This window comes from Triplophysa rosa, linkage group LG25 (assembly GCF_024868665.1).
Source record: "Triplophysa rosa linkage group LG25, Trosa_1v2, whole genome shotgun sequence".
Lineage (NCBI taxonomy): Eukaryota > Metazoa > Chordata > Actinopteri > Cypriniformes > Nemacheilidae > Triplophysa > Triplophysa rosa.
Genome location: NC_079914.1, coordinates 1,479,451 through 1,623,629, shown reverse-complemented (window position 1 = coordinate 1,623,629; position 144,179 = coordinate 1,479,451).

Sequence of the window (144,179 nt, the reverse complement as noted above, 5' to 3'; positions counted from 1 at the left end):
CATAATGCCTAGGACAATGTTCAAAAACCAACATATCTTGCACATGAAAATAATTAAACACTTTGGCATGTTAGACATTCATATATAATGACTCTTACACATCTTTACCCATAGTGAATAACTATCCTGCAGGCTTTGGTGTGACAGTGTCACAAGTGTGTCGTGACTGTGTCTCTGGCTGTGTGCATTTGAGCCCTGTTGGCATTGTGAGGAACAGTAGGGGATTTTCAGTTCAATTTGCCATCATTTGTCACCACTTGCCCCTGTGACACCTTTATGCACACAACACGCCTGTATGTGTCAAAACACCTCAGTGCTTTTGTATTGGCTAGAATGGCAAAATCAAACTGCTTTCTCTAGTTCATATACAGTACACTATTCTTGCATCATCTGCTTGGTCTACTAGCACAAGGTTATGCTTATATTTGAGACTCTGTTCAACTCGGTCCTGTGAAAAAATGGAGAATTAAAGAAAAGCCCTTACCTTTGCGGGGTGAGTCACAACAAAACAACAGTAATGCATTTTCAGACCCTTTCATAAAGATCATATCAGAGGTTTCCTTTGGCCAGAAGCAGCGAAAGGATTAGCGGTGGTTATACTGCCTGAACCAAGTCTATTTTGATGACATGCCTGAACCAAGTCTATTTTGATGACAATCTAAAGATCCAGGTTCATACAGGTCTTGTTTTGGTACAATCTAACTCCCTAGCTGGACACCTAGCACACAAAGAGAAAACTGTGACCTGAACGTGAAAGTGTGGAGGTATCACCAGAGGTTTTACAGTAGCTGTGCCAGGGAACTTTAATCTATCAATATTGAAGTGTGTACGAATACACCTGTCAACATTTCACACAAGTTATAGCTCAGTATCACAAAGGACACACTCTGCTATTTTGCCGTTTGGGTATATACACTACAAGAGGTTGATTGAAAAATAAGATTTTTTGTTTTCCTATATATGCCACCACCACATAAATTGACTGTCTGTTTATTTATTTAGGTTTATCAAAAATAAGAGTCGCAAGAGCTTTGGCTCCAAATAACAATTATAGCATATACTTTATACCATATAAAGTACAAGGTCTACCCAGCAGCTTTTTGAGGCCAAAATTATATTAATCATGAGTTCTTCATCATTTACTCATATCATTCCAAACCTTTATCATTTTCTGTATGTTGCAAAACTCAAAAATAAAAAGATAAAATAAGATGAACATTGGTAATCAAACAACACCGGTCACCAATGACTTGGTGGAATGATATGAAGGTGAATAAATGATGATAGCATTTTTATTGGGGTGATCTATCCCTTTCACCTTCCACAAGTTCATTTCTTGCTTTTTCAAAGTTGGAAGAGCCCCTTTGCACTACAAAAAAAAAAAAAAAACTTTTGCGAAACAGAAAGGTTCTTAGAAGTATTTTTGTGGAACCGTACTGTACAGACAACAATGGCTCTTTTATGGCATTGTGTAGCACCTAGAGTGTAGACTCTCAGAGGCATGGCATTCCATGTAATGTTGGGGGTTAAATAACCCTACAAAGTGTGGTCAAGAACGGAAAACCAGGAATGTGCTGTTAACAGTCATGTGCCTAACTTTCCTAAGATAGACTCTCGCTCATAGATCAGAGTAAAAAAGAACAGCCTGCGGTGATAACTGGCCCAGAGGACATAAGTACTTTTTTTCACATAAAAGCACCCAATACAAAGCCAGTTTAACAGACTCTGTATATCAACTTCCTATGCTTTCCCAAGAGTTCCATAGAGACAAGCATCCAGTTATACTCTTCAAGCGGAAGCTGTGCCCCAAAGGAGAGCTAACATGCCACAGTGCAGAGTTGTCAAGTGCGCAAGTATATTAAGTGTTAAATCTGTGTTATTTATTTGCTGCAGTATAACATTTTACTAATGATATATCACACACATGGGGAAGACTAAGGACAGCAGCCTTTGGGTAACACACCATCCTTTCCTGCTCCAAGACTTCCGTTTGTAGTCAATAGGGACACTGATTAGATGTAGCAATCCACCCTGTCGTTTACTGCTTATCACCTTTACTTAAACTACAGCACTACACGATATTATAAAGAAATACAATTACCAGCCAAAAAGTTTGTAAGTGCCTGTAACAGTTCATTTTATTTTTCAACTTTATTTTTAATATGTATCACCAAAGAAAACTGTTTTAATCATTTTTAGCATTTTACATGTAACTGTTTACAACACCTTAGACTATGCTACGTTGTTTAGATAAGGGGCTGATAGGTGGTTTCTGCCAAAAAACGGCTTCTGGTCAGGACAACCACAGTAAGTGCTAGAAGACATGCATGGCCTGACAGCTGGCATCCACTGGGCACAGTCATGGCATGCTAGGCTGGGGTTGCCAGACTAAAGCATGTGGGTGTGAAGGCCGACTGCCATCTGGACCTGGCTGTTCCGCTATCCCTTAGTCCAACACCAGTGCCCCCGGACACACAGGAGACAATCCCACAAGCCCTTTCACCAGTTCTCGACATAACCTCTGCCCAAAGATGGATGGCACCCACCCTCATAACTGTCATCCTTGGCTGTGGGCTCTCAACGTCAGCCAACAGCCAAAGTAGGGTTCATTTCCGCTTGGATAGCTGTGACTAATGTGAGGGTCACTTTGGAAGAATGTTGGATATCAAAATGGCTTCCCACACAGCACAATATGAGAAAGCCTTCTGAAAGTCAACAGGGTACAATTTAAAAATGGCAGATCAAATATATTCACTTTGGTTTTTATTGGATTTCTGTCACTGCTTGTTATTGTGACATGTTCCCATAGTAGCACACAGGAGCGCCTCAATGTTAGCCAAAAGATTTTGCGGTATTAAAACATATGTATGACTATATACAGGAAGAATACACAATTGCAGCTCTGTATTGTTTTTGAAGACTTTCAGAACAAAACTTACATTACTGGCAGGCTATGGTTACGAAATTGAATTTACATGTTTCACGCAAAAGCTTTTCATGAGAAAATACCCCTAAACTGCAGTAGACACATTTGTATGTATGAGATGCTAATATGGAATAGGTATGTTTGATATGGTATAAAGCTATTTGAATAGAAGAGGCTAAGCTAATTATTGTTATCCACGTTTTTCAGTCCAGTCCTTTTTAAAAGGATAGTTAGCCAAAAAAGTTAATCAAAATGCACTTAGTTTCAATTCAAAATTCATATTCAGAGTGTCTGATACTGTTACATACACTGATACAAGTAGATGATGACCAACAGGGGTCGGGGTAAAAATAATCGGAAAGGCATTGTACAAGTAGTGCATGTTACTCCTGCTATTTATTCCTTCAATTAAAATCTTACTTGAAAATCTTGGTCACTAGATTCATTATTACTGTAAGGAAAACAGCAACTTGGTGCTAAACATAACACCTTTCATTTCACAAAAGGAATAAATTCATACATTTTTCCAAAGACATCTGGGTGAGTATTTAATAAAATCACCGATGCCTATTTAATTCAACGTAAGCATTGAATATGCATGTCAAATGTAACAAAGCAGGGAACAAGAAATATTCTCTGATGTTGCAGGAATGCAGGAATATGTCCAGTGCTGTGGTAATAAGGTTGGAAATTTAGCATGGCTAATGCATGGCTAATGTACTCTTAAATGCTAATGCTTGCCCGCTGCTTGGCCGACGCACCTCACACACCCGACTGGAGCTTGATTAAAATCCATGTGCGGCCCCGTCGGCCCCCGCCAGATGAGGGTGAATATGAATGAGTGAGGTTACTCCTCATGCAGAGGCGGTCTCTGTCCTTGCCTTCACACGCTGTAGCCTCATGCTGTGTGCGCTTGGAATGGAGATGAGAGAGAACGGGAGGGGTGAAGACATGCTGGGCCGACTGTTGGAAAGCTGGCAAAAACAAATGAGAAGGGTAAAGCTCAAGCAACACCGATCAGAAAGTCAAAAACGGTGGTAAAGGATTACCACTGTCCAGACAGTATTTAAACCATCAGCTGGGCTAATGCAAATATTTAGAAATGGGTGAATCGCATGAAATAACAAAGTTCATGGTTTTAATTCCTCAGGAGGCCATGCACATAAAATGTACCTTGTCTGGCAAATTAAATTGAACGCCATGCATCCAGCTCTCCTGTTTTTGCCAAGTGGTTGATGTCCTTAGGGCAACATCATGTTGACCCTGAGACAACATTTCAATTAACCAATCAGATTTCAGAAATAAATTTACAGTTTATGTTAAGTTTAATATTCCAACCAGGATTAGGTGCTTCTAGATCATTGTTTTTCACTTATCATTTCCCTCTGATTTTAGGGGTAAGTTATGGTTAGGGTTTGGGTTTGGTGTGGGTTTAGGTTTTATTTATAAAAATGTTGTCCTTAGGTCATCAAAATATGTTGCTCTGAGGACATCATCCACTTGGAAAAATCAGGTCGAGCTCATGCATCCACTGTGATTATTTAATGTGCATCCATTTGACACGTAGCCGTGGCATTAGGGCAGACAAGCTGTCAAAAATAGGGTTGTATATCCAGAGTGTCTTCACATTACCCACCAGCATGCTGATCTCAACATCTTCCACCAACTGTAAGTAATCAGTGTTTGTTGCCATGTCTTTTATTTGGAACACTGTATTTTGTATTATGGTTTTGCAACTTCTAGTTGTAGTCCTGTCAATGTTCTTTTGTAGTTATTTCTGTAATGTCCCTAAGGTATACAGGAATTGATTTACCATTACCTTATTTCCCTTAGTTTGTTATGTATTAACTTCCTTATTCATTTAACTTTTTTACGTATTTGCTTTACGTATCATTGTCACATTTTTGGATATTTACATTGGGGTGTTAATGGACTTTATTTCACATTTGGATTTAATAAACACAGATTATCTGCACCTAGATTCTGCCTTTGCTTCTGGATGTTTGCATCATTACATGCAATTCTAGGTTTTCTGTATAAAACTGATTTTAAAACTGATTTTATTAAGCCTTTCGTCTAAAATGTGAACATGTATCTCTTTAGTTAATGCTACATTGTTAGGAATGTAATGCAAAGCAAAGATATTTATGCATATATAAATGTTCTTTAAACATTCAATGGTTTTCAGGTGACTGTATGATTGTATCGACATAGCCCTATGACACAGTATACAAAGCCAGTTTGATATGAGTGATAGACCCTGCTACTTGTTAGCCCTCAGCCACACACAAACATAGCATTGACCGCCTTATTTTTTGCCTCTCAACAAATCTCTGCCAGTTTGCTCCTTGACAGAGCACAGTTCCAGCTCTGGATGCACTACAGACAGCGCCACGAGGAGACACCACCACTGGAGTCTCTCCGCCTGCCAAGAACTCTGGGCCAGAGAGGCCCCCAGAGACCCTGGGGTGTGAGAAAGCACTGCATGCATTCCTCTCTTCCCATCTGAAGATCCATCCGCCAGGCCTCAAAATGATCACCACAGTCCATATCAAAGGCTGCCTCGCCGCAGACGCGAGTTCTACCCTCCCCGAGGTGGACTTGCTTGAGCTTAAGTTGCAGTGCATCATCATGCTTGGGTGAGCGAGATTTAAATGCTGTTGAAGGGAATAAATTATTACCAACTCCAAATGTTCCACTGAAATAAGTAGCTCTTCTCATTAGTTGGAGAAAACTCAAGCAGAACATATCGCTTGGAAAGGCACAAAGGGTAAAAATATTTGAAGGGAAGCATTGTCAGCTTATGAACTGCAGCTGCAATGCATTGCTTACTACTAATCTAATAATTGCAGACGTTAAAGTGGCGAATGCAACGTTTGTTTGCTGACCCTTCTAATGACTCATCGTTTCTTTTGTTTTATCTGCTCGTGTGGACCTCTAGGGTAAACCAGAGGAGCATCAATATAAATCACAAATGCTAACCTCTTTATTACGACAGATGTCTCATAATTCTTGGTAGTTCAGCAGAGACAGAGTTACCATAATTCTTTGTGATCTTGGACTCGATTCCCGAAAGTTGTTTGCTTTTGAAATATAAGCACAAGGTTAACTTTCCTTTGAGGATATTGATGGTGTGTCCTTTAGAAGTAGCTACACTGAGAAGTCATAACCTCTGGCCAAGAGGAGCCTTCAAAAACCACCAGAGAAGCAACACATTAGCTCTATAATAAACTATACTCCACTCCACTCAACTCAACTTTATTTATATAGCGCTTTTTACAATTTTCATTGTTACAAAGCAGCTGTACATGAGACATATTGACTATAAGCAAAACAATTAAAGTTATACCTGTAAAAACAAGAAAAAGGTGAAAACACATGTACTAACACACAGACATAGACACACACATGGATGCGCACACACACAGACACGCACGCACACAGACATGCACAGTGAAAGCACACATTAAAGATAAAGGAGAGAGAAACACAGGTCAAATATTAAACAGACTATAAATTCCTATATGCAATATTAATTAAGTAAAACTTTAAATTCTAAAGCTGCCCCCCCGGCCAGGCAAATATTGCAAAACAGTATGCAAACGGTGGCGAGGAACCCAAAACTCCAATCGAGAAAAAAACCTCAGGAGAACACAGGCCCAACCAGGGGATTCCAGTTCCCCTCTAGCAAAAGCAGCTGCCTCTGCACAAGCTTGACAGTGCTTGCACAACAAGGCTAAATAAACTTACTAATAAGTTAATGCGATGCTTTATACGTAACCAGTGCAAGGTTGACAGAACCGGGCTAATATGTTCATACGTGTAAGAACTCGAGCTGCCGCATTTTGTACCAGTTGGAATTTTTGTAATAAGCCTGCAGGGCAACCACCTAACAGTGCATTACAGTATTCTAGTCTTGATGTCGTGAATTAACTTCTGTCATGAATCACAGGGAAGAACCCAGTTGCAGACAGCGGGGATGAAGGGGTTAAAGACTTTTTCACAAAGACTTTTATTAATAAACAACGAACAAAACAAAAAAACCCACGATGGGGAAAACAAGACACGAGAACAGGGAAACACAGGAACATAAACTGACTACACTAAACTAACAAAGACTAAATACAACACTTGACAAAACTACAATGAACTAACACTAGACTGAACTTACTTGATTTGACTTGACTTTGGGAAATGTATCACAACAACAAAACACCATCATCAGGACATGGAACAAAGCACAAAAGCACAAAACGAACTAGCACAGGACAATAGACACGAGGATATTATATAGGGGGACAGACAGAGGATAATTAACAAGGGAAAGGTGTCGGGGATGAAACACTAAAGGGAAGTTAACGAGAGAACGAGAGGGGCTGGCCAAAGATGAGACACCGGAGAGAGAGTATATGGAAGGCCTACAGGGCCAAAACACCTCTCTCCACATAAAACCTAAGGCTTTGCCATGATCCTGCCACAACACCAAGAAAGACATGGCATGATGGGGCAGAATCATGACAAACTTCTCTGCATCTGTCATTGACAGCATATGACGTAGTTTAGATATATTCTTAAGATGGAAAAACACAATTTTACAGGTGTTGGCGACATGGCTCTCAAATGACTCTGTGTTGCTTTATTATATCTCCTAGAGGTAGCATGTATAATGCAAAGAGCAGAGGCCCTAAGACTGAGCCCTGTGGTACACCGTACTGGACTTGCGATTTGCGTGACACCTCATTGTTTATTGCTACAAATTGAAAACGGTCAGATAAATAAGATTTAAACCATTTTAAAGCTATTCCCTTAATGCCAACGTAATTTTTGAGTCTATGCAGGACTGTGCTGTGGTCAATGGTGTCGAATGCAGCACTAAGGTCTAGCAGCACCAATAACGAGATACAACCTCGGTCAAACGCCTATAGCAGATCATTTGGAACTCTGATCAAAGCAGTCTCTGTACTGTGACATGCTCTAAATCCAGACTGGAATTCTTCATTGATGTCATTCCTTTGGAGGAAGGAGCATAATTGAGTTGAAACTACTTTTTCCAGAACTTTAGATATGAAAGGTAGATTCGATATAGGCCTCCCTAGTTCTCTAGGCTTGAGTTTTTTTTTTTTGACAAGGGGCCTTATAACAGCCACCTTATATGCTTTACGCACATGTCCTAATGTCAGAGATGAGTTAATAATACTAAGAAGAGGATCTATAATTTCTGGGAGCATCTCTTTCAGTAGATTCGTAGGTATAGGGTCTAGCATGCATGTTGTTGATTTACTGTAGATGCTCTAATGATTTTAGACAGTTCATCGTGATCTACGGTAAAAAAATAATTGCAATTTCTCCTTAGGGGTGCTGTAGTTTGTTTGTTCAGCAGGTTTCACTTCTGGTTGCATTGTTATGAATTTTTCTCTAATATCTTGGATTTTATTTGTGAAGTAGTTCATATATTCACCACAGTCGCTGACGAATTATTTTTTGTTAATTTAGCCACTGTGTTAAATAACCTAGGGTTGTGCTGGTTTTCTTCTATTAGTGATGAAAAGTAGGCGGATCTAGACGTTTTTAGGGCTTTCCTGTATTTTTGAATACTATCCTTTCATGCTGTACGAAATACCTCTAATTTAGTTTTCTTAAAGTCGCGCTCCATTTTTCGGGCCGCTTTCTTTAGAGCCTGAGTGTGTTCATTATACCACGGTGTTGGGCTGCCATTTTTAATCTTACTCTACAGGGAAAAAATGTGTTTTCTGCTAAAATGTTTAACATAAATATATGTTCTTCACTGTGGGCTTAAAAAAGTCAGCTTTAAAGTCAAAGCAGAATAGATGGACACTAACAAAGAAGAGAATGAACTTCATGATATTTCTCATGCAAGCCTTCAGTCCAAGATAATCACTCAGACGCAAGTTGAAAGACATGTCAACCATCTTTCATTCTTTAAAGAAATGTACTACTCTAAAACATTTCTTGATATGAATGTATACTCTTTTATCAACATTTAGTGATTTTTTAAACATAATTCAATGCAGTGGTTGTTTCCTCAGAGTTTTTGGTGCAGTTTTCATGATGTGATTTTGGCCCAATGTGCAAGTACACTATGTTGTATTTTAGTTTTCTGTAAATTGTATTTTTGCACTATCCTGCGACACTAGTCGTACACATTCATTTGTTCATATACGACCAACTTACATTTTTGATGTACAGACACAATCCGTCTGAAACTAAATATTTGTTTTAAGTTAATTACAGTAATTTTTGTTGTCATGCAAGTAAATTTCATAGACCTTCCATGAGAAAGCTGCTTTGAAAATGCTCTTAATGAATGTGCAAGCATTGGTAGATCTAGACTAGGCCCAGGTAGTTGGTGTCTGGTTAAAGACTTGTGTCAAGTTAGCAGTTGGTGTTTGAAGGGGAGAGAGGACTCCTGATGTGTACCATACAGTATTGGCACCCATTGATGGACAAGATAAAACTTGTCATGATTCTGCCTCATATTGTCATGTCTTTCTTGATCTTGTGGCAGAATCATGGTAGGATCCCTTGTTTAATGTGGATAGAGACATTCTGACCCTTTTGGCGTTTCTTACTCTCTCTCCGATCTCGTCTCTGTTCCCGCCCTCTCGTTTCCTCATTAGTAATTGTTAATGATTTTATGCCACGCACCTGTCCCTTCTTGATTTGGTTCCCTTTATAATGCCCTCGTGTCTATTGTCCTGTGCTCGTTCGTTTTGGCTGTTTGCCTACAACCTTGTGTCTTGTCTATGATACTTACCCTCTGGATTACCTTGCCCCCTGGATGTTCTTTGTTATCAGTCATGTCTTAGTTTGTGTAAGTTGTTATATTATCCGTTCTCTATTGATTTTGCCCCCTTGTGGGAAGTCTTTGTTTTTGTACCCAGTCTTAGTTTTGTTTTCCCCATCCTGGGTGTTTTGTACTTTTGTTTAATAAATATATCCTTGTTAACCTCTTCACCGCTGCTGCCTGCGCTTGGGTTCTTCTCTCCCCGTGATTCCTGACAAAAACTAATAAACATGAGTGTAATTAAAAGTACTTTACATTTATAGCCAGATTCATAACGTTTTAGATGAGGAAGGTGAAAAGTGCCAAACGGTTCCTAATGCTTGGTATTAATTAAAATCTGACATAATTTTTCAACTGCATGAATTATAACTACTGTGTTATTTTATTTAAATGTTAACTTTTGATTGTTTATGCATTTGTTTATTTATGTTATATTATTTACATGCAACTAAACATTTTGTTGTCAAAAGAAAGGGTTCCCAAACTGTTTTTAGGTCATGGGCTAAGCCACTGACCTATTTTTTTTTACTTTTTAAGTTAACCCTGACATTTTGAATAATTTTTCATTTTTAAAATGAAATTTCATACCATCTTAAGTTACATTTTCATTTTGTGTTATTTAAATTATCATTGGCATCTCTATTACAACCTCTGAATCCCTGTTTTAAACTCTGGATAGAAAGGCAACCCTAAATCTGCTAAAGTAAACCATTTAGGCTGTACCCTTCAAGTTACAGTTGCACAGTTCTGTATTAAATATAAAGCTTCTAATCCTAAAGTAAACAATCAAATAAATATTTATACTGCACTGATGCCCTCAGTACTTGGGTATTTGCTTCAAATTTTGGGCGACACCTGCTCCTGTCACCCACAGATTGCTATAAGAGCATTTTACAGGCAATGATTGCTTACTGTGCTTTTTCCCAGTCGATCGCTGCAGAGTTGAAAAGTGCTTTGGGTACACCCCTTCGCATGTCACTTTTTACAGTGATCCGCCATCCAATCACAGTGCTGGAAGGCCAACCAGCACATCCTGCTTGTACAACAATATGCTATGTCTGTTTGCAATGACTGAGAAACAATGTGTGCGTTGATATTTGTCTTCAATTATCCACGTAGATACCAGATTATACTGTATACACGGTTACTACAGTGTTATTTTTGTTGATACCATCTGAGAAATCAGATACGGTGTCACGCACCCACAGCTGATTTTCCAGAAGAGCTCCAAGTGTTTTCAGATGCTTCAAAACACGCATACCAGGGTCAGAAATGTCAGAGCATTTTTGCACTGTGCATTATTTGCATGGTATCTCGGTGTGATGGTAAAGGCTTGCGTTAGCAGTGTAAAAAGGTTGTGGGTTCAATCCCAGGGAACACACATAGTAATAAAAAATGTATCTTAAATTCACTGCCTTTAGAAGCGCATGCTAAATGCGTAAATGTAAATGTAGTTGGAGAAAATGGATGGAGTATACATTATTCTACATTTCTATGGATCTACATTGTGTCAAGATTTTGGAGAAAATATTCTAATCAATATTTACCTTATCTGTACAAGAATGCCAATATAGGCTACCATCTTCATTTGATGCAAATTGTATATTTAGAATAAAACCACAGTACATCAGTTCCAACAAGTTTTCTACTGTATTCCACAACTATTATTTTGGTCTAAAACTGAAGACTAATAAGATTTTCATTTTTAGCTGATTAATATACTATATTTGTGTACCTGCGATTAGGCATGTTAAATTATTATAAAATGTGTTTTATCAAAGTTTATGTTGTTACTTTTGTATTTCCAGTTGGGGGGTGGATTTCGGAATCTCAGAAATGGCCAGAAATGGCCCTGGTATGAACCTACAGAAAAATATATATTTGTGGGTACGAGGTAATGGTGGCTGATAAAATGATACAAGCATTTTTATTTTTTTGTGTAAACTATTTCGTTAAAACACAGAGGACTGTTAAAAAAGAATTGAAAAATGTAGTCTGTTAGCTTTTGTGACAGTTGTCTTCAGTTTGGTTTTGTCTATGTGTTCATTATTAGTTAATTAGTGCCTCACCTGATTCTGTTCTCCCTGATTATGTTCCCTTGTTATTTAAGCCCTGTGTTTTGCCCCATTCCTTTATCCGGTATTGATTGTGTTCCGTGTGCTTGTGTGGATTCTCTTTGGTTTATTAAAAGTTACCCTTTTTGGATTACCTTTCTCGTCGTGCGTATTTAGTCACACAGCGTACCGTTACAGAATACCGGACCCTAACAGAAAGAAGTCATACTCTGGACTTTTTAGATCTGGCGTGCCTCACAGACTTCCCAGGTCGCTCGCTCTGTGTTTTTTACCTCACCAGCCTGAGCGAGCGATCAAAGGCACGCCTTTCAGCTGACGGTCCCAAGGAAAACATCACCGCTTTGTGGAGTGGGTGCTGGAGAGAAATGGACTGTTTTTCTTCGTCAATCCCGCTGAGGATATCTCCAGTCCCACTCCCAAACCAGAGACCAGCCAGCCATCACCCGGCTGCACAGAGCCTCTGCACGAGCCCACCGCAGATGGAGAGCCCGAGCCTGCTGCGATCGAGGAGCCATCGCTTAAAGGAGCGACAGAGCGGATCATCGCCCCGGACCCCGAGCTCGCCGACACGTCTGACCAGTTGTGTGAGCCGGCTACACCGTGTGCTGCCGTGGGAGTCCTCGTGGACGTCGAGGGGCTAGAGGGAATCCCCGCCCATACTCCCACTGCAGAGGGTGAGCTAATACTGGACTCTGATTGGATTACTGGCTGCTCCCGCAACCCCCCCCCCTTGACTTCACCATGTCCCGTCAGCCCACCAGCTTCACCATGCTCCCTCATCCCTACGGCTCCACCTTGGTCAGTCATCGACCATCCGTCACCCCGGGGCTCCGATCCTCTGGCTACACCTCGTTACTCTGCCCCTTCTGCTCAGTCAGGCTCCTCCTTCCCCCCCCCGGCTTGACCTCCATCCTCGGTCACTCTGGCTCCATCGTGGTCTTCCGGATCCCTGCCTCGGTCGCCGGAGCCGTCTGCTTCGCCTTGGCCCTCTGGACCCGCAGTGTCACCCGGGCTCTCCGTCTGCTCATCTCCACCATGGGCTCCTCCATCAGCTCCGTCAGTCGGCCCCCTGGTGTCATCAGCCCTTGCTCTACCAGGGCTCCGTCCTCCGGAGACTCCACTGTGGGCCACCGCCCTGGCTGGTCTCTGGATTACCTTTCTCGTCGTGCGTATTTAGTCACACAGCGTTCCGTTACAGCTTTACACATGCTCTATGGCCAAATAAAAAGCGCCTTAACATCTGTTAATTTTTCATGATTCAACTTTAGTTTTTATTTACGGTATTTAAAAGTATTACTATATTAGTATTTAGGCAAGAACAACGGGAACATACTTCTCTGTATCAATATTTTGCATCAGGGGAGGTTTGAGTCTCAATCTGCCCGAATCCAATATTTATTCCATTGCTACGGGAAGCAAGCGTTCAAAGTTTTCGTGTGAGAAACTGCGAGCGGAAGAATCGACTGTACGATCCAGAAAGCTATTCTTTAATCTCAGAGTGTCTCTCTGTTTCATTGGCCTCACCTTATAATCGCCGTAAAATAGTCCCGATTTCCACTAGTCTTTGGGCGCTGATGACTCAGAAAGAAATCTATGAGGCATTCAAGGATGACAGAGGGAAAATGTACACCGTTTATTTGAACTTCTGAAGAGGCAGTCTCCTACAGACTAATGCTTGTGTGATATGACAGTGGAATAGAGAATGTGAAGCTGACGTAACGCCCTATGTTGCATGTTGCAGTGGCGCCGCCATATTGGGAGGATAATACGCCACTGCTATGATTGTTTTGATTTGTACCATTACGTGTTTTGTTTGATATATGGTGAAGTCGAAAGTGAAAAGAACCATGGTCTTTTCCTGAACGACTCTGCATATTGCAGTTTTTAACACAACAAGACTGACCTACTATAGTTATATTTCCTAATCAACAAGAAAAACAAAACACTGCATTGAACGTACTAGCAGCCATCCTCCCAAGATGGCGCAACATTCAACGCGGCGTGACGTCGATTAACAAGCTCTATAAAATGGATTTGCATTTTGAACACTGCACTCATAAAAGTCCTTACAAGTCATTTTGTGTTGATTCTGTGTAAATAAATAAAAGGGCCAACACAAGGTTGAGTTAAAAGTAACACAAATTTTGTTGTCCTTAACTAGACTTAGATATGTGTTTAGTTAAGGACAGTTACAATATAGCAGAGTGTACATAAATATTTATTGATACATATAATGATTTTTTAAGCAGGGCCTTTATTTTGAAACTCTTTACAATGTCTGTCTACGCATTTCCACCAAAGTGCACATTCTTTTTTAAACTCATTTGTACCGTCTGACATATGAATCGTGTGTCACACACCTGTACCATGTGTCAGATTGCAATGCAACAAAACAACAGCCAAAAAACAGACACAGAAAACGTTACCTCTCCTGTTGGACACAAATCATGTGTTTGGAAGCATTTTAAAAAGATTGCCAGTGCAAGTTGAAATTCTCACGAATTACGACAGACTTGTCAATGAAAAGGAAATATCTGAAAAGCAAACTTGACAATAGAGCTTTAGATGGGGAGAAACTCTGTGGGCTCGATCACACACTTAGCGCAATGCCAATTTTTACAATCCTTAAACTAGCAAAATGGCCCAAAACTCAAAAATATGATTATTTCATGAATGCAGTTGTATCTTATTTCATGACAGCAAGAACACTACACAACTTGTTTGACTGTTTTATAAATATTAGATCAAAGGTTTTAACGGCTTTGTTTTTGGACTTTCTTGCACAAAAATAAAAATGTTATTAATATATAGGTAATATTTTGAAAAAAGTTATTTGAATTTCTTTAAATCAGTGATTAAACCGTGAACCTAATATTGTGTATAGCAAATCGAGAGAATAATGTTTTGTTACACCCCTAATAGACATACATTTCAGGGGAAGTATTGAAAAAAAGTAATAATATTTTGTAATTGATATTTATAAATTAATGTTAAACAGCATTTAACATTTAAATCTGAAACTTATTGTTTGATAGATGAGTACAGAAATGACATTTATTTCCATGGGTAGATGGAGTTTTAGTTTTAGATATCCCTCTAGGGAAATTTAGTGGTTTGTTTTGAAATGCCTGAAAGATACTTCCTCTGCTCCAAATGCTGGACTGATTATTCTGTGGACATCAATGTGCTCTCCTGAAAAAACAAAGAGGGGAAGTAAAAACATTTGAATTTATGTAGTCCACAGTCCAGGGAATTTGAATGGTGGACTATTATGGAAGATGAGGCAGGATGTATTAAATGCCAGCATGCAGGGAATCTGATCCTGAACTCTGGGCTCTCACAGTGAAAAGAATATATAGTGTAGCTTAAGATCCGACAGACACCTAATTCAATATACAGCCTTAAAAGACGTCGAAGAAAAATCATTTGGGGAAACTGAACCATCGAAACAGGCTTGTTGGTTATTGGTGGTCACACTGGGAGCAAGTTGACGGCAGCTTATGAAAAACACGGTTTTAATCACTAGGTTAGATGTGGACACCTTAGGGACATTCATTACCTCGGCTGGAGACCTGACAGGGAAAATTAGAAAATGTAGAACAGTCTTGGCCTTCAATACAATGGCTAACCGGCGAGGTCGACAGCTAGCCATGGGAGGCCAGATGGTATTTTAATGTTGCGATATCTACAGGATGGTTATTCTAGCTGGAAACGAATCAAACACATGAATCATGCGCACCACATATTTGGCTATGCCATTCCAAACTGACTTTCTATGAAACAGCGGGATGTGATACCCGGTTCAAACCATCATTACGGCACATTAACTTGAGCTGACACTCAAACACAATGTCTTGACCTCTTTGGTGTCACAAAATTACACTATGTACATATCCTGGGGCCCAGAATAACAAAATGTCTCAGACTTTTCATTAGTATGCCGCGGTGAAATTGTCATGCTTGCTTGTCACCTGGGAGCTTGGCTAGTCCAACATGGTCTTTCCAAGGCTTCTGGACAAAGCCCAGCAGTACTGCTAGGCCATAATTTTGGTGTCCAGCCTTTCATTCATATGCTAAGGGAAGTCTAAAAAATAGTGGTCAGTAACATCACATTTTATATTAAACCAATAACCTCTAAGACCACTGAAAAAGTAGCATCATTTGAAACAGTCCAAATACTTAGAAAAAATGCTTCTCACTGTGAATGTTCCATGACATGTTATTAGTCTCCTAACGTGCATTTTGAGGGAAGTTACTGTATGCAAAAATAACAGTACACAAAAAATTACTATACCATAAAAATGTACACCTTTAATATTATGTGTTAGCATAGAAAAATGTTATCTGTGGTTTTGCTAAGGCATCACTCTCATTGTTGCTCATACTACTATGGTTTTGTTTTAACTCTTATCTTAAGTGCTAAATGCAAATGGACATGAATGGCAATGTCAAATCATGTGGCTTCTTGAGAAAAGGAGTGTCATATCTGGGCACTGGGCTATAATTATTTTTGACTCGAGCCATTGTAAGCAACCACCCAGGGGTGCGTTTCCCAAACAACGACATAACTCGCTGGTTAACCACCATAGTACGATGCATCGTTTGAGAAACTAACTAGCTACTCACGACTGTTTCCTGAAAACATATTAACTTTGTCGCACATCTGTTGTTTGAACCATGTTGGCTGAACAACATAGTTGATGACATCACATAGGTAGGGGAGTAATACCATCTTATAATTAATCCGTTTAGATCGATTTAATGTCATATTATTGCTGTAAATAATATACACTGCATCTGAAAACTATTTTTGTGATCGTATTTTTGTTCTCTATTGTTTTATTTCACGATATTTAACTCATTCCGCCCAGGGATTCCCCAGGGTCCTAGAACACACATTTTTACAAAAACAGAAATAGAAAAACTTATATTTCTTTTATAAAAGATGTAAAATTGAATTTGTATATATTTAGAATGATGGATATATAATACACGGCATGTTGATTGCTTACTTTGATCAAAAGCTTGATGCATGTAAGGGCGTTTTCACACATGTGGATCGATTGCTTTGTTCCGAAACCAGGGGTTAAATCACTACAATATTGCAATTTATTTTAGTTCGGTTCGCATTCACAAGGCAATATTTCCAAACGGACCAAACTTTGTTAATAAAAGTGATGTGCGAGTAAACTCTCCCTTGATTGGTCAGAGTGCATCTGTTTATTTTCCGGGATTCCGCTCAAAGATGTCATCCGTCAGGATGGACAGACAGCAGCTACGCGGCATTTTTGTGACTTGTTTGGTTACTGCTGTTACGGAGTTTCTTTGCCTTCATGCGGCACTGTTCAACTGACCGATTAAATCCCATTTGTTTTAAGCGCTCGCTAAACACTTGATACATTTCGGTGTTTTTGTGAGTTCTGGAGAGCTGTTTGGCGATGTGTTTCTTCTCGCATCTCTCACGGCGGAGCTCGGGAAGCATAAAAGGAGGAGCGACAGCAGTGAAGGACGAGAGAGAACCAGGCTTGGATTTTATGTTATCTTTTATTATGTTTGTGTGGCCGGCAGTCGACTGTGAGGGAGCTGTCGGCACTTTACTTTCGTTTTGTTGTTTGTTTATTTTATTAAAAGTTTGGTTTAACGTTCGCCAGTTCCCGCCTCCTTCCTTCCTTACTTTGAACATTGTTACAGTGAGCCATTAGCAAAACAATCCCTTTTGTGTCACGCAACTTTATGTAATTACCCATCATACATTATGATACAGTCTGGTTCGTTGGTCCGTTGGGTCAGATGGCTTTCACACGTCTAGCGAATCGCTCCAGAGTTCGTTTGCAATCGGGCCGAGACCACCTTGTTCAGGCGGTCTTGGAGCGATTGTTTTGGGGCGGATCCTAGCGCGATTGCCTTGTTCACATATCCGAATCCGAACCGAATCAAGAGGGAAAACGCACCAGGTTCCGAAACAAACCCTTATGTGTGAAAACGTCCTAAGTCTACATGTCATAATAATAAGGAACGATTCTTCTAACCACAGCTCTAGACCTGTAGTTCCAACCACGCAACTTTGCGATGCTGTTTGCGATTGATTGTTGGAACGATGGTTTTGGGAAACACACCCCAGAATGTTTATGCAACTATATAGCAATGCACTGCAGTAAAAAACTTAAAAAAGCATTGGCCTTCTGTAGAAACCCCCCACAACACCATAGCATCATGGCAAAACTGCACAAAACTCCAGTGAATCATTTTAGACACATTAAACAAAATCTTAAATACTGTACAATAAGGTTAATGTTTATTAACATTAGTTAACATTAATTAACATAAGCTAATAACAAACACCATTTAATAATGGTACATTAGTACCATGTTAATATTAGCATTTGATTTTTTTAATCAAAAGTTACTAGCTGATTTAAGTTACTGTATAACTGTTATAACTGTTGAAATTATATATGTTGAAATTGTACAATTGGATTTTCATTGTGCACCTAATTTTGCATGTGATGCAAAATTAAAATGTAAGTTTAAATTGAGAAAAAAATACATACTGCATTGCCATATTGCATTCTCAATTGAATGTTGCTACCATAAGCTTCCATAAGTTACTGCTCAGTGAACTAACATGATTGAACAAAAAAAATATGTTATTGCTATTGTTATTCTTATTAAATAACATTAGCAAAGAATAATAAATGCTGTAAAATAGGCTGTAATGCTTGCAGTGTGCAACATATCAGCATCTCTGTTCAAAATTGAAAATTGCTGATTCCTTTACTCTCTTTAAATAGGTTAAAATCAAATTATATCAAACTGACATTTCCTTAAATGATAAATCCTTATTATAATGTGAATCAGGGTAAGGTTGATAACCTGTACTTACTTGATAACTGCTTTATTTGTTTATTTTAACCCCAAAAAGGTGAGGAATAGCAATTTTAATGAAAAAGAATGCGAATAGCAATTAATGAATGGGACTTTACTGTAAAGTGTTAACAACAAAACTGGTAACACCTGTGACATATTTTTATAATTGTGCTATAAACATAACAGTTCTAAAAACTGAAAAAAGAAAATTGCAAAAATAATCTTGTCTGTTGCCTGTTTTATCCAAAACACTCTCTGTAAGTCGCTTTTGATGCAAATGTCTGCTAAATGACTAAATGTAAATGTACTGCTGCTGCTAAATGTATTTTCTCTAAAGCTGCTTTGCAACAATGCAAAACTGTGTAAAATGCTATAGAACAAAAGGTAAATTCAATATAAAACATAATACCCCTCCCCCCCGAAAAAAATGAAGTGTGAACAAAAACAGTCCATGCCAGTTTTTGTGAAACATGACATTTTAACTTTGAATAGCCAGCCTGACTTTCTTTGTTATCATTGTTAAACTGGTGGCACCATTAGTTCTATGTAAAATCCTGTTAATTATGTCCTAATGAGAATGCCACGGATATGATTGGAGGAGCGGCAAGCGTTTTTAGTCAAGATATTTTTCGTTTTCACCGACACTCCAATGAATTGGCCTCATTCATTATTTTTTATCAGGGCCGCACTGCGGGAATCTCTGTGTATTGTGGCACACTTCTTTCGGAAAATGAAAATAGATTGTCTCCTAATTAATCGCATACTTCTTCATTGCTTAATTACAATCATTTACAGCTCAGTATGAAAACAGATGAGAATGGGCAAATACAAAATCTGATGTTTTATTCACCGTATCTGAACTGAACCAAATGGTACACACTGCGGTTTCCCATTTTTAACTTGACTGGTTTTAAGTCACTCAATGTCAGACAATAATCACCCTCTTGAAATGGCTATGAATTCCTGGGCTAATAAATAAAGTGTCCCTCCAGGAACGATAACAGGGTCACTGCCCTGCTTTCTCCCTACACTTTAGAAATCGCTGTGTGGTTGAGTGTGGCCAGACGGCTGACTCTCTTGCCGAGACACAATGTCTCACACCCTCTAACAAACTGTACTAACAAAGCAGCAGTCCTATGGAAAGAGCCCCACACTCGACAAGACACTGATAGGCAGAGTGTCCACACGGTCTGACCCTCGAATACACTGCATAACTCGACAGACTCCTCAAGCTTTGCAAAAAGAGATCTGACACCAGTTATCAGTGATAGATTGTTAATGTGAGGCAGGAGTCTGTGTGAAAACATTCAGAAATGTATAAGTTCAGTCTTTTTATAATTACTCACGTCATAGGTTGTGGCACAAAAATGGATGTTTATTTCGAAGAAAATGAGAAAATATTTAAAGTGACCTACCACTCAAAATATCTTCACATAATACTATATCTTGAAGAATGTAACCAACATTTGACCCCATTCATTTACATTGTATGGACACAACAACCACAGAGACATTTCTCAAATTATTTTTATTTTTGACATTTTTTAGATGAACTATTCCTTTAAAACCATAGACTGTATAAAGGATGGACAGTGTGATGCCGCTTCCTTCCATTGTAATGAATTGATTGTAAAACATCTGAAGATGGGCGCAAAAATGTCAGTTTGGAGCCTGAGCATGCGCAGAAGGAATCATCAGTGGAGTCAGAGTAGTGAGCAAGAAGTGCAGCGCGGTGTCAAGGTCCTGCCCATATTCCCTGATGACTCAATCGTAAACAAAGAAATCATGTTACCGCACCCCTTTTTTACATCCCATAACTAATTAAAACCAAACTTATTAAAAAAACTAACACATGGACATACATCAACATGACAAAAACGGACTAAAATACCAGAAAACATATTTGGAAAAAACTTTATGTGTGGCTCCTGTCCCATTTGTTTACATGGAGAGGGCGGGTAAAAAGTACCAGTAAAAGTACCATAGTTACAACACCCCTGTTACACAATCTGAACATTTTTTTTCAACTTTTCCTCATTCCATAAAAAAATTAATAAGTTCCACAAAAAATCAAACTTTTTACATCATAGAGGTGTAATTTGACATGGCATATGCAATTGCATTAAACACTTTATTGATTAATAGGTCTAGACAAAAATAAGTACCATTGCCTCTATACCAAAATTTACAAACCAGTCTGGGAATTTTGTTTGTTGGATCGGATGGTAAAAATGCATTCAAGTCTTGTTAATGGTTATTCATTGGCTTGATTTTCAACCAAGTGTTTATAATTCAAATATTATATCTTGCCTGCTCTCCTCCTCCTAAGCAACTTGGCACGCTCTCGAGTCATGTTCAACATCATCTCTGTTCTCACATATTCAACAACAGCCTGATATATGACCTGGGAAAAACTTGCACATATTCATGTAGAGATAAAAGGCGTTCGAACATAAACCAGACCTCTCCATAGCGTATGGAGTAATCTGCCTGGCGTGCAATTACACACACACTCACCCCTCCCACACCATCTCCTGACCGCTACAGCTGGGTGAAATAAACCGTCTCAGCATTCATTTCTCTCAGAGATCTTTGAAATATTTTCTCATTTGCAGTAAATCTAGATTAAATATGGATGGTGCTGGTTGATGGGGCCACAGTTATTAATCACTGTATGGAGCCCTTTGAGCATGTCTCTATGTGTGAACCAATGGAGGAACACCTGCAATTTGGCTAGGAAGGAAGGTCAGCTTGTTTGCTAATCTGCTAATATGGTGAATACACTGTTAACCCGGACAAGTTGAGTGTACTTAAACATTTTGAGGTAACCGATTACCTTAAAAAAGTTAAGTAATGTGTATTTGATATTTGAGTAAAGAGAACTTAAAATGTTCAGCTCATTCAACATATAAAAGGGCATTGCACTAAATTCTGAGTAGACTAAACTTAAAATAATTAGTAACATCAACTGCTCTGGCGAATTGTGAAATGTAAAAAGTTGACTTTACTTAAAAAATATGAGGAAACCGATTAATAATAATTGTTGTCTGAACTTATTGATCAAATATAATTAAGTACTGCTGACTCAAAATCATTACTTATGTTAATTTATTATAATAGTGTTCACTTTACTAAAGAAATATTATCAAGTGATTAAACTACCATTATGGTGATGAGTGTTTGCTATAGTTGGGCTCTTGACTCTTGGCTTCTGTTAAGTTAATTTCTCCATCAGTGCTTGTGTGTTTCAGAAATAACACTTGCGCATTGACTAAAAAGAGATCTTTAAAAGGTCTGTTTGGCATAGATTTCATAATAGGTGTCAATTATTAATAAAGTACAAAAGCGGTTGTAAATAAGAACGAGTTTGATCCCTTTCTTACTGATGAGAATGTTTCAGTTCATAAATGCACAAGGATTGTCAAAATAAAGAATGTTTTACTGACATCAACACATCATACAAATCTCAACAATGGTGACAATCATCAAACAAATCCAGATAAACAGATCAACTGCAATGCATGCTGGGAATCATGAATGAGTTTTGTACTATGATGTTACCCAGCATGCATTGCAGCATGAAGTTTTATTTTGTTGATTGTCACCATTGTTGAGATTCCTACACTGATTATTCATGTCTAATTTATTTATATAGTTAAAGGTTTTATAGGATATGAGGATATGACAGTCATAACACTAATCTGTAATATAAATCAGTTTACAAAGTAATAACACAACACACTCTTTATCAGTGATTCATAATGAGCACAAATTGAAAACAGCTACCGGATTTCTTTGCTTTTTACGCCAACAAACAGGTTTTAACACTGTTTCAGCGGTTAAAGAGAAGCTAAGCAAATGCTCTAGTAGTAAAACATAAGAGTCAAGAGCCCAACTAAAGCAAACACTGATCAGCATAATGGTAGTCTGGTTAAATGTTAACCTTTTTTAGAAATGTATTCAATGGTTTCTTGCTATCTGGGACACTTTAAAGTTTTAAGTTAACGGAACTATTTCAGTTTTGAGTACAGGTAACTCATTTTTAATGAGTAGATTGTACTGTTCGGGATTACAGTGTATAATTGTAATTGAATGATTAGTGAGGATGGACAAATCAAAGCCAAATTTTCTATGCCAATGTTATGATATAAACTCTTGAACAGGGCTAAATGGAGAATGCATGGAGGCAGACAGGTGTTCAAGTGTTTCTACACGGCAAGGATGTATGATACTTGCAATTCAAATTTATTTTGATACTGTTTTTCACAATTTGGAATTTTGTATTATTTTTATCCGTTTGCCTTAGTGATGTTAGAATCCGGTGCAGTGCTTCATACTTGTGTTTACTTAATAATCTTAGGTTTTTGCATGATTGTACGAGTTCTGCATTGCATAAATCAGTTACATTTTCTTGAGATCAGGTTTGAAAAAACAGACGAGAAAGAAATAAAGTGATAGAACTGAATATGTAAAGTTTTAAAATGCGCAGAAAGCATGATATCATTGTGAACATTACGAATTCTCAGTACCAATGAATCAAAGCTGTCAGCTTTAGGGTAGACTAAAATAAAAAAAGAATATGTTAAAAGTAAAAAAAATTCAACCGTGCTAGTCCAACCAATCACGTAATATTATTGTGTCTGACGTTATATTTTCTTTTGAAGTACGTAAAATTGTTATTTCAACACTTCAAAAATGTAAGGTGGATATTTCACCCAGAAATTATTATTTTTTCATTAATGCAGCCTTATTCCAAACCTGTATGACTTTCTTTTGCTAACACAAGATATTTTATGGAATGTATTTTGAGACATTTCACTTCCAGATATCTTCTTTGTGCTTGAAAGGAGTGGAAGACTCTTTCAGCGGCAACAGCATAAACAAACGTTATGTGAAACATACTTACTTCCGGTAGACCTCTGCAAAGAATCAATAACTGTTGAGTAGTTTTAATTTAATTTAATACAATTCAAATAAAGTACAATATTCATTTAAATGAAATATTAAATAAATTGTTATATTATAACCAAATGCAGACCGGAAGTTAACTTTGGGCCGGGCGCGTGTGTCTGGCGAAACCATTTATACAGGTTTTGAAAGAGATAAAAGTGAATAAATATTTAAAGATTTTTTATTGTTAGGTGAAATATCGCTTTACATTTGTAGACCAATCACAAGCTGGCTTTAGCGGTTGGGAATTACTTAAATATAAACCAACATTATAAAAGCCTTTAAATAAATCAAATATTTTACGTCAGTTGGACAATACGAAACAAAATCCAGAGCAGTTGCATTGTGTTAGCAGTTCAAAGGTCAGGGAAAACACAGACTGATCAATGCATAGCTTAAATGCATTTTAAATGGTTTTGGATTAAATTGCCTGCCAAACTGTCAGATGTAAAAGTATAATACAGCTCAATTTATTATAGATTTTTATAAGTCCACAAATACACTGCAAGAGATTTAGTTTTGTTGAGGTGCGATATGCTGCACATATGCAGTGCAGCCATGGTGAATGAAAAAGTGGCTGAGGATGTTTTGGCGAGCAGAAAAGTAACATGTAGACACCACAGCGGATTAAGTGCACCTCTCTAAAGCTCTCAGTGCAAAAGTGTCGTACATCTCTAAAAGACAGTGTTATGCGTGGGGGTGGACAGGGGCTGAAGGGGAGCGAGAGAAAAACAGAGGGGAATGTCGTCTCTACTCCGCCACATGGCGGTGGGCCGCAGGAGAGGTTGGCAGGCAGCCTTTTGTGCAGTTCAAGGCTGTTTGAAATTTCAGTTGGATACAGGAGGTTCATTACGAAGCCTATTCGCCCAGCGTAAAAAGAAGTGTCAATCACCTTTAGAGCGCATGTGCCCACACTCACGGTGGCTTAGGTTTGCACACACATAAAAACACGTACACTCACTTGCTCTGTTGAGGAGAACTCTCTGTGCTCTGCTCCACAGTATACTGCATTATATGACATCAAGAATACGTACACATTTAATAAAACAGTCAATTAAGATCCAGACTGAAGCTGCAAGCATTTAAATGAACAAGAACAGCTTACATCATATCAAATCCGCCCTTGACCAACCAATCATATGCACCGCATGAAACCGCAGAGCCTCTTTGTGACTGTTAAAAGTAAAGGAGCGAGACTCCAGTATATCTGGCTCGCTATCCCATTGACCTTTATTGGAATTCAGGGCAATGTGAACACAAAAAAGAGCTTGTTCAAGATGAAGCTCACTGCTTCCTGGAACTTTCTCCAAGAATAGCAAGAAAAAAAGTCTGAGAGTATAGTGGCGCTCTCATTTTATGTGATCGTATTTTTTCCTAAACTAACAAGCACCGTTGTCTTTTACTAGAGGTTCGGGTTTCATCCGTCCTACTTTCGGAGGCTTTCTTGGATCGCAGTGGCCATTCAATCACTTGTTGTCTGCCTGCGTAAACCGGGGCTAATATTTCTGTACTGACCGCCGGCTGAAGTATTATATACTTTTGCTCGTAACAAGGATGCTCTTGTATATCAGCAACGCTGCTACTGTAACCACACATCATGATCGGATGTCCTTTTATTGTTTTTAGGCACAACAGAAGTCGGGGTAACTTTCATTTATCTCAAGCTTGATGGTCAATGCTGCAAGTGAACAAGATTAAACCTGTCAGATATTCTCATTTTGATATGGATTTTGAGGTACCTAAGCCTCAGGGCTGAGTCTAGGGGAGCATTCGTCCCCAGATTTTTCTTGGGCCAGCTGACTATTAAAATAAAAAAAAAAATTAAATACTTCTTAATTGTATTTTCTTTTAAATCATAAACCCACAATATAACAACAGCACATGTAAAATTAGGCATGCATAATGGAATACATGCACAACCAGAATCAGAGATTGAGTATTTTTACTCAAATACATTTATCAAGTATCAAGGGTTTTTCTTTGGGACAATTTTATTTCACTATACATTATAAAGCATATATTATATTTTTTACTCTACTACATTTCATATATTTCACCTTTAATACTTACAGGAGGTATACTGTATAAAAAAGATCTTACTTTTCCTCAAGTATAACATTTTTTTGAATAAAATACTTGAGTAAAAGTAAGAAAGTACTGTCTTTTAATGTACTTTTTTAATGTAAAAAATTGACATGTATTTTTCAAATGCAGTTGAGTAAAAAGCATCATATACTGTATATGCTATGTTTTATAATGTATGGAAGTAAAAAAAATGTAAAAGTATAAGCACTCTGTCGGAGCCAGTGGCCTAGTGGGCAGTGTTCCGACATATGGTGCGGTTGCGTTTCAGGGCGACCCAAGTTCGAATCCTGGCTTGTGGTAATTTCCAGAAACCACCCCCCTTCTCTCTCTTCCACTTCACTTTCTGTCATCGCTTCACCGTGCTGTCTAAATAAAGGCAAAAAGCCAGAAAAATACTGTATAAGAAAGTATAAACACTTTGATAATGTAAAGATACTTGATGCTTGAGAGTAAAATACTCTGAACAGAACATATATGATTTCCCCCTAGTCTAGACAGCTTAGTCCAGGGACTGCTGAGTTACATTAAAATGTGTCAATGAAGTTCATACTTTTGAAATGGGATGTACTCGAAACCATCAGGGACATCTGCTACCACTTGCCTGTGAAATACGATCCTTGTTGTGGATAATATTAAGGCTTCTTATTACCAAACATTGCACTTAAAACCAGCCACATTGGTAATGAATGCGTTCTGCTAAAGCCTGAAAGATTTTTGACGGTTTCCTAAAAAGCTTTCCCATTCTCCGTCGCCTCAAAAAATGCAAATGTAGTCACTGGCACCTGACTTACCCAGAAGATTGAAGGGGCTTATACAATTTGTAATAAGTAGTGTACAATAGGAGTTTAATTTTCACCCTCGACTGAACAAGACATATTCGTTTTTGGGAGGAGTGGGAGGAAGTTCCTACGCCGATGAAAAAGGAGTTCATCTGGATGGAGGGTGTTTGCTAGTTATTTGCAGGGCTGGAAACGAAGCCTCTTGCCAAGCCATCAGCTGCAACTGTCAGAGGTCTCTCAAGCGAACAAGGCTGGGGATTAGGGGGCAGATTGTAACGCGGCAGCCGTTATGGTAACTGAGAGGGAGCGAGCGTTTCGAAGCGATTGCTCTGCGGATATCTGGGGCCCTCTTAAGCTGCCTGTCACAGGTGAAGGAGTCTCCCAATAATTATCACAGTCTGTCTTGCATTGTTAGGATTCTGTTGCTCCCAAATAAATTAGCTATACGTTTGGAATGGGATTTGATTATTGGAGAAGATGTGAACTAATGACATTCATTACAAATTACAAACCATCAGTTCTTTAAAAAAACATTATGAGATTACTTTATGTAGTGTTTTTTTTCTCATACTGTATTTCAGTAGGATTTAATTGTGACAGCACATGACCAGTCGAGACCCACAGAGACCATAATAGATTCCATTAAAACCAGTATTGTTATTAAATTCCCATTATGATCAAGTCAATAAGAATTTATATCATGATTATTATATTTTTTTCCTCTCTGCATCACATTTCACATTTTAGTTCATTAAAGGCTCATGTACTGGGGATTATAGAAAGGGTTAATATTTTATTTAACATAAAGTATATTACAAGTCACAATGTTTTTCCAGGAGAGGTGTGCTATTACTTTCCTAAGCAAGCACATTCTTGTTTTCATCTGTAGGGTGGTGAAAAAAATTGCTTTGGGTGAAGAAAAGAGCCTTTTCTAGAAACCAGAATATCACATAATATACTCTTTTGACCTAGGCTAGTAAGCAACCACACAGAAAACCTTAGCAAATATTCAGAACACCATAGCAACCACACTTACATTTACATTTTCTAAAGAGAATGGCAACATTGTGTTATTAATAGGCAGTTAATGTATTTAGTTTTACACACAGTTTTATATTTATGCTTTAAAGTTCTAAGTAAACAATTACATGAAATGATCTTGCACAAGCATACTTTTTTAAATGAGGTCGAATGTAGACAGAGATAGAGTTGCACAGCTGCTATCAGTGTAATAAATGTTTGTAGCAAGACAACATTGATTTCTCCACCAGGCACAATGTAACATTTGAAGACAAGACTTGTGGTATCTCCACAACCACTCAAGCTGAATGCCAATGTAGAATATCCTTCATTTTCAAGTCCTAGACTCTCTCTCTCTCTCTCTCTCTCTCTCTCTCTCTCTCTCTCTCTCTCTCTCTCTGCATTTAAGCTGAATTCTCATTGTGGTTTCTTTGATCCACTGTCCCTTTTGGATTTATAGCTCAGCTGGATCCAGATGTAGCACTTGAAACAGGGGTTAAAAGCTATTTTATTGGACAGTTTTATGAAGTCAGGACAAGGAAACAAGAAACTGCATTTTGAAGATTAGAGAAAAAGATAACTGATTGCTTTCCTTCTTGAAAATCCATGGGATAATAGGACATCCATTTTATGAAGAAAAAGAAAGAAAATAAGAGTGAGGTGACAGTGGTGGCAGAGGGATGCAGACTTCCTCATATGTATCAATGGGACCATGATCTAGTCCTGCTAAATATCCCAGTCTTGAGATGGGACATGAGAGATTTTACAACAGGTTACTACCTCAATATACATAACATACTTTTTGGGTCAAGATTGTCAACAGGAAGAGTTCTGTCAAATAAAGATTATACAGAGCCAAAGCATTCAGCAATCACTGATCATTATCATGGGAGCCAGGTGGTGCTGTGTTGTCAGTCAAGTCATACAATGATTGAATAGGTGGGAGAGCCTGGCTTACCCAACTGCTGTTTTCATTGGCCTGAATCAAGGGAATTAAAAGCATTTCTGTTCCACTTCTTCTCTTACTTTCTCTCTTAGCTTTCATTATGTCCATCAGCCCCCCTCCCTCCTCCAATTATGGACATGCTTTCATCTAAATGGCCAGGAATGACCTGATAGGATCAGGATAGTTAAGAAAGAGCCATTGTCCTGTGGATCTTTCATGTACCCCTACCACGTCCCAGTTTACCTTGTGGTTAGGGAAATCCTCAAATGCCCATATTCCAATGCTAATAAACTGTCTTACTGCACGAACTGATTAATTTGATTAGGAATTTAGGGATAAGGTAAGCTTACACACACTCTATGAAAAACATTGAGGATAAACTAGATTATAACTTGATGTTTCCTGGTACAGAGGAAAGATTTGGTCTTTAAGGAAAACAAATAGTCCAAGTTTTAGCAGTTCATTTCTCAAACTAACTTATTCTTTAGAGCAGTATTATTGTTTGACAGAGGAGTCTGGGGCTTTTTTTTGAAGATTCTAAAGTTTCTTCTCTAAAGGCAAAAAGGTTGGCGTAAGCGTCTATTATTAATACTTCAAAAACCGATGTTCAATTCAGTCAAAGAAAGAAAACTCTTTGGGCCTCATGATGTTTGATGACTGTGGCATATTTCTGCAGCGAGTGTCCCATAAATCAAAGCTTATATTTTATGGAGTTCATAGTTGAGCTTGGGGCAACATTGAATTTAATGAGGCTTAACAACAAATACTAACAATCCAGTAACTGTATACTCTGCCACGTTGAACTGACCTGACCTAAGAGAGGTTGTTAAACAAGTTCTTCAAATCATAAATTACTTGTTTCTGTGTATAAGAGTGTAGAAGATCTGTTATACTACATGCAAATGCATGATCACTTGCTAGCAGCTAAGTAGTCACAAAAGTTCATTGAGACATGTTCTGCTGTTTTTAAGAGTCCCCCAAAATGCAGTTTCTTGTTTAAAACAGGATGGAAATCTGAGTTCCGCAAGGGTCCCAGGAGCCAGGGCTCCTCACAAAATTGCAGCCCCCAAAGGGCCAAGGTAATTAGGCCAGGTGAATGGGGTGGAAGGCTGATATAGTGGGGCCTTGTTCCTGCTGCCATCCACCTTTTGTCCGGGCAACCATAGGGAAGCTTTCACCCAGGAAACAGAGGAAGGGGATGGGCTGTAATTATGGCATGGTTAGGCTGAATATTGCAGACATAATATAAGATTTAGCATTGGTAGAACCCTTTGGGGAATGGACACAGTAGCTACGTTTCCCAGGACAATGGTCTAATAATGATGTCATGCATTTTTTCCTGAGATCTTAGGATGACTCCAACAAACATTTTTTTTTGCTAGACATTTTCAAAATGTTAATGATAAACTCTAAAAACCCTTTTACATGAGTAGTTTAAGATTCTATTTCTATTTGATTTTTTTACAAATGTTATATACGAAAGTAAAATGTGTTAGCAATGCAATGCTTTGTGTTGACCTTAGTTTAGCTTCAACAGGCTGAATATGACAACTGACTAAACTATTTTGAGATTGGTGGTAGAGTTTGAAACTACCTGTTTTTGCTTAAAGAAATAGACCTAATGAATTAAAGACCCTTATACAACGCATTGAAATGTATGGAACAAAGTTACAGAATTGCCACTAACCATGTGGTGTGCACAGCTCAAGCATTTAATGCAATGCACTGACAATTGCAACTTTGATGCTGATCTTTCAAAACACAGCCATTTCACTATGTAACGAATATAAATTGTTTACTATGCAAAGATTAATCCTTTGCATTTATAGAGAGTTGTACAGCACTGTTAAAGCCATATTAGGACATTTATAGAGCAGTCATTCTAATATACACAAATTTATGGAAATAAATTAATAGTTAACTAATTAAAGCACTGCCTTTTCTTTATTTGCATAAAAATATATATTTTTCGTCTGCCTGATTAACACCCATACCAGAAATTCAAGCCTTCCACACACACACGCTGTATATCTACTCAGTAAAACAATTCTAATATATATCTAAAAAACAGACAGCATGCGTTTTTCAAAGACAAGCAAATCAGCCAAAGCGGAAAGCAAATGGTATATTGTGTATTCCCTTTAGCCATGCTTGCTTTTGTCTTTTGCCTGAAACTAGGCAGTATCTTCCAAACCTCTCTATCCCTTACTCTCTCCCTCTCTTTCTCTCTATCTTTGACTCTCTCTAGTGCACTGAGCTGCTGCCGGCAAGATAAGGGCCAGCCTCTCTGAATTTAGGCTTAACATAATCCCTCACCCCACCCCTAAAAAGACAGTGCTCATGCTCATCCACATGGAGACGGAAAACAGAGGATGTGGGGAGGAGAGAGGAAGGATTGTGGGGCACTGCCCCACATTTGGAGTTATTTATTTGAGCATGAAATGACTACAAAGAAAAACAGCGCTCAGTGGAGTTTGGTAGGGAAATTTTGTGTACTCTCTGTGATCACAGACACTGGCTAATCCCTTGACTAGATGAACCCCGTGCGACGGAGTCGTGATGCCCCAGGACCCGTCTACCTGGACAGTCTTACTCCTGAGCTTGTAGATTCTCTTATTAATGGGGCTCAGGTCCAGACAATGTGCTCTGTTCTGTCAGCTGTATCTTACTATAAACCGGATGCCTTTTTATTGAAGGTCTGTCATCCTGTCAGACAAACATATTCAAAATGGGGATTGTGCCATTTCAAGCTTTTTAAGATATGCTTGAACAATTATATCTACAAAAAAGCAAACAGTTAGTAGCAGTGCTGACAGTTTTACAGTTTAATTTTACATAGGAAGCTTGTGCTGAAGGTCAAACTACAAGTTGTTTTTAAGCTTTTCAGAGGAATCAAACTTTTCAGGACTCCCTGGAAGAAGAGATTTTAATCTCAATTGAACTGTCCTGGTAAAATAACAATAAAAATAAATATTAGTTGTTTACTATGCATATTCATGTTCACAAGGCTGACCTTTTCTCAGAATGCCCACTTCATACAGTATGAGCAGATTTCATTAAATTGTTAATTAGTTTGAAAGAATATGTCCATGTAATTTTGTTTTATTATTTATGGAGTCAGTTTCACAAATATGATTTATTCCACAAGTATAATCTCTTTTCAGGTATGCAGTATGCTATCAAAACTATAGGAAATAGTCCTTCAACCATCTCATAAAGGAGGTAATGTGATGGTCTAACTTCTCTTGACAATCAATTTGCCTTTTAAATGCCTTAAAAGAGGGTTTTGATTTATTTCAGTATTTTATTCATTATGTTTTTTCCTGTTTCTATTCTTTCTTGTTCATGATGTGTGAAATATTTTGTACATTGTATGATATAACAAGTTTGAGTAATACATACTTGATAAATGTTCACTGTCTTTGTAAAGATTTATTGTAAAAAAAAATGTTGTGCTAATCACAATCTTCCTGACAGTATCAGGTTTGTACCCATGAATTCATTTGTTGTGATCCATGTCCCATGGTGTATCAATTTTAAAATGATTTTGTGGTGTGTGATGTTAAACACTGTGGTTGTATTTCCCAGCATGGGCTGCGGCCCGCATTATAGAGAGTTCTTTACAACATCAGTCATGTTTTTAAGACATTAAGACAAAGTCCCATTTTATTTGTTTTTAATTTTCTGAAAGCTGTTCAGACTGATTGCCAACTGTTTGTGTTGAGCCCAATCTCCGCCAAATTGCACATCAGCAATGCAATGTAAACATCAGCAATAAAGCAACAGCAGATATCTAATTAGGCAAGTTGCTTTCAGAAAATTGAACAGAGGACATTACTGTATATTGACGACGAACTTTAAAATGAACTTAACCTCCTAAGCTTTGGTTTGGCTTGCATTTAGATTTCTTCTAGCTATTTGGGGTTAGGGTGAACCAATAAATATAATTACCAGATATTATCTTTGTACTTGAAGCTCTTTCAAAAAAACGATGTCCTTATATGTGGACACTCGGTCTGTATCCATAGAAAACTGTCAAGGCTGGCGTGGTGAGAACCCAAATGCAGGCAAAGGCAAAGACGTAGTAAACAAAAAACACTTTATTTGAAAGACAAAAGGACAAAACAAAACACCCACGATGGGGAAAACTCAACTAAGAATATATATATAAAAAGGCAAACAAAAACTTCCCTCAAGGGGGCAAAAATGAGAACAAAGAAAATAAAACTAACAAGACAAGAAACTACCTTGGGAACGAATACAGAAGACGGGGGATGAACTGGATACACACGACGTAGCATTCAACACGAAAGACAATCCAATAACACGCGATACAGAACAATCCAACAGCACAAGACAAAGAAACAAGAGGGTATTTAAAGAGAAGACAAACGAGGGATAATTACACGGGGCAGGTGTGGGACATTAGACATGAGAGGAAAGCAATACAAGAAACGAGAGGGGCGGGGCTAATGACAAGACATGAGAAAACACATGAGATGTCAAAAATCAAACATCTCATGGCTTTCTCACATATAACCTAAGGCTTTGCCATGGCTCTGCTACAGGACCAAGAAAAACATGACTAAAGGAAGCAGAGCCATGACAGAAGCCCCCCCTTTAATGAGCACCTCCAGGTGCTCACCAAGGGGTAGACGGACAAGACAAGGAAGACTGAGACAAAGACAAGAACAGACAAAACATGGAGAACAGAATAAGTGGCAGACAAGAGAAAATAACAACAGGACTAGGGTGGGCATTCAAAAATAACAACCAATGGAGGGGGAGGGGCCAAACCAGGGCCCATAGGGGGCAGTCCATGGGGGTGGGGAGAAGTCCCAGTCCCCGGCTGCGCTCGAGGGCGCGTAGTCCTAGGGGACTTAGGGGGAGTCCTGGGGGGGACAGTCCTTGACCCTGGGGGTCTCCCCGGGGCCGGCTTGGTTGCCGGACTAGGGACCGGCTGGAAGGCCGTCTGGACAGGGCTTGACGCCAGCTGCTGTAACGGCTGGGGCGCCGGACTGGACACCGGACTGGACATCGGACTAGACATCGGACTGGATGCCGGACTGAACGCCGGACTGGACGCCGGCTGCACCGGACTGGACGCCGGCTGCACCGGACTGGACGCCGGCTGCACCGGACAGGACGCCGGCTGCACCGGACCGAATGCCGGCTGGATCACCGGCCTGGACACATGACTGGACAAAAGACTGGACACAAGACTGGACACAAGACTGGACACAAGACTGGACACAAGACTGGATGCCGGCTGCACCGGACTGGACGCCGGCTGCACCGGACTGGACAGGACATCGGCAGCACCACCGGACTGGACGCCGACTGCACCACTGGACTGGATGCCGGCTGGATCACCGGACTGGACGCCGGCTGCACCGGACTGGATTCCGGCTGGGCAGGCCTGGGTGGTGCCCCCCTCCTCGGCTTCTTCTTCTTCGACCGGCCCACACAACGTGTGGCCGGCTGCAGGGAAGCGGTGGGGGACGCAACTAGCTCCGTGTTGGAGAAGTCGGACGGGGAGTCCCACGACTCCCTCCGTCCACGCCTACCACGGAGGCTAGTTGGTGGTGGAGTGACTGCGGGGGTTGAGGCGGATGGAGGTGCCGAGTTCCCCAGGGTAAGGGTGGCCAGGACGCGATCCTCCGGGACGGTAGCCAAGGGAGTGGATACCCAGTCTGGCACTAAAGGCCAGGGATCATCCCGGTTGACCACGTACCTGATCATGTCACCCAACCACGGGGAGCTCAACATCTCCACCTCGGCCCGCTTGAGAGGCTCGGTGAGGCAGCAGTTAAAAATAACCTTGAGCTCTGCCTCACCAAACTCAGTCTCCCCCGCAGCAGCCACAAACTCCCGGGCGAAATCTCTGATCCCGTGATCCCCCTGCCGAAGCCCAAACAACAAACAAGTCTGGCAGGCTGGCAGGGAACCGTTCATGCCTGCTGGGTTCAGTTCTGGCTGGTGTATTCTGTCACGGAATACGTGGGAGAACCCAAATGCAGGCAGGCAGAGGTGAAGGGGTTAACAAAGAGGATTTTATTCTTTTAACAAAACAAAAGGGTACAAAACAAAACACCCACGATGGGGAAAACTGAACTAAGAATATATATATAACAAGGCAAACAAAAACTTCCCTCAAGGGGGCAAAAACGAGAACAAAGAAAAATAAAACTAACAAGATAAGAAACTACCTTGGGAACGAATACAGAAGACGGGGGATGAACTGGATACACACACGACGTAGCATTCAAACACGAAAGACAATCCAATAACACGCGATACAGAACAATCCAACAGCACAAGACAAAGAAACAAGAGGGTATTTAAAGGGAAGACAAACCAGGGATAATTACACGGGGCAGGTGTGGGACATTAGACATGAGAGGAAAGCAATACAAGAAACGAGAGGGGCGGGGCTAATGACAAGACATGAGAAAACACATGAGATTTCAAAAAACAAACATCTCATGGCTTTCTCACATATAACCTAAGGCTTTGCCATGGCTCTGCTACAGGACCAAGAAAAACATGACTAAAGGAAGCAGAGCCATGACAGAAAACAATCAAGACGCCATTCTGTAACAAAGTGCAAATATTTTTTATTTACAGCACAGCAATGTGCCTTAACATATTTCATTGTTACTGTTGCATATATAACCGTTTCAACATCTGAACATGGATATGCAAAAACAAATTTTAAAAGAAACATGCAATCGTATCCAAAAAAACTTGACAATTTGCTTATGTTTTGTTTTTGTAACACTACAAATCTTTACTACTCCAAACTAAGAATGTTCTTTTTTGTTTGTGGGAACAGTTGATCATGCTTGCTGTGAAAGACAGTGTAACAGTTGCGTGCAGTTTGCAAGCACAAGAACACCTTGCATGTTGCACATCGGACTCGAGTTTTCCCAGAACAGCCTTTCGCTCTGCAGCGTGCTGCATTCTTCAGGTTGACCACCTGTGGAAGATGTGCATTAGCCCTTCTGCGGACTGAAATGTGGGGAACTTCCTTCACAAAGCGCTTTTTCTTGGGCTCTGAATGGTCTGTATTGTCTTCCTGTTCTGAGAGGTCTGTACTGTCTTCCTGTGAATTGTTATGCTGGGCCAAGAATGTCTTAGCCACTTCCATTCGGAATTCAAGAAATTGCATGATACCGTTTCTTGGTGTGCCACGTTCTGTGTGGTCTCTGCGGTACAATAGCCAGCTGTTGGCTAAAGCAACATCTGTGAAGTGCATGAGCATTCGATGCGTCCACTTCTTGGTACGGACACTCAATCTATAGTAGCTGATCATCCTGTCTATGAGGTCAACCCCACCCATCTTGTTGTTGTACTCACAAACAATAATTGGTCGCCTGACAGACACATATTGTTTCTTTTTCTTGTCCCATCGCTGGCAGGTGTCTTCAGCCTGTGCATCATGAACAACAGACATCATCAATACCGGCTTGTTATCATACCACTTTACAATGCAAATGTTTCCATCTTCAGTGGTAACTTGTGCTGAGATACCTCTTCCATTCTTTTTCATTTTTTTGTCAATTGGTAGCTTCTCCACTGCTTCGAAAACCCGATTCTTCATACCTGTACCAGTCAGGTACACCTTCTTCTCCATCATTCGGTTCACAGTTTTGATGGAAGTAAAGAATCGATTGCAATACACTTTTGTACTAGGATGAAGAGTTTCAGACAGACGATCAATGACCAAGCCTCCCAAACCCAGTTCACCTGGCTCCTGGACCTGTGCAGTCAGTGCATCTGCACCCTGATATAATTCAAAGTCAAGCATGAGGCCTTCCACTGAAGCACAAACAAAGTTTTTCATGCCAACAGGATTGGGTTTCATTGGCAGATATTGTCAACAAGGACAGGCTCCTGTAAATGGTATCATTTGCTCATCAATAGAAACGCTCTCGGGACTTGCCTTTCAGAATGCAGTCAAGAAAAGGTCTCACCTTCCAGAATTTGTCACATTCCCTCAGGTCTTCTGGAATGTCATCATCAATGACCAGCTTTATTGATTGCCTCAGTTTGTGAAATCTGTCACGTGTGAATTTGTCTGCGATGGCTGGGAATCTTATCGCGCTAGACCAGTACATCCTGATTTGTGGGTACGAGACACAGGACATCAATATTGAGGCACCAAAGAAATGATACATCTCATCAACTGATGTGTTGAGTGGGTATCCACTCCAGATAGTGCTGTAGCATTGGAGCAGTAAACAATCAGTTTAATTAAATCTTTGTCAATATACTGGCTTACATAGTCGATGGGGGTCCATCCTTCTCTGTCCTGCTCAGTCTCCTCCTCAGGCTCAAAGTGGGCTAGGTTTGGGGTCAATTGAGCAGCCCTCCAGCGCACTCCTTGTCCTTCCTTGGGTTGTTCTTGAAAGCTTGGTCCTGGTGTTGAGTCTTCAGTGTCATCGTTTGGACCATGTCTGGGAGTGCGTATAGTGGCAGTGCTACGGTCTGAATGATAACCAGAAGTTTCACCACGGAGACGTTTTTACGTCCCCGACTGGACTGTGGAATGGGGTCTTCATCCCCACTACTCTCCTCCTCACTGCTGATTGGCTCCTGTTGTGGAGGATGGTAATCAACATCCCTGTCCAGCCGGCAAGCCCTGTCCAGCCCTATCCAGCCCTGTCAAGCCCTGTCCAGCCGGCATTCCAGCCGGGTCCTAGCCTTGTCCCTGACTTGAGTGTCGGCGGTCCCCCCCAGGACTTCCGCCCCTAAGTCCCCCAGGACTCTGCGCCCTCGAGCGCAGCCGGGGATTAAGACTGTCCCACCCTGTCCCAACCCCTTTGGACTTCCTCCCATGGACTCTTTTGTTCCCCACCCCCCCTCCCATGTTTGTTGTTTTTGTTGTCACACCCCAGTGCCTTGGTTATTCTTGCTTGTCTGCCCCTGATTTTGTTTTCCATGTTTTGTCTGGTTTGGTCACTGTCTCAGTCTGTCTTGTCCTGTTAGTCTACCCCTTGGTGAGCACCTGGTGGTGCTCATTAAAGGGGGGGATTCTGTCTTGCCTCATCCTTGCTTTTGTCCCTGAACGGGAGTTTGTTAGTTTTGCTTTAGTTTCTGTTTTGCCCCATAGCGGGAAGTTTTTCTTTATCCTTTTGAGAAGCCTTTTGTTATTGTTTTTGTCTTCGTTACCCCCTCGTGGGTGTTTTGTTTCTGTTTAGTATTTTAATAAAATCTGTTAACCCCTTCATCCCCGCTGCCTGCGCTTGGGTTCTTCAGCCACGCAATTCGTGACACTATTGTAATGAAACATCTTGGATGGAATGATACCTCTACACAGTCCAAACTGACTCTTACTCATTTGGCACTGTTCTTCTGTGGTAAGATACATTCCCTTAACTGTAACAGAATGGTGTTTAAAAATGAGTGCTGTACAGCGATACATGTAGAAGCTACTGTAGGTGAAGAGATCTTGTGCTAAATGACCAATCAGCATCCAAGAACTGTCTATTGGAACTGTCCATTTGTTAATATCATGAGTGATGTTCCAAGTGTGGTGTCGTGTGAATTCTGGGATTTGTGAGATCGTTAAACTAAGCTTAAAATCAGCTTGAAAAAATACAATTTCTTTAAACTTTCTCCTGCCCTTGAACTACTATGACATTTAATTGGGTCAATTACAGTAATAAGTTAAACAATTACTGTTTGGCAAGAAAAAAAGAAAAAAATATGCACTCTATTAGTTAGAAAAGCTCTTCACCAGCTAAAAGGTCAAACGTACCAGAAAAAGTCATTCTTGTGTTTCTAGTTTTATGATGAATCAGACACAGCTAAACACTGTTCTGCACACAATGAGGAATAGGCATTTGACTAAAATATTATTGCATGGGTGATTCGTTATATATAGAAAATTATTTTATTCATTACTTTGGTTGTCTTACTCTATGGCCAAAGTAAAGTGGTAAAAAGTCTCCTCTAGGATTGAACAGGAAATCTGAATTGTGTAGATTTATTAAGATTTTAAAGACCAATAGCGTTTGCAATGAGACCAATAGCATTTGCAAAAGGGCAAATAAAATGACTCAAATGTCAACTTTTTAATATAGGATTTAGACGGACTATATACTGTCCTATTATCTCTATTTTTGCTAAGCTAAATTGACTACGTCAATCCTCTTTTAAACAGATACAATCCAACCAGAAATTAACCTGCACACTTTTGGGCTTGTTGAGACAAGAGACGATTGTCTTCCTGAGAGAACTATTAAAAGTAAAACCGTCTGAAGTTACAGTTGGAATTGTAATTTGTCAGCAGTGGAGGTTTTATTTGAACCTGACTAATTTTATGAATTTCACAGAAATTGACAATGTATAGATTAAAGGAATAGTTCACAAAAAATTCTCGCATCATTTCCTCAAGCTCATGCCAACCCAGATATATATGACTTCCTTTTTTTCAGTTTTAACAGTTGGGATATAGCTCTGTGGTTTGAATGATGTTCTGGGTTTGATCCCCAGCATCTCCAAGTGCTTGTTTGCCTGCTCCTGTAGCTCAATTGGTAGCTTTGTCCTAGCAACGCAAAGATCCTGGTTAGATCTAAGGAAGTATATAGTGTATACTGATAAAAGACATGTATAGAATAAATGCACTGTATGTCACCTTGGATAAAAGCTTTTGCCAAATGTGTAAATGTAAATTGAATAAAAATATTTGCATTTGGAAGATTTCTTCAAATCTATTATGCGTTAACAGATGTCCACTTAACCTGTTTAAATTAGCATAATTGCACTATTATACACATGAAATGACAGAAATGAAATATGAATATAGAGTTTGATCAAGATAATGCATGCTGTTTTAAAAGCATTAATCACGCTATCAACATTTCTGTAGCATTTAATAACATATTACATATTAAGTGATCTGTGTAGGCAGCTATTTAGTTGTCTTATCACTTGCCTGCATACGCGAAATGACTGCAAATTTAGATATTCAGATTTCCCCGAGCCAGCCGTTACAGAGTTCCCCGAGCCGGCCGCTACAGAGTTCCACGAGCCGGCCACTACAGAGTTCCCCGAGCCGACCCTGTCCAGCGTTTCAGAGTTTCCCGAGCCGACCACTCCAAAGTTCACCGAGCCTGTCCCATCCGGCGTTCCAGAGTTCGCCGAGCCAGCCGCTACAGAATTCACCGAGCCGCCAGTGCCCGCTTCGGAAGCTTCCCCCGAGATCACTGTTGTGATCATGATGTCATGAATAGTATGTCCAAAAATACTGTTTCCGACAAACTTTCCACCAAAGAGTGTGCATTGGATAGACACTACTCCCCCATGATGCAATGGGAGCTGAGCAACGCTCAAATTCAAAAGTTAATTAAATAAAAATACAGAATAACTTTAAGGCACATGTCCCTTTTTCAAACGTAAGTACCAGTACTTACTGTGACTAAAATATATTTTTACCAATGCCTATGTACAGGTTGTTGTTAATACATCATTAGTCAAAGAGCATGTGGGTCACATGACAATAAAACATGGCAGATGCAGATGAAGTGTATTGTCCTTAAAGGTATGGAGAATCAAGAAGTATATCTAAACACAACAGGTAAAAAAATCCACAGATACACACAATCAACAATCCATAAGACGAGCTTTAGACCAATAAAGACAGAAAAAAACGACCCGAAACTGGAGTGCTTCTATAGGGTAGAGTTGATGAGGGAGGTCACTGACAGGTGTTGGTGATGGCAAACTGGTGACAGGTGAGGGAGCGTAGAGCATTATGTGAAGTGGTGTCCTTTAGTGATGGAGGGTGAAAACAGGGTACTCCCAGGGACACACTGGGGCTGTTTCTCAACATGTGTTTTTCAGCGATCTTGTGTCCTCCTGTTCTCGGTCTACGTCATCATCAACCGTCAAAGTCCAGGTCCAAGTACAGAGAACGCAAGAAAGTATCCGGATGCATTGAATGCAGCCTTGCACGTACTGAACCCGATGTTCCTTCTTCCTAGGTTATCTCGCAAGACCGGTCTACACGAGAGCACAAGTCCGTTCTTTGCGTTATTGGAATTGAGAAATGGCCTGGGATCATAACAGACTGTTCCTTTTGAAAAAAAATTAATTGCTGAAAACTTAATGCAAGCTATTGATTTAAAAAGTTCTTACATTTCTTACACTAATTCATCATTAATTAATTCTTCAATTAATTTTTAATAGAAATGTTAACATTTTAAAATCTTAAATTACAGTGTTTTTTCTCAGCTGTAAAAATGTCTAAATTATGCAGTAGAACGGTTTTATTAGGTAGATTAATTTCTCTTAGCATTTTCATGGTTTCTGAGTATGTCACGTATACAGTAATCCATGTCCATTTCTTGTATTTCTGGCAAAAGAAACTGACTTTACTTGTTTAACTGGCCATATATCGAAAGGCTGGATATGACTTTTTTAGGACAGAAAAGTTTGGTAAAATACACAGTCATGCATCAAGTTACCACGTGTAAAGTGTATTTTAGAGAAGTCTTCAAACACAAAACTTACTTAATAAAATACAGTTGTCCGGTCCAGTTGACAAGGGCTCTGCATTGATCTGGAGCTAACAAACCTTAGATATCAATGGGGCAATTAAGTTACCTTCAAATGGCAGTGCCATTTGTCACGGAACGTGTAGGCATAAGCATACTCGAGGAGCAGGAAGTAATCACAAAAATCTTTTAATAATCCAACAGGTACAGAACACAGCAACATCCGTGACATAAAGACAATACCAGACAACGATGGGGCAAACAGAATGAGTATAAATAGTCCATGGGTGATGATTACAGACACGAAACAGGTGCGGGAGTGTGGAGGAGCGTGGGTAATGTAGTCTGGGGGAAAACACGGGGAGAAACAGAAGGAAACCGTGACAACATTAAACCAAACGTTTTCATTTCGAAGCTGTTAGCCCGGTTGACAGTTTGAGTAACTTTTAACTTCAAAGATAGTGTTGTTTAAGAAAACTTAAAAAAAATAACAAAACACTCCAATGTGCTGCATTATGAATCGGACATACTGTATTTCGGAGTGCAACAATGCGTGAAATTAAGCATGCCTAATAACAACCATTTGTGTTGGTATTGTTTATTTACAGACAGGATGCTTTAGTCCTAAATGCATTACTGTAAGCATATTAAGGGCATGTCAAAATTATTTCCTGTGGTATGTCGCTGCCACATTTACAAAAGTGTGTATTCTGGGAAAAAACATTTTGTCATAAAAAAGTTCCCATTCAACAATTTTTCTTCTCTTTGTCTGCATCTTTCTTGCACATCTATTTGTCCCTGTTAATACACACTGGACCAAGTTAGGTTCCACTTGACATCGGTTGCGTCTCAGCAATCCAGGTGATGAATTAAACACATCTGTTGTCTCCCTGAGAGAGCAATGCCATGTTCGATTGCCAACATCTCTTGTTGTTACCCCGCCCAGCTGCCAGACCAACCATTTCCCAGGAATGTACTGTATATATCTTCCTCTCCCATGTTTACCAGATAGCATATCCCGAGTGCTTCTCCAACATAACAAATGAAAATTCAATCTATTGTCAGCCTTGCGGAGCCAGATTTGGGATTTTGCCACAATATCTGGCCACTTCATGGCTGGCCAAGAACCTCCCACTTAGACAGAAAAAAAATTATGTAAAAGTGACCAACATCAATTTATGTTTTAATGCGTTATTTAGTACTGCTTGTGAAATGCATAACACTAGCAATTAGTAATAACTAAGTAATAACTGATTCTCACTTATCTAATAACTAATTAGTAATAACTAATTGCTCAAAGTAACTCCAGACATGTGATTTTCTGAGCAGTAAATACATCACAATAACAATTTTTTTATGATCAGATTTCTGTGCTTGACAAGCATGGATTTTCATAATTCCTTACGGGAAATATAATTATCTAACAATAAAAAAGTAACTGGAGATGTTTTTGTACTGCTTCATAAACCATTTAAATTTGCGAGATGAAATCCTTATTGTTTTTTATCCAGAAAAACAAGGCACAATTTTAAAATGTTAATGACAAATCTAAATCTATATGCACACCTGTTCAGAATTTTTACACAAAATAATAGTTTCCAAATATTTGCATAAGGTACCCAGAGAATATACAGTAAATTATTTTTATGTATATATTTTCAGAAGTGCAAGTTATTAATTGCACTCTGCGGTAGATCTCAACCTTTTATAAAGAGACAATTTATTTTACCACTCCATTGACAGAGAATGTTGAAGCCTGCCAGAGTTTAACATCCCACAAACTCATTGCAATCATGAGGCAGATTTTTTCCAGAGTATTAAAATCCGTTCCCAACTTTTACTAACCCCTCCCATCATGCCCTCGGCTTCTTCAGAGAGTTCCAGCGTGACAAATCCCAATCGATACTCATCACTTTGACAGTCTCTCAGCCAGCAGGGTGTGCTACTGGAAACATCTGCCAGGGTGCACGTTAATCAATGCCATTAGTGTAGCATAGCTGAGTGTTTTGATTCGTCTTTTTGCTTTTAGGCTTCGCACCTTGAACAAGCGGAATCTCCACTTCTGATAGGAGGTTAAGAGGGGAAAGCTTGCCTTGACATGAATTTGAATGAACTGTCACATTATATCAGATGTAAGTCTGCGGCTTTGTAAATTATTCATCACCTTTACGCATTAGCCTGTTATTGCCTGTCGTTTATGTTTTAGTGCCAAGATTTTCTCTTTAACAATGTGGTACCCTTCCACTTTCTCAGGCTTGCAAGAAGAACCTCTTAAAAAATAAATTGCGTGAAAGTATCGGATAGCAAGGCAAATGCTAAAATCCATTGTAAGGTACTTCCTTTAGTTTTAGGACAAGAGTAACAAAAACTTTTTTGACTCTCAAAATGCATTTGAGATTGCATTATTCCGTAGGAAACGCAGGTATTTTGACATTTATTTCTTGTCTCCCATCTAGGTACATCTGGATTAAGTGAATGAAATATAATTTGATGTGAAAGCAATACATAGAATGTTGTTTGCAAATATTTACTAAATGTATAAGAGCACAAGTAATAAATTCAGACTGGACAATGACAAAAAACCCAACCGGTAAGGAAAAAAAATCCTGATGATGTTTACATTGTTTAACATCACAATTTAAAAAATACGCTGTTTACAGACATTTATTTTTGTCAAAGATGAAAAACAAATTGGTTGGTAAATGCATGCTAAAGTTGGTTCCCTTTCTGTCGGTCTCTCGATGTTGTGTCGAGCCGACAGATGGGGTTCGTCCCTGAGAACCAATCGCTTCCTACTTCTTAGAAAAGGCCAATGATAATTGGCGAATGAAATTTGCATGCCGGACTCCGCCCCCGGATATCCGGGTATAAAAGGGAGACGGTGTGCCTCATTCATTCACCTTTTGTTCTTCGGAGCCTTCGCTCATGATCAACAGACTTCGCTACAAGTAGCAACTACAAGACTGCCGGTTCTACGACATGGTGCAGCGGACTGTCCCTTCCTGTGGTGACTTCCCCTGGGCGTCTCGGCAGTTCCAGAAGTGTTCAAGTTTTTTCTATAAAATAGCAAATTTCTCCAGCGTGGCATGTCCCGCTGTTCTCGTGGGTGCAACACACTCATCGAGGAGGGGGACGGACACGATGTCTGCTTCCAGTGCGCTGGGGCAGATGTTGTGGATACATCCTGCCTGCACTGCGGGTGGTTTGACGATTCAGACGTTGCGTCACGGGTGGCTGTGTTCCCACGGGACTCAGCCACCACCTCGTCTGCTTCCCGTTCCGTGATGGCAGGACTGCGGCCCTGCCGCCTGCTACGGTGAGCAGCGAGGGTGATATGAGGATTACTGTGAGCGCTAATCCGTCAGTCACTGGCTCGCGGACCGTTCGCACCTCGTCTCGCTCGTCTGACTGTTCTTCATGAGACGGTCCCACCGTCTTGTTCCTCAACCACGTATTCGGACACGATGCGTGATGATGATATGTCTCTTGCAGCATCGGGGGGTGACGTACTGCCATCCGACTCCAACGATTCCTTGGGCTCCCTCCCTCGGGGGGTCGAGCCCAGGAAGAAGCGGACGTCGAAATGTCAGCCATGCTTTCCCGGGCCGCCGTGAGTGTTGGGTTGCAGTGCCCGCACTGCCTCTCGCGGCTGGCTACATGGCGCTTCGGTTTGAGCGTGACTCCAAGCCGCGCCCGCCCCCAGTGCCGTGTTTACCGGAAGTGCATGAGGAACTTAGTAAGACCTGGAAGGCCCCTTTCCGGCACGTTTCACGTCAAACAAAGTTCCGTCACCCTCTCTTCCCTCGAGGTTGAGACAGCTAGAGGATACGTCGATATCCCCCAGGTGGAGTATGCCGCCACGATACACTCGTGCCCGTAGGCGGCGGCCACCTGGGGGGGCTCGACCTAGACTCCGGTCCAAAGCATGTGGGATCTCGGCATCTCTGGTGTCGAGAGCTTACATTGCGGCAGACCAAGCTGCCTCCTGTCTTTACGCTATGGCTCCTGCCAGGCCAGGGCGTTGAGAGAGCTCCACAAGGATAAGACCTACCCAGCGCTTATGCAGGAACTCCGCGCCGCCACCGACCTCACTCTACAGGCGACCAAGGTGTCCACACAATGTCCACACTTGTGGTCCATGAGAAACTCCTCTGGCCTATCCTTGCGCAGATGAGTAACGCCGAGAAGGTCCGCTTTCTCGATGCACCCGTCTCGCAAGGGGGGGCTGGTTGGTGTTACTCTCGAGCCGCTGCGGCCCCGCTCACCCCCCGCCCGTCGGGGGGCGCGAGACTTGCACGCGGCCTCCCCCGGAGGGTTCTCGACAGTAAAGAAGCAGTCCTCCGTGCCGCGACTCGGCCGCCTCGGCCGTCGAGTCCCGTGCACTGTCTGCTTCCCAGCAGCCCTGGTCCTCATCGACGCCCTCCAGCTCTGGCGCCCCCCACTCAGGCGGCCCCCCTGGAGGAGACAGCGAAGAGGAGACCATCGCCCCATCAGCAGCCGCGGTGAAGCGGCCCTCATGGGAAGACCTCAGGGGGATCGAGGCTACCATTGGGCCCGACCCCAGCCACATCGCTGGGAAGTCGGATAGGGACGGATCCTGCCCCGTCTCTACATCTGCAGGCCCCCTCCGGGGGGCTAGCGCCCACTTACTCTCTAAGGAGAGTTTCCTCTCTCTCTGGCTTATCACAGCCGCTCCCACCCTCTGCACGACCCTCCCCCGGAGGGTTCTCGACAGTAAAGAAGCAGTCCTCCGTGCCGCGACTCGGCCGCCTCGGCCGTCGAGTCCCGTGCACTGTCTGCTTGCCAGCAGCCCTGGTCCTCATCGACGCCCTCCAGCTCTGGCGCCCCCCCTGGAGGAGACAGCGAAGAGGAGACCATCGCCCCATCAGCAGCCGCGGTGAAGCGGCCCTCATGGGAAGACCTCAGGGGGATCGAGGCTATCATTGGGCCCGACCCCAGCCACATCGCTGGGAAGTCGGATAGGGACGGATCCTACCCCGTCTCTACATCTGCTGGCCCCCTCCGGGCACCCACTTACTCTCTAAGCAGAGTTTCCTCTATCTCTGGGTTATCACAGCCACTCCCACCCTCTGCACGACGGTGAACGGCAAACTCGACGTTGCGTCATGGCGAAGCGCAATGTCGACTATAAACATCAGCCCTCAGCACTCTCAGTCAGGCGTTGAGCTGCCTAGTCGCCAGGCACAAAAAAGAGCAGAGCCGATCTCCTCCCCGGGGGACCTCCCCCGGCAAGGAATCCGTACTGCTAGCCATCGAACCACCCCCCGGGGGGAAGATGACAAAGATCGTACCTTTAGTCCCCGTCTCATTTCTGGGAGCCTGTCCGGTTTCCCAGACTGTCAGGCTGGCTAGGGAAGACGATCTGTCTCGGCTACGCAATCCAGTCGCCTCACGCCCGCCAAGTTCAGCATCCGATATACCTCAGTCAGAGGCTAGGATGTTCCCGTACTTCGGGCCGAGGCCGCCACCCTTCTGGTGAAGGGAGTGATCGAGCCCGTCTCACCAGCCGAGATGTTCAGCAGGTTTTACAGCCTGTACTTCATTGTCCCCAAGAAAGGTGGGGGGTTGCGCCCTATCTTGGGTCTGTGTGTTCTGAACAGGCACCTACACCTACACAGTAGCTGCCTTTCAGGTTGATCACGCAGAAGCGCATCCTGACATCCGTCAGGTGTCAGGACTGGTTCATGGCAATCGACCTGAAGGATGCGTACTTCATGTCTCGATCCTCCCTCGACATCGGCCGTTCCGACGGTTCGTGTTCGAGGGACGGGCATATCAGTATAGGGTCCTCCCCTTCGGTCTGTCCCTGTCTCTACGTGTCTTTACGAAGGTCGTGGAAGCCGCCCTCCTTCCCCATAGGGAAGCCGCTTCGGCCGCTCATCATGACCCAAGTGCTGGGTAGCCTCTGGGCAGCACGGCCTCAAGTGGCCCCGCCCCCTTCGAGCCTCTCGGGATTGCCGCTCTTTCTCAGTCCTGATAAAGACGGTTTTCCGCATGGTGCTCACCTCCAAGAGGGTAGGGGATCTACAAGCACTCTCCGTGTCCACAGATTGCCTAGAACTCAGGGCCGGGATTCTCACGTTATCTTGAGACCCCGCCCCGGCTACGTGCCCAAGGTTCCCACCACTCTCCCGAGAGACCAGGTGGTGAACCTGCAGGCGCTCCCCACCGGGGAGGAAGACCCAACCTATCAGTGTTGTGCCCAGTACGCGCACGGCGCCTCTACTTGGACCGCACGCAGAGCCCTTAAGCTCTGAGCAGCTCTTTGTCTGTTTCGGGGGTCAGCAGAAGGGAGGGCTGTCTCCAAACAGAGGCTGGCACACTGGATCGTGGATGCCCTCGTTAGGGCATACCGATCTCTATTCGCCCCTGCTCGTGGGGAGTGAGGCACACCCCTCATGGGCACTGGCTCAGGGTGCCTCTCTGGCAGACATCTGCAGAGCTGCGGGTTGGGCTATGCCCATCAACTCCGTGAGGTTCTAATACCTACGTGCAGAACCGGTGTCAGCCCGCATCCTGGCAAGGTGTGGGACCGCAGCCGGTAGGGCGTACGCCTGCGGAAGCCTTTCCCCCTCCGGGGGGAGCAGTGGCGATCCCGCCTCACTTCTTTCCCCTCGGGTAAAGAACAGGCATTCCATCCATCACTAAGCACCCTTCCAGGGGACAGGCTGGGCAGAGCAGCCCTGCCCCCTTAGGCCAGGAAACAGTTGAGTTATCTCCCACATAGCTCTAACCGGACCTAGTGCTCCAGACGTGGTAACCCCCCTTCCGTGGGCTGTTCCGTCTGATGTATCCTCATGAATGGTTCCCACGTTGGCAACCCATGACCTCCCCAGGTGGACTCCCACCTTGCGGTTAACTCCTGCAGTCCGCACATTTCTCCTATGAGTTCTCCTCTGATGGTGAGACCATGTGGTGTCTCCACTATTCCTCCCTATGATAGGCAGTGGCCTCTGCAGCGTTTTTCCCCCAGGGGGGAATAATGCTTACCCAGTGGCCCGTACGGTGCTGGGCGGCTTCTTGCCATTTAGAGAACTAGGCCTCCGCCCGTGACGGCCGGTGACAGGGGCTTCCCAACTTTGTGTAAAGCTCTGGGACCCCCTTCCTCTCCACTGGAGGGTCATAATTTCGCGTTAGCGTGTTCGTCTGACTCGCCCAGGCCAGTCAACGTCGCTCCGCAGAGATTGTGACGCGGCTCAGTGCTGTAGCGTTTTCCATAGGAACCCCATTCTGTCGGTTCGACACAACGTCGAGAGACCGACAGAAAGGGAACGTCTTGGTTACGGATGTAACCTTGGTTCCCTGATGGAGGGAACGAGACGTTGTGTCCCTCATGCCACAACACTGGCCGCCCACCCCAGCGGTCGGGGGGATGCTTTAGGCTCCTCAGACCAAAGGTGAATGAATGAACACGCCGGCTTCCCTCGTATACCCAGACATCCGGGGAAATTTAATTCGCCAATTTTCATTGGCCTTTTCTAAATGCTCAGAAGATGATAGGTTCTCAAGACAAACCCCATTCTGTCGGTTCGACACAACGTCTCGTTCCCTCCATCAGGGAACCGAGGTTACATCCGTAACCAAGACGTTCCCTGATGGAGGGAACGAGACGTTGTGTCCTTCTTGCCACAACACGTTCTGCCCACTGCAGCAGTCGTGAGAGGTCTCAGGCTCCTCAGAACTAAGGTGAATGAATGAGGCACGCCGTCTCCCTTTTATACCCGGATATCCGGGGACGGAGTCCGGCATGCAAATTTCATTCGCCAATTTTCATTGGCCTTTTCTAAGAAGTCGGAAGCGATTGGTTCTCAGGGACGAACCCCATCTGTCGGCTCGACACAATGTCCCGTTCCCTCCATCAGGGAACTGAGGTTACATCCGTAACCAAGACGTTTTTTGACAGTGAATAAGTTGCGGACCTTATATCTATTGTCTGACTGATTACTGTTCATTAACCATTAAAAATGAATAAAGAAATGACAATGACATGTTTCAAAGGCTTATTTTTGCACCTATTCACAAATTTTGTGTAATATCTTTTTCTAGTGCTTAGTAGCAAATTACCATCTTGCCAATGTATGATTTTATTTCTTTACTATTTCAAATGAACTTTTAAATTTATAACTGAAATGATAATGTCACATAGGTGGCAACGCTATTAGTTGGTAAAACAGAGATAGATCTCAATCTGTGAAAACATTTATTGTCTCTATCACAAACCTTGTATGCATTACACATATGTTACATCTAACTGTGAAGGTCACTGCCACGTTGCTCAAATATGTACAGCAAACATGGAATATCAGCCAGATTCAATTCATATGCACTCTTAGGCCAAGAACTATTTAACCTTGTACCATATGCAGCCTCGGCAGAACTATAGCTGCTTGGTCCATTGCTAAAGTGATGAACTGGCATTAGGATTAGCCTGTAATTCCCCACAGAGTGCATCCAAACCCCCAAGCTGTCCAATGTCTGCATGTTTATTTGTGCATGAGAGGCTGGATATGTGTAAACCTGTCAGAAATTTTCCGCCAAGATCTCCCAAGGTGAGAGTGTGTGACCCTCCACCAACTGTCCATGACACCCCTCACCCCTCCCGTCTTTATCATGTCCCTCTGACCACCCCTGCCTCCTCATCTTCACCAGCTTATAATAACTGAATATTTTACCCCTTAACATTAATATATATTTTTATTCATACCCCTTTATTCCCCAAAGTTTGCATATTATACCTACAGGCTGCATACTAGAGAGGTACATTATTGTTATAAATACTGTAGTTATGTTTGGAATAGCACACAGGAATAAGGCCTCCCTTAAATACTGCATGAAGCATGCACAATGTCTCTTATATGTTATTATCCCCCATTATCTGTACAATAGTCTTTTTTATATATATGCATATTTTAGAATCTTTTAAACTGTAAATCTTATTATATTTGTATTGTCATTGTCATCTGTACTAGAAGCTTCCAACACCAAAGAAAATTCCTTGTGTGTGCAAGCACACTTGGCAATAAAGCTCTTCTGATTCTGATTCTGATGTTGTGACAAGTTTGTGGATTTAGATGTTTTGCAATAAATCGTCTATTTTCTGCCTGGATTATTAGACTGTCAAAACCACATTGCACAGACTTCCGACAGTTTAAACTTTCGGGAGATCAAAGAGCTGATCGTTGTAAATGAGGTGCATCCAGTCTTATTGAGCCAAACTCATTTGGCTGCAAATACATTTTACACTGTCGTATGTTTGTGTTTGGTTAACTATTTAACTATTTTTATCCCCCATAAAATGACAACAACGTTCAAAGTGACCACATCTGCCGATATCTTAAAGTTACGAATAAGCACCATCATGAAATCATGTCCAGGTATAAAAATGTATGCAGTTCAGTCATGAATCGAAAGCAGCATCAGTTCTTGTGTGTGTTGTTACAAAACACAACATGCCATTTTGAATTCAGAACTCAAGGCTCAAAGCTATGGCATGAACTGTTACAAAATAGACTATTTTTGTGATGGTTTTGTGTTCTCATTTTTTAAGCTTTTAAAGCCTGACACACATGGTCCCAAATCTATAAAAAGATTTGTAAAGATTTAAAATCTTTGTACTTTTGTCTTCAAAATACAGTGGAGAACAGATGTTGGGAATAACACGAGGGCTGTAAATAATGACAGAATTTTAATTTTGCATTTTACATATGAAGGCGCTTAAATGCACACTAAATGGACAAAAGATAATTTTTACAAATCAAGAAAAACATTTCATTTTATCTAAAGTACACTGGTAATTGGAAATACCTTCATGCTCTTGGACACAATTAGGAAATGTTTGGAATTGTAAAAGGGATTTTAATTGAGGAAAATGACTGCAGAAATGTCTTTGTGGTAGAAAAGGAGGCAGGAAATATGTTATGGTGCACATACAGTAACAGCTGTATGGCACAAGATTATGATGTCAGTTTATGATGGTACTCTAATGATCCATTTCCATCACTCAAACGAAAGCCATTAAAGCCAAAACGATCCTGCTGCAGATGTATTATCATTCAGGAGAGAATAAATAACAAGCAAAGGTGCATGCTTAAGTGTGTGTAATTACCCTACTCAAACATTAATCCGTTTTCTCTTGCAATTTTTTTAAACAGATAATTTGATAAAGCCATTGGCGCCATGCATATTGACACAATTGGCCTCGCTGGATGTTGAGCGTTGGGTCCCTGTGAGGCCATTATGAAGGTTAGACAGCTGGTCCCTGGCCTGAGCAGGCCAGCATCGATCTCCAGTAAACAAGACTGTTCTGTTGGCTTGGGTGGGAAGAGGGGGTAATTGAGTTTTCTGTCATGTTATGGCGACAGAACAGGGACTACATCAGCAGGAGCAGTTGGCTGGCCCGTATCCTGCCGGGCACCAGAACCCACCATTATGGTGTCATCTCAATTGCCTTTTCAATGTATCCATAAAACACTAGATTAATGTAATCTTGCTAACTGTATAAACGTGCATTATAAACGCATTTAATCTTTATTTGTAATGAATTCATGCAAGACAGGACGTACAGTACAGTGCATTTGGCAATACCCAAATGTTTTAGATTATAACTGTACTAAATCATACGTAAACCAGAGACATGTTTTATTTAGCCGTCTGCTTTTCAATAAATACATAAAATTATGTCTATATATCATACAATACATATCATGCTGCTTTATAGAAATCACAATCTTGATATATTGTCTCTTAAAGAAAATGTTTTCTCTTTATAAATAAATTTATTCAGTTGTATAAAGATACAGAACAAAAAGCAGACATTGACAAGAAAAATTAGAGCAAACTGGTGTCTGTCAAAATGCAAGCACACAAAGAGAGTAAATCAATGCAGAGTAATGAAGTGAAGAAAGAACGGCTCAAACAAACAGAGCATTTTGACAGCTATTGAGTGGCTGCGCGACCCTTTATCTGTGTAATCTAAGACAGTTTTTGCATTACGTTCCTGTCCACTCATTCCTGAATACGTGTTAAAGAGAGGCTCAGTTCAAAGCCCTGAAATCGGTGAGGCCCTTGAGAAACTTTAGAATCTTGCTGTCAAGGCTAAAAGCTTAAATTCGTTTAGATATAAAGTGCTCTGATTCACACGGTTTTGTTTTTAATGGTCTTTCTCGTTTTTCTGCCCCCTCCAATAGGTTTCTATAATTGCGTGGAGAGAAACAGGGAGGACGACGTTGGCATAAACTAGATTGGTGTCTCACCAGGGACCAGTGGCGCGATAATTGACTTGGAAACTGTGTCTCCATCACGTATGACTCCCCATCTGCGGCGTGGGCTGTAAGTACCTGAGAGTCAGTGTCAGGGGCCAGCGTTTGGATCAAGGGGCCGCTGGCATGAAACGCATTTAGTCACAATGGCACTCAAGCTGTTCTGTGCCAAGCAAATGGTAAACGGGAAGGCCTGCTCTAGCTTGTAGTCCTTTGGGACGTACCCCGCTGCCTATGCCAAACGTGGAAAGGCATGAGCTGTTTACTGGGACTTTAGTAATCAGAGAAGAGTTATTCCAGAAATTCAGAAATTCTTATTATCTTATTGTATCTATCTAATTGTAAAGACTTCAGAGACTTCATAGTGTTGACCTACGTGGCGAAAACTGTTACACAAAATATAAACAAAAGTAAAGTAATGTCCCTAAAATGACAAAATTTAATAATGATACAATAGATTGCATATAGGCCCAACAGTATGAAAAAATTCTTTGACCATTTACTCACCCTCATGTCATTCCAAACCTGTATGACTGTCTATTCAGGGACAAGCCTTACAATGGTTCAGATCATATTTATCGGACCAATATCAGTTTGTTCATTTAAATGGGGAATCATCTAATAAAATGCCAGTAAACCATGGATTACCTCAAGGATCGGTTTTAGGACCCTTGCTATTCTTTATATACATGCAGCCCCTAGGTAACATTATTAGAAAACATGGAATTAGTTTTCATAGCTACACAGATTATACTCAGTCATACATATCATCTAGACCGGACGAAACCTCAAAATTAACAAAACTGGAAGAGTGCGTTCAGGACATAAAAGACTGGCTGACTAGTAATTTTCTTCTGCTAAATTCAGATAATACAGAGATATTACTTATCAGACCAAATACCTGTAAACAGAATAAACAGATTACAATTTGCAAATAGAAGGATGCACTGTTACCTCAGCAAACATAGTTAAAAACCTTGGTGTTACATTGGACAGCAAACTGTCTTTTGAAAACCACATCTCAAACGTCACAAAAACAGCCTTCTTCCATCTTAGAATCATTGCCAATCTGCTGAATATTCTGAGTATGTCTGATGCAGAAAAACGTCTTGGTTATGGATGTAACCTCGGTTCCCTGATGGAGGGAACGAGACGTTGTGTCGAACCGACAGAATGGGGTTTGTCTTGAGAACCTATCATCTTCTGAGTATTTAGAAAAGGCCAATGAAAATTGGTGAATGAAATTTGCATGCCGGGCTCCTCCCCGGATGTCCGGGTATAAGAGGGAAGCCGGCGTGCTCATTCATTCACCTGTTGGTCTGAGGAGCCTAAAGCATCCTCCCCCGACCGCTAGGGTGGGCGGCCAGTGTTGTGGCATGAGGGACACAACGTCTCGTTCCCTCCATCAGGGAACCGAGGTTACATCCGTTACCAAGACGTTCCCTTTCTGTCGGTCTCTCAACGTTGTGTCGAACCGACAGAATGGGGTTCCTATGGAAAACGCCACAGCACTGAGCCGCGTCACAATCTCTGCGGAGCGACGTTGACTGGCCTGGGCGAGTCAGACGAAGACGCTAACGCGAAATTATGACCCTCCAGTGGAGAGGTAGGGGGACCCAGAGCTTTACACAAAGTTGGGAAGCCCCTATCACCGGCCGTCACGGGCGGAGGCCTAGTTCTCTAAATGGCGAAAAACCGCCCGGCACCGTACGGGTCACTGGGTAAGCATGATTCCCCCCTGGGGGAAAAACGCTGCAGAGGCCACTACCTACCATAGGGAGGAATAGTGGAGACACAACATGGTCTCACCATCAGGGGAGAACTCATGGGAGGAATGTGCGACTGCAGGAGTTAACCGCAAGGTGGGAGTCCACCTGGGGAGGTCATGGGTTGCCAAGGTGGGAACCATTCATGAGGATACATCAGACGGAACAGCCCACGGAGGGGGGGGTTACCACGTCTGGAGCACTAGGTCCGGTTAGAGCTATGTGGGAGATAACTCAACTGTTCCCTGGCCTAAGGGGGCAGGGCTGCTCTGCCCAGCCTGTCCCCTGGAAGGGTGCTTAGTGATGGATGGAATGCCTGTTCTTTACCCGAGGGGAAAGAAGTGAGGCGGGATCGCCACTGCTCCCCCCGAAGGGGGAAGGGCTTCCGCAGGCGTACGCCCTACCGGCTGCCGGTCCCACACCTTGCCAGGATGCGGGCTGACACCGGTTCCGCGCATAGGTATTAGAACCTCACGGAGTTGTTAGGCATAGCCCAACCCGCAGCTCTGCAGATGTCTGCCAGAGAGGCGCCCTGAGCCAGCCCAATGGGCAGGGGCGAATTGAGATCAGTATGCCCTAACGAGGGCATCCATGATCCAGTGCGCCAGCCTCTGTTTGGAGACAGCCCTCCTGCTGACCTCCGAAACAGACAAAGAGCTGCTCAGAGCTTCTGGAATCTGCGTGCGGTCCAAGTAGAGGCACCGTGCGCGTACCAAGTAGAGGCGCCGTGCGCGTACTGGACACAACACGGATAGGTTGGGTCTTCCTCCCCGGTGGGGAGCGCCTGCAGGTTCACCACCTGGTCTCTCGGGAGAGTGGAGGGAACCTTGGGCACGTAGCCGGGGCGGGGTCTCAAGATAACGTGAGAATCCCGGCCCCAAGTTCTAGGCAATCTGTGGACATGGAGGGTGCTAGTAGATCCCCTACCCTCTTGGAGGTGAGCGCGATGCGGAAAGCCGTCTTTATCAAGACTGAGAAAGAGCGGCAACCCCGAGAGGCTCAAAGGGGGCGGGGCCTCTTGAGGCCTGCCACCTAGGTCGCAAGAGGGTATGGAGCGTGGGTAAGGTGGTCACCCTCTCGCGCCCCTTAGGAACCTAATGACCAGGTCGTGCTGTCCCAGAGGCTACCCAGCACTTGGGTCATGATGAGCGGCCGTAGCGGCTACATACATTCCCAGTGTGGAGGGGGAGAGGTTACTCCCCCGTCTCTCTTGAGGACGGGACAGCTCGTACCCGACCGAGCAACTTCGCGGGTCTTCTCGCCGAGAAGAGCACCAGGATGAGAAGAGGTTCCACCTATGGGCGTATAGCCGCCCAGTGGCCGAAGCTCTTAGCCTGAGTGACGTCCCAACCGGACCGGGGGTGGGTCACTCAGGATCTCCTCGTCCCGTCCAGACATGGAGACCAGGTTTTGCCTGGGATGCCGTAACGTGCCCCTTCCCCTGGGGAAGCTGTTCGCCAGGGGGAGCGGCCAGGGGGGAGTTGTTGTCAGAGCCTCAGCTCCGAGAACCAAGTCCTGGTTAGGCCAAAGGGGTGTAACTAGTACCACTTGATGCTCCTCTTCCCTGGCCTTGCACAGGACCTGTGTAATGAGGCTCACTGGGGGGAAGCGTACTTCCGCTTGTCCCGCGGCCAGCTGTGCGCAAGGGCATCCGTGCCGAGGGTACCTCGGACAGGGAGTACCAAAGCGGACAATGGGTGGAGTCCGGGGAGGCAACAGGACCACCTGTGCCTGGCCGAACTGCCCCAAAAGAGCCGGCTGCGAGGGAGTCGCCACTCTCCGCGAGGCATCGACTGACGAGAGAGCGCATCGGCTGTCTGGTTCAGGACGCCTGGGATGTGTGTGGCTCGCAGGGAGCTCATCACCTGCTGACTCCAGAGGAGGAGACGTTCGGGCGAGTCATGTTAGCTGCTGTGAGTGAAAGAATACGCCACAGCAGCTGTGCTGTCCGACCGGACCAGCACGTGCTTCCATTACCGAGAGGTAGTAGCCTCCTCAATGCAAGTAGCACAACCAACAACTCTAGGCAGTTGAAATGCCAACGCAGGCGGGGGCCCGTCCACCGCCCCGACACTGCTTGCCCGTTGCACACGGCACCCCAACCTTGCAGGGAGGCATCCCAAAGGGGACCCCTGTCCGCAAGAAGGTCATGGAGACCAGGGGGTTAGGGTGTGTCGGCAGAAAAGCGTGTGACCATACGCCTGCTGCCGGTGTGCCACGCTCTCCAAGGCACTTGACTCTGCAGCCAGTATTGGAGCGGTCGTATGTGCATCGACCCGAGGGGGACCACCCCCGCCGAGGATGCCATGTAACCCAGGAGCCTCTTGTTACAGGGGGACCGCTGACTGTCTGAGCTTCAGGCACTTCAACACTGATCGGGTGCGCTAGTCAGTCGCGCTGCCTCTGGGAGGCCACGAGGGTGCGGGCTTCGTCGTCGCGGGTCTCACGCCCCCCCGGGGGGTGAGCGGGGCCGCTCGTGAGGACAGAGTTGAGTTCCATACCGAGAAAGAGGATGCTCTGCACCGGGGAGAGCTTGCTCTTTTCTCAGTTGACCTGTAGTCCCACCGATCTAGGTGCCAGAGCACCAGGTCCCTGTGTGTACACAACAGATCTCGAGAGTGTGCCAAAACTGAGCCAGTCGTCGATATAGTTAGTACCCGCACACCTCCTTCCCTACGGGGAAGGAGGGTGGCTTCCACGACCTTCGTAAAGACTCGTGGAGACAGGGACAGACCGAAGGGGAGGACCCGGTACTGATATGCCCGTCCCTCGAACGCGAACCATCGGAACAGCCGATGTCGAGGGAGGATCGAGACATGAAGTACGTGTCCTTCAGGTCGAGTGCCATGAACCGGTCCTGACACCTGACGGACGTCAGGATGCGCTTCTGCGTGATCAACCTGAAAGGCAGCTATAGTGTAGGTGCCTGTTCAGAACACACAGACCCAAGATAGGGCGCAACCCCCCGCCTTTCTTGGGGACAATGAAGTACAGGCTGTAAAACCCGTTGAACATCTCGGCTGGTGAGACGGGCTCGATCACTCCCTTCACCAGAAGGGTGGCGACCTCGGCCCGAAGTACGGGAACATCCTAGACTCTGACTGAGGTATATCGGATGCTGAACTTGGTGGGTGTGAGGCGACTGGATCACGTAGCCGAGACGGATCGTCCTCCCTAGCCAGTCTGACAACCTGGGAAGCCGGACAGGCTCCCAGAATGAGACGGGGACTAAGGTACGATCTTTTTCATCGTCCCCCGGGGGGTGGTTCGATGGCTAGCAGTACGGATTCCTTGCCGGGGGAGGTCCCCCGGGGAGGAGATCGTCTCTGCTGTTTTTCCTGCCTGGCGACTGCGCAGCTCAACGCACTGTCTGACTGAGAGTGCTGAGGGCTGGTGTTTATACTCGACATTGCGCTTCGCCATGACGCAACGTCAAGTTTGCCGTTCACCGTCGTGCAGAGGGTGAGAGCGGCTGTGGTAACCCAGAGAGAGAGGAAACTCTCCTTTTTGAGCGTAAGTGGGAGCCAGCCCCCCGGAGGGGGCCAGCAGATGGAGAGACGGGGCAGGATCCGTCCCTATCCGACTTCCCAGCAATGTGGCTGGGGTCGGGCCCAATGGTAGCCTCGATCCCCCTGAGGTCTTCCCATGATGGCCGCTTCGCCGTGGCTGCTGATGGGGCGATGGTCTCCTCTTCGCTGTCTCCTCCAGGGGGGGCCGCCTGAGTGGGGAGCACCAGAGCTGGAGGGCGTTGAAGAGGACCAGGGCTGCTGGGAAGCAGACAGTGCACAGGACTCGATGGCCGAGGCGGCCGAGTTGCGGCACGGAGGACTGCTTCTTACTGTCGAGAACCCTCCGGGGGAGGCCGCGTGCGGGTCTCGCGCCCCCCCGAAGGGCGGGGGGTGAGCGGGGCCGCTGCGGCTCGACAGTAACACCAACCAGCGCCCCCTTGCGAGACGGGTGCGTCGAGAAAGCGGACCTTCTCAGCGTTACTCATCTGCGCAAGGATTGGCCAGAGGAGTTTCTCATGGACCACAAGTGTGGACATCGTCCGACCCAGGGCCTGCGTAGTCACCTTGGTCGCCCGTAGAGCGAGGTAGGTGGCGGCGCGGAGTTCCTGCATAGGCGCTGCATAAGCGCTTACCCTCGTGGAGCTCTCTCAACGCCCTGGTCTGGCAGGAGCCATAGCGTGGAGAGAGGAGGCAGCTTGGACCGCCGCAATGTAAGCTCTCGACACCAGAGATGCCGAGACACCACATGCTTTGGACGGGAGTCTAGGTCGAGCCCCCCCAGGTGGCCGCCACCTACGGGCATGAGTGCACCGCGGCGGCATACTCCACCTGGGGGACACCGACGTATCCTCCAGCTGTCTCAACCTCGAGGAAAGAGAGGGTGACAGAACTTGACGTGAAACGTGCCGGGAAGGGGCGTTCCAGGTCTTACAAAGTTCCTCATGCACTTCCGGTAAACACGGCACTGGGGGCTTGGAGCCGCGCTCAAACCCTAAGGGGCCATGTAGCCAGCCGCGAGCGCCGGGAGAGGCAGTGCGGGCACTGCAACCCAACACTCACGGCGGCCCAGGAAAGCATGGTCGACATCTCGACGTCTGCTTTTTCCTAGGCTCGACCCCCCGAGGGAGGGAGCCCGAGGAATCGTCGGAGTCGGATGGCAGTACGTCACCCCCCGATGCTGCAAGAGACATCTCATCATCACGCATCGTGTCCGAATACGTGGTTGAGGAACAAGACGGTGGGACCGTCTCATGAAGAACAGTCAGACGAGCGAGACGACAGCAGGGCCGTAGTCCTGCCGCCACGGAACGGGGAGCAAACGAGGTGGTGGCTGAGTCCCGTGGGAACACAGCCACCCGTGACGCAACATCTGAATCGTCACCGCCCGCACTGCGGGCATGACGTATCCACAACGTCTGCCCCAGCGTACTGGAAGCAGGCATCGTGTCCGTCCCCCTCCTCGATGAGTGTGTTGCACCCATGAGAACAGCGGGACTAGCCACGCTGGAGAAATTTGCTCTTTCAGAAAAGGAAATTTGCTCGAACACCTCCGGAACTGCCGAGACGCCCAGGGGAGAGTCACTGCAGGAAGGGACCGTCCGCTGTCCACGTCGTAGATTCCAGCAGAAAGAATGATCACCAAGATCGTAGAGAAGCTCACCAGATGCGTAGGCTCTGAAGAACAAAAGGTGAATGAATGAGCACGCCGGCTTCCCTCTTATACCCGGACATCCGGGGAGGAGCCCGGCATGCAAATTTCATTCGCCAATTTTCATTGGCCTTTTCTAAATACTCAGAAGATGATAGGTTCTCAAGACAAACCTCATTCTGTCGGTTCGACACAACGTCGAGAGACTGACAGAAAGGGAACTAGTTCATGCATTTATGACTTTAAGACTTGACTATTGTAATGCACTACTAAGTGGTTATTCTGAATCACCATCAAACACATTACAGTTAGTTCAAAATGCAGCTGCTAGAGTTCTAACAAGGTCTAGAAAATTTGACCACATAAGACCAATTTTATCATCTCTACACTGGCTACCCATTAACTACCATATAGACTATAAAGTACTTCTAATCACTTATAAAGCATTAAACGGTTTAGCTCCCGCTTATCTAACAGAGCTTCTATCACGGTAAAACCCATCACGCTCTCTACGATCACAAAACTCTGGACTTCTGATAGTACCTAGAATAACTAAATCCACGAAAGGGGGTAGAGCCTTCTCATATGTAGCAACTAAACTCTAGAATAGCCTTCCTGATACTTTTCGAGGGTCAGACACATTCTCACAATTTAAATATAGATTAAAAACACATATATTCAGCAAAGCATACTGTATACATATGATGCATACCTTATCTCTTGTTTATAAGTAAATGAACAGCAGCTATGCAAATTATTCTCTCTCTGCCCTCCTCCCCACAGATTATGCCGGCTAAAGTAGGACCACCCGTGTCATCCTCCTGTCAGAGCCTGCAGACTGACTAACCATCGGGATAGCCATCCAGAGGAAACTACACATTACACCAGCACCAGCTGATCGTCACGTGCCATCCTCATGCGAGAACCTGTAGACTTCATGTGCCATCCTCCTGCGAGAACTTGTGGACTTCATAGAAGAAGAATAGAATAAAATGAGCTTTATTGGCCAAGTACGTTTCCACATACGAGGAATTTGTTATAGTGACAGAAGCTCCACAGTGCAACAGAAAGACAGCAACAGGACAGAACATAGATGATAAAAAAATAATAATAATATACAATAATATAGAAATAGGCAATGTACAAAACAGTAAAAACACAATATACAATATAGACAATTATGTATGTACAGATCTGATATGTGCAAATTTGGTGAATAAATAATGTAAAATAGAGTTGTGTGTTCCGCGTTTAATATCAAGTGATCATAAGATTTAGTTTAGTTTATCATAACTTTAGTTTAACTAACTTTAGTTCAATAAATTGATTTGGCAAACTGAGCTCAGTTTCAGACATTGTTGAGATCTCTTTTAAAACTCTGTTGGTGACATTTGTGAGACTTCTGTGTCCTTTTATGGATATACTGTACTGTATATCTGAGATTCAAGAGACCAAGCAACATTTTTCAGTTGCACGCCATTTAACCTCATTGATGTCACCAATCTAAAAATAATTTATATATTAAACATTGAAGTAGTGTCCGTGATGTTACCCGTAGGTTTGTGAAAAGTATTTTTGAAGCCCAAAGTGGGCGGTGTCATGGCTCTACTTCATTTAGTCATGTTTTTCTTGGTCCTGTAGCAGAGTCATGACAAGGCCTTTGGTTATGTGTGGAGAGAAACATATTATTGTCCTTTTGACAATAATACACGTTCTCTCTAGTGTCTCGTCATTGGCCCCGCCCCTCTCGTTTCCTTGTTATCTTTCCCTGAGTGTCTTATGTTCCACACCTGCCCTCGTTCGTTATCCCTTGTTTGTCTTCCCTTTAAATACCCTCTTGTTTCTTTGTCTTGGGCTCGTGGATTGTACTACGTTGTGTATGTGTGTCCGTTCGTACGTGCCCCAGTCCTCTCAAAGCGAGTGTTCGCTGTGCCTGTGTATTGTGTTTTATTGTGCTTGTTCCCTGCCTGTTATTAGACGTTGTGTCGTGTCATAGTTTAGGTATTTTGTCCTATTGTTTTTTCCCCACCGAGGGAAGTGTTTTGTTTTCAGTTTTTACCTTAGTCGTGTACATGTTACCCCCTCGTGGGTGTTTTATTTCTGTTCATTGTTTTGTAATAAATCTGTTAACCCCTTCATTGCCACTGCATGCCTGCATTTGGGTTCTTCTCCACGCCAGTTCATGACAGAATCCACGAGCCACCCCAGAACCCAGCAGGCAGCAGCAGTGTTGTAGTCGAGACCAGCTAATTCGAGTCCGAGTCAAGTCCGAGTCCAGAGTAGGTCGAGTTCGAGTCAAGACCGAGTCCAGAGTAGGTTGAGTTCGAGTCAAGTCCGAGTCCTAGGACAAGAGATCTGAGACGAGACCTATAGAAATCTTCAAGAATATGTTAAATGTTTGGTGGAAACAATAAAACTGGCACCGAGCTCATAGAGTGCTCAGTGCATTAAATATACCATGGCATTTACACTGTGTTTTATTTACTTAGACTGATATTAGTTTAAAAATATTATTAGCTGAGGGTAAAAAAGGCCACATAGTAAGTGTTGTAAAGGTAATTTTATTACAATTATGACTTCCCCCTGACCAAAAATATGTCAAAAATATGACTTTTCTGCATCTTTCGATGTTGAAAAGACGTTCCTTTATTGGCCCATTATTACGTTTTCTGAACGTCTGATATTGACGTACAGGGGACCTTGGTACAATGTAAAAACTGGTTCAAATCTGGAGTTTATCAGACTACTTTCAGATTTCACATGGAAATAAATGAAATGAGACTGTGAAATGAGTTTTGTACCCACAATAATAACCATTATCGTGATCAGTGTTTGCTTTAGTTGGGTTCTTGATCCTTGACTTTTGTTAAATTAATTCGTTCAGGTCATGTACACTTGTGCACTGTGAAAGACAGACATGCTTTTACAGAAGTTAGGGTTGTTCTCATGGAAATAATCATGCTGTAATAAAATGTATTAGTTTTAAACATTATTGATCAATTGATGACTGGTCTGAATGCTCTGGCTAGTCAATGCACAGGTATTGAGAGAAAATAAACAAACATATTTCACTAACATCAACCCTCATCATATAACCCTCAACAATGATGACAATCGTCAAAATAATTCAGATAAACAGATCACCCAGCATGCATTGCAGCATGAAGCTTTCTTTGTTGATTGTCACCATTGTTGAGTTTCATATGCAGATTCTTGATGGCGTTGTGTGTTAAAGTGGTTTAACATTTTGTGAATATGTTAATTCCTAAAAAAAATCACAGTATATCAAACTACAGATCCACAGAGACAATTTCAAAATGCATGCATTACCATTCAGAAGTAATCATCTCTTTGCTACAACTAATTTATTTTAACACACAGTTATGGCTGAAGGAAACCTAATTTAACATTAAAATAGAAGAGCCAAGAGCTCAACTAAAGCTAAAAAAGATCACAATAATGGTGATTTTTGCAGGTACAAAAGTGATACCGATTCATTGCAATGAATATTGTCAAATCATCAGTTTTTAACCTTGATTCAGTGGTTGCTTGCTATCTTACTGCACTCAAATCATTCAACTCAGTTTATTTCTAAGAGTCTCCCTTAATTTATTTCCATGTGTAAACTCAAAATTTCAACCAGTTTTTACTTTGTACAGACTGGACATCAATATTAGACAATCAGGAGACCCCATGAAAAGCTAGAAACAACTTTCACTTTTGGCCCATAAAGGGATGTCTTTTCCATGTGTTTAATATTTTTGCTGGGACTCGAGTGGACTCGGGCATAAGTCCAATTCCGAACATGTTTGAGTACGAGTCGAGACCGAGTCAAAATGCACACAAGTCCATGACAAGACCAAGACCATTAAAATAGGGTCTCGAGACCGAGTTCAAGACCGAGTCCGAGTCTCGAGACTTCAACACTGATGTTACATACAGTACATGATCGACTCAGTGACTGAGTCATGGACTACTGCAAGGTCAAAGGTCGAAACAAGCACAAACCACTGTGCTTGACAGTTTGTGTAAGGTGTTTGTGCTAATATGCTGTATCTGTTTTTTGCTTTATGGCCAAGGACTTGTGGTTTGTTCAGATGGAGTTTTGCAAACCTAAGCCATGCTGCCATGTTCTTTTAATAGAGAAAAAGCTTTTTCTTGTTGATTTCTTCTTTCTTGCTGAATACTCCAGATCATCAAACTGGCCAAGCTTCTGCATTATAGAGCTGCTAACACTTGCCGATGCTACAGTAAAGTAGTTGACACATGGCTTCTTCATTGTTGCCTGTTTTTTGTTAAATTAATGATGACACAATTGGTTATGTCATGTTTTGTTGGAACTACCTAATTTTAAAATCTAAACTTGTCCTGATACTGTTTGGAAAACCATAGAATTCAGAAAGGTTGAACTTTCTTTTTAACATGACTGATGTGGAGCAATCTTAAAAGTTTATAATTGTTAAAAAATTGCCACTTTACACACTTTTTTTACTGAGCCTAGGACTTTGTTGCTTTTTATTATGTTTACGATTCATTTTGTTCTTTGTTTGATAAAAGTTATGTTAAATGTTTGCCAGTATAGAGTAATTGTTGTATAGCTATAACATGGCAGTTTTAGGTTTGTTGTACAGTAGACTTCCTCACTTGTTTGCAATGGCTCCCTCACCCCTTGTTTCTGAATTCAAAATCACTGAAATGTATGCTGTTATTGAAATATTTTAACTTTAATACTATAACCTTTTTATAGTATTTGTTGTGAGCTTTGCTAGATATTATTATAAGGAGACAGCAATTTACNATTCCCCCAACCATTGTGCACTGCCCCCTATGAACTCTTGTTTTGCCCCACCCCCCCTCCCATGTTTGTTATTTTTGTTATCCCACCCCAATCCTGTAGTCTTGTTGTCCTGTCTGCCCCTTGTCATGTTCACCATGTTTGTCTGGTTTTATCACTGTCTCAGTCGGTCTTGTCTCGTCCGTCTACCCCTTCGTGAGCACCTGGAGGTGCTCATTAAAGGGTCCTGTAGCAGAGTCATGACAATGCCTTTGGTTATGTGTGGAGAGAAACATATTATTGTCCTTTTGACAATAATATACGTTCTCTCCAGTGTCTCGTCATTGGCCCCGCCCCTCTCGTTTCCTTCTTATCTTTCCCTGAGTGTCTTATGTTCCACACCTGCCCTCTTTCGTTATCCCTTGTTTGTCTTCCCTTTAAATACCCTCTTGTTTCTGTGTCTTGGGCTCGTGGATTGTACTACGTTGTGTATGTGTGTCCGTTCGTGCCCCAGTCCTCTCAAAGTGAGTGTTCTCTGTGCCTATGTATTGTTTTATTGTGTTTGTTCCCTGCCTGTTATTAGACGTTGTGTCGTGTCATAGTTTAGTTATTCTGACCTATTGTTTTTGCCCCACCGAGGGAAGTGTTTTGTGTTCAGTTTTTACCTTAGTCGTGTCCATGTTACCCCCTCGTGGGTGTTTTGTTTCTGTTCATTGTTTTGTAATAAATCTGTTAACCCCTTCATTGCCACTGCCTGCCTGCATTTGGGTTCTTCTCCACGCCAGTTCATGACAGGGCGGAGCCGACCGCCACCATCTTGGCAGTGAGTCACTCCTGAATAATCAAAAATGGGCTTTAAGAACTTAATATAATTGAAACGGATGAGTTATAAAAAAATCCACCCCCCTAACAGTTGTAATGAAGGACAAAATTAGCTACAGTACATAGACGATAACCACTTTTTTTACCCAGCTGTAAACATATTTTTTTCTGCTGTAAAGTTGGGCATTTAACATGGGGGATCTATGAAATTTAATCTTCGAAAAACTCGCCCCCTTTTGCTACATCCGGCGTCAGCCAAAGCGCTCCCACTTCACTAAAGAATAGTTATCGTGAAACAATTTCTGGAAAAAAATGATGTGTACTTTCAGCCAAAAGCAATAAGAAGGTCTGCAATATGCATTTGAAGTATATATTCAGGATGTAAAAGTGACTCAGAATAAAGTAAACAAATTAAGATTGAAGCTATAAACCTACAGATTATAAAACTGAAAGCACTGCATCACCTGGCGATCGAGAATCACTACATTGAGGAGCAATACTGTTCCTGTAAAGCTAGGTAGCTTTTTATTTAGTATTCACAACATTCAAAAGCAAAATTTTATGTAGGCCTACTTAAAATGTCACATTCACTATAGCTAGCGTTAGTTAGTTAACTGCTGTAACAGTAGCCTATAGTGTGCTTGCTGTAACGACATAACGTCTGGATAGCACCATTGCTTTTTGACACGATTAGGCAACGGGTGAAACTGTAAATATGACCATAAAGATCAAATTTTACCTCCGAAAATAATCTGTCAGTTTTGATGAGATGCAGTCCTTCAGCGACCTAAAGTTGACTGGTCAATTGACTCCTTTTGGAGCCAGCCTCTAGAGGCCAGTCGATGAATTGCTGTTTAAGTCACTTCCTTATGGGTTTCGGTATTACACAGATCTTGTCTGTGATTTTTCTTTCTTATGGGTCACCCCTCTCAGGGTTGGAGAGAAAGGTTGAAGAGTAGCCCACTACTAGAACATTTCACTACAATAAGAATCTGTTGGCCATCCAAAACTCTGCTTTGTTCTTCCTGCAAAACATTGTGAGCTCCAACAAACAATAATTTTTAGGGGTTGAAAGGATGAAAGAAAATAATAAGAAACAAAAAGCTCAGCATAAACTCTGTAGGCTCACTTTTAAGTCTTGAAGGGAGGGAATCCATTTAACCGCAATGTTTTCCTTTTGATGAGGTCAAGCACCAGAAGGTAATAATCCTGTCAGGAATAAAAAGGTGCTGTTGGCAACATTCATTGCAAGCTTTACCGTGGTATCATTAAAAGTGCAACATGTCTACAGAAAGGAGTTTCCTCTTTCTTGACTCTATTATTTCCTGACTCCAAAGCCAGTAAATAATGTCGGTACAATGAAAATTGAGACCACATGGCCACTGAGTACCATCTGTCCTTATGCTTGGTTACCTCAGCCCTTGCTGGATGAAAATGTATAGCTCCAAAAAACATACTTTATTTACTGTCTAAAAAAGATTCATATCGGAAACGGTGTCCTCAATTAACTTACCCTACCATAATTCAAACGTAGCTGGTATTTGTTTCATGCTACGCTTCAGAGACATTACCAGTGGAAATGGAGGTTAGAGGCTTGCATAAATCCCTTGCCTATGTGCCACACATGCAGCAAACCTGCACGGTTCTTGCTGATTTCTTCACTACTCCTGTGGATAACCATGAATAAGTGGTACAGATCTCTTTGCTGTGATTAATGGAAAAAAGACTGGTAAGGGCGTTTAGAAGCAAGTCAGCACTTAAACACCAGCGTCTGGCAGTCAGAGTACTTTATTGATGACTCAAACCCTCTTTGGCTACCAGAGCCTCATTCTGAGGCAAGCACCCACTTCAAACAGGAATCCCACTTCAGGACCTTACGTTTAGTTAATTATCATAAATAAAAATGCATTAAACCACTCAATTCCACTGTGAGAAAGACAAGAGTATGACCTTTAGCATATTTTTTGGTGAACAACAAACGCTTTCGCGATAAATTAATGCAGCGCTGACTCATTTCACTATTTTTCTGATTAATCGTACCAGTTATCAAAACTCTAATGGAGTGTTTGATGAATAAAAATGTGTGAAATCTGTTTAGACAGAGAAGAGACTCAGGTCAGAAAAAAATCAACTTCAGAAAACATTTGGCTCCTATTTAAACAATTGAACAAGTACATCAGACAATTCACTTATAAGAAAAGGCACTTTAATGTCAGATTAATTTCTATATTCTCATAATTGTATATAGTTAGCCTGAACAAGATTCAATACAAAATAATGTTTTCTGATTATTAGTAGACTGTTGGGTTAGTTGGCTAGTCAGAACAACGTCATCTCCTGCATGTTTATTCAATATAAAATATGTATCTATTATGTAAGTCCATTCCCAACCAAAATTAGCACAGAAAATGGGGAAAACGTCTGCAGATGGGACTGATTATAGGGCAGAAGTTACATAAAAAAAGGAAAATGGGTTGGCCATCAGAGGCCTTCAGCATGTTTTATTGGACATCTAGAGTTTGACCAATTCTGAGAGAGTAAAGTAAGGCAGCATGATGATAAGAAGAAATGTGGGGGAGGAATGCAGGGTTCTAATTACCAGCAAGTGAGCAGTGTGTAAACACCAGGCCTCTGAATGAATTGTTGGAAAATATTAAAGGTCTGACCAGTAAAAGAAGATTGATAGGAGTGCTTTAAGAGGGACGCTGCAAATTAAGGGTCTTTCAAATCACCCCATTCTCCTCACAATGGCTTTGGCTCCTTCCGTAGCAATCCCTCTGAAGGACTTCCTTTAAGGAAAGCTGTCAACCTCCAAAAATTAAGGGCACCCACTTCCGAAAGGGCATAGTGGGTGAGGGGTCAAAGGTTAACTGCTGCTCCATTGGCTGAAAGGAACTTTGATGACAAGTTTTAAGGCTTGCATACAACAACAACTGAACAGAAAGAGGAGGTCAACTGGTGGGCAGAAATGATTTCTGTTACTTTAACAGAAGAAATATCTATCAATTTGTTTAGCAATACAGAGGAACATAGTGAATCTCTGTAATAATGAAATGTCACTCTTGAAACATGAAATGTCTGCATCCCATTTATTGTCTGTAATTTGAGTGAAATAGGTTAATAAGTGAGAAAAAAATGTAAGATGGTTGTGGGTAACCGTAAAAAGTTTAATCTCATTCCAGTTTCAGTTTCAAGTGTTTTGCAGCAATAAAACATTGTTATCAATTGAATACACGGCCAGTCAGAGTAGTGTCAATGAGTCTGTAGGCCTATCAAGCAAAACAATTAGTCTCCCCCCAAAAAAATCTTCTCACAAGGGCATGGGTTATAATTTGGAAATATTTTGGCTTCACCAGATGTTGTGCCTTTTGTTTACAATGTAAACAGCTTAAACCCAATATACTATACTCTGCAAGCAAAAGACGTCTCAACACCAGAACACATCCCATTATAATCAACAAGGTGTAGACATGACGTAAATAAAAGATTTATTGGGCAGTGTAGACAGCTTCATTGACTATTACAGGAGAATTTCCGAGAGTGCAGATCTCACAGTGACAGGCAGGAATGGCTTTGTTATTGTAACTGGATGTGGGTGTAATAGTTGCCGCTTTGCTTGCTTGAGCATTTAATTTATTCATTAATTCAGTTCCCTTTTTTGTTTTGAATGTGTAGCCTAAATAAAAATAAGTCATTTCGTAAAGGTCAAAAGTACAGTAATCATGATTACAATAAATAGGGAACTAATCTACAAGCATGATTTTTGCATAATTTTTCCCATCCTGCTGTAAAAACTTTGTTTTATTAAGTCATTATATTTTTGCCTTGATGTTTTGTCTTTGTGAAAATATGCAAGTATAGATTGTTTACCTGAAACTTAAGTTAATAGGGTCAATTTTAATTTCAAAATCTTGTTTATGTCCTATGCATTTATGCACAAGCCCTTTAGAGATAAACAGCTACTTAGTGAACACAATTTATTAGTTTATCTATTCCCAAGAAGTATCCTCACACTGCAGATGTTTTATATACTGTACTGTCACGTTCTCCGAGCTCAGAGCAAAAACTGTATGAAATGTCCCTGGGTTGATCCACTGACCTTATTCTGACTCTAGGATCCCATTTTTCAAAGAAGAGCTCCGAGGCATTGAGAGATGCAAGGGGGCAACAGGGGTCTCTAGAATATTCATCAATAACTTGTTTAAAGACAGCGTAAAAGGTGGGCGGACGGTGCTGTCGATTGATGTGAGAGGAAAGAGGAGCCGTTTCCCTAAAAAGGCCTTGCGCTATTTCTGAAGTCATTTCCACAGACTTTAGTAATTCACGGCACAGAGAAGGAGACATTTATCACCTGGACAAGACACTAGCTCTGTTATGATGAGAAGGATGAGTTTTCCACGTGGAGGAATGGGATATTGTGATGGTACCGTGTATATGAGCGTCTCTGGATTTTTTAAGATGGGTGATGTGCGAAAGAGATCTATGTCTGGTCGAAGTGTGGGAACCAAAAACAGCTGTTTTCTCAGAGCTGATGAGACAGGCGTTGCGTTAGCAGGGGCTTCTTTAAAGGGCTTTTGAGTGAAACATTGAGCTTAGCACCTTGAGATGTAATCTCAAGCATGTGTTTCCAGTGAATTTATTCAATGTTCTGTACTTCTATTGCAAAAAAAAGTAGCAACCACCCATAAGAAAGAAAATGAGACCTCTATTATCTCACGTATTTCCCATAGACATCAATTAGATGAATTGATCAAAAATTGATTAAAATAGGAGCAAATGGAAACTTTTGCTTAAGTCTCTTATGTCTCAGATACTTATACAGTAAGTCAAAAAACTAACAAATGTCTCCATTCACATTTAAAAAAGAGATCACAATAATGTCACAAATTGATTTCAGATTTACCAAGTCAAAAGTCAATATTATTGAAGATCTTAATATGAATTTAAACATTTACCCAGATTATTTCCACTATACAAACTACATTTTTACACATCCATACTCTTCATTAGAACAATTATATATATATATTTTTTTAAATTTTTCTTTTAATCCAATTTTGGAAAACATCTATGACTAAATTAAACACAACTGAGAACTGTCTCCTGAGCCATGAAAGAGCGACCTCTGAACTCATGATGTTGATGTTTTTTTGTCACTATGAACTAAAGATTTTTGAAGATTCTTTAAAAACTCTTCAGGATCTGTGTATATCTGAGCCACATAAATACACAATGGGAATCTGTGTCAGGTTTAAGCCTTTGGATTTTTGTTTGACACACATCATTCCTATGCTTGGAATCCATTTCTTATAAAGCTGATGATGGTAAATCCCATCGAGATTATTTTTTTTCGCAGTTGTAGTTCTGATTCTTTTCTCAGGGTCTGCTCATAACTCGAATGTGAAATGCATTGTGGGGGAATGTGTCTGCAGCCAGACATGTCTACTCATGGATCTTTTTTTAAAACCATTTAAGTTTAAACTGTTGAACACATTGAGAGCAAACAATGAAATTACTCAAACTGCATGCATGGAAAATTGTGAGGGTTCATCGGCAGTTTACTTTTGTTTGTGGAGATTATTTGAGCTTTGCGTTTCACTACACAGGCTAGATAATAAAGACTTTATAACATTATAATTAAATGTTATAGAATAGTTATGACATTTCCAATCCCTATGTTGACTTTCTCATGACCTAACTTTAACGCATATCCCAATATCATCTGCATACTCAACTCAACTCAACTTTATTTATATAGCGCTTTTACAATTTTCATTGTTACAAAGCAGCTGTACATGAGACATATTGACTATAAGCAAAATAATTAAAGTTGTACCTGCAGAAACAAGAAAAGGTTGAAAACACAGAAGACAGACATACCCACATACAAAACACTCCACACACACAATATGCACACGTACTAACACACATAGACATAGAGACACACACACACACAAGGATGCGCACGCACACACACACAACACACACACACACACACGTACGTACACAGACAAGTACGCACACACACGCACACACACACACACGCTCAGTGAGAGCACACATTTAGGATAAAGGAGAGAGAAGCACAGGTCAAATATAACAGACTATAAATTCCTATATGCAATATTAATTAAGTAAAACTTTAAAATTCTAAAGCAGCCCCCCCCGGTCAGGCAGATAGTGCAAAAACAGTATGCAAACGGTGGCGAGGAACCCAAAACTCTAATGAGAAAAAAAACCTCAGGAGAACCCAGGCCCAACCAGGGGATTCCAGTTCCCCTCTGGCAAAAGCTGCTGCCTCTGCACAAGCTCCAGTGAACTTGCACAACAAGGCTAAATAAAATAAATAAACTTAATAATAAAATAAATTATAGTTTAAGATTATCATTAATAATCTAATAGCATTTGAAATTTTGTAGGTGAAGACTTCAAGGACCGCGTCCTTCTTTATCCAGCTCTATATCTCAGCTCTTGTCAGGTCCCCACTTCCCATTCTCCGCTCTACCATCAGGTCAGGCCATGAACTGCATCCTGCTCGCTGTGGTAACCTTGGAACAATGAGACAAGACTGGCTGAGAGTAGAGTACTGTTCTGTACTCTTTGATGCAACAAGTACATCAGTTGTGTTTTTGGTTCCGGTTGATCTAACTAATGCAGCCTAAACCCTCTGAAGATTTATATTATGGAAGAGTAGTGTATGCAAGATTAAAAAGATGCGTCTTTAGTCTAGATTTAAACTGACAGAGTGTGTCTGCCTCCCGGACAGTGCAGGGAAGACTATTCCAAAGTTTAGGCGCTAGATAGGAAAAGGATCTACCACCTGCACTTGATTTTGAAATTCTAGGTATTACCAACTGACAGGACGCCTGAGAGCGTAATGCACGTGAAGGACTGTAATACAAAAGGAGTTCATTCAAGTACTGAGGAGCTAAACCATGTAAGGCTTTATAGGTAATAAGCAAGATTTTAAAGTTAACGCGATGCTTTATAGGTAACCAGTGCAAGGTTGACAGAACCGGGCTAATATGTTCATACTTTTTTGTACGTGTAAGAACTCGAGCTGCCGCGTTTTGGACCAATTGGAGTTTTTGTAATAAGCCTGCAGGGCAACCACCTAACAGTGCATTACAGTAATCTAGTCTATGACATGAATGCATGAATTAACTTCTCTGCATCTGACATTGACAGCATATGACGTAGTTTAGATATATTCTTAAATGGAAAAACGCAATTTTACAGGTGTTGGCGACGTGGCTCTCAAATGACAGATTACTATCGAATAGAACGCCAAGATTCTTTGCTGACGACGAGGGTTTTATGGAACATCCGTCAATAGTTAAACAGTATTCTTGGTTGTTACTTATAGCAGTTTTCGGTCCAATAAGTAACACTTCCGTTTTGTCCGAGTTCAGTAATAAAAAGTTGTTACTCATCCAGTTTTTTATATCGACTATGCATTCCATTATTCGATGGAACTGCTGTGTTTCATGAGGCTTCATGAGCATCATCAGCATAACAGTGAAAGCTAACTCCGTGTCGCTTTATTATATCTCCTAGAGGTAGCATGTATAATGCGAAGAGCAGAGGCCATAAGACTGAGCCTTGTGGTACACCGTACTGGACTTGCGATTTGCGTGACACCTCATTGTTTATTGCTACAAATTGAAAACGGTCGGATAAATAAGATTTAAACCATTTCAAAGCTATTCCCTTAATGCCGACATAATTTTCGAGTCTATGTAGGAGTGTGCTGTGGTCAATGGTATCGAATGCCGCACTAAGGTCTAGCAGCACCAATAACGAGATACAACCTCGGTCAGACGCCGCAACCTCGGTCAGACGCCAAAACACACAAACAAACAAAACAGAACAACCTTCTTTTCTTTCTGTGTGAGTAACTGTATCAATCTGAGGACAAGAAAGGGTGAATTTGTCATGACTCTGCCTCATCTTGTCATGTTTTTCTTGGTCTTGTGGAAGAGTCATGGCAAAGCCTTTGGTTTTGTGTGGAGAGAAACATATTAATGTCATTCAAGACTCAATATGCGTTCTCTCCAGTCTTGTCATTGGTCCCGCCCCTCTCGTTTCCTGTATTGCTTCCCTGCGGTGTCTTATGTTCCTCACCTGCCCCTCGTTATCTTCCTTTGTTTGTCACCCTATATAATAACCTCGTGTTCATTGTCCTGTGCTCGTGCGTTGTGCTTTGTTCTTGTGCTGTATGCGTGTCATGCTCTCCCAGTGGATTACCTTTCCCTTGGATGTTCTTGTCTCCAGCCGGTGATTCAGCCGGCGTCCAGTGCGGTTCAACCGGCGTCCCAGCCGGTGATCCAGCCGGTGTCCAGTCCAGTTCAGCCGGCGTCCAGTCCGGTCTCCAGTCCGGTGCAGGCAGAGTCCATTCCGGTGTCCTGTCCTGCCCAGCCGGTGCAGCAGCCGGCGTCCCAGCCGGTGCAGCAGCCGGCATCCCAGTCGTTGCAGCAGCCGGCGTTCCAGCCGGCCTTCCCGCAGGCGTTCCAGCCGGCGTCCCAGTTGGCCTCGCAGCCGGCCTCCCAGTAGGCCTCCCAGCCGGCCTTCCAGCCGGTGACTCAGCCAGCACCCCAGCCGGCATTTCGTCCAGTCCCTAGCCGTGTCCGGCTGGCAGCCAAGTCTGCCCCAGCCCCCACTAAGCCTCCCGGGACTTCACGCTCCCAAGCGCCGCCCCGGGCAAAGACTTCCCCTCCTAGCCCCAATCCTTTTGGACTTCCCCCTTTTGGACTTCCCCCTATGAACTCTTGTGTTGCCCTACCCCCCCTCCCATGTTTGTTATTTTTATTGTCCCACCCCAACCTGTTCGTTATTATTGCCTGTTTCCCCCTAGACATGTTCACCATGCTCTGTTGGTTCTTGTCTATTACCCAGTCTATCTTGTCACGTTAGTCTACCCCTTGGTGAGCACCTGGGGGTGCTCATTAAAGGGGGGGGCTTCTGTCATGACTCTGCCTCAGCTTGTCATGTTTTTCTTGGTCTTGTGGCAGAGTCATGGCAAAGCCTTTGGTTTTGTGTGGAGAGAAACATATTAATGTCGTTCAAAACTTAATATGCGTTCTCTTCAGTCTTGTCATTGGCCCCGCCCCTCTCGTTTCCCGTGTTGCTTCCCTGCCGTGTCTTATGTTCCTCACCTGCCCCTCGTTATCTTCCTTTGTTTGTCACCCTATATAATACCCTCGTGTTCATTGTCCTGTGCTCATGCGTTGTGCTTTGTTCTTGTGCTGTATGCGTGTCGTGCTCTCCCAGTGGATTACCTTGCCCTTGGATGTTCTTGTCTCAGTTGTGTCTTAGTTTGTGTAAGTAATTGTATTATTTTATTCTCCATCGTTTTTGCCCCCTTGTGGGAAGTCTTTGTTTTTGTACCCTGCCTAAGTTTAGTTATCCCCCATCATGGGTGTTTTGTTTTGTTCCTTTGTTTTGGTACTGTTGTATTTAATAAATATACCCCTTGTTAACCCCTTCACCTCTGGCTGCCTGCGCTTGGGTTCTTCTCTCCGCTGTCACACCCCCTGGTCGTGACAGAACCGTGACAGAATTAGACCCAGAAATGCAGAAAATATGAAAAATGTAAATACAGTTTTCTTGTTGACCCCACTAAACACAACACACACAAATCCTCAATTAATGTCACGCTTTTGGTCCAAGCAGGAGAACACACTCAGGAGAACCAGTGAAGAGGGTTTAATGAACAATCCAAGGTGAAAAAACTGAAGACAGGTGAACAAAAACAGGCAAAATCCAAAGCACATAAATCCACACAAAAACGGGTAATCCAAATCGAATATCATTAGCGGAACTATCAAACAAGTATGCGAAACAAAGTCAGACTAACAACAACAACACTCGACAACTAACTGGACATAGGGCAGGGTATATAAAGAGTCCGTGAATGAGGTGCAGGTGCGTATGATCAGTAATCAGGGGAGTGCGAGCGGGACAGTCTGTGAGGGAGTGGCGATGTAGAGGGCTTGGCTGATGAGGGAGAATCCAGCATCGTTACAATTAAAGGCCAGGTCTTGGCCAGCTTTGCTGGCAGTGTGGTGTTAACGTAATGCAGCGTGAAAAAATCATTATGCCGCACCACAGATGGGGCCAGTCATGCAGAGGGACCCTTGTGCTCCCTTTAGATGGACATTTGACCATGAACCCTGCTAAAGAGAAGTGAGTTACATAGACTGACAGCACAAACTCCACTGAAAGCTACTGACAGCATTGGGAAAGAGAGAGAGAGAGAGAGAGAGAGAGAGAGAGAGAGAGAGAGAGAGAAGGGGGGGGGAGAGAAATGGATTCAGAATATCACACGAAATAAGAAGATATACAGGGGCCACAAAATTCATTCGAATATTGCAGAAACACTTGTATGAATAAAAAATAAACCATTTCAGTACATTTAAATAAAATAAATAATCAAATATACATTTTTGTCAGTTTGCTTGTCTGTCTTTTCCACTTCCTGTTTGAGGCAGTCCATTTTTTTCTTTCTAGACATTATTGTTTTAATTAAAGAATTAAAGACAATCAGTTTGTTGTGCTTAAAGCTGCAAAATCTGTGCAGTTTTGGTTAAAAACAAACAATAACAGTTAAGTTATTGTTAAGTTACAAAAGTTTGTATTTAAAACTCTCCTTAACGCGACAACGAGCAACTTCTGCTGGTCACTGGTTGATAAGCAGAATTGTCTGTTTACAGTGTCGTAAAAACTGTCGCAAAGATTTCCCGCTGGCAGCCGACGGACCCGGCGGACCCAGATACACTATCAAAACAGCGCATAGAATGTATATATATATAACGGCAACATTAGCCTACTCAACGACTGAACTGTTCAACATTTACGCAGTTTACTGGTCTGAACTAAAGAATCTGCTACTTTTTACCACAACACGTTTATTGTGGTTTTTTAGTCTTCATTTACAAGCACACATTCATCACGAGACACGACAACATGCTAGCTATCAACACCGGCAACCGTATATTATTTCATTTCAATTCAATTCAATTTTATTTTATTTATATAGCACTTTTCACAATGTGCATTGTTCCAAAGCAGCTTTACAGGAGAAAATAAGAAAAACACAGAGAGGTAAAACACAGCACAGTGTATGGTGTTTAGACCAAGCAAGATCATTCTAATAAATAATATCTAATAAATAATTAAATGAATAAATGCAGTCTCCCGGTGAGCAAGCCAACATTGCCCTGCTATTTATCTCTATATTATCTCTCAGCTAGTGGGAACCGGTGGTTTGCCAATGACACAGACTAATAACAAATACGTTCAAAAGTACAGGACAGTAACAAAAAAGGTACAAATAACACTTACAAATCCAGTAGCAGGACCGCTAGGTCTCCATCCATTTTGCAACCTGTTGCCTCTTGCTGCTCGCGCCACCGAGTGTAAGCCCGTCCGATATTGATTCGTGACCGGCCTCGTGTCCGATCACTCTCTCGCTTTCTTTTCTTTGCTTCCGCCGACAAAACTCTCCTTGGTTTTTTTGGCTGGCTCTGCCATGGTGATGTTTTTGTTCGTCTACACTGTTAGCTCTGCTGTTCGCTAACTTCTCCCAGGCTAGGAGTAAAACGTGACGTATGCCGTAAAGCAAGGGATAGGCGGGGCTTGTACCGGCCCGAACACTAAAGTTGCAAGTGCAATTTCAGCTGATAGGAGGCTGCTTAGGTAGCAACGGCAGTAAAATTCGTCCAGTTAAAAGTTGACCTACCACTTAAATAATTTTAGAGACATTATTTTAAGGTCAAAAAGTTGCTCGTTGTTGCTTTAAACAATGGTATACTAAGCTGTCAGGTACAATTTCACGGGAAATGTTATTTGAAGTGTGTGAATTGACATGCAGTTTAATGCTTCAGACAGAGATGGCACTAGAAAGGCAAAAGTTATTACATTAGTAGATTAAATCTTTTATAAAAACAGAATTCATAATGAAAAAAAAAACATAAAATAAAGACAATTTTGTCATGACAGGACATGAGTTGAGCCCCTACTGTACATAAAAAGACAACTAGACAAACAATGTTTGAACTGATGCCGTTCTGTATAAACTGACAACCCGGAGACACAACTGAGATCACATTGTAAGATTAACCACAAATAGTTACCAATGTTTTAACATCTGTTTGTTCTTCTGACTGACTTGTGACACTATAAAATTTGTTTAATTTTGCCTAATTCATGACTCTTTGAAAGTTGTAATGATGGTTTGTCCTTGATAACCTTTTCACCTGTCTGGCCTTGGTTGCCCATAACATCAAAGGGAATGTAAACATGTTTAAAGGCTCAAGAAAGGTGCAGCACTGACTTTATACCATTTTACGGTTTTATTAGGCTTTTAAATCCACCATGAAGCCACCATGAAGTGCTTGCCAGAGGAAAGTAATGGACTAACTCAGACCAGTGAGTCAACCATTACCACAGTAATGCAGCAAACAAGATTTGTACAGTTTCTAAAAAAATGTGTGTGCCTGTGCAAAACCTGTCACCACAATACTAGGGTGTAACTATGCAGTTTTAAATGAATTGCAAGGTGGCGTTGCCAGGTAATTGTTAATTCAAATGACCCCACTGCCATGTATCAAGGATATTCTGCTCTTTGGATAGGGCTCAGGTCCCTGAAGAAACAGGATATTTCAGCTGTTTTATTTGTCCAACAGGCAAAATCTGATCCTGAAGAAAAGTAATAGCACACATCTACTCAAACAAGATCCACAATTCAGTTCCTGTATTTTGTACATGCACTGTTTCACAGCATTATGCTTATATCACCCCTGCGGCTGCACCTGGCAAAACTCACAGTGTGCAGTGCTGTGTATTAAAGTTATTGAGTAAGGCATTTTATTGTCCTGAGGTATTGCATTTGAACCTGAAAACCTACTTAAATAAACCTATATGAGAAAGCTTTGCGGTTTACATTGCAGAGTCCCTCGGCCAGGTCGGCTGAATGTTTATAAGCTCATTGGACGATTAGATTGTTTCTATGAAAGTGAATTACAGCCTACGTCACACAAGTTAAATTCCATTTACGATGGAACAGCAACGCTATTTAGTATGTTTGTCATTTTAAACAGAGCATTACTTTTCGTAAATGCCTAGTTTCTGGCTTTCAACAATATATTTCATGCGAGTCCCACTGGCGTTTAGCCACTTGGTGGCAAAGGTGGGTCACATTTCAAAGCTACCCTGCTGTACAGGCTTTTGAAATGATTTCAAGTCCCACAGCGGACAGGGATAATAGCTTGCGCTTGTAAAAGTTGTTTTGCAGTGGTATATTTCAGTGCAGACCGGCTCAAATATAATATAATGAATACGGCTGGGAAGGACAGCCGTGTAGTTTTTAAGTGAAAGCAGAAGAAAGTTTCATAAGCTCAAAATAATTGCTTGTCTTCTCTTGCATTTCAACAAAAGCAAAACAAGAACACAACGTAGCTACATGCCTCCAGATATGATCACAGTTTGATCAAATCTGTATTGCTGAAGCCCTGCTCAGCTTTATAATGCTGTGTAGAATGCTTCTTCATGGGAGGTCCTGGGTTGACAAGTGCTGACCTGCTGGCTTTGTATGAGCTATTTTGTCTTGGGTCAGTTTTAACATTTGTTATCTGTTTTTGTGTTTGAGCAGTCTTTAGACTTATGTATTTTTATATATTCTGTACCATGCCTGCCTGTATACAGCATACATTTGTGGATTGTTAGGCGAGAAACAAGGCATTATTCCAAGTTGTTTTATCATTATTCTAGGCTTGTCATTTCTTGTGAAGCCAGTTTCAGTATAGACATACAGTATAACATAAATCATGAACTACAATTATATTTATCATAATTCTCTAGGAGTTATAATATGGTGGGGCATGTAGTCACAACCTCAAACTACAGTACAGTAATACGGTAGTATACTATAGCTCAGAATTTGACATAGTAAATTGTAGCAAACTGTAGTATGCTACAGTATTGTAATTATAGTATAATATTAATAGTATACTATACTGTAGTGTTCTGTAGCATAGTAAATTAAAAAAGGGTTGTTAATATTGTAGTATACTATACTAGTATTTTTTTTAACTAGTAATGTGTTAAATTCATATATATACATATATGCATGTATGTATATATGTGTTTAGATTTAACAAAGCTATCAAATCGCTTTGACAAGAAATAACGTGTTCCAATAAAGTTCCTTAATTGAAGTTATTCAAAATGGTTGTTATTGTGTTTCCACCAGCTGACTATCAGTTGCAGCATCTGTGATGAAAGGTATCAGTAGACGGAGCAGTTCCATCACTATTTGCATTTTTCTCTGCCTCCTAGAAGAGCAGGAAAGATTAATTAATTACTGTATAATGATGACCCATGAAAACATTGATGACTAAATAAGTACATCTGTAATTTGTTACCCACAAAACTAATTACTTGATTGTGTCAAAAGCATCTTGTTTCTGTCTGGTCTGATGGCCAGTGTGTAAAAGTCAGTTTACATATGCATACTGCAGCAGTATTTTGCTGACACTGAAAGTTAAGCAATTATGCTTGCATTGACAAACAGTTTTTTTTCAATACAGGTATGCAGTTAATAATGTCCTCTTGTTTTTTATTTAAAACTCAAGAATCAAGGTTGCATTCTCCAGTAGCTCACTTGGAAATGTCCCATTCACAAATCACCTGTTAACAGTAATTTGCTGGCAATTGACCAGTAAAGACTATATGTGAAAGGGGATATAATGAATAGAAAAAGAAATGAAAAAGAAATAATCTGGATGTAACACAAGTGTGGCACAAGATTGTTTAACCAAATATATTTAGTTATGTATTTTTTTAAACCAGTTACAACAGTGCACATGCAATGGAATTTCGCAGGGCCAGATAATAAACTTTAAAATACAACCAAAAATCATAAAGAATTTGTCATTTTTCAGTAAGAATTAAACAAAACCTCCCAAAATATAACAAAGTATCATAAGGGTCATTCATGTAAGTCCTTTGTATGCCAAGTCTTAAGGAGTCATATGATAGTTTAGAAACTCAATGTGGGTGCAGGGTGATTAAGTAGTGAAATGTTGGTGTCTTGGTTGTTCAGTCTGACAGATACAATATTTCAACTCCAACTATGAACATTGAGCTGTAAAATATTGTAACCTTTGCTTGAAACACAGGTAATGTCAGACAAGACTATGGCAGAACGATTTAAATCACTAATTACTGTATTTGGAGCTAACATACAAACCATAATCATGTACTAACGTCTAACCAGAAATTCTTCTTTAAATTCTACTTAAAGCGGCCCTAACACACGCAGTTTCTGCCAATCTCATATTAATCTTGAGTACCTATAGAGTAGATACTTCGTATCTTCGAAGAGTATTTAGTTTGATCACATTTATAAAAGATAGATACAGCTGTACGATATTTTCCGAAAGCACGTGTGCGTGGGGGGGAGGGGTAGGCTGAACTAAAGCACGTGCCGCACCCATTGCCAACAAAACACAGACATAAGTTTCACTCACCGCATGCGGTTCATGTCCGGCATCTTGTAGCGCTGGGACGGCTCCATATATCACGGCTTTTCCGGGAGAATTGTCCAATAAGGGACTAAGAAAAATTGTTACGAAACAGTTTTATATGTTCGAAAAAAACTTTCCGAAACCTGTACGATCGCTGGGGGAGTGTATCGAGCACAGAAATACTACACAATACGACCAATATTTTTTTCATAAAAGTATGAGCATTACAAACCACAGTAGGTTAATTTACGCTGTTTTTCCCTGCAGGGTACAACTGGGTCTTATTTTTGCTTATTAATGTTGTATAATGTTGTTTGAGACTGTTACTTTAAATTTAGGTGATGAAATAGTCAGTCGGCACCCTTGTTTTGGGCACACATATGGTTGTGTCCATTTTGAATGTGTGTGAACAGAACAGGAAATGTGAATGAATCATTCACTCAGCAGAACGATGAGGTTAGTAAACCGAAGGCATTTCAACGCTGCTTTCTACGTTGGCTTCCCTGTTTAAAATGCATTACCCATCACTCACTGAACTGTGCAGTTCTCTCTTCTCCGGATGTGGCAGTTTGTGTTTGGACAGGTGTGTTTGTGTGCGGCCATTGTCCCTTTGACCCTTTAAAACAGAAAGTCAAGGGAGTGGCTTAGAGATTCGCCCAGTGCATTTGTCAACCATAGATCTCCTATTATAATCATTTAGAGCCTCTTTAAACCCATTGTCAGTGTTTTTTTTTTCATTCAAATGTTTGACCAATCACGTTAATGAATCATATTTCTGGTTGGAGTAGACTGAGTGACTGGTAAAAATAACGTCTATATATTATTTCAGAACAGATATCATTGCCTCTCTCAGGAATTGGCACATCCATAAAAAAGCATAATGTGAAGCCACACATACTTGCTTGAACCATAAGGCATTGAAGCACACATGGAGGGCAGGCGCCAACAAAAAGCAGGCATGCACTGCTGCTAAAGGAAACCACCTGCTGTTATCACACTTAGCGTACAACATGTCATACACCACCCTCAAGAGCAACCATTCAAACTCTGCATCATGTTAACAACAGCTTAACATGTGTACTGATGAGTGAAGCGATAAACTTGAGGAAGCCATTGAATATGTCCATTGTGTGCCTTTTGTGTGAACCAGAAGTCACATTTGACTTTATTTTCTGTATTTCTGAGTGAAACGGAATATTGAATAAAAACAATGGTAACACGTTACATTAAGGTAAATTTATGAATCATTTATAAATGTGTTCATTAATGATTAATAAGTCATTTACAAATGCATTATAAAGCAGTTATAAGTGCATGAATAAAAGGGGGTTTCTAACGAAATACCTGCCAAATAGTGAGCAGGTGTAAGAAAAACCACATAACACCCTACAGTGTTCAGTCTGACAGCCTATATTGCAAACAACATCAAGATAATAATGAATCTGCTTTCGAGTCAAATAAATAATGAATAAATATATTTATTACGCATTTATAACATATGAGTTAAAAATGGCTCACTATTTGGCAGGTACTTCGTTAGAATCCCTCTTTTTATTCATGCAGTTATAAATGACTTATTTATCATTAATGAGCACATTTATAAATACTTTATAAAGGGTACCTTAATGTAAAGTGTTACCAAAATAATGTTTTTTATTCACAGCAAAATGAAAAGTAGCCATTTCTTTCAAAAATGGAACTTTCAGAAGCCATTAAAATGACGTCATTAGAGAAGGATTACCACACCAAATCATAAGTACTTTTTCATATTTTTTAAAAGATTGCCAAGCCTTTTGTGGATTGACTTGGACAGAATAATTGTTTACCAGAAAACTAGTAATGTGAGCGAGTTATAATGTGAATATAATGTGAGCTAACAAAGTAAATAGGATCAATTTTGACTTCATGGGAACTTTCTGTTTTTTGCTTGTAAAGATTATTTTGAGCATGGCTGCTTTTAAACTATTGTCAACAGATGCTCTTCAGCTTCATAGCAGTGTAATTACGGCATCTACTAGCAAGTGCTAAATCCTATTACTATGTTAAGCACCCAATCCCTCAACCCATGTGATGACATCACCGAGCACTTTTATTTTTTACCCCTTCTTTTAACCCGCTTTATTCTGTTATATATTCCCCCAATTTTCAAGGTTCAGACAACTCCAAATGGTTAAAATTAAGTCCCATCCTACATTGTTGGGGTCAGAAAGGTTGTGAATGTCATGGCAGGTGGCCTTAAACATAATCAATCCCATTAGTTAGCACATTACCTTTGGCAGTCCTGCATGTTAGTGGAAATTAGCAGTTTTTTTTTGCTTAATAGGTGTCACATCCCCTACACTTACAGCCACATCAGACTGTGTGTTAATGAAGGTGCCTGAGGACAAAATGTTGAGGTGTTTTATCTTAATCCAATGATGTTGGAAAGAACATTATCATTACTGGGAGTTATTAGAGCCCATTCAAATTTTGCCCCTTATCAATGTTTCAGATAAATCAACAAATATCCTGGCTACTACAGGTTAATGAAAAAGCTTCTGGTCTCTAGTTCTCATTGGTTGATCGCCTCCACTCATTCTGACTGTTTTTTTCCCCGCTTCTTTTCCAGCTGACCTCTCTCAAACTCGATGGCAGATTAGTTTTCGGCTTCCTCTGGGAATACAGAGGACCAGTGTTGCAAATTTGTCACCCAGAGTGTTAAAAATCCCAGAGGAATGTTAATCTCTCCTCACAAAATTTAGTAAACCACCTACTGCCTCCAAGAAATCTGGCCACCCCATTCCCATTTTTCAGTCTGCTGGAGAACAGTACTGGACATAAATGGATGCTTATTCAACTTTAAAGGCCTTTTTGTGCAAATCTTGTGTAAATCTGCCTGTGCCCCTAAGATCCCCTTTTGTCTTCAGAACGAGGTAAGGCATGTCATTTTGAGTACAGTGAACTCGTTGCCTTGTTAAAAACTGTTTAAGCCTGCTGGGCGTAGCCATTAGAAGATGGGTGGTCGTAAAAGGTCGGACACTGTGGTTGTAAAGGGTTGCCCAGCAACAAAAGTCCGGTAAATTGTGTCATTAAAGAATGCTCAAGTGGGACTAGTTAGCAAAAAAAAAAAAACATTTCCACCATCACTTCACCAACACAACCTGAACTGTTACAAGGCTGGATGAATCAACATGTTTTTTTAACACCAAATTTGACAAAAATGTCAAAACAAAACAAGATTCATCAAAACGGGTTTTGCTGACCTTCATGTGTCATATTTTTGTAACTGTTACTACGACCCAGATTAGGGACAAACATCCCCACTTCTCACTTCAGCACATCTGCTTCAAGGTTCAACACATTCCAAGCTATCAAATATCTTAATGTTGCTCAAGATTTCATCTTCTGTAATAAAATATATTTTCCTCAACTTTCTTTTGAGTTTGTTGTGAAAAAGGACTACAGGGTGAAGGTTGTGATTCACCATTCTGCTGATTTTTTTAAACAAGCTTCTATATGTATAGTAATCAGTGGTGTAGTCGGGGGCCATATGCACGTATACGCCGTATGCTCACTTTTTCCACTGCGCTGTTTGCATGTAACGACTTCTAAAGATCTATATTAGCATATACCCTCCCTATACCCACTTGTTTTCCTTCTTAAAATATCTCCAATCTGTACTTGTGGAAGCTTTCCTGTCAAGGATTGGCAGAAGAAGAACCCAAGCGCAGGCAGGCAGTGAAGGGGTTAACAGACAAGACTTTATTTATACAAAAACGCAAAACAAAACACCCTCAATGGGGAAATCAGAACTAAGAAATACACATAAAACAAACGACTTCCCACGTGGGGGACAAAATGAAAACAAGAACAGTAAAACTAAACTAAAGGACACGACCAAACGTCTTAAATAATACAAGGCAGGAAAAACACAAAACTCACAAAACACGAACAGGGCGAGGAACAGGACCACGGGTAACCACACGAGCAAGGGCACAAGAACACGAGAGACCGCAGTACAACGTACATGCACAGTACACAACGTAAACACAACGTAATACACGAGCACAGGACAAAGAAACAAGAGGGTATATATAGGGAAGACAAACGAGGGATAATCAGCAAGGGCAGGTGTAGAACATAAGACACAAGAGGGAGACAATACAGGAAACGAGAGGGGCGGGGCCAATGACAAGACACTGGAGAGAACGCATATTATTGTCAAAAGGACAATAATATGTTTCTCTCCACACATAACCAAAGACTTTGCCATGGCTCTGCTACAGGACCAAGAAAAACATGACTAAGGAAGCAGAGCCATGACATTTCCGTTTAACTGTATTGCCTTTTAATTGTTTTGCTTTGAAACTCGCAATTCTTTCATACAATTTGGTGCATTTCTTAAAATATAGGCTACACAATATTTCCCGCATCCGATAAGCGCGTCATCATCAGTGTTGGCAGCGAGCCAGTAGCGAGGAGCGCGTCCTGCCAGTGACTGAAAGAGTCCCTCTGAAGCCGTGAGGTAACATTGATCTGTCACAACTTAATACTTGGATAATATTTAAATGATGCGCGGAAATGAAGCAAAGCACTTCCATAGCTCTACTGTTTAAAAGCTCACAAGTCAGAATCATATGTTGGCCTTTAGGCCAGGGGCGCAGATGGGATTTTTTAACTGGGGGGACCAAGCTGTCATCAAATGATTTCAACTCAGTTAGTTATTTTGTGTAATTTGGGCTTTAACTAGTGTTCAAGTAGTTACTTTGCGTAAGTTGGGCTAATGGTTTGTAATAAAAAGCCATTGGAGGATTCTTATTTGAAATCATGAATAAACAACAACGAACAAAGGCCTATCTGATCAACAGCAATGCATGATCAAACTGTTATTTGTCTAGTATGCCAGTCACCCACCAAAACTTCATGCCTTCTGCAAAATATGTTTTCTTTAAACATAAATCAGTAAATTTACCTCAGTCAACTTATACAGCAGATTGGGTTAGATGATAATGTTATGCCATTGTTGCCCCCTTGGACAATGATCGACACACGATGTAAGTTTTCTGTAGCTTTTATTTGCCCCGTGCTTATTTTGTTATTTTTTTCTGCAACAGATTCGGGACGCCGAACTTCACAAAGCATAATCAAAAACAACCAGCTTCTTCTTTTTTCTTCTCCTTCCCTTCCGCTCTCTCCTGTGACACACTCCACAGCGCCACCTACAGCACACATGGTTGTCTATATGCTATCTCCTTAGTATTCAATACAATTATTTACAATCACGTGAACACAGAAATAAAATCAAATTGTTATTGTTGAGGTCTCTACACCCTCCCCTACAAAAAAATAAAATAAATGAAGTATTCCAAAACATTTTCTTTTCCGGCTTGACTATCATTGTGAAACACTTTAGGACATAAATTCCACTAACAGTAAAATGTACATGCTACAGCACAGCTTAACAATAAAATCAATAGTTTTTTTTCTTTTTTTATACAACTGTGACATTACTACCATCATCTAAACTTTTAGTGTTGATGTGTGTTCAGAGATGTCTTGTCTTTAGGCTTGCTGGTGGGCCCCCCAGAACATCCTGTAATGACAAGTGGACACAACCACATACACCTCCCTCACAATGCAATTAGTACATTTTAAATGTCATTTCAGTATTGTATTAAACTATTAATGCTTCATTCAGCTTTTCAACTAATACCTTAAGCTGGCTAAACTTTAACTCGGCTGTACCGCATGACGACTGTTCGTTATCACCATAGTCTTAATTATTCTATAAGCCGCTGACTACTCCTTAACTCAAAACATGTAACTTGTAAACCTTACTTATTTGACTATTCCAACTCTTAAAATAAAGGATATAGGTTCAGGTCACTGCTGTTCAGCTTGGGTTGTACACCGCAGGTTACCACATCAGTGTTCCTACCACAACTACTCCCATCCGCTGGTCGGAGTGTGGGCTCACCCAGGGTGTCATACGTGTAGAAATTTCTAGGTCGCCTTTCTCTGGCAGACGCTCTTCGTCTAGGTTCTGATGCCAAGTCATCAATCTCATGCTCGGCTTCTTCCACAGATCCTTCCTTCAGCTCCTGCTTTCCTTGAAAGTCTCTCAGCACCTCTTCCTCGGACTCTACTGGACTCCGTTCTTGGTCATGTAGGTTCACTGTTTCATCAATGGTTTCATTTATGTCTGTTTCCTTTTCAGTTCTTTTGTTTCTCTCCTCTTCTCTAGGGTGAAACTCTACTGCACGTGGATCCAAGCACGTTATTGTTCTTTGTGTTGGAACCCACAGATCAAAATCTTCTTCACTGGAACTTTCAGTGTTGTCATGGTGAGTATGTTGTTTGGGGTGAGTTTTCTGTTTTAATCCGTTTCTCTGACATCCCTTTCTTTGCAGATGTACATCAGCTGTTCTCTTTTCGTCAACCAGGTAAGGGCAAGGTAATAGGAGGTTCCGATGCAGCACTCTTTCCTTTTCAGTTCCCTGCAAAGGTCCTACTACATACACCGGACTGCCGTCTCCTCTCCTTTCTTTCACTACATATGTTTGCTTTTCCCAGTATGCTCTTAGTTTACCTGGGCCACCTCTTTCCGACAGGTTTCTCACCAACACATGATCACCGGGTTCTAGGACAGAACTCCATGCCTTACGGTTGTAGTATCTCTGCCCTCTTGCAGCAGCCTTCTTCATGTTTTTGGTGGCTACCTCATATGCTTCCTGCATAGACCGTTTCCATCTTTCCGCATAGTCAGCGTGAGACTGAGTGTTCTTGACCTGCTTGGTTGGGAAAACCAGATCAATAGGAAGGACTGGCTCTCGACCAAAGAGAAGAAAGAACGGGGAGAACCCTGTTGACTCGTGGACTGTAGAATTATAGGCGTGGACAACTTTGTTAAGGTGGTCTGCCCACTTCAACTTCTCTGTCTCCTCTAGAGTCCTCAACATCCCCAACAATGTCCTATTGAACCTCTCTGCGGGGTTAGCTTGCGGATGATAGGGCGTGGTACGTGAATGTTTAATCCCACAGTAACTCTGAAGTTTCTGGAACAGGCTATTCTCAAACTCTCTCCCTTGGTCATGGTGAATCTTTGCAGGAAAACCAAAGCGTGTAATGAAATCCTCAAAGATTTTCCGAGCTGCCGTCTTCCCAGACTTGTCTCGGGTGGCGTACGCCTGGGCAAACTTTGAAAAATGGTCTACAACCACCAAAATGTACTCTGCTCCCCCTCTACTTTTCTCCAGATGCAGGTAATCAATCGAAATCATCTCGAGCGGAGCTGTTGTCTCGATGCTCTGAATTGGAGTTCTGGTAATCCGGTTTGGTTTCTTTTGTTTTAGGCAACGACAAACTTTCATGACATAATGCTCCATCTCCTCTCTCATTCTAGGCCAAAAGAAACGCGCACGAGCTGCTGCCACCATGCGATCAGCACCAAGATGAGCCATGTCTGCATGCAAGTACTTGTAGATCATGCTTTTCAAGGTTTCTGGAACCACTAACTGAGTTCTGGTCATTAGTTTCCTTCGCAAAATACCATCCTCATCGATCTGCAGCTGATGCCATTCCCGTAAGAGTCGTCTCACTGCTTCTGGTTCTTTCAGTTTGTCCTTGTGTCTGAGATAGATTTGTTTTTCTTTCAGTTCGTGTACTCTGCAAATAACTGGATCACTCAGTTGAGCATTCCGGACATCCTGAGATGTTAAACGTCGACTGATCTCGGATTCACCTGTCAGCTCCTCAGGTAAGACATCAATATTGCATGTGATTGCAGATATCCAATCCACTTCTCCCTGTTGTTTTGCTTTCAGAGCTTCTCCGATTGATTCCAAAACTTCTGGCTTCCACTCTTGGGTACACTCTCTCACTGTGACTTCAATGGGCACTGGTCTCCGTGACAGGAAGTCTGCATCTCGGTTCGCTGTTCCTGGTCTATACTTCAAAGTGAAGCGGTAGTCCGCCAGCTCAGAAACCCACCGTTGTCCTGCTGCATTTAGCTTTGCAGATTTCATGACGTATGTCAAGGGGTTGTTATCACTGTAGACAGTGAAAGACGGCGCATAAAACAGGTAGTCTCTGAAACGCTCTGTGACTGCCCATTTGAGTCCTAAAAACTCCAGTTTTCCAGAGTGCAATCTGTAATTCCTTTCGGCAGGGGTCAACGTGCGCGACCCATAACCCACTACTCGTAGTTTGCCATCCTGACGTTGATACAATACGGCTCCTAGCCCTTCTTCTGAGGCATCTACGTGAAGGACGAATGGCTTTTCAAAGTCTGGGTAGGCCATAATGGGTGGGCTTGACAACTCCGAAATTAGCTTCTCCAGCACTTCCTGATGTCTTCCTGTCCACTCTACTGGCTGAGAAGGAGGTGCCTGAGAATAAGAGTTTCCGGTCTTTCTTGCTCCTTTCATCTTGCATGTAGCAGCTTTTGTCAATAGGTCATATATCGGCTTGGCTATTCTGGCAAAGTCATTAATGTACGACCTGTAGTAACCAAGAAAACCCATGAGCTTTCTCACCTCGCGGACGGTGCTGGGTGTCTCCAGTTTTAGTGCTTGTACTGCCTCTATTTCTTTGGGGTTCATGCTGTACCCATGCTCAGAAATGACACGGCCCACGTAGCAGACTTCCCGCTTGAAAAAGTCACATTTCCTCGGCCTTAACTTGATACCACACTGTTGCTGTTGCTGTAAGACTCTTCTCAAATCCTTTAGATGCTGATCAAAATCCTTGCTGAAGACCAACACATCATCCAGATAAGGAACACATATCTCATCCCTCAGCTCTCCTAGGCATTCTTCCATATATCTCTGGAAGGCAGCGGGTGCATTTGTGAGGCCAAACGGAATTCTTATCCACTCGTACAGCCCCCAGGGTGTTATGAAGGCCGTGCAAGCTCGACTGTCTTCACTCATAAAGCCCTGATGATAGGCTTTGCCTTGGTCCAGCACCGTGAACCAGGAATTCCCCCCTAAGTTCTCTAGGATTTCTTGGATCCGCGGGATGGGATGTCTGTCAGGGTGTGTCTTCTCATTGAGCAGCCTATAGTCTACACATAGACGCAAGCTCCCATCCTTCTTTCTTACACACACAACTGGCGAGGAGTAGGATGATGTCGACTTTTGGATCCATCCTTGACTCAGCAAGTTCTGTATGTGTGTCTTAACCTCTTGATACAGGGGTCGCGGGATTGCATTGTATGTCTTTTGGACAGGGATGTTGTCTTTCAACCGAATATCCATTCTCAGGTCTTGAATACATCCTGTGTCCCAATCATCTTTAGCAAACACTCTGCTATTTTCTCTCAATAGCTGTCTCACCCTTTCCTGCTGTTCCACAGGCAAGTGCCTAAAGTCCACTGGAGGGTCCCATTCTTCGCTTTCCTCTACCCCGTGCTGTGTATCTGGAGGTGGATTGTCGTTATGTGGTGATACCTCGGCTCGAAATTCGGTCAGCGACGTCGATTTCACTTCCAGCTGGTGGATAGCATCCACTGCATGCAGCCACCCCAGGACGGTCCGTCCAGTAAGGGTTATCTCTTCCTCCGTGGTATTTTCCACCATCACTGTGAGGTTGTCGTTGTCTTTCAATGGCATTTGAATTAGCTGTTTGTTTATTTTTATCCCTAACGGCCAGGGTGCTTCTGGATTGGGTTCCAGCATCACATGTGCCCCCAGGGACATCATCTTGTTCAGTCTGCCACATCTGACACTCACTCTCACGCACCTTGGAATTATGATGGATTTTCGTCCCAGTCTTGCAATATGACTGCTACTGCATCCTTTGTTTTTCTTCAGGAGTGCTACGACAGCTTTTGCTTTCCTGGGGCTAACTTTCAAAGATGAACTCAGTGTACTCACAAGGAAACTCAAAGGAACTTGCTGGGCTGCATTAGCTTGGATCAATTCCTCAATCACATTAAAGCCGATTATTGGTTTCTCCAATGTACTGGTTACAATTAGAATTGGTGCCATTAGATGCTTATCCTTTCCTTCATCCTCAGTGTTTCCTGATAGACTAAACTCCACTTCCATCCAGCCTTCATATGGAATGCTCGTTCCATTTGCCGCCGTCAGGTTGAGTTCTCCCTCCTCCAGCAGCTCTCTCACCGGCCTCACCTCCGCATCAGGAAGATATCTTTTCTTCCACTCTGAGCCCACGATTGAAACTTGCGACCCCGTGTCCCAAAGCACTGATGTGTTTACACCCCCTAAAGAACACTGCACCACGCACCTGCGTCCCACCAAACCAGCTGTCTTCTCTTGCTTGGCTGACCACGGACCTTCAGGTAAGTGAGTTTTTGGTAGGCTTTCCGCGACATCTGCAGCAATCTCGATCTTGCTTGATATTGCATTGGTCCCTGTCCGCTTCCGACAGCCTGCTGCCCAATGCTCACCACTGCCGCACTTGTAACAATGTTCACATTTTCCCTCTGGGTTGGACTGTTCACAATGGGCACAGCGTCTAGTGTTTGTTCGAGAAGATGGAAATTGGTTATGAGCGAATCGTTGGTTACTGCTTCTAGCTGGCTGAGGTCGTGATGTTTGAGTAAGGCTCGCCACTTGAGAAGTAAGATTCTGAATTGCTTCACAGATCACTTTGTCCCTCGCATCCAGCTTTTCCATCAGGGTGTTAGGTTTTGAAGCTTTCTCCTTCTTTATGCTGACACTCTCATCTTGTGCAGCATGTACCTGTGAATGCTTCTCCTCCCTGACCGAGGCAACCTTGACGTTCTTGGGTCGAGTAGCTGAGAACTTAGATTTCCTTTCCAGATCCAGACTATAGGACATGTTCATCCTCTCCAACAGCAGTTCGTCTTCCACCAGCGGGTTTTCCAGGTAGGGTTTTAAATCTGTACGGATACTGTCATCGTGAAGGCCAGTAAGGACTGTCTGCAAAAACTGATTTTGGATTAATTCATGGTTGTATTTTAATCCTGTTCTCACATTTTCAGATGCTGACAAAATCCTTTGCCTGAGATCCATTACTCGAACTAAGAACTGGATGGGCGTTTCTTTGGGCTCTTGAGCTGCACGTGTTAGAGAGTGAAACAATTCTGTTGCATCTTTTTCAATGAAATGTGCTCTGAGAATTTGTCTAAGGACAGGCAATGTTAAATCGGTTCTACTCTCCAGGTAACTTCTCAGACTGACACCTGGGACGATGGCCTGAATGACTGCCTCAACAATCTCTCCTTCATCATAACCTCTTTTGCCTGCTCTGTGAATTTGTCTGTCAAGGCTAGCAAAGTTTAATTTGTCTCTTTGACCAGGTTCGCCAATTTGTCCCATTATTTTCAGTTCTTTTTTGTACAAGGGGTGCATGAGTGTGACATTTTCTCTGGTAACAGGTGATTTTAGTGTTTTCCTGTATGTTTTGGTACCTTCTGATTCGTTTCCATTGATTTTCACAGATTTTTCTGATGCAGTACCCATCACGTCTGTAGGGTGGCGCTCCAGATCAACTTTTCGCTGCCTCTCGATAATTGTTTCACTTTCTACACTGGATGCACTATCGATTTCCTCTTCGTCACCCATTCTCAAGCTGTCAATTTTATCCTTCGTATCCAACAACACAGATAATCCCTCGTCATCCAGTGAAGCCACATCATTTCCCTCCAAATACTGCAGAATGCATCTTCTCAGCACGCCAGGCGTGTGCGTTTCACCCTCCCCCACATTTAACTTGAGCATTTCACAGAGACCGCACAGTTGTGACACGGATAACTCGAGTAGTTTACTCTCTATTTCGTCCAGTGTAGCTTCCCTCACAGGGTAGATTTCCGTAACTCACGTTTGCAGTTATTTACCAGCTGTTTCCCCGTCCTCTCCGTGACTCGCGGCTCGCTCTTTTTGTCCCGAAATCTGTCGCCGAAAACCGGGCGGAAACACCAAGTTTATGTTGCCCCCTTGGACAATGATCGACACACGATGTAAGTTTTCTGTAGCTTTTATTTGCCCCGTGCTTATTTTGTTATTTTTTTCTGCAACAGATTCGGGACGCCGAACTTCACAAAGCATAATCAAAAACAACAACCAGCTTCTTCTTTTTTCTTCTCCTTCCCTTCCACTCTCTCCTGTGACACACTCCACAGCGCCACCTACAGCACACATGGTTGTCTATATGCTATCTCCTTAGTATTCAATAAAATTATTTACAATCACGTGAACACAGAAATAAAATCAAATTGTTATTGTTGAGGTCTCTACACCATGACCCTAATTAAGTCTTGCAAGTCCAGATAAAACATTATTTCCTGACAATAAATTGTTTGATTTATGCAACCATTCTTTTTGTAGAATTAGAATAAGAATTTTAAAGTTTTACTTAATTAATATTGCATAGTCATGCTCTCCACGTTTTGCTGTGTTTGCTAAGTGCAAAAGACTAGCTATACAAATAAATAACAAAACTAATCTGCCACATCTGGGAAAAGTCAACAGGCATAGGATACTTACATTGTTTAGTTTTTGAAAAAAACGAGGGGATTTTTTTTTGTCTCTTCATTGCCTTTGTGTGGCAGTTATGCAGTCCATTTGTTTCAGTCCATAAAAATCACCAGCTCAGTCATCGATGATGGCATTTGATCACTATGGTTACCGCTACTACAGGCACAATTGAGGCTGCTAACAGCTCCTCGTAGGTCCCCGGGGGCGGGGTCAGGAGTCGTAGCAGGCTACCAGCCAGCAGCACACAGAGAACGTAAACGTCGGTGGACGACTCGATTCTGAAGCATTGACGGCAAATTAATGAAGGAGCGGCGGGCCTGTCCGCCACTACTTAGGCTACCGTACATAGCGGAAATCCCGATTAATCCTCAGTTTTACCGATGTTTGTAGCCTTTCGTAGGGAAAGTGAGGGGGACAGATCGGGATCTGAGGGGGTCGTGTTCCCCCGTCCCTAGTGCTATCTGCGTGCCTGCTTTAGGCTACATCTGTATCTGTACCAAGTAAAATCCTGCATATGTTTTTACGTAATTTTGTGTATGTGATGTGTTAAAAAGATATGCTTTGTAAAAATATTTTATTGTGGTCAATAGTACTGGTGTCTACCTGATTTTTATCAACTTTTTCCAAATACTTATTTTTTCCAGTGCTATACAGTAAGTGAAGAATTATGCGTAATTACGAATAAATGGCATATTTAACTGTAATAATTGTCATGTTACTAGAAAAACAAACACACTGACTTCTGTCTTTTTTTGGTCATTTGGGGTTGGCGGTAATATAACGTAGTACACCACTTTTTTGGTAGGACTACACCACTGATAGTAACACAGTAACACTTTTCCCTGTAAATTTACAGTAAAATACTGGCAGCTGGGTTGCCAGCCACATTCTGTATTTTTACAGAACCACAACTGTAAACAATATGTACAGTATTGTACTGTAGTTGCCAGATACAGTATCATGCCGTACTTTTATTTTTTTACAGTGTGTACTGTAAATATTTTCACTCTCAATTTACATTCTGGCAGCTGGGTTTCCAGCAAATTACTGTATTTTTACAGAACTATGACTGTATTAAGTACTGTATTATACTGTTATGCCACTTAATTTTACAATATTACAACGTGTTATATATTGCAATACATTTTATTTCTACACAGAGTATGATTTTCCTTAAAACATGAAAAATGTTACTTTTATTTTCATATCAGTAGTCTCAAATGGAAATAGAAAACAACAGTCTTAGAATTTAAAATGTTTATTTCTGATGCAAAGGCCAGAAAATTTACTTATATAAACATTTTGGCTGAAATGTCAGCTGTTCGAAATAAATTCAATTAACAGTTAACAGAACCGTTAACAATTAACAGAACATTAACAATCAAGTGCTCTCAACGAATTAACGCATTATATAAACATGTTGGTAGGAATGCCAGCTGTACTTTTGTATTGCAATTAACAGTACATCATTAACAATGCAGGAACCTTACTTCCTTCTAGTCCAATTACAGTGGATAGTGGAAGTGTCTAAACAAAATTCCATTCAAAGTCTGTAAGTTTTCTCAGAAGAGAGGAAACCTGTGGGTTCACAGTAGTGTTCTTTTTTTGCACAACTTGGCCAGTCTTCTTTGAAGTCACTTTCCCCTTCTTGGCTTTTGATCACGCTCCGGGTTGATGTCGAGAAAGCGTCTACAAGGCAGAAAACAAACAAAAATCATTATTATGTTTATGCCTATTTCTATCTCTCTCTCTCTCTCTCAACCAGATGTCTTTCAAGAATTTGTTTGGATATAGTTATCACACGAAAATTGCAATTTTATTTTATACTACTGTAGCGAGGAAGGCGGGACGAGAGCCGTGGGGCAGGAAGGCGGGGCCGGTGGTGTGAGTGATAATGAGTATCAGCTGTACGTGCACTGTCCCGCATGCCTCACGGGGGAGCTAGGGAGCATAAGAGGACGAGCGACGGGACTGCCGACGAGAGAGGACCGGGCCCGGAAGTGTTAAGATTTGTTTATGTTCGTGTGCCCGGCTGTCGTCCATGAGGGGCTGCCGGCCTTTTTACTTCTGTATTATTGTTTGTTAATTTTTCATTAAAGTTTGTTAAATGTTAACAAACATTTCCGTTTTATTGAGCTTTGCTACAACTACACAGTCATCGCACTTCACTGACAAAACGTGGATCGAACAAAACTTTCCATTTTGTCTTTGTTAACTATATTCTGCTAGAAAAATAAATCACATACTTTGTGTGCTCTCAGGTGCTCAACCAAGGCTGCATAACATGAATGCAAGTTATGCATAAAATCTTGTTATTTTACACAGTTATTTTGGAAAACAAAGAAATGTTCATTAAGTAATAGTGCAATTGAATTGTAATATTTGGTGTAAACAATTGTTAACTGGGGAAGATCAACATTCTGTAAAAAAAAGCTTTCTGTTCAAAATTGAAATTTGAAATACTAAAATGGTTTTGGTGTAAATTTTTTATATTTCATGTCCTGCAAAACATGTATTTTAAAATTTTCTGAAGGACATTACTAAATAAATGTAAACTAAAATAATAATAATATTTATATTGTTATTAATGTCAATATTATGAAACAAAACAATAACACTTTACACCAGTTTTCATTTTCAGAGGTTTACACCCAACTGACTTTAAATGAATGGTGTTGCCTTCATGGGCATCACTGAATGTTTCTATCTAATGTAATAGTTGTGTATGAGTCTCTTGGTTGTCCTTAATGTATAAAGATGAATCTCAACATCATACTGTTAATACTGGACATGAATCAAATATCCAAAAATGCTGAAAAAGCAAAGATTCTGGACCTGGATGATTTTTCTGAAAACCAGTGGACAGATAAATGACTCAGGACAAACAAGAAACCCTTTAACAACTATAACAAAACATAAAAACTGTCATTCATTGTTATTATACAGTATTAAGAATCAGGGGTGTGTAAACTTTTGCACGTGGCTATTTTTAGAAATTCTGTTATTATTTTTTGGTGTGAACTATATGCTAACATTTCTGAAATAACTTTCTTAGGGCAGGACTCCATTAAAATCCTGCAGTCCTTCAATTACCGACTGAATTACAGATGATGGGAGAATGTGCTTTACCTGCAATTTGAGATAAAACAGTGCCATATTCTTCAAAAAAAGCGATTAATTTGCATTATCTGGAAATAGTGCAATATGCAACTGCTCTTCACCATCACCACAATCAATAAACGAATCAGACAGTGCATTTGAGTCTTCAGCCACATTGCATACCTCACCGTGTGGCCTCTGCACTGAAAAGTTCAAATGGAGTATATTATGAGTTGCGGTGATACCTGGATATATGTGAGTTCAGCGTTGATGCAAAAGAAAAGCTTTTATTACACTTAAATGGGCAAGGCACTCTGATGCCTTCTTTGGACTACGGCCCTGCCGTCCGCTACGGCAAGCAGCGAGGGTGATATGAGGATTACTGTGAGTGATAATCCGCCAGCCACTGGCTCACAGACCGTTCGCACCTCGTCTCGCTCGTCTGACCGTTCCCCAGGAGACGGTCCGCCGTCTTATTCCTCAATCACGTATTCGGACACGATGCGTGATGATGAGATGTCTCTTGCAGCATCGGGGGGTGACGTACTGCCATCCGACTCCGACGATTCCTCGGGCTCCCTCCCTCGGGGGGTCGAGCCCAGGAAGAAGCGGTTGTCGAAATGTCAGCCATGCTTTCCCGGGCCGCCATGAGTGTTGGGTTGCAGTGCCCGCAATGCCTCTCCCGGCACTCGCGGCTGGCTACATGGCGCCTCGGGTTTGAGCGCGACTCCAAGCCGTGCCCGCCCTCAATGCCGTGTTTACCGGAAGTGCATGAGGAACTTAGTAAGACCTGGAAACGCCCCCTTTCCGGCACGTTTCACATCAAACAAAGTTCTGTCACCCTCTCTTCCCGCAAGGTTGGGACAGCTAGAGGATACGTCGATGTCCCCCAGGTGGAGTATGCCGCCGCGGTGAACACGTGCCCATAGGCGGCGGCCACCTGGGGATGGGGCTCGACCTAGACTCCCGTCCAAAGCATGTAGGGTCTCGGCATCTCTGGTGTCGAGAGCTTACATTGCAGCGGACCAAGCTGCCTCCTCTCTCTACGCTATGGCTCCTGCCAGGCCAGGGCGTTGAGAGAGCTCCACGAGGGTAAGACTGACCCAGCGCTTATGCAGGAACTCCGCGCCGCCACCGACCTCGCTTTACGGGCGACCAAGTTGACCACGCGGGCCCTGGGTCGGACGATGTCCACACTTGTGGTCCGTGAGAAACTCCAAGTTCAGGGCATCCGATATACCTCAGTCAGAGGCTAGGATGTTCCCGTACTTCGGGCCGAGGTCGCCACCCTTCTGGCGAAGGGAGTGATCAGCCCGTCTCACCAGCCGAGATGTTCAATGGGTTTTTTCAGCCTGTACTTCATTGTCCCCAAGAAAGGCGGGGGTTGCGCCCTATCTTGGGTCTGTGTGTTCTGAACAGGCACCTACACAATAGCTGCCTTTCAGGTTGATCATGCAGAAGCGCATCCTGACGTCCGTCAGGTGTCAGGACCGGTTCATGGCACTCGACCTGAAGGACACGTACTTCATGTCTCGATCCTCCCTCGACATCGGCCGTTCCGACGGTTCGCGTTCGAGGGACGTGCATATCAGTACAGGGTCCTCCCCTTCAGTCTGTCCCTGTCTCCACGAGTCTTACGAAGGTCGTGGAAGCCGCCCTCCTTCCCCTTAGGGAAGGAGGTGTGCGGGTACTAAACTATCTCGACGACTGGCTCAGCTTGGCGCACTCTCGAGATTGAGGGATAATTGATAAGTTTCCTTTCATGTTTTATTGAATAACATCATATAACCGGGATGTAGAGGTATTATGAGTTTATAAACTGTGTTTGCTTGCTTGCTCTAATGGAAAAATACTGCTGTGCTATGAGGAACTCACCAAGAGCTGCATGAATAAAAAACAGGATGTGGGTTAAACTGACAGAACATTTAGTTCTGCTAGGCTGACAAAGAGTCACACAGAGATGAATTAAGCCATTGCATATGTTTTAAGTATAATCATGAGTTTTGATGTGTTTTATTGAATCATAGGATTAAGAAACAACGCTGCATAATTAAAGTATTAGATGATTGAGTGTTGTTTACTGAAAGTATTTTAATATGTTGTCTTGCCATATGAAACTGTCTGTAGGGAACACTTCCTGAAACTAGCAACTGACCACAGGGTGCAAAAGATGTGTTGCAAGATGTTGTTTTGCAGGCAGATATACGTGGTGCACGGTGATTGGTTGCCAAGGATCAATACTCACTAGAGACAAAGGAGGAGTCAGAAGATGAGAACGACGTCAAATACTGAATAAATATGTGTGTTTTTGAATAATCTGGGTTGTTGGCTTTTGTGAGAGAGTGGAGATTTACTGACAACCCAAAGCTTTGTTACTTTTTACATCTGATAAATAAAACTTCTATATAACTTGGAGAAAAGTCTCTTTCAAATTTTTGAGCATGCAGGACTGCCTCAAAAGTCCAACAATATCTGTTGTGTACATACAGGGACCTGGTGCTCCGGCACCTAGATCAGTGGGGCTACAGGTCAACTGAGAAGAACAAGCTCTCCCCGGTGCAGAGCGTCCTCTTTCTCGGTATGGAACTCGATTCTGTCCTCATGAGCGGTCCCACTCACCCCCCGCGGGGGGCGCGAGACCCGCAACGAAGAAGCACACGCGGCCTCCGAGAGGCAGTGCGACTGACTACAGAGCGCGCCCGATCAGTGTTGAACTGTCTGAAGCTCTCAGGCAGTCAGCGGTCCCCCTGAAACAATTTCAGAGGCTCCTGGGATACATGGCATCCTCGGCGGGGGTGGTCCCCCTCGGGTCGATGCACATACGACTGCTCCAACACTGGCTACAGAGTCAAGTTCCTTGGAGAGCGTGGCACACCGGCAGCAGGCGTATGGTCATCACACTTTTCTGCCGACACACCCTAACCCCCTGGTCTCCCATGACCTTCTTGCGGACAGGGGTCCCCTTAGGGATACCTCCCTGTAGGGTTGGGGTGCCGTGTGCATCGGGCATGCAGTGTCGGGGCGGTGGACGGGCCCCCGCCTGCGTTGGCATTTCAACTGCCTAGAGTTGTTGGTTGTGCTACTTGCATTGAGGAGGCTACTACCTCTCGTGCAGGGCAAGCACGTGCTGGTCCGGTCGGACAGCACAGCTGCTGTGGCGTATATCATTGGTGGCATTCACTCACGGCAGCTAACATGACTCGCCCGGCGCCTTCCCCCCAGTTAGCCTCATTGCACAGGTCCTGTAAATTATCTACAGTTACGCCCCTTTGGCCTAACCAGGACTTGGTTCTCTGAGCTAAGGCTCTGACAACAACTCCCCCCTGGCCGCTCCCCCTGGCGAATTGCTTCCCCAGGGGAAGGGGCACTTTACGGCATCCCAGGCAGAACCTGGTCTCCATGTCTGGACGGGACGAGGAGATCCTGAGTGACCCACCCCCGGTCTGGTTGGGACGTCACTCAGGCTTGGGCTTCGGCCACTGGGCGGCTATACGCCCATAGGTGGCACCTCTTCTCGTCCTGGTGCTCTTCTCGGCGAGAAGACCCGCGGAGTTGCTTGGTCGGGTACGAGCTGTCCCTTCCTCAAGAGAGACTGGGGAGTAACCTCTCCCCCTCCACACTGGGAATGTATGTAGCCGCTACGGCCACTCATCATGACCCAAGTGTTGGGTAGCCTCTGGGACACCACGACCTGGTCATTAGGTTGCTAAGGAGCGCGAGAGGGTGACCACCTTATCCGCGCTCTGTACCCTCTTGCGACCTAGGTGGCGGGCCTCAAGAGGCCCCTCCCCCTTCGAGCCTCTCGGGGTTGCCGCTCTTTCTCAGTCTTGATAAAGACGGCTTTCCTGATGGCGCTCACCTCGAAGAGGGTAGCGGAGGTCAGCAGAAGGGAGGGCTGTCTCCAAACAGAGGCTGGCGCACTGGATCGTGGATGCCCTCGTTAGGGCATACCGATCTCAATTCGCCCCTGCCCGTTGGGAGTGAGGCACTCGTGGGCACTGGCTCAGGGCGCCTCTCTTGCAGACATCTGCAGAGCTGCGGGTTGGGCTATGCCCAACGACTCCGTGAGGTTCTAATACCTACGCGCGGAACCGGTGTCAGCCCGCATCCTGGCAAGGTGTAGGACCGGCAGCCGGTAGGGCTTACGCCTGCGAAAGCCCTTCCCCCTTCCTTAGGGGGATCAGCGGCTATTACGCCTTCCCTCTTTCCCCCACTGGGTAAAGAACAGGCATTTTATCCATCACTAGCACCTTCCTCGGGGCAAGCTGGGCAGAGCAGCCCTGCCCTCTTAGGCCGGGGAACAGTTGAGTTATCTCCCACATAGCTCTATCCGGAACTAGTGCTCCAGACGTGGTAACCCTCCCTCCGTGGGCTGTTTCGTCTGATGTATCCTCATGAATGGTTCCCACCTGGGCAACCCATGACCTCCCTAGTTGGACTCCCACCTTGCGGTTAACTCCTGCAGTCCGCAAATTTTCCCATGAGTTCTCCCCTGTTGGTGAGACCATGTGGTGTCTCCACTAATTCCTCCCTACGGTAGGTAGTGGTCTCTCCAGCGTTTTCCCCCTGGGGGGAATAATGCTTACCCAGTAGCCCTTACGGTGCCGGGCGGCTTCTCGCCATTTAGAGAACTAGGCCTCCGCCCGTGACGGCCGGTGGCAGGGGCTTCCCAACTTTGTGGTAAAGCTCTGGGTCCCCCTTCCTCTCCACTGGATGGTCATAAATTTCGCGTTAGCGTCTTCGTCTGACTCGCCCAGGCCAGTCAACATCGCTCCATTAGAGACTGTGACGCGGCTCAGTGCTGTGGCGTCTTACATAGGAACCCCATTCTGTCGGTTCGACACAACGTCGAGAGACCGACAGAAAGGGAACGTCTTGGTTACGGATGTAACCTCGGTTCCCTGATGGAAGGAACAAGACGTTGTGTCCCTCATGCCACAACACTGGCCGCCCACCCCAGCGTTGGGGGAGGATGCTTAAGGCTCCTCAGACCAAAGGTGAATGAATGAGCACGCCGGCTTCCCTCTCATACCCGGACATCCGGGGAGGAGTCCGGCATGCAAATTTCATTCGGCAATTTTCATTGGCCTTTTCTAAATACTCAGAAGATGATAGGTTCTCAAGACAAACCCCATTCTGTCAGTTCGACACAACGTCTCGTTCCCTCCATCAGGGAACCGAGGTTACATCCGTAACCAAGACGTTTTCAAATCACTACATCTTTCCTGACAGACACCAATGTCACAGACTAATAGTAAGCATTACCTATTAATTGCTCAGCAGACGTATTTGTGTCCCTCTTTTTGTGATCCCTGAATACATGAGCCTTAAAAGCAGCAAACTTTTTAAATCTTCTGGGGCAACCAGGAATACCAAATTTAAAATTAGCATTAGGAACATGACTATGTATTTTCATGTGCTGGCAGTATGAGAACTGACACCACATCATTTTTGTGAACAAGTGAATTATAACTGTAAGGCTATTTATGATGAACTTACGTTAGCACTCAGTCGATTTTCATCAGATGTGTCATGATACACAAGGTAAGTCGACTCAATTGCAGGGAAAGAATGGAAGCGTTTATTTAGACACACACCAAAACCACAGAGCGTTAGGCTACGAAATACTTCTTAGTCCAAGAGAGACGGCCAATGAGACAATAACTCAGTTCGTAACAGCCTCAGAGAATCCTTAGGCGCAAACGTAAGCAACAGTTCGTAGATGTCTCAGGAATTCCAGTGAGGCACGAGCTGCGCCGCAGAGATGGTTGACCACCACAGGAGAGGCGTAAGGACTGGTGAAACTCTTGGGACGAGAGAGAAGGTGCCCAGCCGAAGGATGGCTCAGGACCTCAGAAGAGGCTCCGCCTGAGGGCAAACGTCTGCGGATAGGTGAGGTGTCAGCGGGTGGAGAGTGGAGCAAGCCGGGACGCCAACGGGAACTGGAAAAAGTAGAAAGATAAAACAGGACCAAACAACTGGGAAAAACACGAACAAGAATAAGGTAAGACACTGAGTAATACTAGATTCTTACGAAGACTACATAACAAGACAAGGATGCATAAAGCACAATAAAACAAAAGCCGCTATGGCAGAGATTTCTGATCAGAGAGTTTACACTGAAACGGTCCGACACAAGACAGGAGAACAAGAGGGACTAAATAGGAAAACCTAACAAGCCACAGGTGGCGGGGGAATTAGAGAAAGCGATGATAATGATGGTCGGAAACATCTACAGGTGAACAGGGTGAAGAGGTGATGAGAAACCGGTGAGGGAAAAGCCTAACAGGGAGACACGAAGGTGGGGCAAATAACGTAGACACAAAACAAACAGACATAGTGACAGGAAGAGAACCCACGTGACTGGGATCACAACAAGATGACTCAGCCTGAAATAAAAAATGAATAGAAAATCAAACGCAGGTCGTGCGAATGGCATGATAAATGTTTACCTTTCAAAAGATATATCAAAGTTAATTGGGGAATAGTTGAGAACAGACTGAACTATTAACTCGGGTTTTAACCTACGTGTAACGTTACAGGCTAAGCTAAGTTAAATCACAATGCGCCGACAGACAGCAACATACAGCACGTTTCGGGCATTATAATTTCGATTTCTTATGTTCAATCGTCAAAAACGACAGGATTAACACACCGATCCAAAAAATCTTGATTAACGTAAAACTATCGTTCCCAAAATCAGTCCACTCGTGCTAACAGTTCAGAAATGCAATCGAATAAAACAACAGTGTCTTACCGTGTCGATGCTCAGTCCAACAATTATCCATCTGCTACCAACTTCATTTCTCTTGAAAAATGTATTCTCCCCGTCTTCTTGCTGCATTATCCTCATTTTTTTGCCGCGTCGGTAGTATCTCAAAGTTGTAATGTTACAGGCAGCTATGGATTAAAAAGCGATCTCGCTGCTCAAACTTAAAAAAATTAAAATTCACGACAAAACGACTAGCATGTCTTCAAACGGCATGTAATGTTGTGCGTATGTTGTTCATATGAATATCCCACTAACAAATTAAGTGCTTCAGTGGCACTAGCTCTGCTCACATTTTAAAGAAATTGAGCGGGAAGGAAATCAATCCCGCAATGCATTTATAGCCCGATACTGTATTAGGAATTTTGCATGCTGAAAACAGAAAAATACTGTACATTTACAGCCATTCTGTTAAATATACAGTCTGATACTGTTTTTATAAAAATACAGTACAATACTGTTATAAATTGCCTGTAAATTTACAGTAAAGTTTTACAGTGAATGATAGTCCTTGTAAAGAACCTTGCAAGACTTGTAAGACTCATCTTTCATTTGATTTCATTTGACAAGAACTAGAACCCAAGAACATGAACTCAAAAGACTGAGAGGAAGAGAGATTTATAACAGTTTGACCTGTGGATATGATTGAATCTTTTATGTGGAAGGCAGTGGGCTTCAAACAGAGAGGTGCAGTCGCTTGGCTACAGTAAAGTCACAGTGATTCAGAAAAGACAATATCTCACCCCCACATAACCCAACCTTTATTAATTCATCGCACCCATCTGTTGTGTTACATGATTCTGGCCTCTTTGTACAGCATCAATGCGCTCCCCGGAAGGGAAGAGTTCTGTTTTTGGACAGGCCATGGCCCTGATCTTCTAGTTGAATACTTTACAACTCAAAGAAATTCACTGAAGGCTATTCTAACATAGCAGGATAATAATAATACATAGAGAAATACAGTTTTTGTGGATGTTTAGCTTGACTAAATGTTGATAATGTAGCTGTAGGGGGAATTTAATGAAGAATTAAATTGATCTTTGAGAAAAGAGTTAATTGAATTAAGAAAACACACTGGTGCTTTCAGAAATGTTCCTCTCCAATCCAGTTTGTTTGTTAGTTAGTTTCAGTTCAGTGCATTTAGAAACAAAACGCTGATAATGTTCTTTCTGTCATACAAAATCTATGTCCACATTCTTTTGGATAAATGTGAAAATCCAAATGTTAATTCACTGTTGGGCAACAGCTCCAAACATTCACAGACAGATAATGAAAATTCAAACAGGCTACAATATCCAATGAAAACAAGCAAACACAAGAGAACCATTGCTGGAATGGGACCAGACAAACTGAAGTCAAACAATTTAAAATTAAATTGACAACTTGAATTTTATATTATTATGAAATATGATTTCCTACCGAACATATTTTATATAAAACCAACCATCATGCACACACACGCAACACACAATAGACCCCAACCAACGAGGCATTTCAAATGGTAGTTTGAATGGCGGAGAGGAGGATGTGACTTAGACATGATTCAGGTTGTCAGTAAGTGTAGTCAAGCACGCACACCGCCTCTAGAGCCTGTTGCTGACGGATCAACAACGGACCTGAACTTTTCCAGGTCTGGTTCTCGAAACCGTAAATAAAGCGATAAGCGTAATTCAAAGAGAATGCCAGACACTAATAACAGTGTGTATCAGAGTGTTTTCTGCCTTCAGAGGAAAATATCTTTCATGCGCCGCTATGTTGTTTAAATTATCTTACAGAAAGAGGAAAGGTTCAATGATGGATGCTCTTCACAAGAGCCAGACAGAAGCACAAAAGATGTTGAAAATCCGTCTAGAAGACGATATCTCTACACCCCTGTTCCCCCTTACCTCTTCCCCCCGGGACACAAGAGAAAACAAGAAAGCAATTTGTTAATGCTGTTGGTGTCGAGTTATTCCATTGTTTCCAATTTCAGAGAGCGCCTGTGCCAGGGAAGAGCGTAAGAATTACAGGTTGTTCTACAGTATCTCTACAAAACAGTATGTTGTATGACACCTTAACAGTAAACTGACCCTTTCACATGACTTGTCGGCCAGACACCAGCATATCTCTTTTCACATTCTCTGATAGAGAATGACAGACAAGAAGAGACCAGAGGAAGGAGTGTATTGAGTTAGCCTGCCCCTGCCAAATCCCTTGAAGAGCTCAAATAATTGGCATTTTTCATCTAAGATCATTGAGTACAAAAACTCTTCAGAAGTTTGTAAAACCCCAGCCCCCATCATTCTCCAGTCTTTAGGCTACCAGATGCTTCATAATAGGGTCTGATTTCACTGAGAAAACAGGGCTTTGTGTCTGGCCACAGTTATCAGAGATTTGGTCATCCCAGGCAGCCATCCAATGGTGAATGAAGAGATCTTGTAATTTATTGTTGCATGTGCACGGGGTAACCTTATAGTGTGGGCGGTTCACTTAATGTCAGTTAATGCACATTTATTGTGTGTGACCTGTCAGAGAGCAATATAAAAGGGTCAGGGCTTCAACTCTTTGGACCAATGAATTTTCAAGACTTCCCATTACTTGCAGATCTTTGAAAAATCACATATGGAGATCTATAAGCAATATGGAGATATATAAACTTGAAATAGTTTAGCTAAAAATAGGCTTTCTTTTTGGTTAAAAAAGTGTAATATAATATTCCCTTGATTTGGGATTTAATTCAACCCAGACATCTTATTTGAGAGCATTTGTGAAAACCCAAAAGCGGTGAACTTGCCATTGACAAAGAAATCCAAAAAAACAAGTGCTGTGTCTTTAGTATTTGAAATGGTTGGTACACTTCACTATAGTTATAGTTAACTTATGGATGCTAAGGACAATCAGATATGTTTACTGCTGTTTTACAATGCATGTATCCGTCCCTTATCTGTCCCGTGATCTAGTAGAGTGCCACAATTTCACTCTGAACAAAATGGTGTTTCAGCGAGTAATAAAGAAAATCACTTTCCTTGGCCAAGCAATGATTTTACGCTTTTTCCATGACCTGGTTACTCTCATTCTCTGGCTGAAGAATTGAAGAAAAAGAACGACAGGTTCTCTAAAAACAGCTTTGGTAATGAACGACCACTCAGCTGCTTTCATACTCTATAAGGAAAAACTTTATAAAATAGTCCAAAAGTCTAGAGCTCTTTAGATTGACTTGCAGATACAAAAGCATGATGGCAGTGATTTGAATCTTATGAAAGTTGTGGACTAAATGTATGACCTTGAGGTGAACTATGGATTTGCTGTGCCTGTCTGTATTTTGCTGATTGCACTGATCGCGTCAATTGCTTTTGTGAATAAAATGCATAGATTTCCATTCAGTCTCCAATCAGGTGCTTTGTGCTTGGCAAATGATGGGAAGAGATAATAAAACTGAGAGGATTGGGAGAGAGAAATCAAATTAAACAGACTGTAATCAACAAGGATGCAAGGTAATTCAATTTAGAATGTCTTTCTTACTGTATGACTTTCATTTTCATAGTTCTGATCCGGCCTTATACTGTACTGTATGTAGAACTAAACGGCTCTTTGACATGTTTCATAAGCATTTAGGATGGAGTTTAAGTAAACTAGACTGAAGATGTCTGGCAAGCTTCTGCTCTGCCTTCACCATAGACCAATGGCATAAACTGTCTCTTGTCCCTCTGAGTTAAATATACCCAAAATTGTGTGACCTTGTCTGTAAATCATTGGAAATATCTCAATTCCCATTTGGAAGAAGTTCATACCAAATGTTTAGGTTATAAATATTCATACAATGACAGTTCACGGTGACTACAAACATGACCGTTAAACACCATGCAGTAATTTTTCGGCGAACTATTTCTTTAAATCTACTCTTTTATCTCTAACAAAGGATTAGCAATGAAGCCCATGCTTTTTAATAACAAATACCAGAACACCACACAGGACGAAGATATTGCTAGCAGAATGACTCTAACTGAGATGTTTGATCTTATTGGAAGATATACTAGGAATGCATCTTTGGGTCGGATATTTTATTAGCTAAGGACATTTTTACTGTATTCCTTTAAAGTTATGCTAATGGGTTCTAACTTCAGTTTTTAATCCATGCTAATGTGTGGCATTTGTAGTAAAACAAGCACAAAAAGAATATTGCTTTGTCTGGCATGAGCTAAATTCTTTCACAGACATCTGTGAAGAACCAAAAAGGAGAAAATAAATATTCCATATCTGTTCAAAAGAAAAAAATCAATCCTATGTGGGATGTGGGACACAGATTTCAAATGGTATCTATTTCAATCTTAAGATGTTTTTATGTCATGGTCCAGGTCAGGTCGGAGCAGGTTTGTTTTGTTTTCTGTCGAGCACGTGGTAGTCGCCAGCTGACGGCTGACCGCGTGCTCGGTGTCTGCGTCATTATCCCCAACCTCCTGTTTCTGTAAGTCTCCTGCACTGGTGTTTTTCCACTCCATGTCACACACCTGTATTCACTTTGCCCATCTAGCGTATCCATTCCCCTTATTGCCTCACACCTGAGAATCCTTCCCTCGTTATGTTCCAATTAAATACCCTCAGTGTCTCTTGTCCTTTGTCTGACCGTTGCTTGTGATAGCCAGTTCAGAATGCCCCAGACGCAGTTGCGACTCGTCTGATGAAGTTATTATTTCCTCTTAGTCGTGTCATAGTCTTAGATCCAGCACTGTCTTGTCATGTCAAGTGTGTAACTTACCTGAGCCTCACGCAAATAGCCCGCCTCTCTACCGCGGGGATCCGAACTCCTGTCAGGCATTCTTGTCGCAGTGTGCTCTGGTCTTCGCCCTTCAGCCACGCAGATACGCCACAGAAGAGACTCGCATCGTATGTGCTGACGCTGCTGACGGGTCGGGCCAATGGGGAATCGCCGTCTGGGACGCCCAGGATCCCTGTTGCCGCTCATTCCGGGAGTTCCGTGACGAGATGACCAGCCTGTTCGACTGATCGGCCCATGGCGATGAAGCGGCCGCACAACTCTCTCGGGTGGTTCAAGGCCGAGGCAGCATCACAGATTTCGCGATCCGGTTTAAGACCTTGGCGGCCGCGTGTGATTGGAATGCGGGGGCGTTGCGCGCACGCTTCCTCGATGGACTCAGTCATAGCATCGGGATGAGATTGCCGCACTAGATCCACCTCGGGAACTGGAGGATCTTATCAATCTCTGCCTGAGAGTCGAGAGCCGGGTCAATGCTCGTCGTCGACACACCTCTTCTCCACCCGCCTGGCGCCGCCGTGAAAGTAGCCGGGAGACCAGTCGAGAGCCCAGCCGGGAAAACAACGCCGCCCATCAGTTGCCTGAGGCCGAACCTATGCAGATTGGCCGCTCACGCTTAATCCCGGCTCAAAAACAACAACGCCTGGTGGACGGTCTCTGCTTCTACTGCGTCCCCTCTCCGCCGTGACTCTGACGGGACTGCCGCTGTCCTCTGTCACCCACACCACTCCTCACGTAAGCCTTTTTCTGTCGGGGAATCATTGTGAGAAGATTAGGTTGTACATCCTCGATTCCCCCACCACCCCTCTGGTATTAGGGCATCCGTGGTTGTCACAACACAATCCTCACATTGATTGGGTGAACACTTCTATTTTGTCTTGGAGTCCTTCTTGTTATGTGTCTTGTCTTGGTCCTGCTCCCTCGTCTGTTTCTGTGCCTCCTGTGTTACAGATGGATGCTGCCAACTTGACCGGGGTTCCGGGGGAATACCATGATCTGCAGACTGTGTTCAGTAAATCTCGCACCATGTCTCTGCCTCCACATCGCCCCTATGACTGCGCCATTGACCTCCTCCCAGGCACTTCTCCGCCCAAGGGTCGGTTATTTTCCCTTTAAGGTCCTGAAAGAGAGGCCATGGAGAAGTATATTCGTGAATCGTTAGACGCCGGGCTCGTTCGCCCCTCCTCCTCGCCGGCCGGCGCGGGTTTCTTCTTCGTGCAGAAGAAGGACGGCTCCCTACACCCTTGTATAGATTATCGAGGTTTGAACGAAATTACGGTAAAGAACAAGTATCCCTTACCTTTAATGTCATCTGCCTTCGAGCTGTTACAGGGAGCTCGGGTCTTTACGAAGTAGACGTCTGCAATGCCTACCACCTGGTTTGCATTCGCGAGGGGGATGAGTGGAAGACGGCATTCAACACTCCATCGGGACACTATGAGTATTTGGTTCTTCCGTTTGGTCTGACCAATGCTCCTGCCGTCTTCCAGGGCCTCATCAACGATGTGTTTGGGGACATGATCAATAGTTTTGTCTTTGTGTACCTGGATGCTATCCTTATTTTCTCCCACTCTCCCCAGGAACACGCCCAGCACGTCAGAGGGGTCCTCCGGCGCCTTCTCGAGAACCAATTGTTTGTCAAGGCGGAGAAGTGCGAATTCCACTCCGATACTATTTCGTTCCTTGGCCACGTGATATCTCCCAGAGGCATTGAACCAGACGATGCTAAGATCAAGGCTGTCGCCACATGGCCTGTCCCCGACTCCCGCAAGGCACTGCAGCGGTTGCTTGGGTTCGCCAACTTCTACAGGCGTTTCATCCGGGGCTTCGGCCAGGTGGCCGCACCGCTAACCGCATTGACATCAACCAAGGTTCCATTTTCCTGCAACTTCCCTCCCTCCCTCGCCTGTTTTCCAGATCCTGATCGGCAATTCATTGTCGAGGTCGATGCGTCCGGGGTAGGCGCAGTCTTGTCCCAGCGCGCCGGCCATGATGGAAGCACGTGGTAGTCGCCAGCTGACGGCTGACCGCGTGCTCGGTGTCTACGTCATTATCCCCAACATCCTTTTTTTGTAAGTCTCCTGCACTGGTGTTTTTCCACTCCACGTCACACCTGTATTCACTTTGCCCATCTAGCGTATCCATTCCCCTTATTGCCTCACACCTGAGAATCCTTCCCTCGTTATGTTCCCATTAAATACCCTCGTTGTCTCTTGTCCTTTGTCTGACCGTTGCTTGTGATAGCCAGTTCAGATAGTCGTGTCATAGTCTTAGATCCAGCACTGTCTTGTCATGTCAAGTGTGTAACTTACCTTCTCCTGTTACCTCGGTCGTGCTCTTCTTGTCTCCGGCAGCTCTCGTTGGCGCTCCACTCGACTACCTCTGGCCTCAGGCAGCTCCCCGCTGGAGAAATCCTGATTACCCCCTTCATCGAAGCCGTCTGCCGAACTCTCTGCACGGGTGCTGGGTCGAGTGAGGTCCCCAGGCGCTTCTGTCCACTACCTATCGCCGGAGACCTATCCTCTGCCCTAGCCGCTGTGTTCAACCCTTGTTGATGTATATTACTTGTGGTGTATTTGTGAGTCCTCTTTTCATTTAGGCCTACACATTTTCATAATTTTCCCATTTGCAAATGAAGAGAAAAAATCCCAAGGACATAATGTCCTTTTTTTCACATGTGAAAATTTTGAAATTCATGTTTTTTTTTCTTTGTGTAAAGGAAATACCTGATAATGTGACTCATGTTTAGATGACTGCTTAAGTTGATTTTTGGATATCATGTTTGTGGGTAGTTTTTCATTTATTTATGTACATTTAAGATGCAGAAAAGTGCCTAAATGTTATGATGGTTGTCCTTGTTATTTTGACTATATACAATGTGTTGTGAAATAAATGACCATGGAACATTAATTTGAGCTGAATTGTTTTATTAGCTTATTAGTTTACTTCTAGAGAAAACGTCTTGGTTACGGATGTAACCTCGGTTCCTTGATGGAGGGAACGAGACGTTGTGTCGAACCGACAGAATGGGGTTTGTCTTGAGAACCTATCATCTTCTGAGTATTTAGAAAAGGCATGCCGGACTCCTCCCCGGAAATCCAGGTATAAAAGGGAGACGGCGTGCTGCATTCATTCACGTTTTGGTCTGAGGAGCCTGAGCATCCCTCGACCGCTGCAGCGGGCGGCCAGCGTTGTGGCAAGAAGGACACAACGTCTCGTTCCCTCCATCAGGGAACGTCTTGATTACGGATGTAACGTCTTGGTTACGGATGTAACCTCGGTTCTCTGATGGAGGGAACGAGATGTTGTGTCGAACCGACAGAATGGGGTTTGTCTTGAGAACCTATCATCTTCTGAGTATTTAGAAAAGGCCAATTAAAATTGACGAATGAAATTTGCATGCCGGGCTCCTCCCCGGATGTACGGGTATAAGAGGGAAGCCGGCGTGCTCATTCATTCACCTTTGGTCTGAGGAGCCTTAAGCATCCTCCCCCGACCGCAGGGGTGGGCGGCCACTGTTGTGGCATGAGGGACACAACGTCTCGTTCCCTCCATCAGGGAACCGAGGTTACATCCGTAACCAAGACGTTCCCTTTCTGTCGGTCTCTCGACGTTGTGTCGAACCGACAGAATGGGGTTCCTATGTAAGACGCCACAGCACTGAGCCGCGTCACAATCTCTAGCGGAGCGACGTTGACTGGCCTGGGCGAGTCAGACGAAGACGCTAACGCAAAATTATGTCCATCCAATGGAGAGGAAGGGGGACCCAGAGCTTTACAACAAAGTTGGGAAGCCCCTGCCACCGGCCGTCACAGGCGGAGGCCTAGTTCTATAAATGGCGAGAAGCCGCCCGGCACCGTAAGGTCCACTGGGTAAGCATTATTCCCCCCCCCGGGGGAAAAATGCTGCAGAGACCACTACCTACCGTAGGGAGGAATTAGTGGAGACACCACATGGTCTCACCAACAGGGGAGAACTCATGGGAAAATGTGCAGACTGCAGGAGTTAACCGCAAGGTAGGAGTCCACCTAGGGAGGTCATGGGTTACCGAGGTGGGAACCATTCATGAGGATACATCAGACGGAACAGCCCATGGAGGGGGGGGGTTACCACGTCTGGAGCACTAGGTCCGGTTAGAGCTATGTGGGCGATAACTCAACTGTTCCCCAGCCTAAGGGGGCAGGGCTGCTCCTCCCAGCCTGCCCCGAGGAAGGTGCTAGTGATGGATAAAATGCCTGTTCTTTACCCAGTGGGGGAAAGAGGGGAGGGCGTAATAGCCGCTGATCCCCCTAAGGAAGGAGGAAGGGCTTTCGCAAGCGTACGCCCTACCGGCTGCCGGTCCTACCCTTGCCAGGATGCGGGCTGACACCGGTTCCGCGCGTAGGTATTAGAACCTCACGGAGTCGTTGGGAGTAGCCCAACCCGCAGCTCTGCAGATGTCTGCTAGAGAGGCGCCCTGAGGAGTGTGCCTAACTTCCAATGGGCAGGGGCGAATTGAGATCGGTATGCCCTAACGAGGGCATCCACGATCCAGTGTGCCAGCCTCTGTTTGGAGACAGCCCTCCCTTCTGCTGACCTCCGAAACAGACAAAGAGCTGCTCAGAGCTTCTGGGCTCTGCGTGCGGTCCAAGTAGAGGCGCAGTGCACGTATTGGACACAACACTGAAAGGTTGGGTCTTCCTCCCCGGTGGGGAGCGCCTGCAGGTTCACCACCTGGTCTCTCGGAAGAGTGGTGGGAACTTTGAGCACGTAGCCGGGGCGGGGTGAGAAACGTGAGAATCCCGGCCCCGAGTTCTAGGCAATCTGTGGACACAGAGGGTGCTTGCAGATCCCCTACCCTCTTGGAGGTGAGCGCCATCAGGAAAGCCGTCTTTATCAAGACTGAGAAAGAGCGGCAACCCCGAGAGGCTCGAAGGGGGCGGGGCCTCTTGAGGCCCGCCATCTAGGTCGCAAGAGGGTACGGAGCGCAGATAAGGTGGTCACCCTCTCGCGCCGCTTAGGAACTTAATGACCAGGTTGTGCTGTCCCAGAGGCTACCCAGCACTTGGGTCATGATGAGCGGCCGTAGCGGCTACATACATTCGCAGTGTGGAGGGGGAGAGGTTACTCCCCAGTCTCTCTTGAGGAAGGGGCAGCTCGTACCCGACCGAGCAACTCCGCGGGTCTTCTCACCGAGAAGAGCACCAGGACGAGAAGAGGCGCCACCTACGGCCGTATAGCTACCCAGTGGCCGAAGCCCTAGCCTGAGTGACGTCCCAACCTGACCGGGGGTGGGTCACTCAGGATCTCCTCGTCCCGTCCAGACATGGAGACCAGGTTCTGCCTGGGATGCCGTAACGTGCCCCTTCCCCTGGGGAAGCAATTCGCCAGGGGGAGCGGTCAGGGGGGAGTCGTTGTCAGAGCCTTAGCTCCGAGAACCAAGTCCTGGTTAGGCCAAAGGGGCGTAACTAGTACCACTTGATGCTCCTCTTCCCTGGCATTGCACAGGATCTGTGCAATGAGGCTCACTGGGGGGAAGCGTACTTCCGCTTGTCCCGCGGCCAGCTGTGCGCAAGGGCATCCGTGCCAAGGGTTGCCTCGGAGTACTAAAGCGGACAATGGGTGGAGTCCGGGGAGGCAACAGGACCACCTGTGCCTGGCCGAACTGCTCCCAAATGAGCCGGCTGCGCGGGGATGGAGTCGCCACTCTCCGCGAGGCGTCGACTGACGAGAGAGCGCATCGGCTGTCTGGTTCAGGACGCCTGGGATGTGTGTGGCTCGCAGGGAACTGATCACCTGCTGACTCCAGAGGAGGAGGCGCCGGGCGAGTCATGTTAGCTGCCGTGAGCGAATGCCCTCAATGATATACGCCACAGCAGCTGTGCTGTCCGACCGGGCCAGCACGTGCTTGGCCTGCACGAGAGGTAGTAGCCTCCTCAATGCAATTAGCACAACCAACAACTCTAGGCAGTTGAATGCGGAGGTCATGGGAGACCAGGGGGTTAGGGTGTGTCGGCAGAAAAGCGTGATGGCCATACGCCGGCTGCCGGTGTGCCACGCTCTCCAAGGAACTTGACTCTGTAGCCAGTGTTGGAGTGGTCGTATGTGCATCGACCCGAGGGGCACCACCCCCGCCGAGGATGCCATGTATCCCAGGAGCCTCTGAAATGTTTCAGGGTGACCGCTGACTGCCTGAGAGCTTCAGGCAGTTCAACACTGATCGGGCGCGCTCTGTAGTCAGTCGCACTGCCTCTGGGAGGCCGCGAGGGCGCGGGCTTCCTTGTCGCGGGTCTCGCGCCCCCCGCGGGGGGTGAGCGGGGCCGCTCATGAGGACAGAGTCGAGTTCCATACCGAGAAAGAGGACGCTCTGCACCGGGGAGAGCTTTCTCTTCTCAGTTGACCTGTAGCCCCACCGATCTAGGTGCCGGAGCACCAGGTCCCTGTGTGTACACAACAGATCTCGAGAGTGCGCCAAGCTGAGCCAGTCGTCGAGATAGTTTAGTACCCGACACCTCCTTCCCTAAGGGGAAGGAGGGCGGCTTCCATGACCTTCGTAAAGACTCGTGGAGACAGGGACAGACCGAAGGGGAGGACCCTGTACTGATATGTCCGTCCCTCGAATGCGAATCGTAGGAACGGCCAATGTCGAGGGAGGATCGAGACATGAAGTACGCGTCCTTCAGGTCGATTGCCATAAACCAGTCCTGACACCTGACGGACGTCAGGATGCACTTCTGCGTGATCATCCTGAAAGGCAGCTATTGTGTAGGTGCCTGTTCAGAACACACAGACCCAAGATAGGGCGCAACCCCCCACCTTTCTTGGGGACAATGAAGTACAGGCTGAAAAAACCCATTGAACATCTCAGCTGGTGAGACGGGCTTGATCACTCCCTTCGCCAGAAGGGTGGCGACCTCGGCCCGAAGTACGGGAACATCCTAGCCTCTGACTGAGGTATATCGGATGCCCTGAACTTGGCGGGCGTGAGGCGACTGGATTGCGTAGCCGAGACGGATCGTCTTCCCTAGCCAGCCTGACAGAATGCTCCCAGAATGAGACAGGGGGACTAAAGGTACAATCTTTTTCATCGTCCCCCCGGGGGGGTGGTTCGATGGCTAGCAGTACGGATTCCTTGCCGGGGGAGGTCCCCGGGGAGGAGATCGGCTCTGCTGTTTTTCCTGCCTGGCGACTGCGCAGCTCAACGCACTGTCTGACTGAGAGTGCTGAGGGCTGGTGTTTATACTCGACATTGCGCTTCGCCATGACGCAACGTCGAGTTTGCTGTTCACCGTCGTGCAGAGGGTGGGAGCGGCTGTGATAACCCAGAGAGAGAGGAAACTCTCTTTTGAGTGTAAGTGGGCGCTAGCCCCCCGGAGGGGGCCAGCAGATGGAGAGACGGGGCAGGATCCATCCCTAACCGACTTCCCAGCGATGTGGCTGGGGTCAGGCCCAATGGTAGCCTCGATCCCCCTGAGGTCTTCCCATGAGGGCCGCTTCGCCACGGCTGCTGATGGGGCGATGGTCTCCTCTTCGCTGTCTCCTCCAGGGGGGGCCGCCTGAGTGGGGGGCGCCAGAGCTGGAGGGCGTCGAAGAGGACCAGGGCTGCTGGGAAGCAGACAGTGCACGGGACTCGACGGCCGAGTCGCGGCACGGAGGACTGCTTCTTTACTGTCGAGAACCCTCCGGGGGAGGCCACGGGGGGTGAGCGGGGCCTCTGCGGCTCGACAGTAACACCAACCAGCCCCCCCTTGCGAGACGGGTGCGTCGAGAAAGCGGACCTTCTCGGCGTTATTCATATGCGCAAGGATCGGCCAGAGGAGTTTCTCATGGACCACAAGTGTGGACGTCGTCCGACCCAGGGCCCGCATGGTCACTTAGGTCGCCTGTAGAGCGAGGTCGGTGGCGGCGTGGAGTTCCTGCATAAGCGCTGGGTCGGTCTTACCCTCGTGGTGCTCTCTCAACGCCCTGGCCTGGCAGGAGCCATAGCGTGGAGAGAGGAGGCAGCTTGGTCCGCCGCAATGTAAGCTCTCGACACCAGAGAGGCCGAGACCCCACATGCTTTGGACGGGAGTCTAGGTCGAGCCTCCACCCCAGGTGGCTGCCGCCTACGGGCACGAGTGCACCGCGGCGTCATACTCCACCTGGGGGAGAATGACGTATCCTCCAGCTGTCTCAACCTCGAGGGAAGAGAGGGTGACAGAACATTGTTTGATGTGAAACGTGCCGGAAAGGGGGCGTTCCAGGTCTTACTAAGTTCCTCATGCACTTCCGGTAAACACGGCACTGGGGGCGGGCGCGGCTTGGAGCTGCGCTCAAACCCGAGGTGCCATGTAGCCAGCCGCGAGCGCTGGGAGAGGCAGTGCCACTGCAACCCAACACTCACGGCGGCCCGGGAAAGCATGGCTGACATTTCGACGTTCGCTTCTTCCTGGGCTCGACCCCCCGAGGGAGGGAGCCCGAGGAATCGTCTGAGTCGGATGGCAGTACGTCACCCCCCGATGCTGCAAGAAAACGCATCGTGTCCGAATACGTGATTGAGGAATAAGACGGCGGACCGTCTCCCGGGGAACGGTCAGACGAGCGAGACGAGGTGTGAACGGTCCGTGAGCCAGTGGCTGGCGGATTATCGCTCACAGTAATCCTCATATCACCCTCGCTGCTTGCCGTAGCGGACGGCAGGGCCGTAGTCCTGCCGCCACAGAACGGGGAGCAAACGAGGTGGTGGCTGAGTCCCGTGGGAACACAGCCACCCGTGACGCAACGTCTGAATTATCACCGCCCGCAGTGTGGGCAGGACGTATCCTCAACTTCTGCCCCAGCGTACTGGAAGCAGGCATCGTGTCCATCCCCCTCCTCGATGAGTGTGTTGCACCCATGAGAACAGCGGGACATGCCACGCTGGAGAAATTTGCTCTTTTAGAAAGGAAATTTGCTCGAACACCTCCGGAACTGCCGAGACGCCCAGGGGAGAGTCACTGCAGGGAGGGACCGTCCGCTGTCCGCGTCGTAGATTCCAGCAGAAAAATGATCACCAAAGATCGTAGAGAAGCTCATCAGATGCGTAGGCTCTCAAGAACAAAAGGTGAATGAATGAGCACGCCGGCTTCCCTCTTATACCCGGGAGGAGTCCGGCATGCAAATTTGATTCGCCAATTTTCATTGGCCTTTTCTAAATACTCAGAAGATGATAGGTTCTCAAGACAAACCCCATTCTGTCGGTTCGACACAACGTCGAGAGACCGACAGAAAGGGAACCCTTGGGATGGAGACATTTATAGGCCCAAACAATGATCCTGTCTGTTATATATATATATATATAATCCCAGCAGCCACTCACAGCCAAAATAAAGGCCTGAGCTAAAATTTTACCTGAGAACTTCTAAAACATTTTATCTGCTCATTCAGTTAAGGGATGGTATGGTGTTTGGTAAAACAGCAGAGTGTCTACACTGGGATATTATCTCTATCACATGAAGAAAATGGAAGCAAATGAAAACCATTTAACGGTGGCCCTAAATTCGTGTCCCAATTTGGCATGAAATAATGACATAACAGCTGAAAAGGATGGTTACTTTTCCAAAAACATTCTCAATGAGTCTTCACATCTACGTATGTTGTAAAGAGCTGTTGTATCAGCACTGATAGACCCCAGGCAGATGAGGGGACTGATTCCAAATACCCCCACACCAAGAGCTTGATCTCATGATCTCTGTTCTCACATACACGAACCCTTGAGGGCAGGAAATGATAGGAGACATGAGGTGGTCCCATTTTAACTCTTTAAAGGTGTGCAAATAGATACTCACTAATATTCATTTCACACAACAACACTGATTTACAAATACCTTGGAGGACTGTCTGTTATTGTCTGTTTTGTTTTTTATGATACACAATGATTGCTAAATAACATTTTGTTTTGCTTTATGAGACATTATGAACTTGCTGGATTTATTAACTTCCTTCCTGTGTAGATTACTTTTATGATTGATGGATGCATGTTTTCGAGCTTCAGAAACTATATTCTGTCCGGCTGATAAAAACCTAGAATGGCACGAGTGTAAATTAAAGGGTAATTTTCATTTTCCAGTTAACTGTTCCTTTAAAAAGTGTGTGGGTCGACTACAAATCTTGGGCAATGGATTCTTTTGGAAGCCAGACCAGGCTGGTTAATAGAAGTTTAATAGAACCATTTCTACCTTTTTTTCCATTTAACATGCAGGCAATGTAGCACAAACAGATAGGAAATTGACATAACGTGCACAAATTGCACCCCCTCCCTGTAACACTGTGAATGATGAGTCCATTGCACCAAGCAAACAGGGTGCATCTATTGCCTGTTACAGTCTGGTATTTATCAAAGCAAACATGCCTACCTGGGGCCATTTGATACAAGTTAATATGTTCCCTGTGTCCGTCATAAATTCAAGGGCGATTTAAAAACAAAAGAAAGACCCCTTCTAATACTAAAGAGATGGAAAACCTTTCATTCCTCATTCAAGTAAGTCCTGCAGTGGACTTTTAATGCAGTTGAACAGATATATCTTCATCGCTCATTACCAATTCAGACTGCAGGCCAGGTGATAAAGGCTTGTGCCCTGTGGAATTGCAAAGCCCTTCTTGGGACCATCATGTCTTTAGTTTCAATTTGTGTTTATAACTTGGATTCCCTTTCTGTCGGTCTCTCGACGTTGTGTCGAACCGACAGATGGGGTTCCTCCCTGAGAACCAATCGCTTCCAACTTCTTAGAAAAGGCCAATGAAAATTGGCGAATAAAATTTGCATGCCGGACTCCGCCCCCGGATATCCGGGTATAAAAGGGAGACGGCGTGCCTCATTCATTCACCTTTTGTTCTTCGGAGCCTTCGCTCATGATCAACAGACTTCGCTACAAGACTGCCGGCTCTACGACATGGTGCAGCGGACTGTCCCTTCCTGCAGCGACTTCCCCTGGGCATCTCGGCGGTTCCAGAAGTGTTCGAGTTTTTTCTCTAAAAGAGCTAATTTCTCCAGCGTGGCATGTCCCGCTGTTCTCGTGGGTGCAACACACTCATCGAGGAGGGGGACGGACACGATGTCTGCTTCCAGTACGCTGGGGCAGATGTTGTGGATACGTCCTGCCCGCACTGCGGGCGGCTGACGATTCAGACGTTGCGTCACGGGTGGCTGTGTTCCCACGGGACTCAGCCACCACCTTGTCTGCTTCCCGTTCCGTGACGGCAGGACTACGGCCCTGCCGCCCGCTACGGCGAGCAGCGAGGGTGATATGAGGATTACTGTGAGCGCTAATCCGTCAGCCACTGGCTCGCGGACCGTTCGCACCTCGCCTTGCTCGTCTGACCGTTCCCCATAAGACGGTCCGCCGTCTTATTCCTCAATCACGTATCGGACACGGTACGTGATGATGAGATGTCTGTTGCAGCATCGGAGGGTGACTTACTGGCATCAGACTCCGACGATTCCTTGAAGCTCCCTCCCTCGGGGGGTCGAGATCAGGAAGAAGCGGATGTCGAAATGTCAGCCATGCTTTCCCGGGCCGCCGGCATTGGGTTGCGGTGCACCGCACTGCCTCTCCCAACGCTCGCGGCTGGATACACGGTACATCGGGCTTGAGAGCGGCTCCAAGCCGCACTCGCCCTCAGTGCCGTGTTCCCCCGGAAGTGCATGAGGAACCTAGTACGACCTGGAACGCCCCCTTCGGCGCGTACACGTCAACTAGTTCCATCACCCTTTCTTCCCTCGATGGTGGGGCAGCTAGAGGATACGTCGATGTCCCCCCGGGGCTCGACCTAGACTCCCGTCCAAAGCACGTAGGCTTTTCGGCATCTGAGGTGTCGAGAGCTTACTCTGCTGCGGGCCAAGCTGTCCCCTCTCTCCATGCTATGGCCTTCCTGCAGGCCAATGCGCGGAGAGAGCTCCACGAGGGTAAGACCGACCCAGCGCTTATGCAGGAACTCCGCGGCTTCACCGACCTCGCTCTCGGGCGAACAAGGTGATCGCGCGGGCCCTGGGTCGGGCGATGTCCACACTTGTGGTCCAGGAGAGACACCTCTGGCTGAACCTTGCACAGGTGAGTAACTCTGAGAAAGTCCGCTTTCTCGATGCACCCATCTCGCAAGGGGGGGCTGTTTGGTGATACTGTCGGGTTCGACAGTTAGGGAGCAGACAGAGGATATCACGTATGTCCTCCCCAGCCGCGACTCGACCGCCCTCTGGCCGCCGAGATCCCGTGCACCGTCTGCTTCCCAGCAGCCCTGGTCCTCTTCGAGACAACGAAGAGGAGACCACCACCCCATCAGCAGCCCGGTGAAAGCCAAGCGGCCCTCATGGGGAGACCCATCGGATACGGGCCGACTCGATCCTTGCTGGTGTCGATCGGAACGTTCGTCCCAACCCATTTCTAAAAGTTTTCTCCCTCTCTGGGCGTTTATCACAGCCGCTCTCACCCTCTACACGACGGTGTTCGGCAACTCGACGTTGCGTCACGGCGAGACCCAATGTCGAGGATAATCAGCAGCCTAAGCACTCTCAATCGACGGTGCATTGTGCCACATCATTGTCTGGGTATTATCACAGCCGCTCTCACCCTCTACACGACGGTGTTCGGCAACTCGACGTTGCGGCAAGACCCAATGTCGAGGATAATCATCAGACATCATCGCCAGGCAGGTAAAACTGCAGAGCCGACCTCCTCTCCGGGGGTCACCCCAACGGCGAGGGATCCACACTGCCAGCCATCAAACCATCCCCGGGAGGTCGATGAAGCAGAACGTACCCCTAGCCTCCCTGTCGGTCCCTGGGAGCCTGACAAGAGCTTCCCAAACCGTCACGGTGACTACAGGATACGGTCCGTCTCGGCTATGCGATCCAACTCCCCGGTCGCCCGCCCAAGTTTCGGGGCATCCTCTTAAACTCAGCAGAGGCAGGGATGCCCCGTGCTTCGGGCCGAGGTCGCCACCCCTCTGGTGAGGAAGTGATCGTGCTCGTCCCTCTAGCCGAGATGTTCAACGGGTTTTACAGCCCGTACTTCATTGTCCCCAAAAGAGCGGGGGTCGCTAGATCTGCGTACCCTGAACAGGCACCTACTCAAGCTGCCGTTCAGGATGCTCACGCAGAAGCGCATCCTGGCATCTATCAGATGTCAAGATGGACTCATGGCAATCGAACCTGAAGGACGCTTACTCTCATGTCTCAATTCTCCCTCGTCATCGTCCGTTCCTACGGTTCGCTTTCGAGGGTCAGGCATATTAGTATAGAGTCCTCCCTTCGGTCTGTCCCTGTCCCCACGAGTCTTCACGAAGATTGTGGAAGCCACCCTCACTCCCCTCAGGGAGAGAGGTGTGCGGGTACTAAACTATCTCGACGACTGGCTCATTTGACACACTCATGAGATCTGTTATGTACACACAGGGACCTAGTGCTTCGGCACCTAGATCGATTGGGACCATAGGTCAACCGAAAAAGAGCAAGCTCTCCTCTGTGCGGAGCATCCTCTTTTTTGGTATGGAACTCAACTCTGTCTCCATTACAGCGCGACTGCGCTCAGTCAGTGTTGAACTGCTTGGGTTCAAGCAGTCAGCGGGAAGAGGCTCCTGGGCACACGGCATCCTCGATGGTGGTGATACCCCTCGGGTTGATGCACATGAGACCGCTCCAACACTGGCTACAGAGTCGAGTTCCCTGGAGAGCGTGGCACACGGGCAGCAGGCGAATGGTGATTACGCTTTTCTGCCGACGCACCCTAACCCCTTGGTCTTCAATGACCTTTCTACGGACGAGGGTCCCTCTCGGGCAGGTCGAGACGCGTCAGTGTCGCAGACGCCTCCCTGCAGGGTTGGGGTGCCGTGTGCAACGGGCACGCAGTGTCGGGGCGATGGACGGGCCCCTGCCTGCGCAGGCATATCAAATTGCCTAGAGTTGTGGGATGTGCTACCCGCACTGAAGGGGTTACAACCTCTCGTGCAGAACAAGCACGTGCTGGTCCGGTCGGACAGCACAACTGCCGTAGCGTTTTTTAACGCCAGGGTGGCGTTCGCTTATGGCAGCTAACACGACTCGCCCGACGCCTCCTCCTGTGGAGTCCGCAGGTGAGCAGATCCCTGCGAGCCACACATATCCCAGGCGACCTGAACCAGACAGCCGATGTGCTCTCTCGTCAGTTGACGCCTCGCGGAGAGTGGCGACTCCACCCCCGCGCAGCCAGCTCATTGGGTACAGTCCGGGCGGGCTCAGGTAGACCCCTTCGCCTCCCTGGACACCACCCATTTCCCGCTAAGGTACTCCCTGCCTCGGCACGGATGCTCTAGCGCACAGCTGGCCGTGGGACAAGCGGAAGTACGTCTTTCCCCCAGTGAGCCTCATTGCACAGACCCTGTGCAAGGTCAGGGAGAGGAGCATCAAGTGTACTAGTTGCGCCATACTGGCCCAACCGAACTTGGTTCTCGGAGCTAATGCTCTTGACGACAGCTCCCTCCTGGCCGATTCCTGTGACGAAGGACCTGCTTTCCCAGGGGAAGGGCGCGTTATGGCATCACGGGCTAGACCTCTGGAACCTCCATGTCTGGCCCCTGGACGGAACGAGGAGATCCTGATTGGCCTAACCCCTGCTGCGGTTAAGTCCACTACTCAGGCTAGGGCCCTGGCCACTAGGCGACTATACGCCTATAGTGGTGCCTCTTCTCATCCTGGTGCTCTTCTCGAAGAAAAGACCCGCGGAGTTGCTTGATCAAGTGGGTGCGGTCCTCCCAGAGACTCGAGAATAATCTCTCCCTTTCCACACTGAACGTGTATGTAGCCGCTGTTGCCACTCACCACGACCCAGTTGCTGGTAGTCTCTAGGACAGCACAACCTGATCATTTGGTTCCTAAGGGGCGCGGGAAGGCTACCACCTCACCCACGCTCCGTACCCTCTTACGACCTTGATGCGGTCCTGGAGCCTCCTCGGAGATTCCGCTCTATCTCACTTTCGATGAAGACGGCTCTCGGGAGGACGCTCAAGAGGGTAGCGGACCAACAAGCATTCTCCGTGTCCACAGATTGCCTAGAACTCGGGCCCGGTCATTCTCACGCTATCTTGAGACCCCGGCCCGGTTACGTGCCCAAAGTTCCCACCACTCCCCCGAGACACCAGGTGGTGAACTTACAGGCGCTCCCCACAGGGGAGGAAGACCCAACCCCATCCGTGTTGTGTCCAGTATGCGCATTGCGCCTCTGCTTGGACCGCACGCAGAGCCGCAGAAGCTCTGAGCAGCTCTTTGTCTGTTTTGGAGATCAGCAGGGAGGGCTGTCTCAAACAGAGATTGGTGCACTGGAGCATGGATGCCGTCACTTTGGTGTACCTGTCCTAAGATCGCCTACGCCCACTGGGTGAGAGCTCTCTCCACATGGAGTACAGCCTCCTCGTGGGCACTGGCTCGAGGCACCTCTCTGGCAGACATCTGCAGAGCTGCGGGTTGGGCTACACCCATCACCTTCGCGAGGCCTCCGCGTAAAACCGGTATCGGCGAGTCTTGCAGGCATCAGGCAAGACCGGCGGCCGGTAGGGTGTACGCCTATGACAGTACCTTCCCCCCTTTCTCCTAAGGGGGTCAGCGTACTACTAGCCTCCCTTCTTCCCCCACTGGGTGAAGAACAGGCACTCCATCCATCACTAACAAGCACCTCCTGCGGGCGGGCTGGGCAGAGCAGCCCTGCCCCTTAGGCCGGGTATCTCCGGAGTTATTCGCAACATAGCTCTAACCGGACCTAGTGCTACCAGACGTTGCAACCCCCCAGTAGGGCGGTTCCGTCTGATGTATCCTCATGATGGTTCCCACCTTGGTAACCCATGACCTCCCCAGGTGGACCTCCACCTCGCGGTTTTCTCTTCAGCCGCACTTTCTTCCCATGAGTTCTCCCCCATCGGTGAGACCATGCTGGTATCTCCACTAGAGTCCTCCCTGCGGTAGGAAGTGGTCTCTGTAGCGCATCCCCCACTTGAGGAAGTAGCGCTTACCCAGTGGCCTTACGGTTCCGGGCGGCTTCTCGCTGTTAGAGAAACAAGGCCGCCTGTGAGGCTGAAGGTAGAGGCCTTCCCACCTTTCAAGAAAGCTCTGGGACACCCTCCCTACCCACTGGTAGGTTACAATTTCGCGGTAGCGCTCACAGCTGACACGCCCAGGCCAGTCACCGTCGCTTCGCTGAGATTGTGACAGGGCACAGTGTTATGGCGTTTTCCATTGGAACCCCATCTGTCGGTTTGACACAACGTCGAGAGACCGACAGAAAGGGAACGTCTCGGTTACGTTTGTAACCTCGGTTCCCTGATGGAGAGAACGAGACGTTGTGTCCTCTTGCCACAACACGTGCTGTCCTCTGCAGCAGTCGTGAGAGGTCTCAGGCTCCTCAGAACTAAGGTGAATGAATGAGGCATGCCGTCTCCCTTTTATACCCGGATATCCGGGGGCGGAGTCCGGCATGCAAATTTAATTCGCCAATTTTCATTGGCCTTTTCTAAGAAGTCGGAAGCGATTGGTTCTCAGGGACGAACCCCATCTGTCGGTTCGACACAACATCTCGTTCCCTCCATCAGGGAACCGAGGTTACAAACGTAACCGAGACGTTTCCACTACATGAAGATATACTAACAATAAGACTACATAGGCGAAAGGACAAAATAAAGAAACCATTGGGAACTAACATCACTGAGTTAGTACTACATAAATGTCATTAATAAGCTGGATAATGATTCCATTTAGCACCATCATGCATTATGAAGTATACAAGTGTGTATCCTAGTACTTTAGCATGATTTTACAGTTCTCTAAACTCTTTCATTGTCTTAACTTCCCCTCCTATTTTATATATGGTTCAATTTCCTAAAAGTGTTTTGATAAGATGAATGACTCACAATTCCACCAGTCGGAGCAGAAGTGTCGTCTGGGTTTGCAGGAAGGTGAGCAGCCTGTTTGGTTGCCCTCAGGGTCTTTCAGAGGGCGGGAGGGTGATTAATAAGAAGTGTTTGGTTGAGTTTAACCCCTACTATCAGGACTGACCTGTGTCAACACATCCTGAGTAATGATCCCTTCTCCGAAACCATGATGGTTCACTGACCCCAGATCTGTGGAAAGCATCCACCCAAACCAGGAAGTGTTTGTTTGCGAGAGCTCTGTCCTTGCCTTACATTACCAGGTGATGGATGAGATCCGCCTGATATGGCCAGCACAAATGTAAATTTGATTTTAATTGTTATGACTTCGTTATGGATTTCAGGGGAAAGTTTGACAATTTGCACAAAATGTGGTTTTCATGCAGCAAAACGCAAATTTCAAAATGAAAGGTTTATTGTTAGCTCCTTATGGCTTATCTACTTCCTGTTGTCTTTTTCAACACAGCTGTAGTTGAGTATCCTGGGGCAAGACAGTAAAAAATGAGTTTGAACGCATCATCATTAAAGGGATAGTTCACCCCAAAATTAAAATTCTGTCATCATTTACGCACCCTCTTGGCATTTCAAACCTGTATGACTTTCTGTCTTCAGAAAAACACAAAAGGAGATATTTTGAACCAAACAGCGGTGGCACCCATTCACTTGTATGGACACAAAACCAATGCAAGTGAGTGGGTGCCGGATAACAACATTCTTCTAATTATGTTCTTTCGTGTTCTGCAGAAATACTTTTAGCCAATGCAGGTTTGAAAAGACGTGGGTGAGTAAATGATGACAGAATTTTCATTTTGAGGTGAACTATCACTTTAAGGCTCTGTTCTAAAACATAGAGAGCTGTCAGCTGTCTACTGCCTCCATGGTCAGCTCTTAAGGCATTATCCAAACTGATACTGAAACCATTTTAGTGACTGATTTGGAGTGCTATATGTAGACATCAACTTATCTAATAACCATAAATAAACATTTCACACACAAACACTGGGTAAATCTAACTATCTTGCATGGATTTATTTCACTCAGTTGGCAACAATGCATCATGGGATTCTAGGAATTTATGTATAGCTAATTACAATTTGAAATTATAATTTTGATTCAGCCTCATAATTTGGCTAAAGGTAAATATCTACCTTTTTATACCAACCTCTGTGTTGGGAGTAAGTCTACAGTACTGCCGAGAGTACAGTATTTGCCGAGATAGCATAGGTTATTCCAGCCCTAGACAGATGAGACAAGCGTTAATCAGCGCAACTGACGTATGCTTCCTCTCATTCATCACTTATCCCTGTTTATCACTATACATGTCTTCTGTTTGAGTTTGAAACAAAGTCTTTAAACCTAGAAGCCCGGAGATATTACATTCAAAACAACTTTGATGTCAACACGGTATAGGTCATGCGGCGATCCATCCATCGTAGAACACACAACAGGTATAGGCACGTCTCTCTGTCTTGTGTTTCTTGAAGTAATTCAAAGGAAGGGTTTGAGAGGAAGAGATACGGTGAGACAGGATAAGATCAATGCCGGAGGAATGCAAAGCATCGTCCTCCTTCACACCATAGACCCAGAGGCACAACAACATCCGAGACGATTATAAAGCATTTATCACAGGCGGTCTGTCATCACGGCTGCCTCATCTGCCAATGAAACTGGTTGTGTGACGCAGGTGATGACTGGCCAGTTTGCACTGCAGTGCATTGTGGGAGGTAGAACACAGAGTTGTTTTGTGTACTTTTGTGCTACTGTCCTGATAGATAAAAGTGTTGCCTTAGCAAAAAACTGAAATAAATTAAAGCACATAAATGGACAGAAAATATATTAAAACTAAACTAAAACTGAAATAAAATATATCATGACTTAAAATAAATAATAAAATGACAACAGAACATAACAAGATGGCTTATTGATATTGATTGTAAAAAATAGAAGTCAATAGAAGTACATAAATCTACACTCAAAAAAAGATTTTTAAAGGTTGTTTGTTTTACTAAGTCAATATAGATTGATTTAACACATTTGTATTGGTTTCTTGTTCAAGCACAATTTCAATCCCAGATAGCACACGTACGTCTGGCCGACGTCGGCCCGATTTACAAAGTTCCATCGGCACGATGGAGCTCAGAGAGCGTTTGCTAATTGGGAATATATCGCCGAGACGTCGGCATTTAATCGCAAATGATTCGCGGTTGCTGCTTGGACGACCGCCGCTATAATGTGCTCTGCTTTTATTTGCGCACCCGTACCTATACGCGCACACACCAACCTCCACACACTCGCGCACATCACTCGCTCTACTCACGCAAAAGAGAGAAAAACTGTTAAAACACACAGTTTAGTAATTAGACCACCCTAAAAATACAGTAAAAAAAACATCTTAGCAACAATCAGCAATTTCAAATATTGGTGGGACACTTTGGCTATTTCTAATTATTCAGGGGGCTAGCCCACCATCAAAGTGTCTATGGCAGGGGTTCTCAAAGTGGGGTCCATGGAACCCTGGTGGCAGGGGCGTAGCTACATGGTGGCCATGGGTGGCCACGGCTACCCCTGAATGATGGATGGCCACCTATCTGGCCACCTCTGTTGTGCGAAGCAGTTTTAAGATGTGTCGGTGTTTACGGAGTGCTGCGCAGATCATTTATAGCGTATGCACTGAAAGTAACGCGCGTTAATATGATGTCATACGCTTACGCACTGACTCAAACAGTCTGAGCACTATTGCTGAACAGCTGCTAACTGCTTCGTGACAGTGTATCATGGAAGTTCATCGCGAGCAGAAGGATCAGTTCAGTAAAATCAGTCTTGTTTAACTGGATTTAATTCATTAATTACATTTTCGCGAAAGTTTAAGTTGGGGTACTGCAATGTTTATTTTCTATAAAAAATGCTAACTTACTGCAAATGATAGCTAGCAAATAATTTTAAAATAATGTTAGCACATGAAAGCATTGCAAAAATTGTTGACTTTACGTTCTTTGTGTATGTTTTTGACAAGCAAACTATGTGTAATGAAGAATTGGTGTAAATTACAGTAGAAGTTAAAGAATTTCTGTCTGTAAGGATTTTTTGGTCACCCTAATAAAATCACTGGGTCTTACCTGGCCACCTCTAAAAAAAAGTTCTGGCTACGCCCCTGCCTGGTGGTCCGCAATCGATAGCCATTGGGTCCGTAATATTATCTATAAATTATAAAATTGTGGTTGATTATTGTAACACCCATTTTAATGTTAAGTCTTAAGAAAAAAGGATATGTATAAATGCTGCAATGACACCGTTTAAAAGCACATAGGTGGTATTTAACATGATTCAATGTAAAATGTGTTTTAATTTTTCACTATTAAACGGGTCTGAAGTATTAAGGTTGGAAAATACAAAATAAATAGTTCAATCATATCTAAGAGTGCAAACTGTCATTAATAACAATTATATTTATCAGGGTTTTTATGAATTACAAATAATCGTACGGAGTATAATCACACTCACCACTGTGCAGGTGGAGACGCACGCGACACAGAGAAAGAGGCTGACAGTGAAAATCCACCCGTCCTGTCTGATCATCGTTTAGTGCAATAAGGCAAATGGAGACGCGTTCCATGCAACACTGATACATAAAACAAATAAACTAATGAAGACAAAAACTTAAGAAAGAATTATTTATTATTACATATTTTAATGCCTTACCTCAGCTAATGTAGTCTGTTAATGGCGGATGCTAATACGCAGCCATCCACTATGACAGCATAAACAAAATGAGCACACATGCTATTTATCTGCCAATTATTCAAATAATCCACACTGAAAAACAGGACAGCTAGTTCATATGGAATTCCAAACCTCACTTAATTAAAAATAAATAAATACAAAAATAAATCCATGCAGAAATGTTAAAAAACAAAAATAAATGAGTATTTATACCTTTATTTCCTCATTTATTTATAATTATAATTTTTTTCACGTTTATTTATTTTTTCATTTAATTATTTATACATTGATTTATTTCCACTTTTTTTTATTTCCACATGTATATATGTATTTATTTCTACATTTATTTATTTATGTATTTCTTTGTCTGGATGCCAAAGGGGCGGGGGCGTGTTTCACATCAGACATTAGCAATCGATCTCAGAGCGGCGGTGCTGAAGCTTTGAGCTTTTATATGAAACTCATATATTATATATTTCAGGCCTTTATTTCTTGAAATTTTGATGATTATGGCTTACATATAATGAAAACCCAAAATTCAGTGTCTCAGAAAATTAGAATATTACATAAGATAAATAAAGAAAAAGGATATTTTAAACAGAAATATCAGGGTTCTGAAAAGTATGTTCATTTCTATGCACTCAATACTTGGTTGGGCCTCCTTTTGCATGAATTACTGGATCAATGCGGCATGGCAAGGAGGCAATCAGTCTGTGGCACTGCTCAGGTGTAATGGAAGCCCAGGTTGCTTTGATAGCGGCCTTCAGGTCATCTGCATTGTTGGGTCTGTTATCTCTCATCTTCCTCTTGACAATACCCCATAGATTCTCTATGGGGTTCAGGTCAGGCGGGTTTGCTGGCCAGTCAAGCACAGTACCAGCATGGTCACTGAACCAGCGTTTGGTACCTTTGGCAGTGTGGGCAGGTGCCAAGTCCTGCTGGAAAATGAAATCAGCATCTCCATAAAGCTCGTCAGCAGAAGGAAGCATGAAGTGCTCTAAAAGTTCCTGGTAGATGGCTGCGTTGACTGTGGATTTAAGAAAACACAGTGGACTAACACCAGCAGATGACATGGCACCCCAAACCATCACTGACTGTGGAAACTTCACACTGGACTTCAAGCAACATGGATTCTGTGCCTCTCCACTCTTCCACCAGACTCTGGGACCTTGATTTCCAAATTAAATGCAAAATTTACTTTCATCTGAAAGAGGACTTTGCGGTCCAGTGTTTTCTGAAGGAAAAATGAGAGACACCAGACCCAACAATGCAGATGACCTGAACGCCTGGGCTTCCATTACACCTGAGCAGTGCCACAGGCTGAGTGCCTCCATGCCACGCCATGCACATTGATGCAGTAATTCATGCAAAAGGATGCCCAACGAGTATAGTATACTTTTCTGTCATGGCTCTGCTTCATTTAGTCATGTTTTTCTTGGTCCTGTAGCAGAGTCATGGCAAAGCCTTTGGTTATGTGTGGAGAGAAACATATTATTGTCCTTTTGACAATAATATACATTCTCTCCAGTGTCTTGTCATTGGCCCCGCTCCTCTCGTTTCCTTGTTATCTTTCCCTGAGTGTTTGATTACCCACACCTGCCCTGTGTCATTATCCCTCGTTTGTCTTCCCTATAAATGCCCTCATGTTTCTTTGTCCTTTGCTCGTGTATTGCATGTGTGTGTGCTGTATGCCTTGTGCTGTCCAGTTCGTGGTCAATGTTCGTGTATTTGTTCTTTCAGTAAGTCTAGTTAGTGTTAGTTTATTGTATTTGGTCTAGTGTTGTGCTTAGTCTTTGTTAGTTTAGTTTAGTCAGTTTATGTTCCTGTTTACCTGTTATATCATTTCCCCTGTTATCGTGTCTTGTTTTCCCCACCGTGGGTTTTTGTTTTACGTTTTTGTGAATAAAGTCATTTGTTAACCCCTTCACTCCCGCCTGCCTGCAATTGGGTTCTTCTCCACACAATTCCTTGACATTTTCAGAACCCTGACATTTCTGTTTAAAATATCCTTTTTCTTTATTGATCTTATGTAATATTCTGATTTTCTGAGACACTGAATTTTGGGTTTTCATTAACTGTAAGCCATAATCATCAAAATTTCAAGAAATATTGAAATATTTCACTCTGTGTAATGAATCTATAGAATATATGTGTTTCACTTTCTGAAATGAGTGACAACATTTGACCTTTTTCATGATATTCTAATTTTTTGAGATGTACCTGTAGGCTACCTAACGGTGCTGCATGATGGGCACGTATCGATGGCGTGAGATGCGTGTCTCACTGCGTTTACATGAGCATGCACTTTTGGTTTGATTTAATCCCGGATCCCTAAATCCAATTGATGACTTATCATTAATCAGTATCTAAGAGCAGCATCTATGAAATATGGGTTATATTTTAAGTAGGGCTGTCAAAATTAACACGTTAATAACGCGTTAACGCAAATTCCTTTTAACGGCACTAATTTTATTAACGTGCGATTAATGCAGCGCGCATTTTCTGTTAGACCCTTGGCCTTGCCCGTAGTTTGAGAAAGTAAACGATGCAGCAACAAACAGAAATGGAGAAAGAAATAGGTCTTCTGAACGTAAAATTCATATATAAAACGATGTCTGATGGTTCTGTCGACAAGACTAAAGTGATCTGCATTTATTGTGGATGTGAATTAAGTTATCACCGCAGCACGGTGAGTTTAAAATATCACTTGATGGCGAAGCATACAACTGACGCAGAGAGCTCTCCTCCTCCTCGCGGCAGACCACACTAGATTGTTTTCAGCAGAGACGGATGGACAACTCCACAAGCAACAGACTCACCACATCGATAGCTAAATGGGTGGCTACAGCATGTATGCCAGTTAATGTAGTGGAGGACGAGGGTCTACTTGAAATTATTTGCATCGCATCTAACGACTACACATATTAACTACCTTCGAGAGCCACTGTTACAAGCAAGATTCACGACTCTTACGAAGAGGAGAAAGCGAAAGTCGAGGAGGCGATAAGACAGACAAACATGGTTGCGCTCACCAGAGATTACTGGACTTCCCTCAGTAACCATAGCTACCTGGGGGTCACGGCTCATTAGTTTGACACACACTGGAAACTACGGTCGTACGCTTTGACCGTCATGAAGACAGACGAGAGGCACTATGTTGACGTTTGTGCTGAGCACTTTCTGCAGGTAGCCAGACAGTGGAATATTGAATTCAAAATTAGCCCACTGACCACCGATAGTGCACGCAACATGATTGCATAAAGCATCAATATTTGTCCATGCCCATGTTGATTAGAGTATTAAAAACTTGAAAAGTTTTCATTTAAGGTACAAAAATGTGCGATTAAGTTGCGATTAATCATGAGTTAACTCCTTACAATCATGCGATTAATCGCGATTAAATATTTTAATCGATTGACAGCTCTAATTTTAAGCATTCGAAATGCCACATGTTATGCATTGCAAAGTTAGGAAACGCGAATGTAAACTGTATTTGCAGGCGCGTTTTAAACGCATTGATCATAATGCTTGCGTAGACTTCAGTGAAATGCGCTGGTTTCTCTCGGCGTTCTGAGCTGGTTTATGCGAGTCTCATCGACAAACAACTCAAGCTCTTATCAGCTCCATCCAGCACATTTACATTAAATGTGATTACTAGTCGATAATTTCAACCGCTTCCATTTCCAAGTGTGTTCTTCCAAGTGTCTCATAGCAGACCTGTTGTTGTGCAGTTTCTGTTCATGTGTGCCAAGATATTTTAGAAATCTCGACCGGATAATGTTTTACGGCCATGTCCCTAATAAAGAGTATGTAGGCTGTGTGGTAACCCTATCTACATACAGTTAGGGTGATATTTAATGACTAGATTGCCTTCTCTATGCAACTTCGTCAAACTCGTTTCGTTTGGTCACACCACAAGGTGTCCCTGTGGCCTCAAAGCTTCAGCACCGCCACTCTGAGATCGACACGCCCACACTCATTAGCATACAGACAAAGAAATACATAAATAAATAAATGTAGAAATAAATAAATGTGAAAATAAATAAATGTAGGAATAAATACATATATACATGAATAAATGTGGAAATAAATAAAAGTGGAAAAAAATAAATGTATAAATAATGAAATGAAAAAATAAATAAATGTGAAAAAATGCATAATTACACATACATAAGGAAATAAAAGTATAAATACTCATTTAATTTTGCTGTTTTACATTTCTTTATGGATTTATTTGTGTATTTATTTATTTTTAATTAAGTCAGGTTTGGAATTCCATAAGTTCATGTCAACTATAAAATAACTTTAAAACAAATGGTAACTTAATTAGTGCTCATATTCTGGTAACACATAAAGCCGTTAACAGTCATTTGAAAAATAGTCAAGTTACCATGACCGTTGGCTAAACTAGTTAACGTTAAATTAGTTTTTTGCCACAGTCTAATTTATCTATGTTGTAGTGCAGCGGGTGCTTAACTATCAACTTTTTAGAGTCAAATAATTAACAAAATATGTTTTTTTTCTAATTTACATCGGTTGAAAGCTTACCTGAATGCGGTAATGAGGTGACCCAAAGCCGATGTAACCAGTAGGTATGGAGCGAAAATTGTGCCTAAACTTAACAAACAAATCCAGCGTTTTGCAAACAAACGTAACCTTTTATGCAAAAGATATAAACTCTGAAACAAACAGAAAGCGTTTTACAAATACATAATGCAATTCGAGAGAAAAATGCAAAGGTGTACCATATAAATGTACTGTGTTTAAGTCTCACCTTTTTATGAGATTCTCTCAGCTTGATTTTCTCACAAATGTTACCCTGCAGATGTTCTCACAAATATGACCCTGCAGATTTTCTCACAAATGCATGTGCAACTTCCTCTTACAAAACAGCAGGTGGTGCTATTGGGAATTTGACAAGTTTCTATAGGAAGAAGCCATGAACATTACCTTGCGTGCCACCCTTGCCAGTGCCAGAAACTGAATTAATTTCATTCATTACGTTTCATTCAGTTAGTCTCATGAAATTTATTGAAACTGTTAATAATAATCAGTTGCTGTTCTTAATAATAAATAATGAATTATGTATTGGTTTTAATATACAAATAACATACAACAAACTGGATGCATTTGCAATGTTGTCACCCCTTCCACTCCATCTCATTCTCTCGTTCTTGTTTCCCAACTTTTTTCGTTCACAAAACACACAACTTTTACAAGGATACTTTCTTATAAGGGAATTTTGACATCATTTTGTGTTTATATCAGGGCCGGCACTAGGCATGGGCAGGGGTGGGCTGAACCCACCTAAACGTCTGTCTTGCCCCCCAATGAGAATAAAAAAACCCACCAAAAATTGTTGTATTTTCTATTGGCTGAAAGCAACGTCACTCTTCACTGCTCTGGCATTAGTTTGTAACAGAGATGCATGCTACATGCTACAGGTAGGAGCAAAATACTGTGCAAAGGAATTTTAGACGTACTGCACATATGTAAAATTAAGCATGTAAATTCAATTGTGCAGTAAAATCAGATTCATTAATTCGTTTTTGCGGTCTTATTTTGTGCTGTTAACAAACAGCTATTATTTGCTTGCAATATACAGTATAGGCTAGATTTTAACCTATTGACTTTCAGTAATGACTGAAAGCTCCATCTTCCGAAGCTCCCGCTTCAGAAATAAATCTGTCTCTCTCCATCTCAAACACCCCAATTCACGCTGCAGGTGGTAGCGAAACAATGTGCAAAATAGTTTAGTTTAGGCGCGATGCGCACTCACGATACCACATGAAAAACAGCAGACACGATGTAAAGTTCATTGTGCAGTGTTATCAGATTAATTCATTCAATTCATCAACGAAATTAAACAGAAATCAGTGATCGTTCAGTGATGGGGAATGTTCTTAGCCCGCTTTCTTTTGTAGGCTTCTATTTATGTCCAGTTTACATAACCACTTTATTTAATGTGTAAAACATCAATGAAATTACTATATAATTTATACACAATTACTATATAAAAGGCAATAATCAACAATAATTATTTTTTGTTTTAAACTCGCAGTCTTCTGTAATGAATGCCTGTTTGTTATATTTATAACATCATAAATAATTTAAATCCTGCATGTATTGCAGTCATATACTGCAGTGTTTGTTGAATTCCAACAAAAGCAAACATCAAGAGTGACTGACAGCATTATAATAAACTAATTTTAAAAAATCTGGGTTATTTCATAAAACTTTTTTTTACTTTTTCTAACGTGTACAAGCATTAGTTTTGTGTTGCTTAAAACTAAATATTAACTTGTTTTTTGCGGTGTTTCTGTTTTAAAAATACAGATAATCTTTTCTGTTGTTTTGACCTGTTTTCTCCAGTTCATTTTCTCAAATAAATAAAAAGAAATTATATGAAATTTGGGAGAAATGTTGTCAGAAGTTCACAGAAATAAACAAAAATGATCATTTTACCAAAACACATTCTTATCAGAAAAAAAAGAAAATACTTTTGAAATGGACTCTTAATTTTGTCTGCAGCTATACTGTCTGTGTGGTTGGGGTATATGCCCAACCAGGATATCTGCTAGTCCACCCTTCTGCACCTGGAAGGAACCGGGCCTGGTTTATATGTCAATTTTTTTGTAAGATTTTAGTATTTTGCGCTCTTTCTGAGATGCGACTCGGTTTTTAGTACATTTTCTGCATGAAAGTTGCATTGATACATATGTTTGACTTTTATCCATAGCAACTCATAGATAAAAAGTATTTAACATTATGTTTAAACACTATGGCATTAAAGTAGAGAGTTTTCTAGGCTATAAAAGATGAAAAAGCAAATAAATCATCGTGGCAGTTGTTTCAGTCAGTCGTCTACATTGTTTGGTTGCCATATGCCTATTTAGGTTTAAAATGAATCCTGCTATTTTTTGGCTATTTCAAGCTAATTGGGCAATTTTTGCAATAGAATAAACAGCACAAAAAAACTGTAATATAAATGTAAGTCTAACAATTGAACTATCTGCTGTTTTGGGAGAAATTGCATAACTGAGAAAATCTGCACGGTCACATTCGTGAGAAAATCTGCACGGTAACATTTGTGAGAAAATCAAGCTGAGAGAATCTCATAAAAAGGTGAGACTTAAACACAGTATATTTATATGGTACACCTTTGCATTTTCTCTCGAATTGCATTATGTATTTGTAAAACGCTTTCTGCTTGTTTCAGAGTTTATTTCTTTTGCATAAAAGGTTGCGTTTGTTTGCAAAACGCTGGATTTGTTTGTTAAGTTTAGGCACAATTTTCGCTCCATAGATTCATTTAAACTATTGAACTTTTCAGTCACTAGCGAATACAGTATAAGAGATCCTTGAATCATTTAAAGTGAACCACGGAGAATGCAAGATGTGAATGAGCTTTGCTCATTTAGAAAGACTGGTTAATTCAGTTGGCTATTGTGGGCTGAAAAGTTAGTTGAAATGATAAAAAAAGCTTTATTTCTGTTTGGTTGAATAAAAGTAACGTTTTATAGAACTTAATAATTGTCATTTTTATCTAATTTTATTAGAACTTTTAATATGTCAAACTCAAAGTCACTTTGGTTAAGCCACATAAAGGTAGGCCTACGTGTGTGTACAAGATCAGGATGGCACCACCTCAGCCTCATTTTGAGCCAGGAAAAACCCTGGTCTGTGATTGTTTTGGGGGGGGTTACCATAGTGGTGAAGAGAGTAAAGGTTTTACTTAGGTTAGGGACGAGCACATTTAATCCATTATTGCACGTATTCAGCTTCACTCAGTGAATAAATACTCTGCAAATGAAATAAACCCTGTGGTGCTCCCTGTTCGCACAGTACCTTACATGTGGTAAAAAAATGTTTATTTTTAAAAAAGTATCACACTGAAGCACTCACATTTATTTGGCTGAACACAAATGAATTACATTCATCTGAAATTAAATTAAATAAGTAGATGAATTTAAGATGTACATGTCTGTACAATTCACCCAGTTTAAGTTCAGATAAACCAATTAAATTGTGTGGAAATGGGTGTCATAATAAAATTAAGTTAATCCAACAATTTGTTTTTTTGAGTGTAGCACAGTCTGGGGGTCCCCCCACTACTGCAACAACCCAGTTGACTGCAAGTGGAGATCAGATTTTTTCACTAATTTAATTTTCTAGCAAATGAGAAAAATCTGATTGATTAGAAAACTGTTAGAATGCCTGTCCTTAAACTTTTTCCTGTGATACCAGGTTGAACATGAACGTGTCATGAGAAAAGCACAGAGACGGCCCAGATGCGGTGAAAACCAAACTTTATTATCACAGGGCAGTCAAGGTACTGAATAGACGAGAACTGGCTGGGTTGAGGTGGGAGGTAACCACAGGTTTAACCCTGGACACGTGAAAGACAGGGTGGACTCGACCAAGGGATGGAGGGAGCTTGAGCCGTACGGCCACTGGGTTAACCACCTTGGCGATCCGGAATGGCCCAATGAACCTGGATGCCAGCTTACGGGAAGGCACCCGGAGAGGAAGGTCCTTGGTAGAGAGCCATACCCGCTGACCACACACATAGGCAGGAGGAGAGACCCGGTGGCGATCGGCCACTGTCTTAGTCCTCAGAGAGGTCTGGGCCAAGACCTCTCTGGCCCTCGTCCACGTCCGGCGACATCGTCGGACGAACGCCAGAGCTGAAGGAAGCAGAGGTGGTTGGTATCCGAGAGAACACTCAAAAGGGGACATACCTGTGGCTGAGACGGGTAGGGAGTTGTGAGCGTATTCCACCCACGAGAGTTGTTGGCTCCAGGAACAGGGATTGTTGGATGTCAGACAGCGGAGTCTCCGACCGAGTTCCTGGTTGGCTCGCTCGCATTGCCCATTGGTCTGAGGGTGGAAACCTGACGACAGACTCGCTGAGGCCCCGATCTGTCGACAGAACTCTTTCCAGAACCGAGAGGTGAACTGAGGACCCCTATCGGACACGACATCGACCGGAAGGCCATGAAGGCAGAAGACGTGGTCCACCATCAGTTGGGCCATCTCTCGGGTGGACGGAGGCTTGGGAAGAGGGATGAAATGGACCGCGTTGGAAAATCGGTCCACCACCGTGAGGATTACCGTGTGCCCTCTAGACGGGGGAAGGCCAGTAACAAAATCCAGAGCAATGTGAGACCATGGCCGGGAGGGGATAGGGAGGGGATGTAGCAGACCTGGGGGTGGGCGGCGGGAGGTCTTGCTTTGCGCACAGACCGGGCAAGCCAACACGAACCGTCTGACATCGAGGGAGACCGATGGCCACCAAAACCGCTGGCACACAGACGTCAGGGTTCCCTTAGTTCCTGGATGGCCAACCAGCCTGGAGGAATGGCCCCACTGGAGGACCTCCGAACGCAGCGGAGCGGGAACGAACAGCCGACCCGCCGGACACTTCCCAGGCGCTTGCACCCCGTGACCGGCCTCCTCTACCCGCCGCTCGATTTCCCAGACAAGAGCCCCAACGACTCTCTCCTGGGGGAGGATAGCGTCGACGGGAATCTCTCTGTCTGGTCCCTCGAATAGACGGGAGAGTGCATCTGGCTTAGTGTTCTTGGAACCGGGCCGGTACGACAGGGTGAAGCGAAACCTTCTAAAGAACAGTGCCCAGCGGGCCTGGCGGGAGTTCAGTCTCTTGGCTGAACGGACGTACTCCAGGTTCTTATGGTCCGTCCAGACCAAGAACGGCTGCGTCGCTCCCTCCAACCAGTGGCGCCACTCCCCCAAGGCTAGCCGAACCCCCAGCAGCTCTCGGTTGCCGATATCATAATTCCGTTTGGCGGGGCTGAGGCGATGGGAAAAGAAGGCGCAGGGGTGCACCTTCTCGTCATGATCGGCGCGCTGGGACAAGATTGCACCACCTACTCCGACATCGGAGGCATCGACCTCGACAATAAATTGGCGATCCGGATCTGGAAAACAGAGCACAGGAGCAGAGACAAATCGGGACTTGAGTTTATCAAAGGCTACCTGCGCAGCGGAGTTCCAGGCGAACGGGATCTTGGTGGAAGTCAATGCCGTGAGCGGTGCGGCCACTTGGCCGAAACCCCGGATGAAATGCCTATAGAAGTTGGCGAACCCCAGGAACCGCTGCAGACCCTTACGAGAGTCGGGAACTGGCCATGTGGCGACAGCCTTGACTTTAGCGCTGTCCGGTCCAATGCCTCGCGGTGAGATCACATGGCCGAGGAACGAAATGGTATCGGAGTGGAACTCGCACTTCTCCACCTTGACAAATAACTGGTTCTCGAGAAGACGCCGGAGAACCTCTCTGACGTGTAGGGTGTGTTCCTGGAGAGAGGAGGAGAAAATAAGAATGTCATCCAGGTACACAAAGACAAAGCGATTGATCATGTCCCCCAGCACATCATTGACGAGGCTCTGGAAGACGGCAGGGGCATTAGACAGTCCAAACGGAAGGACTAAATACTCATAGTGTCCCGATGGTGTATTAAATGCCGTCTTCCACTCGTCCCCCTCGCGGATGCGAACTAGGTGGTAGGCGTTGCGGAGGTCTAGTTTAGTAAAGACCCGAGCTCCCTGTAAGAGTTCGAAGGCAGACGACATTAGGGGTAAGGGGTATTTATTCTTTACTGTAATTTCGTTCAAACCTCGATAATCAATACATGGGCGCAGGGAGCCGTCCTTCTTCTGCACGAAGAAGAACCCCGCACCGGCTGGTGAGGAAGAGGGGCGAATGAGCCCGGCATGCAACGAACTGCGGATATAACTCTCCATGGCCTCTCTCTCCAGAGCCGAAGGCGAGAATAACCGACCTCTGGGCGGAGAAGTGCCGGGGATTAAGTCTATGGCGCAGTCATAGGAGCGGTGAGGAGGTAGAGACGTGGCACGGTACTTGCAGAACACGGTTCGCAGATCATGGTATTCCTCCGGGACCCCTGTTAGGTCGGCGTCATCAACCTGCAACATAGGAGACACAGAGACAGGAGAGGGAGCAGGACCAAGACAAGACACATGACAAGCAGGGCTCCACGAAAGAATGGAAGTGTTTACCAAATCGATGTGAGGATTATACTGTGACAACCACGGATTTCCTAATACCAGGGTGTGGTAGGGGAATCGAGGATGTACAGCTTAATCTTTTCACAATGATTACCCGACAGGAAAAGACTTACGTAAGGAGTAGCGTGAGTGCCGGTGAAGAGAGCAGCTCCCGTAAGGGTCACGGCGGATATAGGAGGGTGTAGAGGAACAGCGGGAATGCCCCACTCCTGGGCGGTTGCTCTATCCAGGAAATTCCCTTCGGCTCCTGAGTCAATGAGCGCCTGCCCGGCATGGGTCTGACAGCCTTGGTGAGACGAAATGGGAATATGGTGCGTGGCGAGGGAGAGGTTTCAGAGATGGCGCCCACCCAGACTCTCCGATCTATGGATGGGCGTCGGCTTTTGCCGGACATTGTGCCACGAGATGACCCGTCCTCCCACAGTAAAAACAGAGACCATCCACGAGACGCTGCTGCTTCTGAGCAGGAGTAAGGCGTGAGCAGCCGATCTGCATCGGTTTGGGTCCTGGTGAAGCCTGTCGGACCGCGTTCTTACCCCGATCTGGCTCTCGGTCGGTCTCACGGTTGGGCTCACAACGACGCCAGTCCGGAGGAGAAGTGCAGTGTCGGCGTCGAGCAGAGATCCGGCTCTCTACCCTGAGACACAAATTGATGAGGTCTTCAAGGTCCCGCGGTGAGTCTAGAGCGGCGATCTCATCCGCGACGCTGTGGTTAAGACCATCAAGGAACCGAGCGCGAAGTGCCCCCATGTTCCAGTCACATGCGGCTGCCAAGGTCTTAAACCAGATGGCATAGTTGGTGACACTGCCCCGACCCTGAGTCACCCGAGAAAGTTGAGCGGCTGCCTCGTCGCCACGGACCGAGCGGTCAAACAGGCTGGCCATCTCGGCGCGAAAAGACCGGCAACAGGGATCTTGGGCCTCCCAAACCGCAATTCCCCACTCTCGAGCTCTCCCCGTAAGAAACGTCAGGATGAACGCTATGCGGGTTTCCTCTGTGGCATACCATCGTGGCTGGAGGGCGAAGACCAGAGCGCACTGCGACAGGAAGGCTCTGCAGGAGTTGGGATCTCCATCGTAAAGAGGTGGGTTGTTGGCGTGTGGTTTGGGCTCACTTGAAGCGCCGCGAGGCGGTGGATGTTGCGACTCTCCGGCTTGAGCCGATCCTCGGAGGAGCTCCGCCATTTGGTGCTGCAGCGCTGCTACCTGTCCTTGCAAGGCATCGACCTCCTGGGCAGCGACGGACAGACGGGATGCCTGTTGCCCTAGCAGAACGCCCTGCTGCTGGAGAGCTGCCCGTAGTGGATCCGGTCCCGCTGGGCTGTGAAGTTGGTCTGACCGTTCTGTCATGAGAAAAGCACAGAGACGGCCCAGATGCGGTGAAAACCAAACTTTATTATCACACGGCAGTCAAGGTACTGAATAGACCCGACTGCGAGCGTTTCAGCCCGCGGTGGTACGAAGTGAACACAGTCCGTGGATGCTGCTGTAGCAACCCGGCCGCGAGCGTGCCAGCTCGCAGTGGTGAGAAGTGATGATCCCGGAGGGAGAAGAGCACGGCGGCGAGGACGGAGGATAGGAACCCAGAGAAGGTGAGCCGGTTTGAAAGCTGAGGTTCCTCACTCAGCCCGAATGCCGTGTCGGGAATCTGGAAGTGGAATCCGGCGAGGAAGAAAATCGCCGAACCTCCGGAGAACCACTGGTAGCAGACGACAGCAGATGAACTAGATGCCCACGGGAGCTGCTGGGATGCAGGGAAGTATCGAGGTGACAGACTAGGTAAGCAGAACTTGAAACAAGACAAAACTGTGACTAGACTAAGACAGGAACTTCATCAGACGTGCCGCGGCAACGTCTGGGTCAGTCTGAACTGGCTACCAAGAGCAACGGTCAGACAACGGACGAGAGACACAGAGGGAATATATATGGGAAACATAACGAGATGAAAGGATAGTCAGGTGCGGGGTAATTACCGGGAACGAATGCTTAATGAGTAATAAGGAAGCAGGCGTGTGGGTGTGGAGTGGAAAATCACCAGTGCGGGGAATACTAGGGAGATACGGGGCGGGGAAAGATACGCAGACACCGAGCACGAGATCAGCCACCGGCTAGCCACATGCTCGACAAACAACAACACAACCCATGTGCAGAAAACACCCAGACCAAGACCGTGACAGAATGAACATACTAAAAACATTTCTTACCTAATCAGTGAAAATACTTTTGCACACTCCTGTAAATACAGTTGTGGGTTTATTTAAATCAGTATCCATAAGTACGTGTAAGGGTATTAGTAATTCTTGTCCTCGCAAACTTTGCTAATGAGCTCTGGTTGTACAGAAAACTCTCAGTTCCACAAGCTTTTATTTTAGCTTCAAAAACATGCCTGACTGCTGAGGGAAGTGCAATTACGGGTTACTTCATCTATTCCTTAAAGCTGAAACTCCTGATGGGGGGTCAGTCTGTGAGACTGTGAGTGTGTTGTGAGAGAAACTTGCAGTCTCACAGCACCTGGTTTCATATCGTTGCCCTGTCATTAACAACACTGAGGCAGGCTCAGTCAGTATGTGTGATTTCGTGTGTATCTGCTTAAAGATGTATGTGTTGTTGTTTATTTCAGCATCAGTGGAACACACATTTGATCAGCCCTTGCGATAGCACGCAGCACTTCATTTCTCAACCCTTGCACTCTCTTTGCATTGTTTGTTTATCATTAGCTATGATTACAGTTACTATTGCTCAGAGTTAAGTATTGTGAAAACAAATATTTCTCATAAAACCTTATATTCTCATCTTTATGCTCCACCAAACCCGTATATTGTTATTTTGTGAAACACAACAGATGTTTTTAAACTTTGACTTATGTTGATGAACTCTCTGTACTTTCCTTAAATGTGGCATAGCAAGAGTTCAAAAGAGGTTAAATCTAATGCTTAACTCTTTTCCAAATCCTTTTATTTATTCTTTAGACTGGATTATTTCTTTCTCTACCATTATCTTTGTAGATGTTGATCTTTCCATTAGTCCATACTCCATGTTTCACTAAAGTGAGTGTGTTTTGTAAGCATCATTCTGGTCTCATGTTTAAAGTCTTCCATTGCTCAAGTTCACATCACAGAATATGCATTAAAGAAGCTATGCTGGTCATTTACACAGTAAATGTGCAGTGATAATGAGCTATGCACATTACTGTACTGCAGTCTATTACCAACAGCTATAATTCCACATGTATAGTATAGACTATATCAACACAAATTGCAAACACTCGTCCTCAAAGCTGTTCATTCCAGAATATTGACTAATTTAAATTTCACATGTTTAGCTAAATAAATCAAGTAACTTTCTGTGCGAAAAGACACATTACAAGCACATATGAAAAACAAAAACACTTCAAATCATACCCACAGGTTTGTTTGGAAATATTCCCCTTGTAAAAATTGAAAATTTAGCTGGATTATGCAGATGTAAACAAACTTGATAAATGCATATTGCTTGTAACAGAACTGTCCTTGCTTTCTTACAGGTCCAGGGGCCCGTTTCAGAAAGGAGGTTTAGTGAAAACTCTGAGTATATTAACCCTGAAATGAGGGAAACTCTGGGTTTTCCGTTTCAGAATGCGAGGTATGTTAAACCCGAGAAAGCGGGGTAACTCAAGCCCATTTCTAAAAGAGAAGTAACTTATTCTCAGAGTCAGTAACCATAGTAACTTACTCTGTGAACCTTAGCTGGTCGGGAGCAGTTTCTTTCGATCTCCTCCCCCTTTTAAAGCGCAAGTAGTGTACCTCATTCATTCATTCATTAATACAGTCATTCATGGCACACATTTTGATCACACAGAAACCATCTCAGTGACTAAAATGTAATTTGTGCTTTTATAGAGGATCGTGGATCCTGTATGTGTAGAGGCTGCATTATTCATAGGGATGTACTTTGATTTCAGGAGAGCAATTTAGGACCCGAGTGGAATTTTTTATTAATTTTTATTAAAGGGGTCATATGGCGTGAACACGTGTTTTTCTGTGTTTTTGGTGTGTTATACGTTGCCAAAGCATGTATTAGACACGTAAAATTGCAAAAATTAAAGTGTCAGAACAAAAGATGCATTCTATGTAAAAGCGAATGCTCACCCAGACCTGCCTGAAACACCTCGTGTAACCACACCCCCACAAATCCACGTCAGTTCGTGGTATGAGTTGACTAAGACCGCCCAAATGTACACGCAAATGTACATTTTTTTGGAACCTGATGTTCCAAATATGGTAAGAAGAGTTACATTTCCGACACACGCTTGCAGTATTCGACCAATCACTACGCACTGGTTAACTGGCCAATCATAGCACACCTCGCTTTTCAGAGCGATGAGAAATACAGCGTTTTTTAACCTTAAATCATGTATACACATTGCATTGCATCTAAAACAAACGACAATATTCGTTTTAGCCATGTCATATGACTCCTTTAAAACTGTACCATTTTTCTTTACAGTTAATTAGATATATCAAAACATATCATCCATCACTACATCAGCCATTGTGAATGTAGTACATCAGAGAATATAGTTTTCTATGGATGATGAGAAATGACTTAAAGGGCTCATCGGATGAAAGTCGGACTTTTTCTGCATTTAAATGCTATAATCGGGTCCCCAGTGCATCTACCAACTCAGAAAACGGGAAAAACAGGAACCCAGTAAGTTTGTTTTGGTGTACCTTTCTCTGCAAGCATGTGAGAAATCGAGCCGTTCAGATTTCGCTCCTGTTGTGACGTAGAGGGATGCTCTTATTATAATATTACCGCCCCTTAACCTACACAATTCCACCCACGGCGCTGCTGCCATTGTTGTTTTCACAAGCGACAGCGGTGTACATGACGCCATGGCTAAAGTTCGTAGACATCATGCAAAATGTAATGTAGTTGGCTGCACAGATGAACACAAGTCTTTGTTTAGAGTCACAACCTCGGAAGAGACAAGGCAGGAGTGGGGTTTATTTTATTTTTTGTGGAAATCCCTCAGAAACCATAAGTAGAAACCTGCTTGTTTGCACGAATCACTTCAAGCTGGAGTACTTTATCAACCTGGGACAGTACAAGCAGGATTAGCTTCAAAGTTGTTCCTCAAGAGGGATCGAGACCAACTGAACGAGACAAAGCTGCCGATGTAAGTAATATTTATCAACA